Below are 133,587 nucleotides of genomic sequence, written 5' to 3' on the forward strand. Positions count from 1 at the left end.
CGCAATTTCGTTCCAGCTTTTGTCAAGTGCATGACAAAGTTGATTCCTTGTCACATCCTTTAACTGCGGCACCTGCCTGCACAAAATTAAAGTCCCAGCGCGGTGATGATTTCCAGCACCTGGCCATGAGGAAATTGATGGCTTTGACCGCTGTTGTCGAGAGTTCGGATAATCAGTTACGAACGGTGATGCGACTTGCGGTTTCCCACAAGGATCAGTGTTGTGGCATTAACATCAGGCAATTTACATAAATCATTTGGATGAAGGGGCTGATGTCATATTTTCTAAATTTGCTGACGACACAAATAGTTAGGAAAGTATATTGTGAAGGCGATGTAAGTGGCTGCAAAAGGATATAAACAGGTTAAGTGAGGAGGCAAAATGTGGTAAATGCTGGGTACCGAGAGAAAGTATCAAATTGTCAAGATTGGCTGGAAGAAGAAAAAGAAGCAAATTATCTAAATGAGGAGACTTTAAGGAGCTCTGAGTCGGAGGCATCTCCATATCAGTGCATTAACCGCAAGAGGATATCATACAGGTACAGCAAGGACTCAGGAAAACTAATAGAATGTTTTAAAAATATATATTTTAATGTAGCATTTAAAACTGTAACATTTTAAACAGAGATTCAACACATACAAAAAACACACAATATCATACGCAACTCCCTCGAAGAATAAACGCTGACTATCAAAGTCCATGTATCTACTCCGTCCCACGGTTCTCCCATCATTAGATTTCCTACCCTTATTCGTCACTTCCATGCCTCTCCTCCCCCCCCCCCCCCCCCCCCCACTCCCCCCACCCCGCCCTGCTGACAGTTATTTTTCCTTGAAGGCGTCGATGAACGGCCGCCACCTCCGAGTGAACCCCTGAAGTGAACCCGTTAAGGGGAACTTAATTTTCTCTCACCTAAGAAACCCTGCCACGTCAGTGACCCAAACCCCAGAATTTGCAGGCTCCGAGTCCCTCCATCCCAGTAGAATGCATCTCCGGGCCACCAGGAAGGCAAAGGCCGCGTCGGCCTCTCTCCGCCATCCCCCCCCCCCCCCCCCTTCCCCCCGCCGGGCTCCTGGATCTTCTGACACTCCAAATACTACCAGCTCTGGACTCGGAGTCACGCTCCCTTCCAGGACCTCTGACATGACATCCAGGAATCCATGCCATAATTCCCTCAACCTCCGACACGCCCAAAACATATGCACATGGTTTGCAGGACTTCCACCATAATGCCCACACCTGTCCTCCACCTCCTCAAAACATCTGCTAATCCGGGCAACAGTCATAAGAGCCCGGTGGACCACCTTGAATTGGATCAGGCTACCCCTGGCATACGACGAGGATGCATTGACTCTCCTCAATGCCTCCTCCCATAACCCAACATCCAACTCCCTTGCCAACACTTCTGCTGAACACTTCCTCCTGAATCCTCTCCTGAACCACGCCCGCCAAAACCTGATCCGTATCATTGATCCTGATGTATCCCTGAATGGCCTGTCTCACCTGCTCACATGCCTCCTTCGCTAGCAGCCGCACATCCAACCATAATTGCAGGCACAGGCAATTAACTTTGCTAACTTGCAAGTCCACCCAGTGCGGGGCGTGGTCTTTCACCATTATTGCTGAATATTCAGCATCTACCACCTCAGAGAGCCATGTCTTTTGCATAATGGAAAAGTCTATCCGGGAACACACTTTGTGCACATGAGAGTAGAACTTATATTCCTTACTCCTCGGCCTCTCAAACCTCCATGGATCGACCCCCGCCCCCGTGCTCCATGAACTCCCAGAGATCCTTCGCCATACCTGATACCTTCCCAGACCTAGAACACGACCGATCCAACTTTCGATCAAGGCCCACATTACAATTTCCCCCCATAAAGAGTCGATGTGAATCTAGGTTCTTTTGACTGGCTCATTAATCCCCGAACGTGCCACATGACCAGCCTGATTGGGGGGCACCCCGTGTCCCTCCCCTGCCGATCAACCATAGCCTCTCCTGTGCCAGTATTCGGCCCATGCCACGTAACTCCACTGGCCCGCCCTCCAGCAACGAATGTCATCCTCCACTTTGGATGTCCCATCCCCGTCAGCAGTATAATCCCCCACACCCAAATGCTCCCACCCCCACCTCCCCTCCAAACCCCCCCCCCCATAGATCTTCAGCTCACCCACCGCCACCCCCGCCACCCCCTCCCCCGCCACCCACTTTGCTTCTATGAATATCACGCACAGCTAGCCTGGCAGCCCCAGCCCAGGCGCCTAGCATCCTGCTCCCCACTGGTTCCCTGACACCCCCCCCCCCCCCCTTAGTGCAAACAGTCAAAACAAATGCAAGAAGTAAAAGCAAACAATCTCTCCCAAGGTCCGAACACAAGAGACCCACCCCTAATCCCATAATAGAGAACTGTAAACCAGCCGAACCCCAAAATAATCCGAAAAACGAAAGAAACCCGAACACCAAAAACACAAAGTGTTTCACAGTACAGTATACGGACTCCACTTCTCCATGATCAAAGTTCAAGGTGCTCCCTCTCCTGACATTCCATTCTCTTTTATGAAGTCCAATGTCTCCTCCGCCGAGCCAAAGTACAACTCCCGGCCCTATAGGCGAGCCACGTACAGTAGTTTGAGCTTTACGCCCTTTTTGTACAGGGCTGACTTATTAAAGCTCGCCCTCCTCTTTCCCAGCTCGGCCCCCAGGTCCTGATACACGAATTCCCAGATACATCACCTCATCTGCCTGGCCTACCTCATGATGCGTACCTTATCCAGAAACCGATGCAACCGCACCACCATCGCCCTCGGCGGCTCTCACCCCCCCCCCCCCCCCCCCCCTTGCGCATCAACTCCCTGTGTGCTCCATCCACCTCCAACGGCCGGTCAAACACACCTTCCTCAAGCAGCTCCTCCATCATCTTCCCCTTGTATATATTAGCATCTTTTCCTTCGCCCCCCTCCGGCAGGCCTACGATCCGGATGTTCTACCTATGAGAACGGTTCTGCAGATCCTCCACTTTCTCCAGCAGTCGCATTCTGCTGGTCTTGCATCAGTCTCACCTCTGCTGCCATCGAGGTGGACTGTTCCTCATGCTCCCCCGCCAGCTCCTCCAACCTCTAGATCACCTGTCCCTGGTCAGCAAGTCTCGTCCCTACCCAGTCAACCACCGCCTTGATCGAATCCACCGCCCGTGCCAGGTCCTCCAAACTTTCCTTCCGCTGCTGGATGAACTTCTCGCTCAAGAAGCTCATCAACTGCTCCGTCGACCACTGGGCTGACAGGGCCGTACCCAGCCTCTGTCATTCGCCATCTCCGTGTGGGTTGCCAGCACCTCACCCGACACAGGCAACTGGTTTGCTTTTTGCGGGCACTTCTGGTCCGCCGTTCAGTAAACTAGGGGTCACTCCCTTATGCTCCCACATCTATGCCATCAAATATGCGACCACTCACTCCATGGCAGCCACCTGAAGGCAACTAATACAATGTTATCGTTTGTTGTGAGATAAATTGATTACAAAAGTAGTGAACAGTTTTCAAAGGCATTGGTGAAATCCCATCTGAGTATTGTGTACAGTATTGGTCACATTATTCAAGAAAAGATTTACGAAGCAGATCAGAGAAGGAATAATACCGGGAATAGATTAATTGTCTTACTTGGAAAGGCGGCAATATTAGGATTGTACCCACTAGCACTTAGAAGAGTAAGGGGCGACTTAATCAAATCCCTTAAAATCCTGGGAGGCAGGTACGTTTGGTAAACGTGCATTCAGATCAGCCATGATTTATTTGAAAGCCGAAAAAGGCTCGATGGGCCAGTGGCCGACTGCTGCTCCTAATCCATATTTTCCCGTTCGTGTTGGAAATTTCTGCAGGTATCTAATGCTTTATTGAAATTGTCTCCATGGATTATAGCATCAACAAGCAATTAACATCGAACATGCTGCAATAACTCAGCAAATCGTGCAGCATCTGTAAAGAGAGAGATAAAATAAAACAGGATAAGGTAAATATTTCGAGCCCGTGTGAATCTTTTCATTTCAGATTTTCAGCGTGTGCAGATTTTTGCTTCAATTCTAATATCAAATTGTTTCTTTCGGCCCATTCTTGCTATTTGGATGAATGTCTATATATGACAGTTGAAATTAATATTGATGAACTCTCTGCAGGTCAAATGACTGGTTAAAATCAGAATGACAGCATTTGACGTGTTTAATATTGGAACCGTATGAAAGGAATCAAATCAATGTGGCATGATGGATAAAAAACCACAAAGGGGGAAGGTTCGATTCCATACAGCGTCGAAGTATAAAAACACTTCATCCTCGGACAGCACAGTGGAGCAAGTGATTTGCACGGTTCCCTCACGGCGCAGAAGTCCCAGGTTCGATCCTGGCTCCGGGTCACTGTCCGTGTGGAGGTTGCACATTCTCCCCGTGTTTGCGTGGGTTTCAAAACACCAACCTTTCGGTTAACAGCCGAACGCGCTGCCCGATTACGGCACAGAGACGACAGCTGTACCAGCCCTTGAATAAACATAGCACATGATGATGGAAACTGTCTCATCTTGTCCACATCGTAACAGGAAATTATTGCTGATGCAGCAATCTGGAACAAACACACAAAAGACTGGGCAGTCTCAGCAGGTCTGCCAGCATCTGTGGAGAGAGAACGGGGCTACGTTTTAAGACAGGATGTCTGTGTGTCAAAGACCGAAGACTGCCCATCCATATCCTTGTCATTAATGCGCCTCCTGCCTTCTACATTCGAGGCATTGTTGTATTTTCTGCTTCCCGATATTCGCAATAAAACCAATATTAAACTATATTTTCTGATGTGCAGTAAGGACAGCTTTGTCAGTTTCTAAATAGCAGTCAATTTCTAGAATCATTCTAAACAAGGAAAATGTGCCTTAACTGTCTCTGGTCATTCGGGCAGCGCCCATCGTTTTCCTCGGATTCTGTTTCTCAAAGTGTTTCCCAACATTCACCAAACCGAAGTTTAATTTTCGTGTGTCGCTTCGTTTTCATTTTCTCCACTGCCAACTGGCTCTATTTTCCAAAACGTTGCCACGTCCTTCTCATTGCATCATGACCAGGTGTCAGGAAATGTCTATATATGGAGAGACTATTGGGACCGAAACTATTCTCCGCGGATAAAAAAGGTTAAGTGGGTATTTGGTTGGGACGCTTAAACATTTTGGGTAAATCGCTGACGAAGCTGATGGAACAAATTGAGAGAGATTGTTTTCTTTTCCAAAAAGAAAAGTACTGGAGGAGGACGATTTAAGATAATAGTTAAAATATAAAACCGGGCATTGGAGCAGAGCTGAGGAGATTATCGTATTTAAAACAATTTTAATTCTGGGCAGAAGCATGCGCTGAGTTATGAACCCGATTTTAGCATGAAAAAACAGGTCTCTGCACACAATGGTTGATTTCCTAATGCGTCAATTTTGGAAAAAGCACAAGACGTTACCGCTGCCGTTACGCGGATTCGAGGTGGGTCGGTGCAGACTCGGTGGGCCGAATGGCCCCCTTCAGCACTGTACGTTCTATGTTATATGTTCTACTAGTTGAAATGAAACATAATATATAACAATTTCTACAATCAGCCCAGAGAGAATTCTGATATTTGCACGTTACCCCAGTGTCTGCATGGGTTTTCTCCATCTTCTCGGGTCCGTCCCATATTCCAGATATGAAGGTTCGGTGGATTGGCCGTGCTAATTCGTGCCAGATTGTCGGAAGGTGTGCAGGGAAGAAAGATTGGCCATGATCTACGTGATGGGTTACGGGGATAGAGCAGGGGAACTGGGTGCAATCTCTTTCGGCGATTCGGTGCTGATTCGATTGCCGAATGGCCACGTCTTGCATTGTCGGAATTCTATGGACTCCGACCCAGAATTGCCGTTTGACAGCAATGCCATGAGGATGCATGATGTGCGAGATGCAATCAATCCTCAAAGTCTATGTTTTTAAAAATGGAGTTAATTCCAGGTCACACCTCGCTCAGTGAAAACAGAAGCCACCTCAGCTCAAGTCGCCCGCTACGGATGTTTTGCAACCACTTTATCATACATCCCTTTCCTCCTCTTCCCGATAATTGTCAGTGAAAACAATCTCTCTCTCTCTTGCCACTAGTGAACTTCCCCACCACCTTGGATGTTGCACTTTAGAACGCCTCTCATATCCCCGTTTAACCACACATTTCTTCCAAAGAAAACAATCTCGGCCTCTATATTCTTTCTATGTAACCGTTTTTCCTCATCGGTACAAGCAGGATTATTATTTCATTTACCATTATTTTGAAAATTGATTGCCTGTTTGGAATGGGACTGGTCGAAAAGTTATAACACAAAATATCCCAATAGTATTGCGGCTGTTGAGGAACGCATTGGTAAACGGAATCAGGGGACCGGGGAAAGGGCGAACAGCCGAGACTGATCAGAGACAGTCAAGGCACATTTCTCATGTTTCGAAAGCTGAAATAGTTGCTCTGAACTGATTGGAGAAATTGACGAATCTTGGAAATTGACATGATGTTGATAGGGAGTTAAAGCGCAAAATTGGCATTGGGACAACCCGCATATTTGGAAACAAAATTTGCAATTTAGGCCAAGAGTGCATGAGGCTGGAATTGAGTTGTTTGTAGTGGGATTGACATCTGTGCGATACCGTTCCCATGCTTTCGGTAGCTGCCTGCAAGCAACGAATATTCGGTGGCACACTTCGTAAATCCATGTTTCGGCTAACCAAAATGTCGGTCGCATAAGCACTCCCCAGGATGAAATTTCTAGTTTATCTGATCTTCTGCTATAATACTTCATAGGACAATGTCTAATGTCTCTGATGCAGTAAAATATTGCCCAATCATTGTCAACTCTGACGTCAGCCAATGAGTTACTTCTGTATTGATTTTTTCAACGAACTAAAACTGTAGCAGATAGAAACATCCAGGATTATTATAATAAAATATACTCGTTGACAATATAATGTCTTCTAAAATCTCATATAAGAAATAAACTACTATGTCCTATCCCAGATACAGTCCAAACGTGAACGGGCACCAGAGACCTGGCGAGGTTCGCAATTTTTTTATTCCTAAATTTGTCAACTGACTATCTTCCCCATGCATCGGACCTGATTTTATACCTTGTCACATCCTTTAACTACGCCACCTGCTTGCAGAAGATTAACGTCCCAGCGCGGTGGGGACTTCCAGTACCGGGCCATGAGGAAATTGGTGGTTTTGACGGCTCTGGTGGAGAGTTCGGAGAATCAGTTTCGAGCGTTGATACGCCTTATGGTGTGCCACAAGGTTCAGTGGCATCAACGTTATACAATTTGTATAAATCATTTGGATGAAGGGACTGAAGGTACGTTTGCAGAATTTGCTGATGACTCAAATGGGAAGGAAAGTATAATGTGAAGGCGATGTAAGGCGAATGCAAAAGGATATACATCGGGCAGGTGCGTGGGAAGAATGTGGCAAATGCTTGTAACGTGAGAGAAAATATAACATTGACAATATCGGGAGGGACAAAATAAAGACGCTACTTACCTAAATGATAGGAGATTCAGGAGCTCTGTGTCGAAGGGGTCTTCATATCCAAGTGCAATAACCACAAGAGGCTACCATACATGTATGAAAATGAAAATCGCTTATTGTCACGAGTAGGCTTCAATGAAGTTACTGTGAAAAGCCCCTAGTCGCCACATTCCGGCGCCTGTCCGGGGAGGCTGGTACGGGATGCAAGGAATGATGAAAACTAATAGAATGTTATTGTTTTTTGTGAGAGGAATTGATTACAAAAGTAGGGACGAGTTTTCAAAGGCATTGGTGAAACCTGATTTGAGTATTGTGTACAATATTGTTCTCATTATTGAAAGAAATATGTAAGAACGTCAGAAAAGGAATAACACCGGGAATAGATGAATTGTCTTACTTGTAAAGGCAGCAGTGTTATGCGTGTAACAAGTCTGGCTTGGAAGGGTAAGAGGCGACGTAATCAAACCATTTATGATCATGCGGGGCATCGCAGGTGTAAATGTGAAGAGGGTGTTTCAATTTGTCAGAGAATATGGAGTTTAGGATCACTGTTCAAAGATTTTTTATTTTTTTTAAATTTAGAGTACCCAATTAATTTTTTCCAATTAAGGGGCAATTTAGCGTGTTCAATCCACCTACCTTACACTTCTTTGGGTTGTGGGGGTGAAACCCACACAAACACGGGGAGAATGTGCAAACTCCACATGGCGTGACACAGAGCCGGGATCGAACCTGGGACCTCGGCGCCGTGAGACTGCAGTGCTACCACTGCGCCACCGATCACTGTTTAACGATAACAATAGCTCATTTGAGAAAGACATGAGACGCATTCCCCTTTTCTCCTGATAGGACAATAAGTCACTGGAACTCTATTCCATAGAAGGCAGTGGAAGCAAAGTGTTTGAATATGTTTGAAGCAGAGCTAGGTAGAATCTTGAATAAAGGGGGGGGGGGGGGGTGAATCTACCTGCTGCAGGAAGGTATGTGTGGTAAAGGTGCAATCAGATCAGCCATGATCTCATTGAAAGCCGAACCAGGTTCGATGGGGTGAGCGTCCAACTGCTGCTCCTAATTCTTATTTTCTGATTCGTGTTGGGAATTTCTGCAGGTATCTAATGCTTTATTTAAATTGTCTCCGTGGTATGGCATCAATGAGCAAGAAAAATCTAAAATGAAGGAAACACCCAGCAAATCGTTCAGCATCAGGAGCAAGATGCTCCTGTGGGCAGCAGGGTAGCATGGTGGTTAGCATAAATGCTTCACAGCTCCAGGGTCCCAGGTTCGATTCCCGGCTGGGTCACTGTCTGTGTGGAGTCTGCACGTCCTCCCCCTGTGTGCGTGGGTTTCCTCCGGGTGCTCCGGTTTCCTCCCACAGTCCAAAGATGTGCGGGTTAGGTGGATTGGCCATGCTAAATTGCCCGTAGTGTCCTAATAAAAGTAAGGTTAAGGGGGGGGGATTGTTGGGTTACGGGTATAGGGTGGATACGTGGGTTTGAGTAGGGTGATCATGGCTCGGCACAACATTGAGGGCCGAAGGGCCTGTTCTGTGCTGTACTGTTCTAAGAGAGAAAAGTAAACAGGATTAGGTAAATATTTTGAGGCCGTGTGAATCTTTTCATTTCAGATTTCCAGCATGTGCAAAATTTTGCTTCAATTCTGGCATCAAATCGTTTCTTCCGGCCCACTGCTGCTATTGGGATGAATGTCTGTATATTACAGTTGAAATTAAGATTGATGAACTTTCTGCGTGTCAACTGACTGGTTAAAATCAGAATGACAGCATTTGGCGTGTTTTATATTGGAACCGGATGAAAGGAATCAAATCAATGTGGCATTAAGAATAAAAACAACAAGGTTGGGTGGATCGATCCCACACAAGGACGAAGGATAAAAAAAGCGGGTCCCTGGATAGGATCGAACCATCCACTTTTCCATTAACAGCCGAACGAGCTAAAACATTGCGCTAAAGAGAGGACAACGTCTGCCATCGCTCGAATAAAGATGGACTAATTATGCGTTAAACAGTCTCATCGTGTTCATGTGTTAATAGCAAATTCTTGCTGATGCACCAATCTGGAACAGAAAAGGCTGGGTAGTCGCAGCAGCTCTGACAGCATCTGTCGAGAGAGAACGGAGTCTGTATTTCAAGCCAGGGTGACTGTGTCACAGAACGAAGACTACACCATTATCCATATGATCGGTTTTCTCCGCGTGCTTGAGGTCCCTCCCACAGTCCAAAGATGCGAAGGTTCGTTGGATTGGCCACGCTAAAGTGTGCCAGTTTGTCCAAAGATTAGCAGTTTAGCTGGATTCCCCATGATCAAGGTGCCGGGTTACCTGTATACTGCGGGGGAACTTGGTCACGTCTTCCCCTGCTGACATTTTGAACCCACCATCCTGTATCCCTTTTCTCTCATTCCCGAATATTATCAGTGCAAACAATCTCTCTCTATTTCCACGATTGAACTTCTCCGCCCACATACCGGTTGCCTCTCATTCGCCGTCTAACCGTCTTTGATCCAAAGAGCAAAATCTTGGCGTCTCTCATCCCACTGTTGCTTTTTGGGATCAATATCTGTCTAACGTAGTTCAAATTAACATTGATTACCTCATAGAATCATAGCTTTACAGTGCAGAACGAGATCATTTGGCCCAACGAGTCCTCACCGGCTCTTGGAAAGAGCACCCTATCCAAGCCCACACCACCCTTTCCCCATAACCCAGTAACCCCACTCAAACAGACACAAAGGGCAATCTTGGACACTAAGGGCAATTTAGCATGGCCAATCCACCTGACAAGCACATCATTGGACTGTGGGAGGAAACAGGAGCACCCAGAGGCAAACCACGTGGAGAACGTGCAGACTCTGCACAGACAATGACCCAGCGGGGAATCGAACCTGGGACCCGGGAATCAATTGTACCAACCACTATGCTACCGTGCTGCCCACTCTTTGGGTGTGAACTGACTGGTTAAAAGCAGAATAGCAACATTTGGCGTGTTCAATATTGGAACTGGAGGAACAAAACCTAATCTATGTGGCACAGGGCTAAATCGCTGGCTTTGAAAGCAGACCAAGCAGGCAATCCACACGGTTCGATTCCCGTAACAGCCGCGCTGGAATGTGGCGATTAGGGGCTTTTCACAGTAACTTCCTTTGAAGCCTACTCGTGACAATAAGTGATTTTCATTTCATGAAGTATAAATACCACAAATGTAGTGGTTAGGTCCACAGAGGGAGGTAGCATAAAAAGCACATCATCTGGGGATAGGATAACACTTCGTCGCTGGGTGGTTTCGAATAACCAACCTCTCATACAACAGCCGAACGTGCTAACCGATTGCGCCACAGCAACGACAATTGCTGCTTTCCCTCGAATAAACATGGCAAATTATGATGTAAACAGTCTCATCTTGTCCACATCATGATCGGAAACTATTGCTGATGCACTAATTTGGAACAAAAATACAAAAGGCTGGGCAATCTCAGTAGGTCTGACAGCGTCTGTGGAGAGAGAACGGAGTCTGTGTTTCAAGCCAGGGTGACTGTGTGTTACAGAACATAGACTACACCATTATCCATATCCCTGTCAATAAGGCGCCTCCACCCTTCTACATTCGAGACATTGTTGTATTTTCTGCTTCCAGATATTCACAATGAAACCAATATTAAACTGTATTTTCTGATGTGCAATAAAAACAGTTTTCTTAGTTTCTATATATCAGTTAATTTCTCGAATCATTCTAAACAAGAGAAATCTGTCTTGGCTGTCTCTGATCAGTCGGGCAGCACCCTTCGTTCTCTCCGGATTCTGTTTCTCGAAGTGTTTCCCAACATTCACAAAACTGGAGCTTGATTTTCGTGTGTCGCTTCGTTTCCATTTCCTCCACTGCCAACTGGCTCTATTTCCCAAAATTTTGCCCACTGCTCCTCATTGCATCATGAACAGATGTCAGGAAATTCGTTTATATGGAGAGACTATCGAGACCAAGATTATTCTCCGCATATCCAGAAGGCTAAGTGGGTATTTGATTGAGACACTTAAACCTTTTAGGTGAATGGCCAACGAAGCTAATGGAGCAAATTGAGACAGACTGTTTTCAATTCCAAAAGGACAAGAACCGGAGGAGGAGGATTGATGATAATAGTTAAAATATAAAACCGGGAGCTGAGGAGATTCTCGTATTCACAACAGTTTGAATTCTGGAGCATCAAACAAGAGCAGAAGCATGCACTCAGTTGTGAACCCATGTTCAAGAGGCCTTCACACAGAAAATTCCTCATCCGGTAATTTTGCAAAGACACAACGAATTTTCACTGCTGTGATTCAGATTCGAACCGAAGTTGCCGCAGCCACAACGCAGAATATTAACCACTATACGATCACGGCGTCACACGTTACCGCTGAAGCAACCTTCTTCTGACGATGTACTTGGCCATCAAGTGTTTGGAAACTATCATGGCCCACATTTTATGACTCCCTAATTAAAACTTTACCAGCTACACAGTTTGGATTGTAGCCATCTGGGATGGCCACTTCCAGAATACAAACTGGATGCTCGCAATGAGTGCAGGGAACTATGAACAATGTGAAGAAAGTAAGCAGGCACAGAGCCTGTATGCATATTGAAGAAACAGCTCCTAGACAGGACTGAAACTGTAGGACAATTAACACATTGATGGCCCATCTCTGGGAAAAAAGTAAAGACACTCAAGCAACCGATCTAGCTCCAGACATCGCAGCGCCAGTTCACCAAACCGAAAGCATAAACAAAGCAAGGCCAACGGCGACCTAGGACACGCCCAGCCATCAGGGCACCCACCCCTTTTTTGGTCAAGATCAATACGAGTAATTGGGGCCAAGTTTAGGGCCTGCCCAAAAACGCGCAAAGCCCCTTCGGGTATAAGAAGAACGCCCCGAGAGAGAATTGCTCTCTTAGATTTGGCTTTCAAAGCGGAGAGACCCTTCCACCAGCTACACCAAAAGCAAGTAAGTGCAAGTTCAATGTTTGCTACCAGATGGACGACCTTAGCTGCTCTCCTGTACCACTTCGAACCCAGCAGCCTCAGATCGGAACAACGGTGATTGTTCCTCTGACTGAGTAGGTACCCGAAGCTAAGTATAGGGGTTAGCATTAGAGATAGGCCCCGATTGGCAGGAGTTAAACGAGACTACCCTCAGGTATATACATGGCACATGTACACAGGAATGGCCACAAAAGAGAAAAGCACCCCAACCCCCGACTGCACAGGCAGAACACACCACTATGAACCCTGTAACCACACAGCGCAGGGCCACAACAGAAGGAGTCACAGATTTCCTATCCACTGCCCCATTAACCATCACTCAATTACTGGATGCATGTGAAACAATAACACCATTCCTACCCACATCGGACCCCCACCAGTTCTTTGCAAGAGTAAAACAACAGGCGACCACGCATGGCCTGGATGAAAACAGCAAGTGAACCTCACAGTTTTAAGCCTCGACCCTTCAGTTGTGGCAGCCCTTCCTGAACCACAAAATGTCAGAGCGGGCACACTCGAAGAAATGCATCTCATATGCGACCAGCTATAACAAAGGAGAAGGCCTAAACAAGTGCAGGCAAAAGAAGACAGAACATCCCACAGCATTTGCTGGACGCTTGTGGATACATTTCACAGCGGTGTTTGGAAAGTTGACTCGAGCCCATTTGTCCCCAGATAATATGGCCAAATGGACGTGCATCCTCGTCTCTCATGTGACAGCGGCAGGACAGAGAGCTTGTGCAAATTACAACCCCTCAGACGAGGCCCAGAACGAGAAATGGGTTTTAAAGATTGTCCCGCGCTTGGGAACAGTGCATCCAAGGCAAAGCAGCTTATGGTAAGGCAGAGGAAGAACAGGAGAGACATGCATCCAGTCAGGATGCACCATAACCCCGCATGGGTAAATGAGGGAAGGAACAGCCCACAGCAGACCAAATCCCAGGAGTGTTATAATTGCGGCCAATTAGGACACCATACATGAGAGTGCAATGAGCCCCAGAAGCAGATGAGAAACCAGCAGATAGGCACCATAAATAAGAATAGGGCCAAACCAATTCATAGTATTAGCTCTCGTGTGGATTGCACAGATATGAATGGCACCGACTGACGGTGTTCGGGCTCCCCAATTTGGGTCTGCTACACACTTTGGGACAAGTCCAGTAGACCGGTAGTGGCAGGCACAGTCTGGGGACACCCTGTAGAATTCCTTTGTGACACTGTAGGGTCCCGCACCATGCTCAATTCCTCCACGATGTTTCAACGAGGCACGTGGCCCAACACCCACACCATTACACTCAGCAGTTTTACAGCGCATTTATAGCAGGGACACATCACAGCCCCTATAGCAATCCAGATAGGGAACATTAAAACTAAATACCCTGTAGTTCTGATCGATCTACCCCAGACAGCCGAACACATCCGAGGCATTGATTTTATGAGCTCCCACAATCTCTCATTCGATCCAGTGAATAAATGTGTGTGGAGAATGGCAAAGGCAGCACGAGCCCCAGCCATGCTCACAGTTGGAGATTATGAAAATCGGATCAGCACAGCAGGAGACCCTCGAGCCATTAGTCAGGACAAACAAGTTAGGGAAGTCCTGCAGCGACACAAAGTAGCATTTGTACAGCACAAACACGACTGTTGCAGGATCGCTAACTTGGTGAATCTTACAGGTCCCGACCCCAGGCCCCAAAAGCAGTACGGTTTTCCTCAAGAAGCAGAGGCAGAAATCTAAAAAGTTATACAGGGTTTGCTTGATCAAGGCGTACCCCGATCTGTAACCTCCACGAATAATGCACCAATTTGGCCCGTCAGGAAACCCAATGGATCATGGCCACTCACCATTGATTACTGGGAACTGAACAAAGTAACCTCAGTAGAAGCCCCCACCGAAGCCACGAGTCCAGAGACCATGCTCAAACAGGGAAGACAGTCAAAAAAAAATTCGGTTTTGGACATTAGCAACTGCTTTTGGTCCATTCCATTGAATAAAGCGAGCCAATATAAATTTGCTTTCACAGTCCAAGGACAGCAATATACTTGGACGTGCCTTCCTCAAGGCTTCCACAACTGCCCCTCCATTTTCCACCGACAGCTGACAAATGGATTAGCAAATTTTCCCGACTTGATTGTCTGGTCCAATATGTAGATGACCTGATAGTACAGACGGACGCAAAGGGAGACCACATTTCGCTTCTCGCCGAACATTTGGGACTCCTACCACAAATTGGTTGTAAATTGAACCCCAAGAAGGCCCAGATTAAACAGGAAAAACTGATTTACTTAAATACAGTAATCACTCATGGCAAACGCGAGATCGAGCAGAAAAGAATCGACTCGATCGTCAAATTACACAGTCAGCGAGATCCGTGCAGCCTGTTGGACACTTCTCTTACAGGGACGGGACATAACAGTTAAGAGGACAAAGACCCACACTTTCCGAGCCGATAATTTACACTATGCAGGCACCCCACATGAATGTGAAAGCATCTCCACTAAACACAATACAGGACCCTTTGTACCAACGTCAGCTCCCCAGAAAACAGGTTCTACACCCCAGGGACCCCAACCCACAGATACATGCGTACCCCTCAGAATCTATGTGGATGACTCCTCCACAGTTTTAAACGGGAAAAGGAATACCGGTTGCGGTATTTATATAGAGGATGCGCAGGGACGCACACTAGAAGAGATTTCGTTAAAATTGCCAGGTCTTTTAGGCTCGCAGGCAGAAGAACTGGCAGCCATAACGTATGTTGTAGAACACCCCGACTCGTTTCCGACCCCAGTTGACATATATTCTGACAGTGTATATGTCTGCAACAGTTTAACCGAATTCCTAACCCTGTGGGAAACCAGAGGATTCGTTTCTGCAGACGGAAAGCCCCTACCCTCTGCCCCATTACTTCGGTATATCCGAAAGACAGCCAAAAACCGTAAATATGGAATTATCAAAGTCCGTAGCAACCATCGTTCTTCCTCCCCTGGTAACATTAAGTCAGACGCCCTAGCAAAAGCAGGTTCCAGACACGGTCATTTTTGGAACCCCCCCCCCCTCCCCTCCCCGAAACCGCCCCAGTACACGCGGTTCAGGTCTCACAGACCAACATTCAAGATTCAGCAAACCCACAAATTGAAGATGAGAAGCTCAGGGAAGTGTTAAAAGGTAAATTCCCAGCCCCTTATGATAAGTATAAAAACGTGTTAACCACACATGACGGTCTGATTTTAAAAGACGGAATTTATGTAGCCCCAGCCAGGACAGGAATCAAATTATTTGGCAGTTCCATGACAACCATGGACATCAAGGCATAGACTCCACCCTAGCCCACCTCAGACCTCTCTGCTGGTGGCGTGATTTAAAAGCTAATGTGACATTGAGAACTGCTTATCCTGTGCCCAGAACAGTATGGACAGATACGCAAAGAATGGTCAGCTAATTCATGCCCGCCCCGTTAATGGCCTCTGGATGATCTTGCAAATCGACTATATAGAACCCCTACCCCCTGCCGAAATGGTTTGAAGTATGTCTTGGTGGTCATCGACACCTTCACAAAATGGGTGGAAGCGTTTCCATCCAGAAAAAACATTGTGAAAACGACAGCTAAAATCCTCACTCAGCACATCTTTACAAGATGGAGACTGCCACGCAGTATAGAGTCCGACCATGGCTCCCATTTTACAGGACGAGTGATGAAAAACATCCTTACAATTCTCGGCATAAAACAAAAATTCCACATTGCATATCAGCGCCATTCACTCGGCATAGTAGAAAGAATGAACAGATCTTTAAAAGCGACCCTCAGAAAAATAGTGTAACAGCAGAACAGCACCTGGGGCACAGTTCTCCCATTTGCATTAATGTTCATTCGAAAAACAGTATCCACGTCCACAGGATAAACCCCCACACCCTCATGACCGGAAGCCCCATGAAAGGGATAGAATATTTATTAGGACTGGATTTGGCCAGCCCCACAGTCACCTCCCTCGCGCACGAGAAAGCAGTACAACAGATTTTAGAAAATGCAAAAGCAGCCCAGCTTTCAGCAGCTGTTAGACTTGGGACACGCAAGAAGCAAAGCAAAGTTTGCTTCCATCAGACAGTACGCGGCCCCGAGTTTGTAGTAGGGCAGTAAATCATGCCATCCCGATACAACCGCAGTTCCTTCCTTTCCCCAAAATTTGCCGGACGGTACTCCATCATTGATGAACTCAGCTCCTCTGTATACGGAATCACCTATCCGAATGGCAACTCTGCGTGGTTTCACATAAACCAGCTTAAGGTTTATGTCTCGCAGAACAGCCATTAACACCACATCTCGCTTGCAGCAGCAGATGAGCACGCCCAGCCCACGAACGACGCATTCCTACCCTCCTCCAACCTGTCCAGCCCGTCCTCAGACACGACTACGACTCCACCCCCAGAGGCACGACTCCCCCTCTTCCTTCCTCCAACCAGCAGCGACAGCGACAGTTATAGTGATAGCGACAGTCCCAGCACACCGCACTACGATTACACCCCTTCACCAGGCCCCAGTCCCAGCGACTCCGAACATGATTCCAGCAACACCTTCGAGATAATGTATATTAATGCCCCTGACCCATACCCATCGCCCGACGATTATGGATTAACCCCTAGAAGCTCCAACCTCGGTACAGAATTCTGGCACCAAGACAATTCGTTCAGGCTCATCCAGAATGATGAGATGGACCCCAATTCTCCCCAAGCAGCTTTAGCGCACCTACTCCAGTCACGATTATGGCAGCTGGGAGAAGATGATGACATAGAGTCTGACTCTCACCAAATGATTCCCTTTGCAGCTCTGTTCACTTTAGAGCAATGAGGTGTCCAGATGATGGTAAAAAGGAACCGATGGAGATTTACGTTGTCCTTTCTGCTGGAACCTGCACCATGTTTGTTTTGTATGTTTGTTTGTTTTTGTGAATGTTAAATGTTGTTTGTTAATTTAAAGTTTTCCATGGCCCCACGCCAAATCTAGGTGCAGTCAGAACTACCCTTCTGATGCAAAATGGCAGTTAGAGGAACTAGTTTGCCCACAGACAACCGATCGTAACTGCTCTTCTGCTTTGAAGGTAGAAGTTAGCAACAAATGCAACCCCCACAACGACCACAAATTCTTACCGTTCTTGCTAGTCGCTCAGGCAGTGGAGTAACGGCACTGGTCCCTGCCCTGCCTGAGGACCCTCACCTGGTCAGCTACGCTCGGGTAGTGCACATATGGCACTGGTCACTGTACTACCCGGGGATTCCACCCATTCTTACCAGCCATGGTCCATACACACCCCATTTGGCACTTTTCGTTCAAAAATCTTTTGTTTGTTTATGGCCACCCTTAGGTTGCTTCCAAATCCTATTTACATCCTCAAACACTGGGATGGTAGATTGCACAGGCTGCGAGACGGCTCGCACTGTGTAAGTATGTTTCTCAGATGTCTTGTCCCAAATATGTGGTTTTTTAAAAAATGAGGGTCACAGATGGTGACCAATTATAACGGTTAATTGGCAATAAAGGACAGACAGACAGACATACGAAATCGTAAACAAGATAATAACAGAAATTATGCTTGTGTCCATAGAACTCCGGAACCACAGAAGGCTCAAGACCAAAAAAGAAAGAAAGATGAAGGCAACCATCATGCTCTACAGTTGGATCTTAGTGGGATCCCTCCAGTTGTGCACGGACGCTACCCTCCGAACCCCTACCACACAGGCCGTGAATGTTTCCCACCCCTGCCATACACTACACCCCAAGATAGTTACTGATACACCGACCTGGTGTGTCAAGTTCATAACTTGGTATTCCCTGTCCTACGTTGTGGAAGCATTGCCAGTAATTGCGATACTCTGCAATGTTGTTCAGATCCTAAGACTCAGGAAATGGCAGAAGAAAGGTTCCCGCGCTCCCGTATACACATTCAGATCCCCTATTTTCGCACTTCAACAAACCCCTCAACCCCTTTAAGTGAATTAAATACATCGTTTTCTTGTGTGTTTGTTGGTCTAATAGAATAAATGTAAAACTCTGTGCTTGACTGCCAAGCCAGAGAAACCTGTGTTGCTGCTATTGTACAGTTTAAAGTGTTGTAAATTCTTTTGATTGATTAAGGATAGTTTTGTTAAGGACAGTTAGAGGTGCCAGTTTACTTATTTTGTAATGCATGCCTGAATATCATAGCGCCCCATAGAATTGTATAATAATGTGTGTACATAAAGTAATTTAGGTAAACGTTTCAATTCATGGGACAGAGTAGTGTAGGGCCTGTCGTTGCTTATGGGTGCCCGAATTAGGAGGAGAACGAAGATGCAGTAATTTGATCCTTCGTGCTTCGCGTTGAGGATCACAAGGATAGAGTGTAGACACCAAGAATGGCCACTTCCAGAATACAGAATGGATGCTTACACTAACTATGAAATGAAATGAAATGAAATGAAAATCGCTTATTGTCACGAGTGGACTTCAATGAAGTTACTGTGAAAAGCCCCTAGTCGCCACATTCCAGCGCCTGTTCGGGGAGGCTGTTACGGGAATCGAACCGTGCTGCTGGCTTGCTTGGTTTGCTTTCAAAGCCAGCGAGTTAGCCCAGTGTGCTAAACAGCCCTGGACCAATCGACAATGTTATGTAAGTAAGCAGGCACAAAGCCTGTATTCATATTGAAGAAACAGCTCCAAGACTGGACTGAAACTGTAGGGCAATTAACATATTGATGGACCATTTCTGGGAACAAAGGAAAGACACTCAAGCAACCAATATAGCTCCAGACATCGTGGTGCCTGGTCGCCAAACCGAAAGAGTAAAGAAAGCAAGGGCAACGGCCACCTATGACACACCCAGCCATCAGGGCACCTACCGCATTATTGGTCAAGATCAATACGAGTGGTGACGATACAGCCCAATAAATTGGGGCAACTTTAAGGCCCGGCCAAAAACGCGCAAAGCCCCTTTGGGTATAAGAAGAAGGCCCCGAGAGAGAATTGCTCTCTTGTAAATGGCTCTCAAAGCAGAGAGACCCTTCCACCACCTACACCAGAAGCAAGTAGGTCCAAGGTCACCGCTTGCTACCAGACGGACGACCTTAGCTGTTCTCCTGTACCACTTCGAACCCAGCAGCTTCAGATCCGAACAACGGCCATTGTTCCTCTGAATGAGTGGGCACCCAAAGCTAAGTATAGGCGATAGCATTAGAAATAGTTTAGTTTGTAGTATTTTGTGCATGAGCAGATATTACTGTGTGTGTAAATAAATGGGATTGACTTTAAACTAACTGGTGTATTACCTCTTTCATCAGTATTCGGGTTTGAACCTTGTGGCGGTATCGAAAGATACCTGGCGACTCCAAGTATAAACATAATTAGGATTAAGGGAGGCGACCATATTGATCGCCATAATTCTAACCAGAGAAACAGAACAACAGGGTGTCTTCACCTTGGTTCCATAATAATGTTCCTGCAACAAGGATATATAGACTTTAACCCAGGCTCATAAAAATATTAATGCAACCGCTATGAAATATAACATATAAATTTATTTATTTATTTATTTTTATTTTGAAATTCTAGTTGTCTAAGTTTACCAAGGGTTTAAGACATGGCAGGAGATCCCAGACCCGTGTCATGCTCCTCGTGTGCGATGTGGGAGCTCAGCGTCACGTCCACTGTCCCTAGCTCCTTCATGTGCAAGAAGTGTGTTCAGTTGCAGCTCCTGTTAGACCGCTTGACGGCTCTGGAGCTGCGGATGGACTCACTTTGGAGCATCCGCGATGCTGAGGAGGTCATGGATAGCACGTTTACCGAGTTGGTCACACCGCAGGTGAAGGTTACTGAGGGAGATAGAAAATGGATGACCAAAAGAAAGAGCAAGAGTAGGAAGGCAGTGCAGGTGTCCCCTGCGGTCATCTCCCTGCAAAACAGATATACCGCTTTGGATACTGTTGAGGGAGATGGCTCACCAGGGGAAGGCAGCAGCAGCCAATTTCATGGAACCGTGGCTAGCTCTGCTGCACAGCAGGGCAGGAAGAAAAATGGCAGGGCTATAGTGATAGGGGACTCGATCGTAAGGGGAATAGACAGGCAGTTCTGTGGACGCAATCGAGACTCCAGGATGGTATGTTGCCTCCCTGGTGCAAGGGTCAAGGATGTCTCGGAGCGGCTGCAGGACATTCTGGGGCGGGAGGGTGAACAGCCAGCTGTCGTGGTGCACATAGGCACCAACCATATAGGTAAAAAACGGGATGAGGTCCTACAAGCGGAATTCAGGGAGTTAGGAGTTAAACTAAAAAGTAGGACCTCAAAGGTAGTAATCTCAGGATTGCTACCAGTGCCACGAGCTAGTCAGAGTAGGAATGTCAGGATAGATAGGATGAATGCGTGGCTCGAGAGATGGTGCAAGAGGGAGGGATTCAAATTCCTGGGGCATTGGGACCGCTTCTGGGGGAGGTGGGACCAGTACAAACCGGACGGTCTGCACTTGGGCAGGACTGGAACCGATGTCCTGGGGGGGGGGGGGGGGGGGCGGGGGTGTTTTCTAGAGCTGTTGGGGAGGGTTTAAACTAATGTGGCAGGGGGATGGGAACGAATGCTGGAAGTTGGAAGGTAGTAAAACAGGGACAGAAACAAAAGGAAGTAAGGGGAAAAGTGCAAGGCAGAGAAGACATAGTCAGAAATCCATAAGGGCGACAGCACAAGGTACAGTGACTGAGGGGAGCACAGTAAATAGGCCCAGTAATAACAAAAGGAATAAAACTGGAGATGTTAAGATTCAAAACAGAGGTAAAAAAACCAACATAAGTGTACTTTACCTGAATGCTCGTAGTATTCGGAATAAAGTAAATGAGTTGGTGGCACAAATCATCGTAAATGACTATGATTTAGTGGCCATTACTGAAACATGGTTAAAGGATGGTCATGACTGGGAGTTAAATATCCGAGGGTATCAAACTATTCGGAAGGACAGAGTGGATGGTAAGGGAGGTGGTGTTGCTCTGTTATTTAAGGATGACATCCGAGCAATAGTAAGGGATGACATCGGTGCTATGGAGGATAAGGTTGAATCCATTTGGGTGGAAATCAGGAATAGTAAGGCGAAAAAGTCACTGATAGGAGTAGTCTATCGGCCACCAAATAGTAACGAGATGGTGGGGCAGGTAATAAACAAAGAAATAACTGATGCATGTAGAAATGGTACAGCAGTTATCATGGGGGATTTTAATCTACATGTCGATTGGTTTAACCAGGTCGGTCAAGGCAACCGTGAGGAGGAGTTTATAGAATGTATCCGCGATAGTTTCCTAGAACAGTATGTAATGGAACCTACGAGGGAACAAGCGGTCCTAGGTCTTGTCCTGTGTATTGAGACAGGATTGATTCATGATCTCATAGTTAGGGATCCTCTCGGAAGGAGCGATCGCAATATGGTGGAATTTAAAATACAGATGGAGGGTGAGAAAGTAAAATCAAATACTAGTGTTTTGTGTTTAAACAAAGGAGATTACAAGGGGATGAGAGAAGAACTAGCTAAGGTAGACTGGGAGCTAAGACTTTATGGTGGAACAGTTGAGGAACAGTGGAGAACCTTCCAAGCGATTTTTCACAGTGCTCAGCAAAGGTTTATACCAACAAAAAGGAAGGACGGAAGAAAGAGGGAAAATCGACCGTGGATATCTAAGGAAATAAGGGAGAGTATCAAATTGAAGGAAAAAGCATATAAAGTGGCAAAGATTGCTGGGAGATTAGAGGACTGGGAAATCTTTAGGGGGCAACAGAAAGCTACTAAAAAAGCTATAAAGAAGAGTAAGATAGAGTATGAGAGTAAACTTGCTCAGAATATAAAAACAGACAGTAAAAGTTTTTACAAATATATAAGACAAAAAAGAGTGGCTAAGGTAAATATTGGTCCTTTAGAGGATGAGAAGGGAGTTTTAATAATGGGAAATGAGGAAATGGCTGAGGAACTGAACAGGTTTTTTGGGTCGGTCTTCACAGTGGAAGACACAAATAACATGCCAGCGACTGATAGAAATGAGGCTATGACAGGTGAGGACCTTGAGAGGATTGTTATCACTAAGGAGGGAGTGATGGGCAAGCTAATGGGGCTAAAGGTAGTCAAGTCTCCTGGCCCTGATGGAATGCATCCCAGAGTGCTAAAAGAGATGGCTAGGGAAATTGCAGATGCACTAGTGATAATTTACCGAAATTCACTAGACTCTGGGGTGGTCCCGGTAGATTGGAAATTAGCAAACGTGACGCCACTGTTTAAAAAAGGAGGTAGGCAGAAAGCAGGAAATTATAGGCCAGTGAGTTTAACTTCGGTAATAGGGAAGATGCTGGAATCTATCATCAAGGAAGAAATTGCGAGGCATCTGGATAGAAATTGTCCCATTGGGCAGACGCAGCATGGGTTCGTTAAAGGCAGGTCATGCCTAACTAATTTAGTGGAATTTTTTGAGGACATTACCAGTGCAGTAGATAACGGGAGCCGATGGATGTGGTATATCTGGATTTCCAGAAAGCCTTTGACAAGGTGCCACACAAAAGGTTGCTGCATAAGATAAAGATGCATGGCATTAAGGGTAAAGTAGTAGCATGGATAGAGGATTGGTTAATTAATAGAAAGCAAAGAGTTGGGATAAATGGGTGTTTCTCTGGTTGGCAATCAGTAGCTAGTGGTGTCCCTCAGGGATCCGTGTTGGGCCCACAATTGTTCACAATTTACATTGATGATTTGGAGTTGGGGACCAAGGGCAATGTGTCCAAGTTTGCAGATGACACTAAGATGAGTGGTAAAGCAAAAAGTGCAGAGGATACTGGAAGTCTGCAGAGGGATTTGGATAGGTTAAGTGAGTGGGCTCGGGTCTGGCAGATGGAATACAATGTTGACAAATGTGAGGTTATCCATTTTGGTAGGAATAACAGCAAACGGGATTATTATTTAAACGATAAAATATTAAAGCATGCCGCTGTTCAGAGAGACTTGGGTGTGCTAGTGCATGAGTCACAGAAGGTTGGTTTACAAGTGCAACAGGTGATTAAGAAGGCAAATGGAATTTTGTCCTTCATTGCTAGAGGGATGGAGTTTAAGACTCGGGAGGTTATGTTGCAATTGTATAAGGTGTTAGTGCGGCCTCACCTGGAGTATTGTGTTCAGTTTTGGTCTCCTTACTTGAGAAAGGACGTACTGGCGCTGGAGGGTGTGCAGAGGAGATTCACTAGGTTAATCCCAGAGCTGAAGGGGTTGGATTATGAGGAGAGGTTGAGTAGACTGGGACTGTACTCGTTGGAATTTAGAAGGATGAGGGGGGGATCTTATAGAAACATTTAAAATTATGAAGGGAATAGATAGGATAGATGCGGGCAGGTTGTTTCCACTGGCGGGTGACAGCAGAACTAGGGGGCATAGCCTCAAAATAAGGGGAAGTAGATTTAGGACTGAGTTTAGGAGGAACTTCTTCACCCAAAGGGTTGTGAATCTATGGAATTCCTTGCCCAGTGAAGCAGTTGAGGCTCCTTCATTACATGTTTTTAAGGTAAAGATAGATAGTTTTTTGAAGAATAAAGGGATTAAGGGTTATGGTGTTCGGGCCGGAAAGTGGAGCTGAGTCCACAAAAGTTCAGCCATGATCTAATAGAATGGTGGAGCAGGCTCGAGGGGCCAGATGGCCTACTCCTGCTCCTAGTTCTTATGTTCTTATGTTCTTATAACAATTTCGACATTCATCCCAAACTTATGGAATTTGGATGTTCTCCCGGTATCTGCATGGGTTTGCTCAGCGTGTTCCAGGTCCCTCCCAAAGTCCAAAGATGTGAAGGTTCGGTGGATTGGCCATGCTAAAGTCTGTCGGATTGTCCAAAGTTTAGCAGTTTAGCTGGGTTGACCATGATCAGCGTGTTGGGTTACGGGAATACTGAGGGGGAAATTGGTCATGTCGTCCTCTGTTGATTTTTTGATACCACTTCATCCTGTATCCCTTTCCTCTCATTTGCGAATATTGTCAGTGCAAACAATCTCTCCCTCTATTTCCACGATTGTACTTCTCCGCCCACATACCGGTTGCACATTGGAACGCCTCTCATTCGCCCTTCTAACGTTCTTTAATCCAAAGAGAATACTCTGGGCCTCTTTCGTCCCACTGTTTCTCTTTGGAATCGTAATTCGAATTAATATTGATTAACTCTTTGGGTGTGAACTGACTGGTTAAAATCAGAATGACAGCATTTGGCGTGTTTAATATTGGATCTGGAGGAAAGAAAACAAATCAATGTTACATGAAGTATAAAAACCACAAAGGTGGGTGGTTGGATGCACAGAGGGGCCAAGTATAAAAAGCAAATCATCGTGTTATGGGGCAACACTTTGTCTGTGGGTGGGACCAACCTTTCACTTAACAGCCGAATACTCTAACCGATTGCGCCACAGAGAAGACAACGCGTGCCTCCCCTCGAATAAACATGGGAAATTATGATGGAAACAGTCTCATCTTATCCACATCATAATAGCAAATTCTTGTTGATGCACTAATTTGGAACAAAAATACAAAAGGCTGGGCAATCTCAACAGGTCTGACACCGTCAGTGGAGAGAGAACGGATTCTGTGTTTCAAGCCAGGGTGACTGTGTGTCACAGAACGAAGACTACATTATCCATATCCCTGTCATTCGAGCCATTGTTGTATTTTCTGCTTCCAAATATTCGCAATGAAACCAATATTAAACTGTATTTTCTGAGGTGGAGTAAGGACAGTTGTCTTAGTTTCTAAATATGAGTTAATTTCTCGAATCATTCTAAACAAGGGAAATGTGTCTTGGCTGTCTCTGATCAGTCGGGCAGCGCCCTTCGTTCTCCGCGGATTCTGTTTCCCGGTGTTTCCCAACTTTCACAAAACTGGAGCTTGATTTTCGTGTTTCGCTGCATTTCCATTTTCTCCACTGCCAACTGGCTCTACTGTATTACCCACAAATCTGCCGAATCCTCCTCATTGCATCATGCATGTGAGGAAATTAATTGATGTGGAGAGACTATCGAGACCAAGATCATTCTCAGCAGATAAAGAAGGTTAAATGGTTATTTGGTTGACACACTTGACCTTTTTGGGTGAATGGCCGAAGAAGCTGATGGAGCATATTGACAGAGACTGTTTTCACTTCCGAAAAGACAAGAACCGGAGGAGCAGGTTTGATGATAATTGTTAAAATATAAAACCCGGAGCTGAGGAGATTCTCGTATTCACAAGAGTTTGAATTCTGGAGCATCAAACAGGAGCAGAAGCATGGACTCAATTGTGAACCCGTTTCAAAGAGGCCTTCACACAGGGAATTCCTCATCCGTTCATTTTGGAAAGACACAATAACTTATCACTGCCGTGACTCGGATTTGAACCGACTTGCTTCGGTCACAACGCACAATACTAACCATTATATGATCACGGCGCCTCACGTTACCGCCGATGTAACCTCGTGCTGTCCATGTATTTGGCAATTAAGTGTTTGGAATCTATCATGCCCCACACTTTTTACTCCCTAATTACAACTTTCGTAGATACAAAGTTTGTATGCCTTGAACGTGGTTCCATAATAATGTTCCTGCAACAAGGATATATACACATTAACGCAGGCTCATAAAAATATTAATGCAACCGCTATAAAATATATATGATAATATCGACATTCATCCTTTTAAGATAAATGCGAAAGATGTCATTTGAAACATGAAGGTCTGATGATGAAGCCCAAGGAACTTGAAAAAAAACAAAGTAACAGAAAAGATCTTCTAAACGTAAATGTAATTAAATGCTGAAAAAATATATAACAGAATGCCCTCGAAGGGTTAACCAGACAAAAGTTCTTTGGAATGCAGACAGCCATTATCACACAGGCCTTGAGGTAAAGAAGCAGCTCATGTTGTAACCTGTATCTTTAGTTCAAGTCGGAGAATTTTTTATCAAAGTTAAGTTTTAAGTTGCACAAAGGGAATGAGTGTTCTGTACTTTTATAAAAGTTAATTAGTTTAGCAAGCAAATGATTGGAATTGCCAGAATCTTAAGTTTGAAATATTTGAAATAAAATTTATTTGTGAATGATAGAAACTTAATGACACCAGTTAAAAGTGGAAAACTGGAGAGAACACTTGATTTTAATACAGGATAATTCACCGCAGCTAACTGCTTCTTTTCAAAAAAGCAGTCAACACCTTTTTGTAAAATTGTAAGAAGGGAAGAATATAACTTGAAACATTTAGGAATACAAGAAAATACAATGCTTTAAAAAGTTAAGGGATTGAGAGCCTGAAATGCGACAGAATAATTAGCACGAAACCTCCCCGCCAGTCATCTGACAAACTAAGGTCAAACTTAACATGAAGGCACTCTCATGTTAGACATTACGGAAACTACATGAAGAATCATATGGTCAGAAAGGCTATTGCGTTAAGGAGCAGAAGAAAATACTTTAAAATAATGTCATGTAATTAGCAAAGCTGTTAGAAAGGTGATATATATGCTGAGTTGTTCTCAGCCAAGCTCTCACTCTCAGACTGCAGGATGATTTCGGTACATGGGACTGACAGAATACGGAAGCCGAGCAGAACCAGAAAACAACCGGGAGAAAACCAACAGATAAAGAAGAGAGATTGTCGAGGAGGCCCAGGAAGGTCTGATCAGCCAACCAGGATAATCCAGAAGCAAGATCTTTTTTACTTTTCTATGAAGACAATGATTTTATCTTTTAAAAGAAAAAAATACAATAACTTAAAGTTTTAACCTTAAACAGTGGTTATTACAAAGTCTACTTTACTTACTTCGCAACGCAGGACGCAGGATCGATGCTACTGGTAAGTAGATAGAATTATTCTATAAAGATATGGGTTATGCGGGGGATGACTTGAAACACTAGTTTGGCCTGAATAGCACCCACCTAAATCTGCATAGGAGTCAGGGAGTGAGAATCCCTGTTCACCTTTTAGAATGCCTTGACCCTTTTTTGTATAGGGGGAATTCTAAGAATAGTGTGAGTTTTAACTTCATGGCGCGCAGCGTGGCGGCTAGAATATTAAGTTTCTTGTTAAGTGAAATGGAGGCTAGTATATTAGAAGGTTCTAACCGACACAGGGACTAGAATATTAGAAGTTCTTAATTCCCAAATAACGGTTAGAATATTAGAAGTTTCTATCCGGCACAAAGGGTAGACCATTAGACGTTTCTAGTCTGTGTGTGAGGCGAACCTTACCTGCCGAGTTTAGTTCGGAAAGTCATGTGTAATTGACTTTTGGAAGGCTATTCTGTGAATCGGGGGGACATAAAACTCAGTTGGGTGCGAGCATCAATAGACAAGAAGATACTGATGCTGAGTAAAAGTCTGCAAGACATCTTGGTGACAGCACTAAAAATCTTGCATCCATTACTGGTAAAAGGAGGTCAAGAAATAAATCATCCTGAGAGAGAGGCAGATTGTGAGGAAAAGCCTGGAGATATAGGGACGTCTAGAAAACTTTGGAGACCAATAACCAATCGCCCCTTTTCTAAAACAGGTAGTGCATTAGTACCCTTGGATAGGGCCCAGAAAGGGTACTTATCCATAATTTCAGATTCGATCTGAAAGGGACAACCAGGAACAGACAGTTAGAAATCCAAAAAATGGCAACTAGAGTCTTCATCTTGCCCTGGAATACGGCCGAGAGAAATGATATAATGAGACGAGAGTGGAAAAGATTAAAAGAGGCGAAATACTCCTGGATAAGAGAGAATTACCAAAACGGAGAGGTCTCAATTTTTGTTAGAATCCCGAAAGCCGTGCAAGGAAGAGATGCAATCGGGATCCTTAAAACACCATGTAAATTTGCAAATGAAAATCAAGCCATACCACCAATTGTGAGCGGAGACAAACAGAAACATGCAGCTGCTCGAGTTTGGGACAGCAGAGGCGACAGAATTTAGGTTAGGAGACTTAAGAATGAAGAACACTGTCCGCTATATTGAGTTTTCTTTGCAAATTCGAAATTTTATTGTTCAGTTTGTTGGGATGAATGAAAGTATAATGCTTTGAATTCCTTTCGTTTGAGTGGAGATTTCAGTGGATGAATGAGTGTATGTGTGTTTCATAAGGATTTCTGAATTTCTTTTGCTATTTCTAGTTATAAAAAATTATTTTTTTTTTAAAACGAATTTCACATGAATTAGAAGTTTTAAACGGCATTATGATCAGTATTATGAGGTAGTATATCAGTATGTTTAGAACTAAATTGGTCTGAGCATAAACACAAAAAGACGTTTTACTCGCGAGCAGTCAGAGCTCGGTGCAAGGAATTACTTTGAAATTAAGCGTTGAAATTGACACGGCACAGCTCCACCGGGGTCCTAGTGCCCGATGAAACTACAAAGTGACGAGCAGGGAAAGTGATGTTTAGAATTTTAAATAAACGGTAGAAGGAGCATTAGGGAATAAAGCTGTTAGACCAAAAGTTAGATTAGGAGAATTACTTGCAGTACCAGGAAATGAGAATCAGATAGCAGGGAATGATTTAATAAAAATTAGAAGCAGGAAAAATTAGGATATTAAAACCAATTGATAACAGAGGAATTGTGGGTGAAGCTACCAACTACAACCACAGGAAAAGTAATAAGTGAAACTGTGAAATGTAAAGACAAGATCGTTCAGAATTTGGGTGAACATACAGTTGAATTAGAGAAACATGGCGTCTGGATCAAAGGAAATTGTATCAGCGATAAAACATCTGACCCAATTAAATAATTACAGTAGGATGATTATAATCCATATGCAACCTATCGGCAGCAAACGAAGAAACGTAATCAGTATGGAATTGAGAATATGGGATGATAGATCTAAGGCTGTTATTAATGTATCTCAGGTTCAAATTACTCATTGTGAACATAAAGAAAAATCGTGTCACGGATGTGGCACGTTCTGTAGCCCAGTCGTTTGGACAGGGAGTAGTCATACAAAGTCCAGGAGAATGGCAGATACAGAGTATTCGGGCGATTTGATACTGCATTTAAAACAACAAAAATGGGGAAATGCTGTCACTCCCAGGGAAATATGGGGGATTCAACGTTGTCACGATTATTTTGTGAAGTATCAGGCAACGTTTTTGTTTGCACTGGAGTGCTGAGCTTGTGGCATTTGAGTGCTACAGTGAGAGTTTGGTGACTGAGGGAGTTCTGAGCTTGTGGCATTTGAGTGCTGCAGTGAGAGTTTGGTGACTGAGGGAGTGCTGAGCTTGTGGCATTTGAATGCTACAGTGAGAGTTTGGTGACTGAGGGAGTTAGGTGAGGAGGGAGTAAGGTGCTCCTTACATTTCATTTCCTATATTTATCAAAGAGCGTGAAGGGAGCCAGGAGTTTAGAGTACAGCTGACTGGAAGCAGAGTCAGAGGGCGGAGGTCCAGTTGGTCCACGGGGCAGCTAATTCTGTAAAGTAAGAGGGGATGGAGGCTAGGGCAGTTGCATGCTACTCCTGTAGGATGTAGGTGGTGAGGGATACCACTGGTGTCCCCGCTGACTATACCTGCGGGAAGTGCACCCAACTCCAGCTCCTCAGAGACCGTGTTAAGGAACTGGAGCTGGAGCTGGATGAACTTCGGATCATCCGGGAGGCAGAGGGGGTTATCGAGAAGAGTTACAGAGAGGTAGCCACACCAAAGGTACTGGACAAGAGTAGCTGGGTTAGTCAGGGGAAAGAAAACTAACAGGCAGACAGTGCAGGGATCCCTCGTGGCCGTTCCCCTTCAAAACAAGTATACCATTTTGGATGATATTGGCGGGGATGACCTACCGGGGGAAGGCCCCAGCGGCCAGGTCTCTGGCACTGAGTCTGGCTCTGAGGCGCAGAAGGGAAGGGGGGAGCATAGAAAAGCAATAGTAATAGGAGATTCAATGGTTAGGGGAATAGATAAGAGATTCTGTGGTCGCGAGCGAGACTCCCGAAAGGTATGTTGCCTCCTGGGTGCCAGGGATGTCTCGGATCGGGTCTTCGGGACCCTGAAGGGGAGGGGGAGCAGCCAGAAGTCGTGGAGCACATTGGTACCAACGACGTAGGTAGGAAAAAGAGTGTGGAGGTAATAAACAAGTTTAGGGAGTTAGGCTGGAAGTTAAAGGCCAGGACAGACAGAGTTGTCATCTCTGGTGTGTTGCCGGTGCCACGTGATAGTGAGGCTAGGAATAGGGAGAGAGTGCAGTTGAACACGTGGCTGCAGGAATGGTGTAGGAGGGAGGGCTTCAGGTATTTGGATAATTGGAGCGTGTTCAGGGGAAGGTGGGACCTGTACAAGCAGGACGGGTTGCATCGGAACCAGAGGGGCACCAATATCCTGGGGGGGGGGGGGGGGGTTCTAGTACTTTTCGGGAGGGTTTAAACTAATTTGGCAGGGGAATGGGAACCGGATCTGTAGTCCAGCAACTAAGGAAGCCGATATTCAGGACGCCAAAGAGGTGGGGGGTGGCATTGTTAATTAGAGATAGTATAACAGCTGCAGAAAGGCAGTTCGAGGGGGATCTGCCGACTGAGGTAATATGGGTTGAAGTTATAAATAGGAAAGGAGCAGTCACCTTGTTGGGAGTTTTCAATAGGGCCCCCAATAGCAGCAGAGATGTGGAGGAACAGATTGGGAAACAGATTTTGGAAAGGTGCAGAAGTCACAGGGTAGTAGTCATGGGTGACTTAAACTTCCCAAACATTGAGTGGAAACTCTTTAGATCAAATAGTTTGGATGGGGTAGTGTTTGTGCAGTGTGTCCAGGAAGCTTTTCTAACACAGTATGTAGATTGTCCGACCAGAGAGGAGGCCATATTGGATTTAGTACTTGGTAATGAACCAGGGCAGGTGATAGATTTGTTAGTGGGGGAGCATTTTGGAGGTAGTGACCACAATTCTGTGACTTTCACATTAGTTATGGAGAGGGATAGGTGAGTGCAACAGGGCAAGGTTTATAATTGGGGGAAGGGTAAATACAATGCTGTCAGACAAGAATTGAAGTGCAGAAGTTCGGAACATAGGCTGTCAGGGAAGGACACAAGTGAAATGTGGAATGTTCAAGGAACAGGTACTGCGTGTCTTTGATATGTATGTCCCTGTCAGGCAGGGAAGAGATGGTCGAGTGAGGGAACCATGGTTGACAAGAAAGGTTGAATGTCTTGTTAAGAGGAAGAAGGAGACTTATGTAAGGCTGAAGAAATATGGTTCAGACAGTGCGCTGGAGGGATACAAGATAGCCAGGAGGGAACTGAAGAAAGGGATTAGGAGAGCTAAGAGAGGGCATGAAAAATCTTTGGCAGGTAGGATCAAGGAAAACCCAAGGCCTTTTACACATATGTGAGAAATATGAGAATGACTAGAGCGAGGGTAGGTCCGATCAAGGACAGTAGCGGGAGATTGTGTATTGAGTCTGAAGAGATAGGAGAGGTCTTGAACAAGTATTTTTCTTCAGTATTTACAAACGAGAGGGGACATATTGTTGGAGAGGACAGTGTAAAACAGACTGATAAGCTCGAGGAGATACTTGTCAGAAAGGAAAATGTGTTGCGCGTTGTGAAAAACTAGAGGATAGACAAATCCCCCGGGCCAGACGGGATATATCCAAGGATTCTATGGGAAGCAAGAAATGAAATTGCAGAGCCTTTGGCAATGATCTTTTCGTCCTCGCTGTCAACAGGGGTGGTACCAGAGGATTGGAGAGTGGCGAATGTCGTGCCCCTGTTCAAAAAAGGGAAACGGGATAACCCTGGGAATTACAGGCCAGTTAGTCTTACTTCGGTGGTAGGCAAAGTAATGGAAAGGGTACTGAGGAATAGGATTTCTGAGCATCTGGAAAGGCACTGCTTGATTAGGGATAGTCAGCGCGGATTTGTGAGGGGTAGGTCTTGCCTTACAAGTATTATTGACTTCTTTGAGGTGGTGACCAAGCATGTGGATGAAGGTAAAGCAGTGGATGTAGTCTACATGAATTTTATTAAAGCATTTGATAAGGTTCCCCATTGTAGGCTTGTGCAGAAAGTAAGGAGGCATGAGATAGTGGGAAATGTGGCCAGTTGGATAACAAACTGGCTAACTGATAGAAGACAGAGAGTGGTGGTGGATGGCAAATATTCAGCCTGGAGCCCAGTTATCAGTGGCGTACCACAGGGATCAGTTCTGTGTCCTCTGCTGTTTGTGATTTTCATTAACGACTTGGATGAGGGAGTTGAAGGGTGGGTCAGTAAATTTGCAGATGATAGAAGATTGGTGGAGTTGTGGATAGTGAGGAGGGCTGTTGTCGGCTTCAAAGAGACATAGATAGAATGCAGAGCTGGGCTGAGGTGGCAGATGGAGTTTAACCCTGACAAGTGTGAGGTTGTCCATTTTGGAAGGACACATATGAATGCGGAATACAGGGTTAACGGTAGGGTTCTTGGCAATGTGGAGGAGCAGAGAGATCTTGGGGTCTATGTTCATAGATCTTTGAAAGTTGCCACTCAAGTGGATAGAGCTGTGAAGAAGGCCCATGGTGTGCTAGCGTTCATTAGCAGAGGGATTGAATTTAAGAGCCGTGAGGTGATGATGCAGCTGTACAAAGCCTTGGTCAGGCCACATTTGAAGTACTGTGTGCAGTTCTGGTCGCCTCATTTTAGGAAGGATGTGGCAGCTTTGGAAAAGGTGCAAAGGAGATTTACCAGGATGTTGCCTGGAATGGAGAGTAGGTCATACGAGGAAAGGTTGAGGGTGCTAGGCCTTTTCTCATTAGAACGGAGAAGGATGAGGGGCGACTTGATAGAGGTTTATAAGATGATTAGGGGAATAGATAGAGTAGACAGTCGGAGACTTTTTCCCCGGGTGGAACACACCATTACAAGGGGACATAAATTTAAGATAAATGGTGGAAGATATAGAGGGGATGTCAGGGGTAGGTTCTTTACCCAGAGAGTAGTGGGGGCATGGAATGCACTGCCTGTGGAAGTAGTTGAGTCGGAAACGTTAGGGACCTTGAAGCGGCTATTGGATAGGTACATGGATTAGGGTAGAATAATGGTGTAGGTTAACTTCTTAAGGGCAGCACGGTAGCATTGTGGATAGCACAAATGCTTCACAGCTCCAGGGTCCCAAGTTCGATTTCGACTTGGGTCACTGTCTGTGTGGAGTCTGCACATCCTCTCCGTGTGTGCGTGGGTTTCCTCCGGGTGCTCCGGTTTCCTCCCACAGTCCAAAGATGTGCAGGTTGGGTGGATTGGCCATGGAAAATTGTCCAAAATTCTATGATTAACCTAGGACAAAAGTTTGGCGCAGCATCGTGGGCCGAAGGGCCTGTTCAGTGCTGTATTTCTCTAAAAAAAAAACACTAATGATTCATGTTTGTGACTACAAGATAAGGTTTTGACCATGGGACGTGTAATTGTGTATTGGATGTTATGATCATGACAAATTCTAATTACTGCAGAGAAAATCTAGCTGACGACGAAGTAATTGTGAAAGGATGTGCAGGATTATGGAGAAGTGACAAATTTATAATATCAATTAGTGAGGGATTATATAGTTTAAACGATGTTGGGATGACCCGGGTACGTACAATTAGCTCAACAGTGCCTGGAGACTGTATCACTGCAATGATGCCGTGCCATAGGATTGATCATACCCCCAAACTGCTTGGACATGGGAAAGGAATGTTTGGTTATGAGTGTCGGGGATTGCTGCACTTACTAGTATTTTATGATGAAGTAGAGTGGGATGTCAGTGAATTAAAACCTCTTAGCAGCACAGATAGGACAGATGATAAAGTAAAAATGTCACGTTCAGAACTGACCTTTCATAAAAGTTCTGTCATAATCAGAAATAAAGAATTTGAAGTAAAAGCAGTAGCAATACCCGAAATGTATCAGGATAAGTTCCGACCTGATTGGGACACTGAGCGAGCGAAAGAGGAGGAGTTTGAGATTCTTCGAATCTCATTCAGGGGTGCAATGCTAGAAGGAGGAAGCTTAACAGGTCTTAATTGTACGATGTACGTAAATGAGCAGAAAAATAAACCAGTTAAAAAAGAATGTAATGGTGGCAAAGGAAATCCGGAAGACCTGGAGAGGACACTTCTGGAATATCCAAACAAGAATAGAAAGATACAAATTAAGAAATAGGGCCATCTCCAACCTTGGCCTGTTCGTTTGATTTTGCAGATGGAAAAAATAATACAGATTCATTTGTTAGGACGAAGAAAGAGGACTACACTGAAGAGAAAATTAAGGATCAAGCTTGAAAAAGGAATGGAAGAAACTAGGACTAGGAGTAGGCTTTATTGGTTAAAATGGGGGGCGACAATATTAATGGGGGTGACAGTAAATAGTCTCGGAATATTAGTATGGCAAATTACCATAGGAAAATCAAGTGAAGTAATGGGGCATGGAAAGATAGATACCAGATTGAATCACGTAGAACATATAATAAAAATAAGAATAAATAAATGTTTAAATATAACGGAAGAAATCATTAATTTCCAAGACATCACGAGATAGGGCTCAACAGCAGGATGTTAGAATCAACCAACAGTGTCAGTAACAACATGTTCAGTAGAATGTGAGGAGCGCTTACAAGCAGCATGGGATACGTACTAAACCTATCAGACAGATTAAAGATGTTTAGAGAGCATTCGGGGATAGCAAATGATACTCAATGGGACCCCGAGAAAGGGCAAGTAAAGAAAGAAAAAACATTACAAACCAAAACCACAAGTAGGAGAATCAAACAAAATAGATGGAAGAAATGTCAAAAACCACCAATAAAATGAATTTATGTGAATTAAAAACTAATCTCACAGGGTGGAACAGTAGTAATGTATGGGTGAATGAAGCAAGTATTGAGTTAACTAAAATAAAGACAGGTAAATAACAGATATGGGTAAAGGAAATAATGAACAGATTAGAAGGCCGGAGCGAAGTCACTATAACCAGGAATGTAGCGTTAATAGATAGAAGGACATGTTATGAAGTAATAAGCGAAGAGGAAGTCACAACCCAAATTGACTTGGATAGTCATAATCCTAATAATAATAATAAAAATTCAGAAAACCAGATGAAATCCTGGTGGACAGATTTAAAGGAGAAGTGGATGAATGGATTACCTGGCATTGCCTGTGCTCCCATGTTAACAAGTGGACCGGCGTGGCTGGTAATCAGACCAGAGAATATGAGCAAAGTAAAAATACACTGAACACTTCCTTTCCATGGGTACATTATAGAGAGGAATCGGGGTAAGATATAGATTGGGAGCACAAAACTTCCGGACAAACAGCGAGTACAGAAGGAATTATTGGTATTCGATTAGAGAAACTAAAAGTAAGTAAATTAGGAAAATCCTTTAGTGAAGGATGGAACGTGGACATGGATAGGGTTAAGGAGATAGAAAAGGGGATGTTGAGAAAAATAATGGAATTATGGCATCGTAGACAAAAGAAAGATGTTACTAACGGATGGAAGGGTTTGGCCATCCACTCAGAAGATTCTGAAGGAGAATGGACATTAGAACCGTGTAAAGAGCAATGTGTTGCCAGTAGTCTCTCAGAAAGAACAACGACTTGCGATGCTTCTGAAAGGAAAGGCAACTGTACTGAGCAGTTGCACGAAGAAAGAATGGAAAGGTATCTAGTGAGACAAAGAGTAGCAGGAGGATTTAGTCAACTTGAGGCCGATGAAGGAAGTATAGGCAAAGCCGATACATTTATTGGATTTACTGGAGAACGGATTCAAATATTAGAAAAACCAACAACATGGACACCTGAATATACGTTGGTATTAGTAAAATGGTTTGGTGCCAGATTTATCAAACATTCATTAAAAATAGAGACTATCGAGAGGGAGATACCACTAGAACAGAGAAATTAAAATTGCATCAAGGCCAGTGGACATAGGACATAGGGCTGTTGTTCCAATCCCTTGGGTTAAAACCAAAAAAGGATATAAATTTATTGGAAAATTCAGTAAATGGAGGGAACCTAAGAAGGAGATTGAATTTGAGCGATGTATATGGGGAAATATGATGAGGATGAATGACAGTAGTCAAGCAAAATCAGTATGATTAACAAGAGAACACCCTGAAACAGGGCCAAATCTCATGAAACAATTAACAACCAGATATGGGTCGAGCAAAAGGGAATATGGGATAGCCACGGTATTTGGATAGATCCGTATGGTCAGGAATAGTGTGTCAGGTAGACGACAACGAAATGTTAATGGAACGATGGAAAAATTTCAAGGAAGAAGAATGGTGTAAGGGAGGAGCTTGGAATAGGACAAGCACAAATAAAACAAATAACACTTTCGTATCTGGGACAGAACATCTCCCATACTAACCAAGCTGGAGTAATTTGGGAAATGATTTGGTAGATGTAGGTTTAAAAATAAAAGAAACAGTTAAAACCAATTCAAATTATAGCAAGTCTATTTAAATGGCTTTGGACTATGTTAAGCTGGATTCTAAACAATTGGTACTTGTTTGTATCAATCGCAGGAGGAGTAATAGTCGCAGCATTGCTGTGGAAATTGGGAATTTTTCAATTATGTCAAAGCTTATGTTGACATATCTAAGAGAATTAAATGACAAAGCCCGAAGGAAAACTTTACGGGTTAGAGATAAAACGAAATATCAAATTATCACCGAGCAGTGAGACATCCGGTCACACATCACTGACTGGACGTGTGTCTTTGACGTCAGCGGATGAATGATCTGCAGACTCCACTGGACACATGCTACGCAGTGGATGTATTAAGGGTCTCGGCAGATAGGGGCGACTGACGAGGAATCCACACATGCTTAATGGAAATAGCTTAAAAAATAAATTAAAATAAAAATAAGAAATAAATAACTTAGCAATAACAGCTTGATGGCACAGCGGAAACTTTGTATCAAAACTTTCTTTTTAGAACCAACCTTTTATATTATACCCAATGCAGCAAACAATATTAAATTAAACAGCTGTAATTGCTGTTAAGGAAGCGATGTCATGGATATTATTAAAGACTGTTACATAGTAGACAGGGAGAAAGGTCAAAAGTATCACTATGTTTATTGCTTACTAACGAGAGGGAGTTAGAGTAGTTTGGCTTGGGAGGTGCTTTATTGATTAGGAAGTAATGCTGGATCCATGTGGATTATTTGGGCAAGGGGAGGTTTTCATTTAATCTCAATTAAAAGGTATGAAAAATGAGTATGTAGAAAGCAATTGGACTGGGGTCTGAATAGATTTGAATGATGTTAGGCTGTAAGTCATGATAAAGACAGCATGCGGTCTGTGAATAAATGTTGACACGTTTCTAGATAATTGCAGCAAAACAACATCTGACAGAGTTGAATAAGCCTTCAGACAAGTGGCAAGCCATAGCATAACATGGACCAGCAAGAGAATTTCAGTATGAATGTTGATGAGGGAGCGTGTGGCGGTCCAGAAATTGATTGGCAATTACAAGGGGTAAGGATATTACTGAATTTTAGAAATGTTTTAATAGAGTGGAGTATACAATGGATAAATAAAAGTATAATGTTGATAGTTAGATTAGTGTGTGTGTAATAACTTACCTGGTAGGAACGTCACGAATAACAATGGTTAACACGCAATGGGTATTTTGCATGTTTTGTAAACAAGTGAGGAGTTTTGTAAAGCAGTCGAGTAGAGCCAAAAAGGGGTGTGTCACTGTTATATTATTTTTGACTATTGATAAAATTGTGATGATTGCTCAGAATGTTTAAAGATATAATACGTGAGCTACTCGTGCAGTTAAGAGATGAACAATATGTTAAGATGAGACTTATTTTTGTCGGCTTTGTATTTGAAAACAGGGGGAACTCGAGATATGTCTGGAAAAGGACATGGTGATGGTTCGAAGTATGGAGAGAGGAATTGATTGGATTATGCCCCGTAATGATGAATGTATTAAATGTACCTGCATATGTAATAGAGGTTTTGTTGTAACTACTCTCGGCTTGTTGTGTAGCAAATGTTTTACTGGCAAATATACGCTTCATATTATAAGGGAATTGTAAAAAGAAGAAAAGGATCTCAAGGAAACATGGCAAAATGACATGTAGTCCAAAGGGTGTCAGACGTAATTGGGTTCAGAATTATGTTAGAAGTCAATGAGAGACAGTTGGGCCAAAAGCAGGATCGATAGAACCTTTTAAAGTAATGAGGCAAGGGGAGAAATGTGTTGTACATGATATATTGATTCACGATACAAATGCAAAACGGAAAGCAATTTGGATGGAGAAAGAATGGGATACTAGACTGCCAGTGATAGACAAAAGATCTTTTTGGTTACTGATGTACTGAGTGGCATGATGTTTCTAAGGGACACGAGGAAGCGTCTACGGTGCTGCCACCACAAGGTGGTAAAATGCGTTGGAGGAGATAGAACACACAGAACTCTCTATTGTGGCACCTTTCTGGGCAACTACCACTATGGTTCACGGTGATTGGATTAAGGATAAAATGTCTGTCGACACTGGTACGAGCAATGGATTAATTTGCACGTCATTTTTGGACAATATGGACAATACAGATCTGGGATATAAGACAGTAAGAAATGATTGGGGGGGGGGAGAAAATTAAAGAGGATTAAGATTATGTTTCATATGCCAAGAGCGGGTGTTAAGAAAAATGAGAAAGATGTAATTTGAAACATTTGAAGGTCTGATGATAACACCCAAGGGACGTGAGAAAAAGCCATGTAACAGAAAAGATGCTATAAATATAAATGTAATCAAATGCTAAAAACTGATACAGTAGAAGGCCCTCGGAGCGTTAACTGCAGACACAAGTTCTTTGGAATGCAGACAGCCATTATCACACAGGCCTTGAGATAACGAAGCAGCTCATGCTGTAACCTGACATCTTTAGTTCAAGTCAGAGATTTTTTTATAAAAGTTAAGTTTTAATTTACATAAAGGGAATGGGTTTTCTACTCTTTAATAGAAGTTAATTAGTTTAGCAAGCAATTGATTGGAATTGCCAGAATCATAAGTTAGAACGACTTGAAATGAAATTTATTTATAAATGATAGAAACTTAATGACACCAGTTAAAAGTGGAAATCAGAAGAGAACAGTTGATTTAAATATGGGGCAAATCACTGCAGCTAACTGCTTCTTTTCAAAAAAGGAGTCAACACCTTTTTGTAAAATTGTAAAAAGGGAAGAGTATTAGTTGAAACATTAAGGAATACAAGGAAATACAATGCTTAAAAAAGATAAGTTATTGAAAGGCTGGAATGCCACAGAATAATTAGCAGGAAGCCTCCCTACCAGTGATCTGACAAACTAAGGTCAAGCTTAACATGAAGGCACTCTCCTGTTAGACGATAAGGAAACTAGGTGTGAAATCATATGCACAGACAGGCTATTGCGTTATGGAGCAGAAGATAACACTTTAATATCATATCATGTAATCAACAAGGCTGTTAGAGGTTGATATATATACTGAACTGTTCTCAGCCAGGCTCTCACTCTCAGCTTGCAGGGTGATTTCGGTACATGGGACGGACAAAATACGAAAGCCGAGCAGAACCACAAAACAACCGGGAGAAAACCAACTGATAAAGAAGAGAGATTGTCGAGGAGGCCCAGGAAGGTCTGATCAGCCAACCAGGATAATCCAGAAGCAAGATCTTTTTAATTTTCTGTAAACACGGTGATTTTATCTTTTAAATGAAAAAATAAAATAACTTAAAGTTTTAACCTGAAACAATGGTTATTAAAAAAGACTACTTTACTTACTTAGCAACGCGGGACCCAGGATCGATGCTACTAAGTAGTAAGTAGATAGAATTATTCTATGAAGATATGGGTTATCCCCGGGGATAACTTGAAACACCAGTTTGACCCGAATAGCACACACTTAAGTCTGCATAGGAGTCAGGAAGTGAAAATCCCTGTTCAGCATTTCGAAAAACTTAACCATTTTTTGGGACAGGGGGAATTCTGAGAATAGTGGTTAGTATTAACTTCAATCCCAAACATGTGGAATTTGGAGGTTCTCCCGGTGTCTGCATGGGTTTTCTCCGCGTGCACGACGTCCCTCCCACGGTCGAAAGATGAGAAGGTTCGGAGGATTGGACATGATAACGTGTGCCAGTTTTTCCAAAGATTAGCATTTTAGCTGGATTGGCCATGATCAACGTGCCGGGTTGCGGGTATACGAGGGAGGAAATTGGTTACGTCGCCCCTGCTGATTTTTAGAAACCATTTTATCCTGAATCCCTTTCCTCTCATTTCCGAATGTTGTCAGTGCAAACAATCGCTCTCTATTTCCACGATTGAACTTCTACGCCCACATACCTGAGGCGACACCGCCTGTCATTCGCCCGTTCAACCCACTTTGATTCAAAGAGAAACACATCAGCCTCTTTCATCCCGTTGCGATTGGGGTGAATGTCTGTCTATCGTAATTCAAACTAACTCTTCAGGTGTGAACTGACTATTTAAAATCAGCATGACAGCATTTGGCGTGTTTAATATTGGAACCGGAAGAAAGAAATCAAATCAATGTGGCATGTAATATAAAAACCACCAAGGTGGACGATTCGATCCACAGTGGAACGAAGTATAGAAAACAAATCATACAGGGGTGGGATAACAATTCGTCTCTGGGTGGGATCGAACCACGACCCTTCAACGGAACCATCAACGGCTAACAGCCGAACGCGCTAACCGATTGCCCAACAGAGACGACAAATGGTCGATTGAACATGCCAACATAGTGGAAATAGTCTCATCTTGTCCACATGGAAATCGCAAATTATTGCTGTTTCACCAATCTGGATCCAAAACGCAAAAGGCTGGGCAATCTCAGCTGGTCTGACAGCATCTGTGGAGAGAGAACGGAGACTCTGTTTCAAGCCAGGGCCACTGTATCACAGATCGACGACGACACCATTATCGGCAGCTCTCTCAATAACGCGCCACCAGCCTTCTACCGTCGAGCCATTGTTGTATTTTCTGTTTCCAGATACTAATATTAAACTGAATTATCTGATGTGCAGTAATACAGTTTTCTTAGTTTCTAAATATCAGTTAATCATTCCAAACAAGGGAAATGTGTCTTGACTGTCGCTGATCAGTCGTAATGTGGAGATGCCGGCGTTGGACTGCCGTGAGCACAGCAGGAAGTCTTACCAGACTTCTTACAAAAGTGTTCCACAGAAGGAAAGAGCAGTGCTACAAAAGTTAGTCTTTGAAACAAACATGTGGGACTTTAACCTGCTGTTGTATGACTTCTTACTGTGCTGATCAGTCGGGCAGAGACCTTCGTTCCCCCCGGAACCTGTTTCTCGTAGATTTTCGCAACATTCACAAAACTGGTGCTTGATTTTCCTGTGTCGTTTCGTTTCCGTTTTGTCCACTGCCAAGTGCCTCTATTTCCCAAAATTCTGCCAAATCCTCCTCATTGCATCATGTCCAGATGTCAGGAAATTCATTTATATGGAGAGACTATCGAGACCAACATTATTATCCGCGTATACAGAACATTCAGTGGGTATTTGGTTGAGACACTAGAATAGTTTGGGTGAATTGCCGAAGAAGCTGAAGCAGCAAATTGAGACTGTTTTCACTTCCAAAAAAAAAACGAACCTGGGGATTATGATTGATGAGACTAGTTAAAACATAAAACCGGCGATGCGGAGATTCTAGTTTTAACAACAATTTGAATTCTAGTGCATCAAACAGGAGCAGAAACATGTACTCAGCTGTGAACCCGTTTTAAAGAGTCACTTGCACAGAAAATTCCTCATCCGTTCATTTGGGAAAAAAATACGCTTATTGCTGCCGTGATCCGGATTCGAACCGAAGTTGCTGCGGCCACAACGCATACTAACCACAAAACGATCACGGCGCAACACATTACTTTCGAGATGACCCGCAACTGTCAATGTACTTGGTCATCAGCTGTTCGGAATCTATCGTCGCCCACATTTAATGACGCTCAAATTACAACTTTAGTAGACATACAGTTTGAATGCCTTAACATTGGTTCCATAATAATGTACCTGCAACAAGAATATATACACTTTAACCCAGGCTCATAAAAATAACAAAGCAACCGCCATAATATGTAATACATAACAATTTCGATATTCATCCCAAACAGATGGTATTTGGACATTCTCCCGGTTTCTGCATCGGTTTTCTCCGCGTGTTCGAGGTCCATACCACAGTCCACCGATGTAAAGTTTCGATGGATTGGCCATGCTAAAGTCTGCCAGATTGTCAAAAGATTAGCAGCGTCTCTGGATTGGCCATGATCAACGTGCTGTGTTACGCGTATTCTGCGGAGGAACTTGGTCACGTCGTCCGCTGCTGATTTTTGAAAGCATTTCACCCTGTATCCCTGTCCTCTCATTCCTGAATATTGTCAGTGAAAACAAACTATCTCTCTGTTTCCCGGATTGAACTTCTCCGCCCACAGACCAGTTGCACTTTAGCGCGTATCACATTCCCCGTCTCACCCTCTTTGTTCCAAAGAGAAAAATGTAGACCCTTTCGTCCCACTGTTGTTATCGGGGAAAATATCTCTCTATGGTAGTTCAAATGAATATTGATTTACACGTTTGGTAAGAACTGACTATTTAAAATCAAAATGACCGCATTTGGCGTGTTTAATATTGGAACCGGAGGAAAGAAATCAAATCAATGTGGCATGTCATACAAAAACCACCAAGGTGAATGATTCGATCACACAGAGGAACAAAGTGTAAAAAAACAAATAATTCTAGGGTGGAACAAACACTCATCTCTCGGTGGGATCGAAACACCAATTTTTACGGTTAATAGCCGAACGCGCTAACCGATTGCGCCACAGAGACGCCAAATGCTCTCTTGATCATGCCAACTTATAATGGAAATAGTGTCACCATGTCCACATCGTCATTGCAAATTATTGCTGATGCATCAATCTGGAACAAAAACACAAAAAGGCTGGGAAATCTCAGCTCGTCTGACAGCATCTGTGTGGAGAGAACGGAGTCTGTGTTTCAAGCCAGCGCGACTGTGTCACAGATCGACGACGACACCATTATCCGAAGCTCTCAATAACGCGCGTCCAGCCTTCTACATTCGTGCCAATGTTGTATTTTCTGTTTCCAGATATCAATATTAAACTGTATTTTCTGATGTGCAGTAATACAGTTTTCTTAGTTTCTAAATATCAGTTACTTTTCGAATCATTCCAAACAAGGGAAATGTGTAGTGACTGTCGCTGATCATTCGTGATGTGGCTGATGCCGGCGTTGGACTGCCGTGAGCACAGTCGAAAGTCTTTCCAGACGTCTTCCTCAGAAGGAAGGAGCAGTGCTCCAAAAGCTAGTCATGGAAACAAACATGTTGGACATTAACCTGCTGTTGTCAGATTTCATACTGTGCTGATCAGTCGGGCAGCGCCATATATTCTCCCCGGATTGTTGTCTCGAAGTGTTTCGCAACATTCACAAAATTGGTGCTTGATTTTCGGCTGTCGCTTCGTTTCCATTTTGGTGAATTGCCGTAGAATCTGAAGCAGCAAATTGAGACTGTTTTGACTTCCAAAAAGAAAAGAACAGGGGTATTATGATTCATGAGACTTTCCCCGATTGAACCTCTCCGCCCACAGACCAGTTGCACTTTGGCGCGTATCTCATTCGCCGTCTCACCCTCTTTGTTCCAAAGAGAAAAATGGAGGCCCTTTCGTCCCACTGTTGTTATTGGGGTGAATATCGCTCTATGGTAGTTCAAATGAATATTGATTAACACTTTTGGTAAGAACTGACTATTTAAAATCAGAATGACCGCATTTGGCGTGTTTAATATTGGAACCGGAGGAAAGAAATCAAATCAATGTGGCATATAATATAAAAACCACAAAGGTGGATGATTCGATTCCACAGAGGAACAAAGTGTAAAAAAACACGTAATTATGGAGTGGAACAACAACTCGTCTCTGGGTGGAATCGAACCACCAACTTTTCGGTTAACAGCCGAACGCGCCAACCGATTGCGCCACAGAGACGCCAAATGCGCCAATGAACATGCCAACTTTTAATGGAAATAGTGTCACCTTGTCAACATCGTCATTGCAAATTATTGCTGATGCATCAATCTGGAACAAAAACACAAAACGCTGGGCAATCTCAGCTGGTCTGACACCATCTGTGTGAGAGAGCGGAGTCTGTGTTTCAAGACAGCGCGGCGGTGTCACAGATCGACGACGACGTAATTATCCGAAGCTCTCAATAACGTGCTTCCAGCCTTCTACATTCGAGCCAATATTGTATTTTCTGTTTCCAGATATCAATATTAAACTGTATTTTCTGATGTGCAAAAATACAGTTTTCTTAGTTTCTAAATATCAGGTAATTTTCGAATCATTCCAAACAAGGGAAATGTGTCTTGACTTTCGCTGATCAGTCGTGATGCGGAGATGCCAGCGTTGGACTGCCGTGAGCACAGTCGAAAGTCTTTCCAGACGTCTGACAGAAGTCTTCCTCAGAAGGAAGGAGCAGTGCTCCAAAAGCTAGTCTTTGAAACAAACATGTTGGACTTTAACCTGCTGTTGTCAGATTTCATACTGTGCTGATCAGTCGGGCAGCGCCATATGTTCTCCCCGATTGTGTTTCTCGAAGTGTTTCGCAACATTCACAAAATTGGTGCTTGATTTTCGGCTGTCGCTTCGTTTCCGTTTTGTCCACTGCCAAGTGCCTCTATTTCTCAAAATTCTGCCAACTCCTCCTCATTGCATCATGACCAGATGTCAGGAAATTCATTTATATGGAGAGACTATCGAGAACAAAATTACAATCCGCGTATGAAGAAGATTCAGTGGGTATTTGTTTGAGATCTTGAAAATTGTGTGTGAATTGCCTTAGAATCTGAAGCAGCAAATTGAAACTGTTTTCACTTCCAAAAAGAAAAGAACCGGGTTATTATGATTCATGAGACTAGTTAAAATATAAAACTGGAAGCTGAGGAGAATCTCGTTTTCACAACTGTTTGAATTCCTGACCATCAAACAGGAGCACAAACATGCACTCAGCTCTCAACCCGTTTTAAAGAGTCATTTGCACAGAAAATTCCTCATCCGTTCATTTCGGAAAAACACATCCCCTTATCGCTGCCGTGACTCGGATTCGAACCGAGGTTGCTGCGACCACAACGCAAAGTACTAACCACTATACGATCACGGCGCCACACGTTACTGCCGAGATAACCTGCAACTGTCGATGTACATGGTCATCAGCCGTTCGAAATCTATCATAGCCCACATTTAATGACTCTAATTACAGCTTTTGTTGATTCACGGTTTGGATGCCTTAATCTTGGTTCCATAATAATGTTCCTGCAACGAGGATATATACACTTTAACCGAGGCTCATAAAAATAACAAAGCAACCGCTATAATATGTTATACATAACAATTTCAATATTCATCCCCAACAGATGGTATTTGGACGATCTCCCGGTGTCTGCATCGGTTTCCTCCGCGTGTTCGAGTTCCCTCCCACGATCCACCTATGTGAAGGTTCGATGGATTGGCCATGTTAAAGTCTGCCAGATTGTCAAAAGATTAGCAGTGTCTCTGGGTTGGCCATGATCAACGTGCTGTGTTACGCGTATTCTGCGGAGGAACTTGGTCACGTCGTCCGCTGCTGATTTTTGAAACTATTTCACCCTGTATCCCTATCCTCTCATTCCTGAATATTGTCAGTGAAAATAAACTATCTCTCTATTTCCCCGATTGAACTTCTCCGCCCACAGACCAGTTGCACTTTGGCGCGTATCTCATTCGCCGTCTCATCCTCTTTGTTCCAAAGAGAAAAATGTAGGCCCTTTCGTCCCACTGTTGTTATTGGGGTGAATATCTCTCTATGGTAGTTCAAATGAATATTGATTAACACTTTTGGTAAGAACTGACTATTTAAAATCAGAATGACCGCATTTGGCGTGTTTAAAATTGGAACAGGAGGAAAGAAATCAAATCAATGTGGCATATAAAATAAAAACCACAAAAGTGGATGATTCAATCACACAGAGGAACAAAGTGTAAAAAAACAAATAATTCTGGGGTGGAACAACAACTCGTCTCTGGATGGGATCGAACCACCAACCTTTCGGTTAACAGCCGAACCCGCTAACCGATTGCGCCACATAGACGCCAAATGTTCCATTGAACATGCCAACTAATAATGGAAATAGTGTCACCTTGTCCACATCCTCATTGCAAATTATTGCTGATGCATCAATCTGGAACAAAAACACAAAAGGCTGGGCAATCTCAGCTGGTCTGACAGCATCTGTGTGGAGAGAACGGAGTCTGTGTTTCCAGCCAGCGCGACTGTGTCACAGATCGACGACGACACCATTACCCGAAGCTCTCAATTACGCGCCTCCAGCCTTCTACATTCGAGCCAATGTTGTATTTTCTGTTTCCAGATATCAATATTAATCTGTATTTTCTGATGTGCAGTAATACAGTTTTCTTAGTTTCTAAATATCAGTTAATTTTCGAATCATTCCAAACAAGGGAAATGTGTCGTGACTGTCGCTGATCATTCGTGATGTTGTTGATGCCGGCGTTGGACTGCCCTGAGTACAGTCGAAAGTCTTTCCAGACGTCTGACAGAAGTCTTCCTCAGAAGGAAGGAGCAGTGCTCCAAAAGCTAGTCTTTGAAACAAACATGTTGAACTTTAACCTGCTGTTGTCAGATTTCATACTGTGCTGATCAGTCGGGCAGCGCCATATGTTCTCCCCGGATTGTGTTTCTCGAAGTGTTTCGCAACATTCACAAAATTGGTGCTTGATTTTCGGCTGTCGCTTCGTTTCCGTTTTGTCCACTGCCAAGTGCCTCTATTTCCTAAAATTCTGCCAACTCCTCCTCATTGCATCATGACCAGATCTCAGGAAATTCATTTATATGGAGAGTCTATCGAGAACAAGATTGCATTCCGCGTATGAAGAAGATTCAGTGTGTATTTGTTTGAGATCTTGAAAATGTTGGGTGAATTGCGGTAGAATCTGAAGCAGCAAATTGAGACTGTTTTCACTTCCATAAAGAAAAGAACCGGGGTATTATGATTCATGAGACGAGTTAAAATATGAAACTGGAAGCTGAGGAGAATCTCGTTTTCACAACAGTTTGAAATCCTGACCATCAAACAGGAGCACAAACATGCACTCAGCTCTCAACCCGTTTTAAAGAGTCATTTGCACAGAAAATTCCTCATCCGTTCATTTCAGAAAAACACACCCCCTTATCGCTGCCGTGACTCGGATTCGAACCGAGGTTGCTGCGACCACAACGCAGAGTACTAACCACTATACGATCACGGCGCCACACGTTACTGCCGAGATAACCTGCAACTGTCGATGTACTTGGTCATCAGCCGTTCGAAATCTATCAAAGCCCACATTTAATGACTCTAATTACAGCTTTAGTAGATACACAGTTTGGATGCCTTAATCTTGGTTCCATAATAATGTTCCTGCAACGACGATATATACACTTTAACCGAGGCTCATAAAAATAACAACGCAACCGCTATAATATGTTATACATAACAATTTCAATATTCATCCCCAACAGATGGTATTTGGACAATCTCCCGGTGTCTGCATCGGTTTCCTCCACGTGTTCGAGTTCCCTCCCATGATGCACCTATGTGAAGGTTCGATGGATTGGCCATGTAAAAGTCTGCCAGATTGTCAAAAGATTAGCAGTGTCTCTGGGTTGGCCATGATCAACGTGCTGTGTTACGCGTATTCTGCGTAGGAACTTGGTCACGTCTTCCGCTGCTGTTTTTTGAAACCATTTCACCCTGTATCCCTGTCCTCTCATTCCTGAATATTGTCAGTGAAAAGAAACTATCTCTATTTCCCCGATTGAACTTCTCCGCCCACAGACCAGTTGCACTTTGGCGCGTATCTCATTCGCAGTCTCACCCTCTTTGTTCCAAAGAGAAAAATGTGGGCTCTTTCGTCCCACTGTTGTTATTGGGGTGAATATCTCTCTATGGTAGTTCAAATGAATATTGATTAAGACTTTTGGGAAGAACTGACTATTTAAAATCAGAATGACCGCATTTGGCGTGTTTAATATTGGAACAGGAGGAAAGAAATCAAATCAATGTGGCATATAAAATAAAAACCACAAAGGTGGATGATTTGATCACACAGAGGAACAAAGTGTAAAAAAACACATAATTCTGGCGTGGAACAACAACTCGTCTCTGGATGGGATCGAACCACTAACCTTTCGGTTAACAGCCGAACCCGCTAACCGATTGCGCTACAGAGACGCCAAATATTCCTTTGAACATGCCAACTTATAATGGAAATAGTGTCACCTTGTCCACATCCTCATTGCAAATTATTGCTGATGCACCAATCTGGAACAAAAACACAAAAGGCTGGGCAATCTTAGCTGGTCTGACAGCATCTGTGTGGAGAGAACGGAGTCTGTGTTTCAAGCCAGCGCGACTGTGTCACAGATCGACGACGACACCATGATCCGAAGCTCTCAATAACGCGCCTCCAGCCTTCTACATTCGAGCCAATGTTGTATTTTCTGTTTCCAGATATCAATATTAAACTGTATTTTCTGATGTGCAGTAATACGGTTTTCTTAGTTTCTAAATATCAGCTAATTTTCGAATCATTCCAAACAAGGGAAATGTGTCGTGACTGTCGCTGATCATTCGTGATGTGGTTGACGCCGGCGATGGACTGCCGTGAGCACAGTCGAAAGACTTTCCAGACGTCTGACAGAAGCCTTCCTCAGAAGGAAGGAGCAGTGCTCCAAAAGCTAGTCTTTGAAACAAACATGTTGGAATTTAACCTGCTGTTGTCAGATTTCATACTGTGCTGATCAGTCGGGCAGCGCCATATGTTCTCCCCGGATTGTGTTTCTCGAAGTGTTTCGCAACTTTCACAAAATTGGTGCTTGATTTTCGGCTGTTGCTTCGTTTCCGTTTTGTCCACTGCCAAGTGCCTCTATTTCCCAAAATTCTGCCAACTCCTCCTCATTGCATCATGGCCAGATGTCAGGAAATTCATTTATATGGAGAGACTATCGAGAACAAGATTACATTCGGCGTATGAAGAAGATTCAGTAGGTATTTGTTTGAGATCTTGAAAATTTAGGGTGAATTGCGTAGAATCTGAAGCAACTAATTGAGACTGTTTTCACTTCTAAATAGAAAAGAACCGGGGTATTTTGATTCATGGGACTAGTTACAATATAAAACCGGAAGCTGAGGAGAATCTCGTTTTCACAACAGTTTGAATTCTAAACCATCAAACAGGTGCACAAACATGCACTCAGCTGGACTTCCAGTGGCGGCGATGCCTGAGTGAGCCTCACATTCGGCGGGGCTCTCACTCTGGCGGTGTTTTGGAGCTGATTCCCCGCGATAGCGGGACCTCGGGGGCTGCAAAAAGGCTGCCGCGAAAGGGCTGGAGAGCGGGCTGACAGCGATGGAAACATGGGAGGCCAGCAGGTAGGGGAAGAGAGAGAGAGATACGGAGGCAAGGAGCAGAGGAAACGGACCTGGAAAGTAAGATGGCGGACCCACGGACCTTCCTTCGTCCAGGAGAAGAAAATAAGTTTTGGAGTTGCTGAAGCAGGACAACTTGGACCCACTTCAGAGACCCAGAAGGTAAAATTTTAAGGAGCTGGACGAAGGAAAGCTTCAGCGAAGGCGCTGAGGAGTGGGCTGCGGCATATGGAACAGCGAGAGTCCAGAAGGCAGAAAAAGATTGAGAAAAAGGGACAGAGACAAGGACCTAAGATGGCGGACTCACGGACCCTGGACTCAGCAATCCAGCAGGCGCTGGATAACATACTCCAGGTAATGAATTCCAGTTTTGAAGCGCTGAAGCGGGACAGCTTGGACCCAATCCAGAAAGCGGTGGATCAGCTGAACCAGAGGCTGGACACGCAGGATGTTAAAGTTAAGGAGCTGGGAGAGGCGGTGGAGGAGCAGGCGGATGCGCAGATGGTTGCAGCGCTAGAAGTTGACGGCCTGTAAGAGCGGCAGAGAAGACTGCTGGACAGAGTGGAGGAGCTGGAGAATAGTGTCCGCAGGAATAATCTGAGGATGGTCGGTCTCCCGGAGGGGGCTGAGGGATCTGAGCTGCAGCATTTGTAGCAGACCTGCTGAAGCAGCTGATGGGGGCCGAAGCCTTTCCGCGACCGCCGGAGCTGGAGGGGGCACGCAGAGTGCAGGCAAGGCAGGGGCGGCTGGGCGGACCCCCCCCCCCCCCGCCCGATGGTGATTAGGTTCCACAGGTTCATGGACAAGGAGCGGGTGCTGCAGTGGGCAAAGAGCACCAGGAGCAGCACGTGGAACAACAGTGTTCTCCGCATTTATCAGGACCTAAGCCAGGAGGTGGCTCAGCGGCGAGCAGCCTTTAAGAATGTCAAGGAGGTGCTGTTCAAGAAGCACGTGAAGTTTGGTCTGCTGGTCCCAGCTCATCTATGGGTCACGCACCAGGGTCAACACCACTACTTCTCCGAGCCCGAAGAAGAGATGGATTTTGTGAGGGACCTGGGGCTGGTCCTGAAAGGAGGCCCCAAGGACGCGAATTAGGGCCCGAGGATTACTATGGGAAGGAACGCTGAATGTGACTGGACTGCTGCTCAACGGTTTGCTGGGCCAAAGGGGCCAAGCGGAACATTTGGGACTCTTTCCTTTGTTCATGGACATTGGTTTGGGGGGTTAACCACCCCCCCCCACCTTTCCCCCTTTTTTGTTTTTTTGTGGTCTCTCTTGTTTCTTTTTTATTTTTTTTTGGGTTTATTTTTGTGCTTTTCCTCTTGTTTTCTGTTTTTGTTTTCCTGTTTGGACTGGTTTGTACTTTTTGTGAAGCTCGCAGAAGACACTGGAGCCGGCATGCCCCAGTGGGGGGGAGAGGGGGATGGGGCGCCGGGGAGTGGGGAGGAAAGTGGGGAAACAATGGGAATGAGACAGGAAGGCGCCGGAGTGTTGAGTCACCAGGCTACCAGATTGGCTAGTCAAGGGAGTCAGGTGGGGGGCGAAGTTACAGCCAGTAGATGGCAGGGGTGGGGTATCGGGGGATGGGGTTAGGGGGGGGGGGGTCTTGTTCTGTTGACGGGGAGGGACTTGAAATAGGCACTGGAAAGGAGGTTGAGGGTGGAGGCAGACAGAGGGCGGGCCAGGAATGGCACGACGCACGGGCCAGGGACCGGCCCGAGAAAGGCTATGGCTGACCGGCGGGGTGGGGGGGTGGGATGTGCCCCCCGACCAGGCTGATCACCTGGAACGTCAAGGGACTGAATGGGCCGGTTAAGAGGGCACGGGTGTTCGCGCACTTGCGGGCCCTGAGGGCGGACGTAATTATGTTGCAGGGGACACATCTGAAAGTGTCTGACCAGACCAGGCTACGGAAGGGCTGGATTAGCCAGGTCTTCCACTCGGACTTGGACTCGAAGTCCAGAGGGGTGGCAATCATGATCAACAAGCGCGTGCAATTTGAGGCAGAGGGCATATCCGCAGACAGTAGGGGCAGATACCTGATGGTACGCGGCAGACTGGAGGGGAGAAGAGTGGTGCTGGTGAATATATATGCCCCAAACTGGGATGACATGGACTTCATTAAAAGAGTGCTGGGGAAGATCCCGGACCTGGATTCTCGCAGGCTAGGACATTGGTTTGGGGGGGTTAAACTCCCCCCCACCTTTCCCCCTTTTTTGTTTTTTTTGTGGTCTCTCTTGTTTCTTTTTTGTTTTTGTTTTTTGGGTTTATTTTTGTGCTTTTCCTCTTTTTTTCTGTTTTTGTTTTCCTGTTTGGACTGGTTTGTACTTTTTGTGAAGCTCGCAGAAGACACTGGAGCCGGCATGCCCCAGTGGGTGGGAGAGGGGGATGGGGCGCCGGGGAGTGGGGAGGAAAGTGGGGAAACAATGGGAATGAGACAGGAAGGCGCCGGAGTGTTGAGTCACCGGGCTAGCAGATTGGCTAGTCAAGGGAGTCAGGTGGGGGGCGAAGTTACAGCCAGTAGATGGCAGGGGTGGGGTATCGGGGGATGGGGTTAGGGGGGGGTCTTGTTCTGTTGACGGGGGAGGGACTTGAAATAGGCAGTGGAAAGGAGGTTGAGGGTGGAGGCAGACAGAGGGCGGGCCAGGAATGGTGCGACGCACGGGCCAGGGACCGGCCCGAGAAAGGCTATGGCTGACCGGCGGGGTGGGGGGGTGGGATGTGCCCCCCGACCAGGCTGATCACCTGGAACGTCAAGGGACTGAATGGGCCGGTTAAGAGGGCACGGGTGTTCGCGCACTTGCGGGCCCTGAGGGCGGACGTAATTATGTTGCAGGAGACACATCTGAAAGTGTCTGACCAGACCAGGCTACGGAAGGGCTGGATTAGCCAGGTCTTCCACTCGGACTTGGACTCGAAGTCCAGAGGGGTGGCAATCATGATCAACAAGCGCGTGCAATTTGAGGCAGAGGGCATATCCGCAGACAGTAGGGGCAGATACCTGATGGTACGCGGCAGACTGGAGGGGAGAAGAGTGGTGCTGGTGAATATATATGCCCCAAACTGGGATGACATGGACTTCATTAAAAGAGTGCTGGGGAAGATCCCGGACCTGGATTCTCGCAGGCTAATAATGGGAGGGGAGTTTAACATGGTCCTTGACCGGACTTTGGATCGGTCGTGTCCCAGAACGAGTAGACTCTCAGCAATGGCAAGGGAGCTGAAAGGGTTTATGGAGCAAATGGGGGCAGTGGACCCCTGGAGAGATAGACAGCAAACAGGAAGGGGCTACTCGTTTTACTCGCACATCCATAAAGTATATTCCAGGATAGATTTATTTGTACTAAGCAGGGACTGTATGGGGGAGGTAAAGAACACGGAATACTCAGCAATTACCATTTCAGACCATACCCCGCATTGGGTGGACCTGCAGTTCGGGGGAGCGAGCTATCAACGCCCGCAATGGAGGCTAGATGTGGGACTGCTGTCGGAGGAGGGGATCTGTGAGAGGCTTTGGAGATGTATGCAAAATTACCTGCAGGTGAATGACACGGGGGAGGTCTCAGCGGCGACCCTGTGGGAGGCGCTAAAGGCAGTAGTGCGGGGGGAGCTGATTTCAATTGGGGCCCACAGAGCCAAGGCAGACCGGGCAGAGATGGATAGATTGGTCAGGGAAATGGGTCGGATAGATGAAGAGCATGCGGAGTCCGCGGGGGAGGTTTTACTCAGGGAGAGGCAGAGACTACAGGCGGAACTGGCGGCTCTATCCACCAGCAGGGCCGTGGAACAGCTTAGGAAGGCGAGGGGAGTGGTGTACGAGCATGGGGAAAAGGCTAGCAGACTGTTAGCGCAGCAACTCAGGAGGAGGGAGGCGGCCAGGGAAATAGGTAGAGTGAGAGATGGTGGGGGGGGGGCGCAAAGTGGAGGACCTGGCAGAATTGAATACGGTATTCCGGGACTTCTATCGTAAGCTGTATACTTTGGAGCTGCCGGAAGAATCGGAGGGGATGAAAAGGTTTCTGGACAGGTTAACATTCCCAACAGTAGGTGGGGGGGGGGGGGTGAGTGGAAGAGCTGGGGGCCCCGATTAGAGTAGAGGAGGTATTGGGGGGCCTTAAGGCCATGCAGTCGGGGAAGTCCCTGGGGCCGGATGGATACCCAGTAGAGTTTTATAGGAATTTCTCTGAGCTGGTGGGCCCGGTCTTGGCGAGGGTTTTTAATGATGCAAGGGACAGAGGGACCCTGCCGCCGACAATGTCACAAGCCACCATATCACTGATATTGAAGCGGGGTAAAGACCTGGAGGCGTGCGGGTCCTACAGGCCAATCTCCCTGATTAATGTAGACGCCAAGCTCCTGGCAAAGGTACTGGCGGGTTGAATGGAGGACTGTGTACCGGAGGTGATTGGGGAGGATCAAACGGGGTTTGTGAAAGGTAGGCAGCTGGCGGCCAACCTGAGAAGATTACTTAATGTGATAATGATGCCCCCAGTGAGTAGGGAGGTGGAGGTAGTGATGGCAATGGACGCCGAGAAGGCCTTTGACTGGGTGGAGTGGGACTACCTATGGGAGGTGCTCGGACGGTTTGGGTTCGGGGAGCGATTGGTGGATTGGATCAAACTATTATATCAGGGCCCAAGGGCCAGCGTCAGGACCAACAGAGAAGTGTCGGAGTATTTTAGGTTGTACCGAGAGACCAGACAGGGCTGCCCGCACTCCCTGCTGCTGTTTACGCTGGCCATAGAGCCGCTGGCGATTGCGCTGAGAGCCGCAGAGGGTTGGAAGGGGATGGTGAGGGGCGGGGTTGAACATAGGGTTTCTCTTTATGCAGACGACCTGCTCCTGTATGTCGGACACAGTGGCCGGGATGGGAACTATAATGGGAATGCTGAGGAAGTTCGGCCAGTTCTCAGGATACAAATTAAATACGGTCAAGAGTGAAATGTTTGTGGTCCAGGCAACGGGCCAGGAGAACAGATTGAGTGGGCTACCGTTTAGGCTGGTTGAGGAAAATTTACGGTATTTGGGAATCCAGGTGGCACGAGACTGGGGCAGGCTGCACAAGTTAAATTTGGCCAGGGTGGTGGAGCAAATGAAGGGAGAGTTTCGGAGATGGGATGCACTCCCGCTGTCGCTGGCAGGGAGGGTGCAGACTGTAAAGATGACAATCCTCCCTTGATTTTTGTTTATTTTTCAGTGCCTCCCGATCTTTATCCCACAGTCCTTCTTCAAAAGAGTTAACAGGCTGATCATGAGCTTTGTCAGGGCGGGAAAGTCCCCGCGGGTGAAGAAGGCGATGTTGGAGAGAAACCGCAGCGAGGGAGGGCTGGCTTTGCTAAGTCTGATCAATTATTACTGGGCGGCCAACATCGCTATGATAAGGAAGTGGATGGTGGGTACGGGGTCTATTTGGGAGTGGGTGGAGGCGGCTTCGTGCAGGGGCTCCAGCTTGGTAGCCCTGGTCACGGCACCTCTACCGCTGCCGCCGACCAAGTAGACCACCAGCCCGGTAGTGGTGGCGACCCTGCGGATATGGGGCCAGTGGAGGAGGCATGTGGGGGAGATGGGGGCGTCTGTCAGGGCGCCAATCTGTGACAACCATCGGTTTGCCCCTGGGAGTATGGATGGGGGGTTGCAAGTATGGCGGCGGGCGGGGGCGGGAAGGGTGGGTGATATGTTCCTGGAAGGGAGCTTTGCGAGGTTGAGGAGCTTGGAGGAGAAATTTGGTCTGGTAAGGGGAAATTATTTTAGATACCTACAGTTGCGGGACTTTGTTCGTAGACAGGTCCCATCTTTCCCATGCCTCCCGCCAATGGGGATCCTCGACAGAATAGTCTCTAGGAGGGAAGAAGGGGAGGGTAGAGTCTCGGGTATATATAAGGTGCTCATGAGGCAGAGGAACTGAAACTTAAATGGGAGGAGGAGCTAGGCGGGGAAATGGAGGATGGGCTGTGGGCAAAGGCCCTGAGTAGGGTAAATTCGACCGCGACATGTGCTAGGCTCGGGCTGATTCAATTTAAGGTCGTTCACCGGGCCCATATGACGGTGGCTTGGATGAGCAAATTCTTCGGGATAGAGGACAAATGCGCTAGGTGCACGGGAGGACCAGCGAACAACGTGCACATGTTTTGGGCATGCCCAAACTGAGGGGGTACTGGGAGGGATTTGAGGGGGTCATGTCCCGGGTGCTAAAAACAAGGGTGGTGATGAGTCCAGGGGTGGCAATTTTTGGGGTTTCGGAGCACCCGGGGGTCCAGGGGGAGAAAGAGGCTGATGTTTTGGCCTTTCCTTCCCTGATAGCCCGGCGATGAATACTATTTGCGTGGAGGGACTCAAAGCCCCTGAAGACTGAGTGGTGGCTTGCGGACATGTCGAGTTTCCTGGGTATGGAGAAAATTAAGTTCGCCATGAGGGGATCTGTGCAGGGGTTCACCCGGAGGTGGCAACCATTTATTGACTTCTTTGCGGGAGAGTGAGCATCAGCAGGGGGTTGGGTGGGGTGGAGGGGGGGGGGGGGGGGGGGGGGGGGGGGGGGTGGTAGAGTGGAGTAGGAGGGAAAATATGGCGGGTAGTACGGGTGGGAGAGGAGCGGGCTTGTGCAATATGTTATGATTGAAGTATTGAAAGTACATGGATGTTTGCACATTTTTGCCTTTTTTCCTTTCTTTCTGATGATGTCTGTAACTGTTTATAAAGCCAAAAACTACCTCAATAAAATTGTATATTAAAAGAAAAACATGCACTCAGCTCTCAACCCGTTTGAAAGAGTCATTTGCACAGAAAATTCCTCATCCGTTCATTTGGGAAAAACACATACCCTTATCGCTGCCGTGGTTTGGATTCGAATCGAGTACTAACCACTGTACGATCACTGCGCCACACTTTACAGCCGAGATAACCTGCAACTGTCGATGTACTTGGTCAGCAGCCTTTCGGAATCTATCATAGCCCACATTTAATGACTCTAATTACAGCTTTAGTAGATAAACAGTTCGGATGCCTTAATCCAGGTTCCATAATAATGTTCCTGCATCAAGGATATATACACTTTAACGGAGGCTCATAAAAATAACGAAACAACCGCCATAATATGTAATACATAACAATTTCAATATTCATTCCAAACAGATGGTATTTGGACGATCTCCCGGTGTCTGCATCGGTTTTCACCGCGTGTTCGAGGTCCCTCCCACAGTCCACAGATGTGAATGTTCGATGGATTGGCAATGCTAAAGTCTGCCAGATTGTCAAAAATTGCACTTTAGCGCGCATCTCATTCCCCGTCTCACCCTCTTTGATCCAAAGAGAAAAATGTAGGCCCTTTCGTCCCACTGTTGTTATTGGGGTGAATGTCTCTCTATGGTAGTTCAAATGAATATTGATTAACACTTTTGGTAAGAACTGACTATTTAAAATCAGAATGCCCGCATTTGGCGTGTTTAATATTGGAACCGGAGGAAAGAAATCAAATCAATGATGGCTTAATCTTGGTTCCATAATAATGTTCCTGCAACGAGGATATATACACTTTAACCGAGGCTCATAAAAATAACAAAGCAACCGCTATAATATGTAAAACATAACAATTTCGATATTCAACCACAACAGATGGTATTTGGACGATTTCCCGGTGTCTGCATCGGTTTTCTCCGCGTTTTCGAGTTACCTCCCACAGTCCACCAATGTGAAGGTTCGATGGATTGGCCATGTAAAAGTCTGCCAGATTGTCATAAGATTAGCAGCGTCTCTGGGTTGGCCATGATCAACGTGCTGTGTTACGTGTATTCTGCGGAGGAACTTGGTAACGTCGTCCGCTGCTGTTTTTTGAAACTATTTCACCCTGTATCCCTGTCCTCTCATTCCTGAATATTGTCAGTGAAAACAAACTATCTCTCTAGTTCCCCGATTGAACTTCTCCGCCCACAGACCAGTTGCACTTTGGCGCGTATCTCATTCGCCGTCTCACCCTCTTTGTTCCAAAGAGAAAAATGGAGGCCCTTTCGTCCCACTGTTGTTATTGGGGTGAATATCTCTCTATGGTTGTAAAAATGAATATTGATTAACACTTTTGGTAAGAACTGACTATTTAAAATCAGAATGACCGCATTTGGCGTGTTTAATATTGGAACCGGAGGAAAGAAATCAAGTCAATGTGGAATGTAATATAAAAACCACCAAGGTGGACGATTCGATCCCACAGAGGAACAAAGTGTAAAAAACACGTTATACTGGGGTGGAACAACAACTCGTCTCTGGGTGGGATCGAACCACCAACCTGCCGGTTAACAACCCAACGCGCTAATCGATTGTGCCACAGACACGCCGAATGCTTCACTGAACGTGCCAATTTATAATGGAAATAGTCTCATCTTGTCCACATCGTCATTGCAAATTATTGCTGACGCATCAATCTGGAACAAAAACACCAAAGGCTGGGCAATCTCAGCTGGTCTGACAACATCTGTGGGGAGAAAACGGAATCTGTTTCAAGCCAGCGCGACTACCCCACTATACGATCACGGCGCCACACGTTACTGCCAAAGAGAAAAATGTTGTTCCTTTCGTCCCACTGTTGTTATTGGGGTGAATATCTCTCGATAGTAGTTCAAATGAATATTGATTAACACTTTTGGTATGAACTGACTATTTAAAATCAGAATGACCGCATTTGGCGTGTTTAATATTGGAACCGGAGGAAAGAAATCAAGTCAATGTGGAATGTAATATAAAAACCGCCAAGGTGGACGATTCCATCACACAGTGGAAGAAAGTGTAAAATACTCATAATCCAGGGTTGGAACAACAACTCGTCTCTGGGTGGGATCGAACCACCAACCTTTCGAGTAACAGCCGAAAGCTCTAACCGATTGCGCCACAGAGACGCCATGTGCTCCATTCAACATGCCAACTTGTAATGGAAATAGTGTCACCTTGTCAACATCGTCATTGCAAATTATTGCTGATGCATCAATCTGGAACAAAAACACAAAAGGCTGGGCAATCTCAGCTGGTCTGACAGCATCTGTGTGGAGAGAACGGAGTCTGTGTTTCAAGCCAGCGCGACTGTGTCACAGATCGACGACGACACCATTATCCGAAGCTCTCAATAACGCGCCTCCAGCCTTCTACATTCGAGCCAATGTTGTATTTTCTGTTTCCAGATATCAATATTAAACTGTATTTTCTGATGTGCAGTAATACGGTTTTCTTAGTTTCTAAATATCAGCTAATTTTCGAATCATTCCAAACAAGGGAAATGTGTCGTGACTGTCGCTGATCATTCGTGATGTGGTTGATGCCGGCGATGGACTGCCGTGAGCACAGTCGAAAGACTTTCCAGACGTCTGACAGAAGTCTTCCTCAGAAGGAAGGAGCAGTGCTCCAAAAGCTAGTCTTTGAAACAAACATGTTGGAATTTAACCTGCTGTTGTCAGATTTCATACTGTGCTGATCAGTCGGGCAGCGCCATATGTTCTCCTCGGATTGTGTTTCTCGAAGTGTTTCGCAACATTCACAAAATTGGTGCTTGATTTTCGGCTGTCGCTTCGTTTCCGTTTTGTCCACTGCCAAGTGCCTCTATTTCCCAAAATTCTGCCAACTCCTCCTCATTGCATCATGACCAGATGTCAGGAAATTCATTTATATGGAGAGACTATCGAGAACAAGATTACATTCCGCGTATGAAGAAGATTCAGTGGGTATTTGTTTGAGATCTTGAAAATGTTGGGTGAATTGCCGTAGAATCTGAAGCAGCAAATTGAGACTGTTTTCACTTCCAAAAAGAAAAGAACCGGGGTATTATGATTCATGAGACGAGTTAAAATATAAAACTGGAAGCTGAGGAGAATCTCGTTTTTACAACAGTTTGAATTCCTGACCATCAAACAGGAGCACAAACATGCACTCAGCTCTCAACCCGTTTTAAAGAGTCATTTGCACAGAAAATTCCTCATCCGTTCATTTCAGAAAAACACACCCCCTTATCGCTGCCGTGACTCGGATTCGAACCGAGGTTGCTGCGACCACAACGCAGAGTACTAACCACTATACGATCACGGCGCCACACGTTACTGCCGAGATAACCTGCAACTGTCGATGTACTTGGTCATCAGCCGTTCGAAATCTATCATGGCCCACATTTAATGACTCTGATTACAGCTTTAGTAGATACACAGTTTGGATGCCTTAATCTTGGTTCCATAATAATGTTCCTGCAACGAGGATATATACACTTTAACCGAGGCTCATAAAAATAACAAAGCAACCGCTATAATATGTAAAACATAACAATTTCGATATTCAACCACAACAGATGGTATTTGGACGATTTCCCGGTGTCTGCATCGGTTTTCTCCGCGTTTTCGAGTTACCTCCCACAGTCCACCTATGTGAAGGTTCGATGGATTGGCCATGTTAAAGTCTGCCAGATTGTCAAAAGATTAGCAGCGTCTCTGGGTTGGCCATGATCAACGTGCTGTGTTACGTGTATTCTGCGGAGGAACTTGGTAACGTCGTCCGCTGCTGTTTTTTGAAACTATTTCACCCTGTATCCCTGTCCTCTCATTCCTGAATATTGTCAGTGAAAACAAACTATCTCTCTAGTTCCCCGATTGAACTTCTCCGCCCACAGACCAGTTGCACTTTGGCGCGTATCTCATTCGCCGTCTCACCCTCTTTGTTCCAAAGAGAAAAATGGAGGCCCTTTCGTCCCACTGTTGTTATTGGGGTGAATATCTCTCTATGGTTGTAAAAATGAATATTGATTAACACTTTTGGTAAGAACTGACTATTTAAAATCAGAATGACCGCATTTGGCGTGTTTAATATTGGAACCGGAGGAAAGAATCAAGTCAATGTGGAATGTAATATAAAAACCGCCAAGGTGGATGATTCCATCACACAGAGGAAGAAAGTGTAAAAAACACATAATCCAGGTTTGGAACAACAACTCGTCTCTGGGTGGGATCGAACCACCAACCTTTCGGTTAACAGCCGAACGCGCTAACCGATTGCGCCACAGAGAGCCCATGTGCTCCATTCAACATGCCAACTTGTAATGGAAATAGTGTCACCTTGTCAACATCGTCATTGCAAATTATTGCTGATGCATCAATCTGGAACAAAAACACAAAAGGCTGGGCAATCTCAGCTGGTCTGACAGCATCTGTGTGGAGAGAACGGAGTCTGTGTTTCAAGCCAGCGCGACTGTGTCACAGATCGACGACGACACCATTATCCGAAGCTCTCAATAACGCGCCTCCAGCCTTCTACATTCGAGCCAATGTTGTATTTTCTGTTTCCAGATATCAATATTAAACTGTATTTTCTGATGTGCAGTAATACGGTTTTCTTAGTTTCTAAATATCAGCTAATTTTCGAATCATTCCAAACAAGGGAAATGTGTCGTGACTGTCGCTGATCATTCGTGATGTGGTTGATGCCGGCGATGGACTGCCGTGAGCACAGTCGAAAGACTTTCCAGACGTCTGACAGAAGTCTTCCTCAGAAGGAAGGAGCAGTGCTCCAAAAGCTAGTCTTTGAAACAAACATGTTGGAATTTAACCTGCTGTTGTCAGATTTCATACTGTGCTGATCAGTCGGGCAGCGCCATATGTTCTCCCCGGATTGTGTTTCTCGAAGTGTTTCGCAACATTCACAAAATTGGTGCTTGATTTTCGGCTGTCGCTTCGTTTCCGTTTTGTCCACTGCCAAGTGCCTCTATTTCCCAAAATTCTGCCAACTCCTCCTCATTGCATCATGACCAGATGTCAGGAAATTCATTTATATGGAGAGACTATCGAGAACAAGATTACATTCCGCGTATGAAGAAGATTCAGTGGGTATTTGTTTGAGATCTTGAAAATGTTGGGTGAATTGCCGTAGAATCTGAAGCAGCAAATTGAGACTGTTTTCACTTCCAAAAAGAAAAGAACCGGGGTATTATGATTCATGAGACGAGTTAAAATATAAAACTGGAAGCTGAGGAGAATCTCGTTTTTACAACAGTTTGAATTCCTGACCATCAAACAGGAGCACAAACATGCACTCAGCTCTCAACCCGTTTTAAAGAGTCATTTGCACAGAAAATTCCTCATCCGTTCATTTCAGAAAAACACACCCCCTTATCGCTGCCGTGACTCGGATTCGAACCGAGGTTGCTGCGACCACAACGCAGAGTACTAACCACTATACGATCACGGCGCCACACGTTACTGTCGAGATAACCTGCAACTGTCGATGTACTTGGTCATCAGCCGTTCGAAATCTATCATGGCCCACATTTAATGACTCTGATTACAGCTTTAGTAGATACACAGTTTGGATGCCTTAATCTTGGTTCCATAATAATGTTCCTGCAACGAGGATATATACACTTTAACCGAGGCTCATAAAAATAACAAAGCAACCGCTATAATATGTAAAACATAACAATTTCGATATTCAACCACAACAGATGGTATTTGGACGATTTCCCGGTGTCTGCATCGGTTTTCTCCGCGTTTTCGAGTTACCTCCCACAGTCCACCTATGTGAAGGTTCGAGGAATTGGCCATGTTAAAGTCTGCCAGATTGTCAAAAGATTAGCAGCGTCTCTGGGTTGGCCATGATCAACGTGCTGTGTTACGTGTATTCTGCGGAGGAACTTGGTAACGTCGTCCGCTGCTGTTTTTTGAAACTATTTCACCCTGTATCACTGTCCTCTCATTCCTGAATATTGTCAGTGAAAACAAACTATCTCTCTAGTTCCCCGATTGAACTTCTCCGCCCACAGACCAGTTGCACTTTGGCGCGTATCTCATTCGCCGTCTCACCCTCTTTGTTCCAAAGAGAAAAATGGAGGCCCTTTCGTCCCACAGTTGTTATTGGGGTGAATATCTCTCTATGGTTGTAAAAATGAATATTGATTAACACTTTTGGTAAGAACTGACAATTTAAAATCAGAATGACCGCATTTGGCGTGTTTAATATTGGAACCGGAGGAAAGAAATCAAGTCAATGTGGAATGTAATATAAAAACCGCCAAGGTGGATGATTCCATCACACAGAGGAAGAAAGTGTAAAAAACACATAATCCGGGTTGGAACAACAACTCGTCTCTGGGTGGGATCGAACCACCAACCTTTCGGTTAACAGCCGAACGCGCTAACCGATTGCGCCACAGAGACGCCAAGTGCTCCATTCAACATGCCAACTTATAATGGAAATAGTGTCACCTTGTCAACATCGTCATTGCAAATTATTGCTGATGCATCAATCTGGAACAAAAACACAAAAGGCTGGGCAATCTCAGCTGGTCTGACAGCATCTGTGTGGAGAGAACGGAGTCTGTGTTTCAAGCCAGCGCGACTGTGTCACAGATCGACGACGACACCATTATCCGAAGCTCTCCATAACGCGCCTCCAGTCTTCTACATTCGAGCCAATGTTGTATTTTCTGTTTCCAGATATCAATATTAAACTGTATTTTCTGATGTGCAGTAATACGGTTTTCTTAGTTTCTAAATATCAGCTAATTTTCGAATCATTCCAAACAAGGGAAATGTGTCGTGACTGTCGCTGATCATTCGTGATGTGGTTGATGCCGGCGATGGACTGCCGTGAGCACAGTCGAAAGACTTTCCAGACGTCTGACAGAAGTCTTCCTCAGAAGGAAGGAGCAGTGCTCCAAAAGCTAGTCTTTGAAACAAACATGTTGGAATTTAACCTGCTGTTGTCAGATTTCATACTGTGCTGATCAGTCGGGCAGCGCCATATGTTCTCCTCGGATTGTGTTTCTCGAAGTGTTTCGCAACATTCACAAAATTGGTGCTTGATTTTCGGCTGTCGCTTCGTTTCCGTTTTGTCCACTGCCAAGTGCCTCTATTTCCCAAAATTCTGCCAACTCCTCCTCATTGCATCATGACCAGATGTCAGGAAATTCATTTATATGGAGAGACTATCGAGAACAAGATTACATTCCGCGTATGAAGAAGATTCAGTGGGTATTTGTTTGAGATCTTGAAAATGTTGGGTGAATTGCCGTAGAATCTGAAGCAGCAAATTGAGACTGTTTTCACTTCCAAAAAGAAAAGAACCGGGGTATTATGATTCATGAGACGAGTTAAAATATAAAACTGGAAGCTGAGGAGAATCTCGTTTTTACAACAGTTTGAATTCCTGACCATCAAACAGGAGCACAAACATGCACTCAGCTCTCAACCCGTTTTAAAGAGTCATTTGCACAGAAAATTCCTCATCCGTTCATTTCAGAAAAACACACCCCCTTATCGCTGCCGTGACTCGGATTCGAACCGAGGTTGCTGCGACCACAACGCAGAGTACTAACCACTATACGATCACGGCGCCACACGTTACTGTCGAGATAACCTGCAACTGTCGATGTACTTGGTCATCAGCCGTTCGAAATCTATCATGGCCCACATTTAATGACTCTGATTACAGCTTTAGTAGATACACAGTTTGGATGCCTTAATCTTGGTTCCATAATAATGTTCCTGCAACGAGGATATATACACTTTAACCGAGGCTCATAAAAATAACAAAGCAACCGCTATAATATGTAAAACATAACAATTTCGATATTCAACCACAACAGATGGTATTTGGACGATTTCCCGGTGTCTGCATCGGTTTTCTCCGCGTTTTCGAGTTACCTCCCACAGTCCACCTATGTGAAGGTTCGATGGATTGGCCATGTTAAAGTCTGCCAGATTGTCAAAAGATTAGCAGCGTCTCTGGGTTGGCCATGATCAACGTGCTGTGTTACGTGTATTCTGCGGAGGAACTTGGTAACGTCGTCCGCTGCAGTTTTTTGAAACTATTTCACCCTGTATCCCTGTCCTCTCATTCCTGAATATTGTCAGTGAAAACAAACTATCTCTCTAGTTCCCCGATTGAACTTCTCCGCCCACAGACCAGTTGCACTTTGGCGCGTATCTCATTCGCCGTCTCACCCTCTTTGTTCCAAAGAGAAAAATGGAGGCCCTTTCGTCCCACTGTTGTTATTGGGGTGAATATCTCTCTATGGTTGTAAAAATGAATATTGATTAACACTTTTGGTAAGAACTGACTATTTAAAATCAGAATGACCGCATTTGGCGTGTTTAATATTGGAACCGGAGGAAAGAAATCAAGTCAATGTGGAATGTAATATAAAAACCGCCAAGGTGGATGATTCCATCACACAGAGGAAGAAAGTGTAAAAAACACATAATCCTGGTTTGGAACAACAACTCGTCTCTGGGTGGGATCGAACCACCAACCTTTCGGTTAACAGCCGAACGCGCTAACCGATTGCGCCACAGAGACGCCAAGTGCTCCATTCAACATGCCAACTTGTAATGGAAATAGTGTCACCTTGTCAACATCGTCATTGCAAATTATTGCTGATGCATCAATCTGGAACAAAAACACAAAAGGCTGGGCAATCTCAGCTGGTCTGACAGCATCTGTGTGGAGAGAACGGAGTCTGTGTTTCAAGCCAGCGCGACTGTGTCACAGATCGACGACGACACCATTATCCGAAGCTCTCAATAACGCGCCTCCAGCCTTCTACATTCAAGCCAATGTTGTATTTTCTGTTTCCAGATATCAATATTAAATTGTATTTTCTGATGTGCAGTAATACGGTTTTCTTAGTTTCTAAATATCAGCTAATTTTGAATCATTCCAAACAAGGGAAATGTGTCGTGACTGTCGCTGATCATTCGTGATGTGGTTGATGCCGGCGATGGACTGCCGTGAGCACAGTCGAAAGACTTTCCAGACGTCTGACAGAAGTCTTCCTCAGAAGGAAGGAGCAGTGCTCCAAAAGCTAGTCTTTGAAACAAACATGTTGGAATTTAACCTGCTGTTGTCAGATTTCATACTGTGCTGATCAGTCGGGCAGCGCCATATGTTCTCCTCGGATTGTGTTTCTCGAAGTGTTTCGCAACATTCACAAAATTGGTGCTTGATTTTCGGCTGTCGCTTCGTTTCCGTTTTGTCCACTGCCAAGTGCCTCTATTTCCCAAAATTCTGCCAACTCCTCCTCATTGCATCATGACCAGATGTCAGGAAATTCATTTATATGGAGAGACTATCGAGAACAAGATTACATTCCGCGTATGAAGAAGATTCAGTGGGTATTTGTTTGAGATCTTGAAAATGTTGGGTGAATTGCCGTAGAATCTGAAGCAGCAAATTGAGACTGTTTTCACTTCCAAAAAGAAAAGAACCGGGGTATTATGATTCATGAGACGAGTTAAAATATAAAACTGGAAGCTGAGGAGAATCTCGTTTTTACAACAGTTTGAATTCCTGACCATCAAACAGGAGCACAAACATGCACTCAGCTCTCAACCCGTTTTAAAGAGTCATTTGCACAGAAAATTCCTCATCCGTTCATTTCAGAAAAACACACCCCCTTATCGCTGCCGTGACTCGGATTCGAACCGAGGTTACTGCGACCACAACGCAGAGTACTAACCACTATACGATCACGGCGCCACACGTTACTGTCGAGATAACCTGCAACTGTCGATGTACTTGGTCATCAGCCGTTCGAAATCTATCATGGCCCACATTTAATGACTCTGATTACAGCTTTAGTAGATACACAGTTTGGATGCCTTAATCTTGGTTCCATAATAATGTTCCTGCAACGAGGATATATACACTTTAACCGAGGCTCATAAAAATAACAAAGCAACCGCTATAATATGTAAAACATAACAATTTCGATATTCAACCACAACAGATGGTATTTGGACGATTTCCCGGTGTCTGCATCGGTTTTCTCCGCGTTTTCGAGTTACCTCCCACAGTCCACCTATGTGAAGGTTCGATGGATTGGCCATGTTAAAGTCTGCCAGATTGTCAAAAGATTAGCAGCGTCTCTGGGTTGGCCATGATCAACGTGCTGTGTTACGTGTATTCTGCGGAGGAACTTGGTAACGTCGTCCGCTGCTGTTTTTTGAAACTATTTCACCCTGTATCCCTGTCCTCTCATTCCTGAATATTGTCAGTGAAAACAAACTATCTCTCTAGTTCCCCGATTGAACTTCTCCGCCCACAGACCAGTTGCACTTTGGCGCGTATCTCATTCGCCGTCTCACCCTCTTTGTTCCAAAGAGAAAAATGGAGGCCCTTTCGTCCCACTGTTGTTATTGGGGTGAATATCTCTCTATGGTTGTAAAAATGAATATTGATTAACACTTTTGGTAAGAACTGACTATTTAAAATCAGAATGACCGCATTTGGCGTGTTTAATATTGGAACCGGAGGAAAGAAATCAAGTCAATGTGGAATGTAATATAAAAACCGCCAAGGTGGATGATTCCATCACACAGAGGAAGAAAGTGTAAAAAACACATAATCCAGGTTTGGAACAACAACTCGTCTCTGGGTGGGATCGAACCACCAACCTTTCGGTTAACAGCCGAACGCGCTAACCGATTGCGCCACAGAGACGCCATGTGCTCCATTCAACATGCCAACTTGTAATGGAAATAGTGTCACCTTGTCAACATCGTCATTGCAAATTATTGCTGATGCATCAATCTGGAACAAAAACACAAAAGGCTGGGCAATCTCAGCTGGTCTGACAGCATCTGTGTGCAGAGAACGGAGTCTGTGTTTCAAGCCAGCGCGACTGTGTCACAGATCGACGACGACACCATTATCCGAAGCTCTCAATAACGCGCCTCCAGCCTTCTACATTCGAGCCAATGTTGTATTTTCTGTTTCCAGATATCAATATTAAACTGTATTTTCTGATGTGCAGTAATACGGTTTTCTTAGTTTCTAAATATCAGCTAATTTTCGAATCATTCCAAACAAGGGAAATGTGTCGTGACTGTCGCTGATCATTCGTGATGTGGTTGATGCCGGCGATGGACTGCCGTGAGCACAGTCGAAAGACTTTCCAGACGTCTGACAGAAGTCTTCCTCAGAAGGAAGGAGCAGTGCTCCAAAAGCTAGTCTTTGAAACAAACATGTTGGAATTTAACCTGCTGTTGTCAGATTTCATACTGTGCTGATCAGTCGGGCAGCGCCATATGTTCTCCTCGGATTGTGTTTCTCGAAGTGTTTCGCAACATTCACAAAATTGGTGCTTGATTTTCGGCTGTCGCTTCGTTTCCGTTTTGTCCACTGCCAAGTGCCTCTATTTCCCAAAATTCTGCCAACTCCTCCTCATTGCATCATGACCAGATGTCAGGAAATTCATTTATATGGAGAGACTATCGAGAACAAGATTACATTCCGCGTATGAAGAAGATTCAGTGGGTATTTGTTTGAGATCTTGAAAATGTTGGGTGAATTGCCGTAGAATCTGAAGCAGCAAATTGAGACTGTTTTCACTTCCAAAAAGAAAAGAACCGGGGTATTATGATTCATGAGACGAGTTAAAATATAAAACTGGAAGCTGAGGAGAATCTCGTTTTTACAACAGTTTGAATTCCTGACCATCAAACAGGAGCACAAACATGCACTCAGCTCTCAACCCGTTTTAAAGAGTCATTTGCACAGAAAATTCCTCATCCGTTCATTTCAGAAAAACACACCCCCTTATCGCTGCCGTGACTCGGATTCGAACCGAGGTTGCTGCGACCACAACGCAGAGTACTAACCACTATACGATCACGGCGCCACACGTTACTGTCGAGATAACCTGCAACTGTCGATGTACTTGGTCATCAGCCGTTCGAAATCTATCATGGCCCACATTTAATGACTCTGATTACAGCTTTAGTAGATACACAGTTTGGATGCCTTAATCTTGGTTCCATAATAATGTTCCTGCAACGAGGATATATACACTTTAACCGAGGCTCATAAAAATAACAAAGCAACCGCTATAATATGTAAAACATAACAATTTCGATATTCAACCACAACAGATGGTATTTGGACGATTTCCCGGTGTCTGCATCGGTTTTCTCCGCGTTTTCGAGTTACCTCCCACAGTCCACCTATGTGAAGGTTCGATGGATTGGCCATGTTAAAGTCTGCCAGATTGTCAAAAGATTAGCAGCGTCTCTGGGTTGGCCATGATCAACGTGCTGTGTTACGTGTATTCTGCGGAGGAACTTGGTAACGTCGTCCGCTGCTGTTTTTTGAAACTATTTCACCCTGTATCCCTGTCCTCTCATTCCTGAATATTGTCAGTGAAAACAAACTATCTCTCTAGTTCCCCGATTGAACTTCTCCGCCCACAGACCAGTTGCACTTTGGCGCGTATCTCATTCGCCGTCTCACCCTCTTTGTTCCAAAGAGAAAAATGGAGGCCCTTTCGTCCCACTGTTGTTATTGGGGTGAATATCTCTCTATGGTTGTAAAAATGAATATTGATTAACACTTTTGGTAAGAACTGACTATTTAAAATCAGAATGACCGCATTTGGCGTGTTTAATATTGGAACCGGAGGAAAGAAATCAAGTCAATGTGGAATGTAATATAAAAACCGCCAAGGTGGATGGTTCCATCACACAGAGGAAGAAAGTGTAAAAAACACATAATCCAGGTTTGGAACAACAACTCGTCTCTGGGTGGGATCGAACCACCAACCTTTCGGTTAACAGCTGAACGCGCTAACCGATTGCGCCACAGAGACGCCAAGTGCTCCATTCAACATGCCAACTTGTAATGGAAATAGTGTCACCTTGTCAACATCGTCATTGCAAATTATTGCTGATGCATCAATCTGGAACAAAAACACAAAAGGCTGGGCAATCTCAGCTGGTCTGACAGCATCTGTGTGGAGAGAACGGAGTCTGTGTTTCAAGCCAGCGCGACTGTGTCACAGATCGACGACGACACCATTATCCGAAGCTCTCAATAACGCGCCTCCAGCCTTCTACATTCGAGCCAATGTTGTATTTTCTGTTTCCAGATATCAATATTAAACTGTATTTTCTGATGTGCAGTAATACGGTTTTCTTAGTTTCTAAATATCAGCTAATTTTCGAATCATTCCAAACAAGGGAAATGTGTCGTGACTGTCGCTGATCATTCGTGATGTGGTTGATGCCGGCGATGGACTGCCGTGAGCACAGTCGAAAGACTTTCCAGACGTCTGACAGAAGTCTTCCTCAGAAGGAAGGAGCAGTGCTCCAAAAGCTAGTCTTTGAAACAAACATGTTGGAATTTAACCTGCTGTTGTCAGATTTCATACTGTGCTGATCAGTCGGGCAGCGCCATATGTTCTCCTCGGATTGTGTTTCTCGAAGTGTTTCGCAACATTCACAAAATTGGTGCTTGATTTTCGGCTGTCGCTTCGTTTCCGTTTTGTCCACTGCCAAGTGCCTCTATTTCCCAAAATTCTGCCAACTCCTCCTCATTGCATCATGACCAGATGTCAGGAAATTCATTTATATGGAGAGACTATCGAGAACAAGATTACATTCCGCGTATGAAGAAGATTCAGTGGGTATTTGTTTGAGATCTTGAAAATGTTGGGTGAATTGCCGTAGAATCTGAAGCAGCAAATTGAGACTGTTTTCACTTCCAAAAAGAAAAGAACCGGGGTATTATGATTCATGAGACGAGTTAAAATATAAAACTGGAAGCTGAGGAGAATCTCGTTTTTACAACAGTTTGAATTCCTGACCATCAAACAGGAGCACAAACATGCACTCAGCTCTCAACCCGTTTTAAAGAGTCATTTGCACAGAAAATTCCTCATCCGTTCATTTCAGAAAAACACACCCCCTTATCGCTGCCGTGACTCGGATTCGAACCGAGGTTGCTGCGACCACAACGCAGAGTACTAACCACTATACGATCACGGCGCCACACGTTACTGTCGAGATAACCTGCAACTGTCGATGTACTTGGTCATCAGCCGTTCGAAATCTATCATGGCCCACATTTAATGACTCTGATTACAGCTTTAGTAGATACACAGTTTGGATGCCTTAATCTTGGTTCCATAATAATGTTCCTGCAACGAGGATATATACACTTTAACCGAGGCTCATAAAAATAACAAAGCAACCGCTATAATATGTAAAACATAACAATTTCGATATTCAACCACAACAGATGGTATTTGGACGATTTCCCGGTGTCTGCATCGGTTTTCTCCGCGTTTTCGAGTTACCTCCCACAGTCCACCTATGTGAAGGTTCGATGGATTGGCCATGTTAAAGTCTGCCAGATTGTCAAAAGATTAGCAGCGTCTCTGGGTTGGCCATGATCAACGTGCTGTGTTACGTGTATTCTGCGGAGGAACTTGGTAACGTCGTCCGCTGCTGTTTTTTGAAACTATTTCACCCTGTATCCCTGTCCTCTCATTCCTGAATATTGTCAGTGAAAACAAACTATCTCTCTAGTTCCCCGATTGAACTTCTCCGCCCACAGACCAGTTGCACTTTGGCGCGTATCTCATTCGCCGTCTCACCCTCTTTGTTCCAAAGAGAAAAATGGAGGCCCTTTCGTCCCACTGTTGTTATTGGGGTGAATATCTCTCTATGGTTGTAAAAATGAATATTGATTAACACTTTTGGTAAGAACTGACTATTTAAAATCAGAATGACCGCATTTGGCGTGTTTAATATTGGAACCGGAGGAAAGAAATCAAGTCAATGTGGAATGTAATATAAAAACCGCCAAGGTGGATGATTCCATCACACAGAGGAAGAAAATGTAAAAAACACATAATCCAGGTTTGGAACAACAACTCGTCTCTGGGTGGGATCGAACCACCAACCTTTCGGTTAACAGCCGAACGCGCTAACCGATTGCGCCACAGAGACGCCAAGTGCTCCATTCAACATGCCAACTTGTAATGGAAATAGTGTCACCTTGTCAACATCGTCATTGCAAATTATTGCTGATGCATCAATCTGGAACAAAAACACAAAAGGCTGGGCAATCTCAGCTGGTCTGACAGCATCTGTGTGGAGAGAACGGAGTCTGTGTTTCAAGCCAGCGCGACTGTGTCACAGATCGACGACGACACCATTATCCGAAGCTCTCAATAACGCGCCTCCAGCCTTCTACATTCGAGCCAATGTTGTATTTTCTGTTTCCAGATATCAATATTAAACTGTATTTTCTGATGTGCAGTAATACGGTTTTCTTAGTTTCTAAATATCAGCTAATTTTCGAATCATTCCAAACAAGGGAAATGTGTCGTGACTGTCGCTGATCATTCGTGATGTGGTTGATGCCGGCGATGGACTGCCGTGAGCACAGTCGAAAGACTTTCCAGACGTCTGACAGAAGTCTTCCTCAGAAGGAAGGAGCAGTGCTCCAAAAGCTAGTCTTTGAAACAAACATGTTGGAATTTAACCTGCTGTTGTCAGATTTCATACTGTGCTGATCAGTCGGGCAGCGCCATATGTTCTCCTCGGATTGTGTTTCTCGAAGTGTTTCGCAACATTCACAAAATTGGTGCTTGATTTTCGGCTGTCGCTTCGTTTCCGTTTTGTCCACTGCCAAGTGCCTCTATTTCCCAAAATTCTGCCAACTCCTCCTCATTGCATCATGACCAGATGTCAGGAAATTCATTTATATGGAGAGACTATCGAGAACAAGATTACATTCCGCGTATGAAGAAGATTCAGTGGGTATTTGTTTGAGATCTTGAAAATGTTGGGTGAATTGCCGTAGAATCTGAAGCAGCAAATTGAGACTGTTTTCACTTCCAAAAAGAAAAGAACCGGGGTATTATGATTCATGAGACGAGTTAAAATATAAAACTGGAAGCTGAGGAGAATCTCGTTTTTACAACAGTTTGAATTCCTGACCATCAAACAGGAGCACAAACATGCACTCAGCTCTCAACCCGTTTTAAAGAGTCATTTGCACAGAAAATTCCTCATCCGTTCATTTCAGAAAAACACACCCCCTTATCGCTGCCGTGACTCGGATTCGAACCGAGGTTGCTGCGACCACAACGCAGAGTACTAACCACTATACGATCACGGCGCCACACGTTACTGTCGAGATAACCTGCAACTGTCGATGTACTTGGTCATCAGCCGTTCGAAATCTATCATGGCCCACATTTAATGACTCTGATTACAGCTTTAGTAGATACACAGTTTGGATGCCTTAATCTTGGTTCCATAATAATGTTCCTGCAACGAGGATATATACACTTTAACCGAGGCTCATAAAAATAACAAAGCAACCGCTATAATATGTAAAACATAACAATTTCGATATTCAACCACAACAGATGGTATTTGGACGATTTCCCGGTGTCTGCATCGGTTTTCTCCGCGTTTTCGAGTTACCTCCCACAGTCCACCTATGTGAAGGTTCGATGGATTGGCCATGTTAAAGTCTGCCAGATTGTCAAAAGATTAGCAGCGTCTCTGGGTTGGCCATGATCAACGTGCTGTGTTACGTGTATTCTGCGGAGGAACTTGGTAACGTCGTCCGCTGCTGTTTTTTGAAACTATTTCACCCTGTATCCCTGTCCTCTCATTCCTGAATATTGTCAGTGAAAACAAACTATCTCTCTAGTTCCCCGATTGAACTTCTCCGCCCACAGACCAGTTGCACTTTGGCGCGTATCTCATTCGCCGTCTCACCCTCTTTGTTCCAAAGAGAAAAATGGAGGCCCTTTCGTCCCACTGTTGTTATTGGGGTGAATATCTCTCTATGGTTGTAAAAATGAATATTGATTAACACTTTTGGTAAGAACTGACTATTTAAAATCAGAATGACCGCATTTGGCGTGTTTAATATTGGAACCGGAGGAAAGAAATCAAGTCAATGTGGAATGTAATATAAAAACCGCCAAGGTGGATGATTCCATCACACAGAGGAAGAAAGTGTAAAAAACACATAATCCAGGTTTGGAACAACAACTCGTCTCTGGGTGGGATCGAACCACAACCTTTCGGTTAACAGCCCGAACGCGCTAACCGATTGCCCCACAGACACGCAAGTGCTCCATTCAACATGCCAACTTTATAATGGAAATAGTGTCACCTTGTCAACATCGTCATTGCAAATAATGCTGAGGTAATAGTGTCACCTTGTCAACATCGTCATTGCAAATTATTGCTGATGCATCAATCTGGAACAAAAACACAAAAGGCTGGGCAATCTCAGCTGGTCTGACAGCATCTGTGTGGAGAGAACGGAGTCTGTGTTTCAAGCCAGCGCGACTGTGTCACAGATCGACGACGACACCATTATCCGAAGCTCTCAATAACGCGCCTCCAGCCTTCTACATTCGAGCCAATGTTGTATTTTCTGTTTCCAGATATCAATATTAAACTGTATTTTCTGATGTGCAGTAATACGGTTTTCTTAGTTTCTAAATATCAGCTAATTTTCGAATCATTCCAAACAAGGGAAATGTGTCGTGACTGTCGCTGATCATTCGTGATGTGGTTGATGCCGGCGATGGACTGCCGTGAGCACAGTCGAAAGACTTTCCAGACGTCTGACAGAAGTCTTCCTCAGAAGGAAGGAGCAGTGCTCCAAAAGCTAGTCTTTGAAACAAACATGTTGGAATTTAACCTGCTGTTGTCAGATTTCATACTGTGCTGATCAGTCGGGCAGCGCCATATGTTCTCCTCGGATTGTGTTTCTCGAAGTGTTTCGCAACATTCACAAAATTGGTGCTTGATTTTCGGCTGTCGCTTCGTTTCCGTTTTGTCCACTGCCAAGTGCCTCTATTTCCCAAAATTCTGCCAACTCCTCCTCATTGCATCATGACCAGATGTCAGGAAATTCATTTATATGGAGAGACTATCGAGAACAAGATTACATTCCGCGTATGAAGAAGATTCAGTGGGTATTTGTTTGAGATCTTGAAAATGTTGGGTGAATTGCCGTAGAATCTGAAGCAGCAAATTGAGACTGTTTTCACTTCCAAAAAGAAAAGAACCGGGGTATTATGATTCATGAGACGAGTTAAAATATAAAACTGGAAGCTGAGGAGAATCTCGTTTTTACAACAGTTTGAATTCCTGACCATCAAACAGGAGCACAAACATGCACTCAGCTCTCAACCCGTTTTAAAGAGTCATTTGCACAGAAAATTCCTCAACCGTTCATTTCAGAAAAACACACCACCTTATCGCTGCCGTGACTCGGATTCGAACCGAGGTTGCTGCGACCACAACGCAGAGTACTAACCACTATACGATCACGGCGCCACACGTTACTGTCGAGATAACCTGCAACTGTCGATGTACTTGGTCATCAGCCGTTCGAAATCTATCATGGCCCACATTTAATGACTCTGATTACAGCTTTAGTAGATACACAGTTTGGATGCCTTAATCTTGGTTCCATAATAATGTTCCTGCAACGAGGATATATACACTTTAACCGAGGCTCATAAAAATAACAAAGCAACCGCTATAATATGTAAAACATAACAATTTCGATATTCAACCACAACAGATGGTATTTGGACGATTTCCCGGTGTCTGCATCGGTTTTCTCCGCGTTTTCGAGTTACCTCCCACAGTCCACCTATGTGAAGGTTCGATGGATTGGCCATGTTAAAGTCTGCCAGATTGTCAAAAGATTAGCAGCGTCTCTGGGTTGGCCATGATCAACGTGCTGTGTTACGTGTATTCTGCGGAGGAACTTGGTAACGTCGTCCGCTGCTGTTTTTTGAAACTATTTCACCCTGTATCCCTGTCCTCTCATTCCTGAATATTGTCAGTGAAAACAAACTATCTCTCTAGTTCCCCGATTGAACTTCTCCGCCCACAGACCAGTTGCACTTTGGCGCGTATCTCATTCGCCGTCTCACCCTCTTTGTTCCAAAGAGAAAAATGGAGGCCCTTTCGTCCCACTGTTGTTATTGGGGTGAATATCTCTCTATGGTTGTAAAAATGAATATTGATTAACACTTTTGGTAAGAACTGACTATTTAAAATCAGAATGACCGCATTTGGCGTGTTTAATATTGGAACCGGAGGAAAGAAATCAAGTCAATGTGGAATGTAATATAAAAACCGCCAAGGTGGATGATTCCATCACACAGAGGAAGAAAGTGTAAAAAACACATAATCCAGGTTTGGAACAACAACTCGTCTCTGGGTGGGATCGAACCACCAACCTTTCGGTTAACAGCCGAACGCGCTAACCGATTGCGCCACAGAGACGCCAAGTGCTCCATTCAACATGCCAACTTGTAATGGAAATAGTGTCACCTTGTCAACATCGTCATTGCAAATTATTGCTGATGCATCAATCTGGAACAAAAACACAAAAGGCTGGGCAATCTCAGCTGGTCTGACAGCATCTGTGTGGAGAGAACGGAGTCTGTGTTTCAAGCCAGCGCGACTGTGTCACAGATCGACGACGACACCATTATCCGAAGCTCTCAATAACGCGCCTCCAGCCTTCTACATTCGAGCCAATGTTGTATTTTCTGTTTCCAGATATCAATATTAAACTGTATTTTCTGATGTGCAGTAATACGGTTTTCTTAGTTTCTAAATATCAGCTAATTTTCGAATCATTCCAAACAAGGGAAATGTGTCGTGACTGTCGCTGATCATTCGTGATGTGGTTGATGCCGGCGATGGACTGCCGTGAGCACAGTCGAAAGACTTTCCAGACGTCTGACAGAAGTCTTCCTCAGAAGGAAGGAGCAGTGCTCCAAAAGCTAGTCTTTGAAACAAACATGTTGGAATTTAACCTGCTGTTGTCAGATTTCATACTGTGCTGATCAGTCGGGCAGCGCCATATGTTCTCCTCGGATTGTGTTTCTCGAAGTGTTTCGCAACATTCACAAAATTGGTGCTTGATTTTCGGCTGTCGCTTCGTTTCCGTTTTGTCCACTGCCAAGTGCCTCTATTTCCCAAAATTCTGCCAACTCCTCCTCATTGCATCATGACCAGATGTCAGGAAATTCATTTATATGGAGAGACTATCGAGAACAAGATTACATTCCGCGTATGAAGAAGATTCAGTGGGTATTTGTTTGAGATCTTGAAAATGTTGGGTGAATTGCCGTAGAATCTGAAGCAGCAAATTGAGACTGTTTTCACTTCCAAAAAGAAAAGAACCGGGGTATTATGATTCATGAGACGAGTTAAAATATAAAACTGGAAGCTGAGGAGAATCTCGTTTTTACAACAGTTTGAATTCCTGACCATCAAACAGGAGCACAAACATGCACTCAGCTCTCAACCCGTTTTAAAGAGTCATTTGCACAGAAAATTCCTCATCCGTTCATTTCAGAAAAACACACCCCCTTATCGCTGCCGTGACTCGGATTCGAACCGAGGTTGCTGCGACCACAACGCAGAGTACTAACCACTATACGATCACGGCGCCACACGTTACTGTCGAGATAACCTGCAACTGTCGATGTACTTGGTCATCAGCCGTTCGAAATCTATCATGGCCCACATTTAATGACTCTGATTACAGCTTTAGTAGATACACAGTTTGGATGCCTTAATCTTGGTTCCATAATAATGTTCCTGCAACGAGGATATATACACTTTAACCGAGGCTCATAAAAATAACAAAGCAACCGCTATAATATGTAAAACATAACAATTTCGATATTCAACCACAACAGATGGTATTTGGACGATTTCCCGGTGTCTGCATCGGTTTTCTCCGCGTTTTCGAGTTACCTCCCACAGTCCACCTATGTGAAGGTTCGATGGATTGGCCATGTTAAAGTCTGCCAGATTGTCAAAAGATTAGCAGCGTCTCTGGGTTGGCCATGATCAACGTGCTGTGTTACGTGTATTCTGCGGAGGAACTTGGTAACGTCGTCCGCTGCTGTTTTTTGAAACTATTTCACCCTGTATCCCTGTCCTCTCATTCCTGAATATTGTCAGTGAAAACAAACTATCTCTCTAGTTCCCCGATTGAACTTCTCCGCCCACAGACCAGTTGCACTTTGGCGCGTATCTCATTCGCCGTCTCACCCTCTTTGTTCCAAAGAGAAAAATGGAGGCCCTTTCGTCCCACTGTTGTTATTGGGGTGAATATCTCTCTATGGTTGTAAAAATGAATATTGATTAACACTTTTGGTAAGAACTGACTATTTAAAATCAGAATGACCGCATTTGGCGTGTTTAATATTGGAACCGGAGGAAAGAAATCAAGTCAATGTGGAATGTAATATAAAAACCGCCAAGGTGGATGATTCCATCACACAGAGGAAGAAAGTGTAAAAAACACATAATCCAGGTTTGGAACAACAACTCGTCTCTGGGTGGGATCGAACCACCAACCTTTCGGTTAACAGCCGAACGCGCTAACCGATTGCGCCACAGAGACGCCAAGTGCTCCATTCAACATGCCAACTTGTAATGGAAATAGTGTCACCTTGTCAACATCGTCATTGCAAATTATTGCTGATGCATCAATCTGGAACAAAAACACAAAAGGCTGGGCAATCTCAGCTGGTCTGACAGCATCTGTGTGGAGAGAACGGAGTCTGTGTTTCAAGCCAGCGCGACTGTGTCACAGATCGACGACGACACCATTATCCGAAGCTCTCAATAACGCGCCTCCAGCCTTCTACATTCGAGCCAATGTTGTATTTTCTGTTTCCAGATATCAATATTAAACTGTATTTTCTGATGTGCAGTAATACGGTTTTCTTAGTTTCTAAATATCAGCTAATTTTCGAATCATTCCAAACAAGGGAAATGTGTCGTGACTGTCGCTGATCATTCGTGATGTGGTTGATGCCGGCGATGGACTGCCGTGAGCACAGTCGAAAGACTTTCCAGACGTCTGACAGAAGTCTTCCTCAGAAGGAAGGAGCAGTGCTCCAAAAGCTAGTCTTTGAAACAAACATGTTGGAATTTAACCTGCTGTTGTCAGATTTCATACTGTGCTGATCAGTCGGGCAGCGCCATATGTTCTCCTCGGATTGTGTTTCTCGAAGTGTTTCGCAACATTCACAAAATTGGTGCTTGATTTTCGGCTGTCGCTTCGTTTCCGTTTTGTCCACTGCCAAGTGCCTCTATTTCCCAAAATTCTGCCAACTCCTCCTCATTGCATCATGACCAGATGTCAGGAAATTCATTTATATGGAGAGACTATCGAGAACAAGATTACATTCCGCGTATGAAGAAGATTCAGTGGGTATTTGTTTGAGATCTTGAAAATGTTGGGTGAATTGCCGTAGAATCTGAAGCAGCAAATTGAGACTGTTTTCACTTCCAAAAAGAAAAGAACCGGGGTATTATGATTCATGAGACGAGTTAAAATATAAAACTGGAAGCTGAGGAGAATCTCGTTTTTACAACAGTTTGAATTCCTGACCATCAAACAGGAGCACAAACATGCACTCAGCTCTCAACCCGTTTTAAAGAGTCATTTGCACAGAAAATTCCTCATCCGTTCATTCCAGAAAAACACATCCCCTTATAGCTGCCGTGACTCGGATTCGAACCGAGGTTGCTGCGACCACAACGCAGAGTACTAACCACTATACGATCACGGCGCCACACGTTACTGCCGAGATAACCTGCAACTGTCGATGTACTTGGTCATCAGCCGTTCGAAATCTATCATGGCCCACATTTAATGACTCTAATTACAGCTTTAGTAGATACACAGTTTGGATGCCTTAATCTTGGTTCCATAATAATGTTCCTGCAACGAGGATATATACACTTTAACCGAGGCTAATAAAAATAACAAAGCAACCGCTATAATATGTAATACATAACAATTTCGATATTCAACCCCAACAGATGGTATTTGGACGATTTCAATGTGGAATGTAATATAAAAACCACCAAGGAGGATGATTCCATCACACAGAGGAAGAAAGTGTAAAAAACACATAATCCTGGGTTGGAACAACAACTCGTCTCTGGGTGGGATCGAACCACCAACCTTTCGGTTAACAGCCGAACGCGCTAACCGATTGCGCCACAGAGACGCCAAGTGCTCCATTCAACATGCCAACTTATAATGGAAATAGTGTCACCTTGTCAACATCGTCATTGCAAATTATTGCTGATGCATCAATCTGGAACAAAAACACAAAAGGCTGGGCAATCTCAGCTGTACTGACAGCATCTGTGTGGAGAGAACGGAGTCTGTGTTTCAAGCCAGCGCGACTGTGTCACAGATCGACGACGACACCATTATCCGAAGCTCTCAATAACGCGCCTCCAGCCTTCTACATTCGAGCCAATGTTGTATTTTCTGTTTCCAGATATCAATATTAAACTGTATTTTCTGATGTGCAGTAATACGGTTTTCTTAGTTTCTAAATATCAGCTAATTTTCGAATCATTCCAAACAAGGGAAATGTGTCGTGACTGTCGCTCATCATTCGTGATGTGGTTGATGCCGGCGATGGACTGCCGTGAGCACAGTCGAAAGTACTTCCAGACGTCTGACAGAAGTCTTCCTCAGAAGGAAGGAGCAGTGCTCCAAAAGCTAGTCTTTGAAACAAACATGTTGGACTTTAACTGGCTGTTGTCAGATTTCATACTGTGCTGATCAGTCGGGCAGCGCCATATGTTCTCCTCGGATTGTGTTTCTCGAAGTGTTTCGCAACATTCACAAAATTGGTGCTTGATTTTCGGCTGTCGCTTCGTTTCCGTTTTGTCCACTGCCAAGTGCCTCTATTTCCCAAAATTCTGCCAACTCCCCCTCATTGCATCATGACCAGATGTCAGGAAATTCATTTATATGGAGAGTCTATCGAGAACAAGATTACATTCCGCGTATGAAGAAGATTCAGTGGGTATTTGTTTGAGACCTTGAAAATGTAGGGTGAATTGCCATAGAATCTGAAGCAGCAAATTGAGACTGTTTTCACTTCCAAAAAGATAAGAACCGGGGTATTATGATTCATGAGACGAGTTAAAATATAAAACTGGAAGCTGAGGAGAATCTCGTTTTCACAACAGTTTGAATTCCTGACCATCAAACAGGAGCACAAACATGCACTCAGCTCTCAACCCGTTTTAAAGAGTCATTTGCACAGAAAATTCCTCATCCGTTCATTCCAGAAAAACACATCCCCTTATAGCTGCCGTGACTCGGATTCGAACCGAGGTTGCTGCGACCACAACGCAGAGTACTAACCACTATACGATCACGGCGCCACACGTTACTGCCGAGATAACCTGCAACTGTCGATGTACTTGGTCATCAGCCGTTCGAAATCTATCATGGCCCACATTTAATGACTCTGAATTACAGCTTTAGTAGATACACAGTTTGGATGCCTTAATCTTGGTTCCATAATAATGTTCCTGCAACGAGGATATATACACTTTAACCGAGGCTAATAAAAATAACAAAGCAACCGCTATAATATGTAATACATAACAATTTCGATATTCAACCCCAACAGATGTAATTTGGACGATTTCAATGTGGAATGTAATATAAAAACCACCAAGGAGGATGATTCCATCACACAGAGGAAGAAAGTGTAAAAAACACATAATTCTGGGTTGGAACAACAACTCGTCTCTGGGTGGGATCGAACCACCAACCTTTCGGTTAACAGCCGAACGCGCTAACCGATTGCGCCACAGAGACACCAAATGCTCCATGCAACATGCCAACTTGTAATGGAAATAGTGTCACCTTGTCAACATCGTCATTGCAAATTATTGCTGATGCATCAATCTGGAACAAAGACACAAAAGGCTGGGCAATCTCAGCTGGTCTGACAGCATCTGTGTGGAGAGAACGGAGTCTGTGTTTCAAGCCAGCGCGACTGTGTCACAGATCGACGACGACACCATTATCCGAAGCTCTCAATAACGCGCCTCCAGCCTTCTACATTCGAGCCAATGTTGTATTTTCTGTTTCCAGATATCAATATTAAACTGTATTTTCTGATGTGCAGTAATACAGTTTTCTTAGTTTCTAAATATCAGTTAATTTTCGAATCATTCCAAACAAGGGAAATGTGTCGTGACTGTCGCTGATCATTCGTGATGTGGTTGATGCCGGCGTTGGACTGCCGTGAGCACAGTCGAAAGTCATTCCAGACGTCTGACACAAGTCTTCCTCAGAAGGAAGGAGCAGTGCTCCAAAAGCTAGTCTTTGAAACAAACATGTTGGACTTTAACCTGCTGTTGTCAGATTTCATACTGTGCTGATCAGTCGGGCAGCGCCATATGTTCTCCCCGGATTGTGTTTCTCGAAGTGTTTCGCAACATTCACAAAATTGGTGCTTGATTTTCGGCTGTCGCTTCGTTTCCGTTTTGTCCACTGCCAAGTGCCTCTATTTCCCAAAATTCTGCCAACTCCTCCTCATTGCATCATGACCAGATGTCAGGAAATTCATTTATATGGAGAGTCTATCGAGAACAAGATTACATTCCGCGTATGAAGAAGATTCAGTGGGTATTTGTTTGAGATCTTGAAAATGTTGGGTGAATTGCCGTAGAATCTGAAGCAGCAAATTGAGACTGTTTTCACTTCCAAAAAGATAAGAACCGGGGTATTATGATTCATGAGACGAGTTAAAATATAAAACTGGAAGCTGAGGAGAATCTCGTTTTCACAACAGTTTGAATTCCTGACCATCAAACAGGAGCACAAACATGCACTCAGCTCTCAACCCGTTTTAAAGAGTCATTTGCACAGAAAATTCCTCATCCGTTCATTCCAGAAAAACACATCCCCTTATCGCTGCCGTGACTCGGATTCGAACCGAGGTTGCTGCGACCACAACGCAGAGTACTAACCACTATACGATCACGGCGCCACACGTTACTGCCGAGATCGCCTGCAACTGTCGATGTACTTGGTCATCAGCCGTTCGAAATCTATCATGGCCCACATTTAATGACTCTAATTACAGCTTTCGTAGATACACAGTTTGGATGCCTTCATCTTGGATCCATAGTAATGTTCCTGGTACGAGCATATATACACTTTAACCGAGGCTCATAAAAATAACAAAGCAACCGCTATAATATGTAATACATAACAATTTCGATATTCAACCCCAACAGATGGTATTTGGACGATTTCAATGTGGAATGTAATATAAAAACCACCAAGGAGGATGATTCCATCACACAGAGGAAGAAAGTGTAAAAAACACATAATTCTGGGTTGGAACAACAACTCATCTCTGGGTGGGATCAAACCACCAACCTTTCGGTTAACAGCCGAACGCGCTAACCAATTGCGCCACAGAGACACCAAATGCTCCATTCAACATGCCAACTTGTAATGGAAATAGTGTCACCTTGTCAACATCGTCATTGCAAATTATTGCTGATGCATCAATCTGGAACAAAAACACAAAAGGCTGGGCAATCTCAGCTGGTCTGACAGCATCTGTGTGGAGAGAACGGAGTCTGTGTTTCAAGCCAGCGCGACTGTGTCACAGATCGACGACGACACCATTATCCGAAGCTCTCAATAACGCGCCTCCAGCCTTCTACATTCGAGCCAATGTTGTATTTTCTGTTTCCAGATATCAATATTAAACTGTATTTTCTGATGTGCAGTAATACAGTTTTCTTAGTTTCTAAATATCAGTTAATTTTCGATTCATTCCAAACAAGGGAAATGTGCCGTGGCTGTCGCTTATCATTCGTGATGTGCTTGATGCCGGCGTTGGACTGCCGTGAGCACAGTCGAAAGTCATTCCAGACGTCTGACACAAGTCTTCCTCAGAAGGAAGGAGCAGTGCTCCAAAAGCTAGTCTTTGAAACAAACATGTTGGACTTTAACCTGCTGTTGTCAGATTTCATACTGTGCTGATCAGTCGGGCAGCGCCATATGTTCTCCCCGGATTGTGTTTCTCGAAGTGTTTCGCAACATTCACAAAATTGGTGCTTGATTTTCGGCTGTCGCTTCGTTTCCGTTTTGTCCACTGCCAAGTGCCTCTATTTCCCAAAATTCTGCCAACTCCTCCTCATTGCATCATGACCAGATGTCAGGAAATTCATTTATATGGAGAGTCTATCGAGAACAAGATTACATTCCGTGTATGAAGAAGATTCAGTGGGTATTTGTTTGAGATCTTGAAAATGTTGGGTGAATTGCCGTAGAATCTGAAGCAGCAAATTGAGACTGTTTTCACTTCCAAAAAGATAAGAACCGGGGTATTATGATTCATGAGACGAGTTAAAATATAAAACTGGAAGCTGAGGAGAATCTCGTTTTCACAACAGTTTGCATTCCTGACCATCAAACAGGAGCACAAACATGCACTCAGCTCTCAACCCGTTTTAAAGAGTCATTTGCACAGAAAATTCCTCATCCGTTCATTCAGAAAAACACACCCCTTTCTCACTGCCGTGACTCGGATTCGAACCGAGGTTGCTGCGACCACAACGCAGAGTACTAACCACTATACGATCACGGCGCCACACGTTACTGCCGAGATAACCTGCAACTGTCGATGTACTTGGTCATCAGCCGTTCGAAATCTATCATGGCCCACATTTAATGACTCTAATTACAGCTTTAGTAGATACACAGTTTGGATGCCTTAATCTTGGTTCCATAATAATGTTCCTGCAACGAGGATATATACACTTTAACCGAGGCTAATAAAAATAACAAAGCAACCGCTATAATATGTAATACATAACAATTTCGATATTCAACCCCAACAGATGGTATTTGGACGATTTCAATGTGGAATGTAATATAAAAACCACCAAGGAGGATGATTCCATCACACAGAGGAAGAAAGTGTAAAAAACACATAATTCTGGGTTGGAACAACAACTCGCCTCTGGGTGGGATCGAACCACCAACCTTTCGGTTAACAGCCGAACGCGCTAACCGATTGCGCCACAGAGACACCAAATGCTCCATTGAACATGCCAACTTGTAATGGAAATAGTGTCACCTTGTCAACATCGTCATTGCAAATTATTGCTGATGCATCAATCTGGAACAAAAACACAAAAGGCTGGGCAATCTCAGCTGGTCTGACAGCATCTGTGTGGAGAGAACGGAGTCTGTGTTTCCAGCCAGCGCGACTGTGTCACAGATCGACGACGACACCATTATCCGAAGCTCTCAATAACGCGCCTCCAGCCTTCTACATTCGAGCCAATGTTGTATTTTCTGTTTCCAGATATCAATATTAAACTGTATTTTCTGATGTGCAGTAATACAGGTTTTCTTAGTTTCTAAATATCAGCTAATTTTCGAATCATTCCAAACAAGGGAAATGTGCCGTGACTGTCGCTGATCATTCGTGATGTGGCTTGATGCCGGCGTTGGACTGCCGTGAGCACAGTCGAAAGTCATTCCAGACGTCTGACAGAAGTCTTCCTCAGAAGGAAGGAGCAGTGCTCCAAAAGCTAGTCTTTGAAACAAACATGTTGGAATTTAACCTGCTGTTGTCAGATTTCATACTGTGCTGATCAGTCGGGCAGCGCCATATGTTCTCCTCGGATTGTGTTTCTCGAAGTGTTTCGCAACATTCACAAAATTGGTGCTTGATTTTCGGCTGTCGCTTCGTTTCCGTTTTGTCCACTGCCAAGTGCCTCTATTTCCCAAAATTCTGCCAACTCCTCCTCATTGCATCATGACCAGATGTCAGGAAATTCATTTATATGGAGAGTCTATCGAGAACAAGATTACATTCCGCGTATGAAGAAGATTCAGTGGGTATTTGTTTGAGATCTTGAAAATGTTGGGTGAATTGCCGTAGAATCTGAAGCAGCAAATTGAGACTGTTTTCACTTCCAAAAAGATAAGAACCGGGGTATTATGATTCATGAGACGAGTTAAAATATAAAACTGGAAGCTGAGGAGAATCTCGTTTTACAACAGTTTGAATTCCTGACCATCAAACAGGAGCACAAACATGCACTCAGCTCTCAACCCGTTTTAAAGAGTCATTTGCACAGAAAATTCCTCATCCGTTCATTTCAGAAAAACACACCCCCTTATCGCTGCCGTGACTCGGATTCGAACCGAGGTTGCTGCGACCACAACGCAGAGTACTAACCACTATACGATCACGGCGCCACACGTTACTGTCGAGATAACCTGCAACTGACGATGTACTTGGTCATCAGCCGTTCGAAATCTATCATGGCCCACATTTAATGACTCTGATTACAGCTTTAGTAGATACACAGTTTGGATGCCTTAATCTTGGTTCCATAATAATGTTCCTGCAACGAGGATATATACACTTTAACCGAGGCTCATAAAAATAACAAAGCAACCGCTATAATATGTAAAACATAACAATTTCGATATTCAACCACAACAGATGGTATTTGGACGATTTCCCGGTGTCTGCATCGGTTTTCTCCGCGTTTTCGAGTTACCTCCCACAGTCCACCTATGTGAAGGTTCGATGGATTGGCCATGTTAAAGTCTGCCAGATTGTCAAAAGATTAGCAGCGTCTCTGGGTTGGCCATGATCAACGTGCTGTGTTACGTGTATTCTGCGGAGGAACTTGGTAACGTCGTCCGCTGCTGTTTTTTGAAACTATTTCACCCTGTATCCCTGTCCTCTCATTCCTGAATATTGTCAGTGAAAACAAACTATCTCTCTAGTTCCCCGATTGAACTTCTCCGCCCACAGACCAGTTGCACTTTGGCGCGTATCTCATTCGCCGTCTCACCCTCTTGTTCCAAAGAGAAAAATGGAGGCCCTTTCGTCCCACTGTTGTTATTGGGGTGAATATCTCTCTATGGTTGTAAAAATGAATATTGATTAACACTTTTGGTAAGAACTGACTATTTAAAATCAGAATGACCGCATTTGGCGTGTTTAATATTGGAACCGGAGGAAAGAAATCAAGTCAATGTGGAATGTAATATAAAAACCGCCAAGGTGGATGATTCCATCACACAGAGGAAGAAAGTGTAAAAAACACATAATCCTGGGTTGGAACAACAACTCGTCTCTGGGTGGGATCGAACCACCAACCTTTCGGTTAACAGCCGAACGCGCTAACCGATTGCGCCACAGAGACGCCAAGTGCTCCATTCAACATGCCAACTTGTAATGGAAATAGTGTCACCTTGTCAACATCGTCATTGCAAATTATTGCTGATGCATCAATCTGGAACAAAAACACAAAAGGCTGGGCAATCTCAGCTGGTCTGACAGCATCTGTGTGGAGAGAACGGAGTCTGTGTTTCAAGCCAGCGCGACTGTGTCACAGATCGACGACGACACCATTATCCGAAGCTCTCAATAACGCGCCTCCAGCCTTCTACATTCGAGCCAATGTTGTATTTTCTGTTTCCAGATATCAATATTAAACTGTATTTTCTGATGTGCAGTAATACGGTTTTCTTAGTTTCTAAATATCAGCTAATTTTCGAATCATTCCAAACAAGGGAAATGTGTCGTGACTGTCGCTGATCATTCGTGATGTGGTTGATGCCGGCGATGGACTGCCGTGAGCACAGTCGAAAGACTTTCCAGACGTCTGACAGAAGTCTTCCTCAGAAGGAAGGAGCAGTGCTCCAAAAGCTAGTCTTTGAAACAAACATGTTGGAATTTAACTGGCTGTTGTCAGATTTCATACTGTGCTGATCAGTCGGGCAGCGCCATATGTTATCCTCGGATTGTGTTTCTCGAAGTGTTTCGCAACATTCACAAAATTGGTGCTTGATTTTCGGCTGTCGCTTCGTTTCCGTTTTGTCCACTGCCAAGTGCCTCTATTTCCCAAAATTCTGCCAACTCCTCCTCATTGCATCATGACCAGATGTCAGGAAATTCATTTATATGGAGAGACTATCGAGAACAAGATTACATTCCGCGTATGAAGAAGATTCAGTGGATATTTGTTTGAGATCTTGAAAATGTTGGGTGAATTGCCGTAGAATCTGAAGCAGCAAATTGAGACTGTTTTCACTTCCAAAAAGATAAGGACCGGGGTATTATGATTCATCAGACGAGTTAAAATATAAAACTGGAAGCTGAGGAGAATCTCGTTTTTACAACAGTTTGAATTCCTGACCATCAAACAGGAGCACAAACATGCACTCAGCTCTCAACCCGTTTTAAAGAGTCATTTGCACAGAAAATTCTTCATCCGTTTATTTCAGAAAAACACACCCCCTTATCGCTGCCGTGACACGGATTCGAACCGAGGTTGCTGCGACCACAACGCAGAGTACTAACCACTATACGATCACGGCGCCACACGTTACTGTCGAGATAACCTGCAACTGTCGATGTACTTGGTCATCAGCCGTTCGAAATCTATCATGGCCCACATTTAATGACTCTGATTACAGCTTTAGTAGATACACAGTTTGGATGCCTTAATCTTGGTTCCATAATAATGTTCCTGCAACGAGGATATATACACTTTAACCGAGGCTCATAAAAATAACAAAGCAACCGCTATAATATGTAAACATAACAATTTCGATATTCAACCACAACAGATGGTATTTGGACGATTTCCCGGTGTCTGCATCGGTTTTCTCCGCGTTTTCGAGTTACCTCCCACAGTCCACCTATGTGAAGGTTCGATGGATTGGCCATGTTAAAGTCTGCCAGATTGTCAAAAGATTAGCAGCGTCTCTGGGTTGGCCATGATCAACGTGCTGTGTTACGTGTATTCTGCGGAGGAACTTGGTAACGTCGTCCGCTGCTGTTTTTTGAAACTATTTCACCCTGTATCCCTGTCCTCTCATTCCTGAATATTGTCAGTGAAAACAAACTATCTCTCTAGTTCCCCGATTGAACTTCTCCGCCCACAGACCAGTTGCACTTTGGCGCGTATCTCATTCGCCGTCTCACCCTCTTTGTTCCAAAGAGAAAAATGGAGGCCCTTTCGTCCCACTGTTGTTATTGGGGTGAATATCTCTCTATAGTAGTTCAATGAATATTGATTAACACTTTTGGTAAGAACTGACTATTTAAAATCAGAATGACCGCATTTGGCGTGTTTAATATTGGAACCGGAGGAAAGAAATCAAATCAATGTGGCATATAATATAAAAACCACAAAGGTGGATGATTCGATCACACAGAGGAACAAAGTGTAAAAAACACATAATTCTGGCGTGGAACAACAACTCGTCTCTGGGTGGGATCGAAACGCCAACCTTTCGGTTAACAACCGAACGCGCTAACCGATTGCGCCACAGAGACGCCAAATGCTCCCTTGAACATGCCAACTTTTAATGGAAATAGTGTCACCTTGTCAGCATCGTCATTGCAAATTATTGCTGATGCATCAATCTGGAACAAAAACACAAAAGGCTGGGCAATCTCAGCTGGTCTGACAGCATCTGTGTGGAGAGAACGGAGTCTGTGTTTCCAGCCAGCGCGACTGTGTCACAGATCGACGACGACACCATTATCCGAAGCTCTCAATAACGCGCCTCCAGCCTTCTACATTCGAGCCAATGTTGTATTTTCTGTTTCCAGATATCAATATTAAACTGTATTTTCTGATGTGCAGTAATACAGGTTTTCTTAGTTTCTAAATATCAGTTAATTTTCGAATCATTCCAAACAAGGGAAATGTGTCGTGGACTGTCGCTGATCATTCGTGATGTGGTTGATGCCGGCGATTGGACTGCCGTGAGCACAGTCGAAAGTCATTCCAGACGTCTGACACAAGTCTTCCTCAGAAGGAATGAGCAGTGCTCCAAAAGCTAGTCTTTGAAACAAACATGTTGGACTTTAACCTGCTGTTGTCAGATTTCATACTGTGCTGATCAGTCGGGCAGCGCCATATGTTCTCCCCGGATTGTGTTTCTCGAAGTGTTTCGCAACATTCACAAAATTGGTGCTTGATTTTCGGCTGTCGCTTCGTTTCCGTTTTGTCCACTGCCAAGTGCCTCTATTTCCCAAAATTCTGCCAACTCCTCCTCATTACATCATGACCAGATGTCAGGAAATTCATTTATATGGAGAGATTATCGAGAACAAGATTACATTCCGCGTATGAAGAAGATTCAGTGGGTATTTGTTTGAGATCTTGAAAATGTTGGGTGAATTGCCGTAGAATCTGAAGCAGCAAATTGAGACTGTTTTCACTTCCAATGATTCATGAGATTAGTTAAAATATAAAACTGGAAGCTGAGGAGAATCTCGTTTTCACAACAGTTTGAATTCCTGACCATCAAACAGGAGCACAAACATGCACTCAGCTCTCAACCCGTTTTAAAGAGTCATTTGCACAGAAAATTCCTCATCCGTTCATTTCGGAAAAACACATCTCTTTATCGCTGCCGTAACTCGGATTCGAACCGAGGTTGCTGCGACCACAACGCAGAGTACTAACCACTATACGATCACGGCGCCACACGTTGCTGCCGAGATAACCTGCAACTGTCGATGTACTTGGTCATCAGCCGTTCGAAATCTATCATGGCCCACATTTAATGACTCTGATTACAGCTTTAGTAGATACACAGTTTGGATGCCTTAATCTTGGTTCCATAATAATGTTCCTGCAACGAGGATATATACACTTTAACCGAGGCTCATAAAAATAACAAAGCAACCGCTATAATATGTAAAACATAACAATTTCGATATTCAACCACAACAGATGGTATTTGGACGATTTCCCGGTGTCTGCATCGGTTTTCTCCGCGTTTTCGAGTTACCTCCCACAGTCCACCTATGTGAAGGTTCGATGGATTGGCCATGCTAAAGTCTGCCAGATTGTCAAAAGATTAGCAGCGTCTCTGGGTTGGCCATGATCAACGTGCTGTGTTACGTGTATTCTGCGGAGGAACTTGGTAACGTCGTCCGGTGCTGTTTTTGAAACTATTTCACCCTGTATCCCTGTCCTCTCATTCCTGAATATTGTCAGTGAAAACAAACTATCTCTCTAGTTCCCCGATTGATCTTCTCCGCCCACAGACCAGTTGCACTTTAGCGCGTATCTCATTCACCGTCTCACCCTCTTTGATCCAAAGAGAAAAATGGAGGCCCTTTCGTCCCACTGTTGTTATTGGGGTGAATATCTCTCTATGGCAGTTCAAATGAATATTGATAAACACTTTTGGTAAGAGCTGACTATTTAAAATCAGAATGACCGCATTTGGCGTGTTTACCGGAGGAAATAAATCAAATCAATGTGGCATGTAATATAAAAACCAACAAGGTGGATGATTCGATCCCACAGATGAACAGAGTGTAAAAAACACATTATCTTGGGGTGGAACAACAATTCGCCTTTGGGTGGGATCGAACCACCAACCTTTCGGTTAACAGCCGAACGCGCTAAACGATTGCGCCACAGAGACATCAAATACTGCACTGAACACGTCAACTTATAATGGGAATAGTCTCAGCTTGTCCACATCGTCGTTGCAAATTATTGCTAATGCATCAATCTGGAACAAAAGCACAAAAGGCTGGGCAATCTCAGCTGGTCTGACAGCATCTGTGGGGAGAGAATGGAGTCTGTGTTTCATGCCCGGGCGTCTGTGTCACAGAACGAAGACGACACAATTATCCGTAACCATCTCAATAACGCGCCTCCAGCATTGTACATTCCAAACATTGTTGTATTTTCTGCTTCCAGATACTAATATTAAACTGTGATTTTCTGAGTTTCTAAATATCAGTTAATTTCTCGAATCATTCCAAACAAGGGCCTTGACTGTCTCTGATCAGTCGTGATGTGAAGATGCGGGCGTTGGACTGCCTTGAGCACGGTACATACAAAAATATAGAAAAATACAGCACAGAACAGGCCCTTCCACCCACGATGTTGTGCCAAAACGTTGTCCTAGATTATCATAGAATTTACAGTGCCAAAGGAGGCCCATCGAGTCTGCACCAGCTGTTGGAAAGAGCACCCTACCCAAGGTCAACACCTCCACAACCGCACCCAACACGATGAGCAAATGTGGACACAAAGGGCAAATTATCATGGCCAATCGACCTAACCTGCTCATCTTTGGACTGTGGGAGGAAACCGGAGCAACCGGAGGAAACTCACGCGCACACGGGGAGGATGTGCAGATTCCAAACAGTGATCAAGCCAGAGTCGAACCTGGGACCCTGGAGCTGTGAAGCAATTGTGCTAACCACAATGCTACCGTGCAGTAGGATGTCTTACTAGACATCTTACAGAAGTCTTCCTCAGAAGGAAGGAGCAGTGCTCCAAAAGCTAGACTTTGATATAAACATGTTGGACTTTAACCTGCTGTTGTAAGACTTCTTACTGTGCTCAACCCAGTCCAGCGCCGGTTGCCTCGTCTGATCAGTCGGGCAGCGCCCGTCGTTCTCCCAGGTTTCTGTTTCTCAAAATGTTTCCCAACATTCACAAAACTGGAGCTTGATTTTCGTAAGTCCCTTGTTTTATTTTCTCCACTGCCAGCTGGCTCTATTTCCCAAAACTTTTCTCATTCCTCCTCGTTGCATCATGACCAGTTGTCATGAAATTCGTGTATGTGGGGAAACTATCGAGATCAAACCTATTGTCCGCGGGCATGGAAGCTAAACTGCATTTGAACGCATGTAAACAAAATTTACAATGTCAGCGTCGAGTGTGTGAGGCTGGAGATGATTTATTCATAGTCGGCTTGGCGTTTGTGCGATGCTTAACGTTCCCATCCTTTCGGTTGCTGTCGGTAATCAGTGGATGTTCTGTGGCACCCTTGATAATTCTATGTTTCTGCTCACCAAAACGTCCGTCGCATAAGCCATACCAGGTCGAAACCTCGAATTTTGCTGCTCTTCTGATATAATACTTCCCAGGACAATGTCTAACGCATTCTCAGCTGTCGTAACTTATTGCAACTCTGACGTTATCTTCTGAGTTACTTCTGAGGTACTTTTCAGTCTTATTTTTATAATGAACTAAATGTGTAACAGATAGAAACATCAGTGCTCTTAGTTATGTACTGCGATAAGACAATATACTCGATGACAATATAATGCCTTCAAATCTCTTGTATAAGAAATAAACTACTGATGTCATATCTCAGGGTATACTCTAAATTTGCACGGGCACCAGGGTCCTGCTACGTTCGCAATTTTCTATTTCCGCGTTTTCTCAGCTGACTATCTTCCCCATGCATCTGACCTAATGTTATATCTTGTCACATCTTTTAACTGCGGCATCTGCCTGCACAAGGATAAAGTCCCAGCGCGGTGGCGATTTCCAGCACCGGGTCACGATTAAACTGTTTGTTTTTGGGCTGTTGTCGGGAGTTCGGAGAATGAGGTACGAGCGGTGATGTGACTGTGGTGTGCCACAAGGATGTGTTGTGGCATCAACATAATACAATTTACATAAATTATTTGCATGAAGGGACTGAAGGTATGTTTCCTCAATTTGGTGACGACTCAAATAGGTAGAAAAGTATTTTGTGACGGCGATGTCAGGAGGCTACAAAATTATATATATAGATCAAATGAGTAGGCAAAATGTGGCAAAGGTTGGGCACCTCGGGAAACAATGATATTGTCAATATTGGCAGGAAGGAAGAAAATAAGCTCATTGTCGAAATGAGTCGAGATTGAGTAACTCTGAGTGGGAGGGATCCGCAAGAGACGACCATACAGGTACAGCAAGGACTCAGGAAAATTAATACAATGTTAAAGTTTGTTGTGAGAGGAATTGATTGCGAAAGTAGTGAGGAGTTTTCAAAGGAATTGGTGATACCACATCTGAGTATTGTGTGCAGTATTGGTCTCATTATTGAAGATGAACGATCACAATATGGTGAAATCTAAAATAGAGAAGGAGCTTGAGAAGGTGAAATCAAACTCTAGTATTTTGTGCTTAACCAAAGGAGATTACAATGGGATGAGAGAAGAGCTGGCTAAGGTAGGCTGGGAGCAAATACTTTATGGCGAAACATTTGAGGAACAGTGGAGACCCTTCCACGCGATTTGTCACAGTGCTCAGCAAACGTTTATACCAACAAAAAGGAAGGACGGTAGAAGGAGGAAAATGGACCGTGGACATCTCAGGAAACAAGGGACAGCATCAAATTGAAGCAAACAACACACAAAGTGGCAACAATTAGTGGGAGACTAGAGGATTGGGAAATCTTTAGGGGGCAACAGAAAGCTAGCATAACAACTATAAAGAAGAGTAAAATAGATTATGAGAGTAAACTTGCTCAGAATATAAAAACAGATAGTAAAAGTTTTAACGAATATATAAAAAGAAAGAGTGGCTAAGGTAAATATTGGCCCTTTAGACGGTTAGAAGGGAGATCTAATAATGGCAGATGAGGAAATGTCTGAGGAACTGAACAGGTTTTCTTGGTCGGTTTTCGCAATGGAAGACACACATAACATGCCAGTGACTGATGGAAATAAGGCTATGACAGGTGAGGACCTTGAGACGATTGTTATCACTAAGGAGGTAGTGATGGGCAAGCTAATAGGGCTAAGGGTAGACAGGTCTCCTGGCCCTGATGGAATGCATCCCAGGGTACTAAAAGAGATGGCTAAGGAAAGTGCAAATGCACTCATGATAATTTCCGAAATTTCACTAGACTCTGGAGTGATCCGATCGGGATTGGAAATTAGCAAACGTGACACCACTACTTCGAGAAAGGAGGCAGGCAGAAAGCAATATTTATTGACGGGCAGCACGGTAGCATTGTGGATAGCACAATTGCTTCACAGCCCCAGGGTCCCAGGTTCGATTCCGGATTGGGTCACTGTCTGTGTGGAGTCTGCACATCCTCCCCGTGTGTGCGTGGGTTTCCTCCGGGTGCTCCGGTGTCCTCCCACAGTCCAAAGATGTGCAGGTTAGGTGGATTAGCCATCATAAATTGTCCTTAGTGTTGGGTGGGGTTATGGGGATACGGTGGAGGTGTTAACCTTGGGTAGGGTGCTCTTTCCAGGAGCTGGTGCAGACTCGATGGGCCGAATGGCTTCCTTCTGTACTGTAAATTCTATGAAAAAAAAAAATTTATAGGCCAGCTAGCTTACCTTCGGTAATAGGGAAGATGCTGGAATCTATAATCAAGGAAGAAATAGCGAGGCATCTGGATGGAAATAGTCACAGACACAGCATGGGTTCATAAAGGGCAGATCGTGCCTAACTAATTTAGTAGAATGTTTGAGGACATTACCAGTGCGGTAGCCAACGGGGAGCCAATGGATGTGACATATCTGGATTTCCAGAAAGCTTTTCACAAGGTACCAAACAAAAGGTTTCTGCATCAGATAACGATGCATGGCGTTCAGGAGAAAGTTGTAGTATGGATAAAGGATTGGTTAATTAATAGAAAGGAAAGAGTGGGGATTAATGGGTGTTTCTTTGGTTGTAAATCAGTAGTTAGTGGTGTCTCGCAGGGATCAGTGTTGGGTTCACAATTTTCATCGATGATTTGGACTTGGGGACCAAGTGCAATGTGACCAAGTTTGCAGATGATACTAAGCTGAGTGGTAAAGCAAAAAGTTCAGAGGATACTGGAAGTCTGCAGAGGGATTTGGATAGTCTAAGTGAATGGGCTGCGGTCTGGCAGATGGAATACAATGTTGACAAATGTTCGGTTATCTACTTTGGTAGGAACAACAGCAAAAGGGATTATTAGTTATTTGAAGAAATAATAAAACATGCTGTCGTGGAGAGGGAGCTGGGTGTCCTAGTGCAAAAGTAGCAAAAGGTTGGTTTCCATATGCAACCAGATATTAAGAAGTCGAATGGAGTTTTGTTTTTCATTGCTAGAGGGATGGAGTTTATGACTAGGGAGGTAATGCTGCAACTGTATAAGGTGTCACTGAGGCCACACCTGTAGTATTGTGTTCAATTTTGATCTTCTTACCTGAGGAAGGACGTACTGGCGCTGGAGGGTGTGCAGAGGAGATTTACTAGGTTAATCCCAGAGTTGAGGTGGTTGGATCACGAGGATCGGTTGAGTAGACTAGTACTGTACTCGTTCGAATTTACAAGGCTCTTGTTGAAAGACAAAAAATGATGAAGGGAATAGATAGGAGAGATGTGGGCCAATTGTGCGGGTGAAAGCAGAACTAGGGGGCATAGCCTTGAAATAAGGGGAAGTAGATTTACGACTGAGCTGAGGAGGAAGTTCTTTCATCCACAGGGTTGTGAATCCATGGGATTCCCTGGCCAGTGAAGCAGTTGAGGCTCCTTCATTAAATATTTCAAGATAAAGTTAGATGTTTTTTTGAAGAATAAAGGGTTATGCTGTTCGGGTGCTTAAGCGGAGCGGAGTCCAAAAAAGATCAGCCATGATCTCATTGAATGGCGGAGCAGGCACGAATGGCCAGATACTGCTGCTCCTAGTTCTTATGTTCTTATGAAATATGTAAGAAGCAGATCAGAGAAGAAATAATACCAGGAATGGATAAATTGTCTTATTTGACTAGGCGACAATGTTAGGTTTGTACTCACTCGGGCTTAGAAGAGTAAGAGGCAACTTAATACAATCCTTTAACATCCTGCGGGGTGTCGCAGGTGTGCATGGGAAGAGGCTGATTCCACTTGTCGTATAATCTGGAACTCGGGAACAATGTAAAACATAAATGGTCCCTAATTTAAGATAGAAATAAGACGGATTCCCTAATTCCCCTGATATGACCTTGTCTCTGGAACTCTATGTCACAGACAGCAGTGGAAGCAAAGTGTTTCAATATTTTTGAAGCACAGCGAGGTAAATCTTGAATAAAAATGGGATGAAAAGTCAGGTGGGGGGGAGAATACAGCCAGTGGAGGGCAGGGGTGGGGTTACCGGGAATGTTGCAGTGGGCGGAGTGGGGGGTTCTTCTGCTGACGTGGGAGGGATTTGAAGTAGACAGTGGGAAGGAGGTCGAGGGTGGAGGCAGCCAAGAGGCGGCCCAAGAATGGCGCGACTCGCGGGCCGGGGGCCAGCCCGAGAAAGGCTATGGCTGACCGGCGTGGGGGGGGGGGGGGGGGAGGGTGGTTGGGTTGTGCCCCCCAACCAGCCTGATCACCTGGAATGTCGGGGGACTGAATAGGCCGGTTAAGAGGGCGCGGGTGTTCGCGCACTTGCAGGATCTGAGGGCGGACGTAATTATGTTGCAGGAGATACATCTGAAAGTGTCTGACCGGACTAGGCTAAGGAAGGGCTGGGTTAGCCAGGTCTTCCATTCGGACTTGGACTCGAAGTCCAGGGGGGTGGCAATCATGATCAACAAGCAGGTGCAATTTGAGGCAGAGAGCATAGCCGCAGACAGGGGGGGGCAGATACCTGATGGTAAGGGGCAGACTGGAGGGGAGAAGAGTGGTGCTGGTGAATATATGCCCCGAACTGGGATGACGTGGACTTTATTAAAAGAGTGCTGGGGAAGATCCGGGACCTGGATTCTCGTAGGCTAATAATGGGGGGGTGGGACTTTAACATGGTCCTTGATCCGGCGCTGGATCTGTCGTGTCCCAGAACGGGTAGACTCCTGGCAATGGCAAGGGAGCTGAAAGGGTTTATGGAGCAAATGGGGGCAGTGGACCCCTGGAGAGCCAGACAGCCGACGGGAAGGGGCTACTCATTTTACTCGCACGTCCATAAAGTATATTCTAGGATAGACCTCTTTGGCCTTAGCAGGGACTGTATAGGGGAAGTAAAGAACACGGAATATTCGGCAATCACTATCTCGGACTATGCTCAGCACTGGGTAGACCTGCAGGTCGGAGGGGAGAAGCAACAACGCTCACAATGGAGGCTAGACATGGGACTGCTGTCAGAGGAGGGGATCTGTGAGAGGCTTCAGAGGTGTATGCAAAATTATTTGCAGGTGAATGATACGGGGAGGTCTCAGCAGCGACCCTGTGAGAGGCACTAAAGGCAGTAGTGCGGGGAGAGTTGATCTCAATTGGGGCCCACAGGGCCAAGGCAGACAGGGCAGAGATGGACAGATTGGTTAGGGAAATGTGTCAGATAGATGAGGAACACGCGGAGTCCCGAGGGGAGGTTGTACTCAGGGAGAGACAGAGACTACAGGCGGAACTGGGGGCACTATCCACGAATAGGGCAGTGGAACAGCATAGGAAGGCGAGGGGCGTGGTGTACGAGCATGGGGAAAAGGCTTGCAGATTGTTAGCGCAGGAACTCAGGAAGAGGGAGGCGGCCAGGGAAATAAGTAGAGTGATGGATGGGGAGGGGTGCAGAGTGGAGGACCCGGCAGGATTGGATAAGGTATTCCGGGACTTCTATAGCAAGCTGTACACTTCAGAGCCTCCGGAAGAACTGGAGGAGATGAAAAGGTTTCTGGACGGGTTAACATTCCCAACAGTAGGTTGGAGGCGAGTGGCTGAGCTGGGGGCCTCGATTAGAGTGGAGGAGGTATTGGAGGGCCTAAAGGCCATGCAGTCGGGGAAAGCCCCGGGGCCGGATGGATACCCAGTAGAGTTTTATAGGAAGTTCTCTGAGTTAGTGGGCCCGGTCTTGGCGCGGGTTTTTAATGAGGCAAGGGACAGAGGGACCCTGCCGCCGCCGATGTCGGAAGCCACTATTTCACTGATATTGAAGTGGGATAAAGATCCGGAAGCGTGCGGGTCCTACAGGCCAACTCCCTGATTAATGTAGATGCCAAGCTCCTGGCAAAGGTACTGGTGGTCAGAATTGAGGACTGCGTACCGCAGGTGATTGGGGATGACCACACTGGGTTCATGAAAGGAAGGCAGCTGTCGGCCAACTTGAGAAGATTACTTAAAATAATAATGATGCCCCCGACGGGCAGGGAGGTGGAGGTAGTGGTGGTGATGGATGCCGAGAAGGCCTTTGACGCATGGAGTGGGGCTATCTATGGGAGGTGCTTGGACGGTTTCAGTTCGGGGAGGGACTGGTGAATTAGATCAAGTTATTATATCAGGCCCCCAAGGCCAGCGTGAGGACAAACAGAGAAGTGTCAGAGTATTTTAGGCTATACCGGGGGACAAGACAGGGCTGCCCGCGCTCTCCACTGCTGTTTGAGCTGGCCATAGAGCCGCTGGCGATTGTCCTGAGAGCTGCAAAGGGATGGAAGGGGATGGTTAGGGGCGGGGTGGAACATTGGGCCTCTCTTTATGCAGGCGACCTCCTCCTGTACGTGTCGGACCCAGTGGCCGGGATGGGAAGTATAATGGAAATGTTGAGGAATTTCGGCCAGTTCTCAGGATACAAATTAAACATGGACAAGAGTGAAATGTTTGTGGTTCAGGCAAGGGGCCATGAGAACAGATTGAGAGGGCTACCATTTAGGCTGGTTGAGGAAAATTTATGGTACTTGGGGATCCAGGTGGCGTGAGATGGGGGCAGGCTGCACAAGTTAAATATGGCCAGGGTGGTGGAGCGAATGAAGGGAGAGTTTCGGGGGGGGGGTGCACTCCCACTGTCACTAGCAGGGAGGGTACAGACTGTAAAGATGAAAATCCTCCCGAGATTCCTGTTTATTTTTCAGGGCCTCCCAATCTTTAGCCCAAAGTCCTTCTTCAAAATGGTCAACAAGATGATCATGAGCTTTGTCTGGGCAGGAAAATCCCCGCGGGTGAAGAAAGCGATGCTTGAGTGGAGCCGCAGCGAGGGAGGGCTGGCTTTGCCGAGTCTGATTAATTATTACTGGGCGGCCAATATCGCTACGATAAGGAAGTGGATGGTGGGTACGGGTCTATCTGGGAGCAGGTGGAGGCTGCTTCGTGCAGGGTCTCCAGCTTGGCAGCCCTGCTCATGGCTCCTTTACCGCTGCCGCCGGCCAGGTTCTCCACCAGCCCGGTAGTGGTGGTGACCCTGCGGATATGGGGCCAGTGGAGGAGGCATGTAGGAGAGATGGGGGCATCTGTCTTGGCGCCAATCTGTGACAACCATCGGTTTGCCCCAGGGAGTATGAATGAGGGGTTTCGGGCATGGTGGCGGGTACGGGTGGGTAGGGTGGGCGATATGTTCCTGGAAGGGAGCTTTGCGAATTTGAGGAGCTTGGAGGAGAAATTTGGTCTGGTAAGGGGAAATGATTTCAGGTACCTACAGTTGCGGGTCTCTGTCCGCAGACAAGTCCCATCCTTCCCACACCTCCCGCCTTTGGGGATCCAAGACAGAATAGTCTCTCAGGGGGAAGGGGGGGAGGGTAGAGTCTCTGATATTTATAAGGTGCTCATGAAGGAGGAAGGGTCCCAGACGGAGGAACTGAAACTCAAATGGGAGGAGGAGCTAGGTGGGGAAATGGAGAACTGGAGAAATGGAGAAATGGGGAAATGGCAGAAGCCCTGAGTAGGGTGAATTCGACGGCAACATGTGCCAGGCCCGGCCTGATTCAATTTAAGGTCGTTCACCGGGCCCACATGACGGTGGCTCAGATGAGCAAATTCTTTGGGGTAGCGCTAGGTGCACAGGAGGACCAGTGAAGCACGTACACATAGTTTGGGCATGCCCGATGCTCAGGGGTTACTGGGAGGGATTTGCGGGGATCATGTCCCGGGTGCTAAAAACAAGGGTGGCGATGGGTCCAGGGGTGGCATTTTTGGGGTTTCGGAACACCCGGGAGTCCCGGGTGAGAAAGTGGCTGATGTTTTGGCCTTTGCTTCCCTGATAGCTTGGCGACGAATATTATTGGCATGGAGGGACTCTAAGCCCCCGAAGACTGAGTTGTGGCTTACGGACATGTTGAGTTTCCTGGGTATGGAAAAAATTAAGTTCGCCCTGAGGGGATCTGTACAGGGGTTCACCCGAAGGTGGCAACCATTCGTTGACTTCTTTGCGGGAGAGTCAGCATCAGCAGAGGGGGTGGGGGGGGGGGGGGGGGGGGGGGAGAGGTTAGAGTAGAGTAGAGTAGGAGGGATAAATTGGCGGGTAGTGCCGGTGGGAGAGGAGCGGGCTTGTGCACTATGTTACCATTGAAGTATTGAATGTACGCGGATGTTTGCACATTTTTGCCTTTCTGGCTTTCTTTCGGTTGATGTCCGTAACTGTTTACAATGCCAAAAAAACTACCTCAATAAAATTGTTTGTTAAAAAGAAATGCACAAAAAAAGGGGATGATAATCTATCTCCTGCAGGCAGGTGCGTGTGGTAAAGTTGTAATTAGGTCACCCATGATCTCATTGCAAGCCGAAACAGGTTCGAGGGGCGGAGCGGTCGAGTACTGCTCTTAATCCATCTTTTCCGTTTCATGTCCGGAATTTACTGCAGGTATCTAATGGTGAAATTGCATTGTCTCCATGGATATAGTATCAACCAACAAAATAATCGAAAATGCAGGAAACACTAATCGTGCACCATCTTCAGCAAGAGAGAAAAGTAAACAGGGTAAGGTAAATATTTTGAGCCCGTGTGAATCTTTTCATTTCTTTCGTCCCACTGATGCTATTGGGATGAATGCCTGTATATTACAGTTGCATTGAATATTGATGAAGTTCTGCGTGTCAACTGACTGGTTAAATTCAGAATGAGAGCATAGAACAGCACAGGCCCTTCGGCCCTCAATGTTGTGCTGAACAATGATCACCCTGCTCATCCACCCTTTACCCGTAACCCAACAATCCCCCCCTTAACCTTACTTTTATTAGGACACTACAGGCAATTTAGCATGGCCAATCCACCTAACCCGCACATCTTTGGACTGTGGGAGGAAACCGGAGCACCCGGAGGAAACCCAAGCACACACGGGGAGGACGTGCAGACTCCACACAGACAGCGACCCAGCCGGGAATCGAACCTGGGACCCTGGAGCTGTGAAGCATTGATGCTAACCACCATGCTACCGTGAGGCCCCAGGGATATCGCATCTGTGAATGGGACGTCTGTTTCCACTTGTCGGAGAATATGGAACTGAGGATCACTGTTTAAACATAAATGGTCGCTCATTTAAGATAGAAATGTGACGCATTCCCTTTTTTCCCTGATAGGGCCACATGTCTCTGGAACTCTATTCCAAAGAAGGCAGTGGAAGCAAACTGTTTGAATATTTTTGAAGCAGAGTTCGGTAAAATCTTGAATAAAAAGGGGGTGACAGGTTATCGGCGGAAAGCAGGTATCTGTGGTAAAGTTGCAATCAGATCACCCATGATCTTTTTGAAAGCAGAAACAGGCTCGATGGACCGACCGGCCGACAACTGCTCCTAATCCATATTTTCCGGTTCGTGTTGGGAATTTCTGCTGGTGTCGAATAGTTTAATTAAATTGTCTCCATGGATGTAGCATCAACTAGCAATAAACATCGAAAATGCTGGAAAAACTCAGCAAATCGTGCAGCATCTGCAGCGAGAGAGAAAAATAAGCAGGGTAAGGCAAAAATTTTGAGCCCGGGTGAATCTTTTCATTTACGATTTCCAGCATGTGCAGAATTTTGCTTCAATTCTAATATCAAATCGTATCTTTCGGCCCACTCTTGCTCTTGAGATGAATGTCTGGAGTGTAGAGGTAAAATGAATATCGATGAATTATCTGGGTGTCAACTGACTCGTTAATGTCAGATTAACAGCATTTGGTGTGTTTAACATTGGAACTAGAGGAATGGAATCAAATCAATGTGGCATGAAGTTTAAAAACCACAAAGGTGCGTGGTTCGATACCACACAGGGACGAAGTATAAAAAACATTACGTCCCTGAGTGGGATCGAATACGGTTGACAGCCGAACTCGCTAACCGATTGCGCCACAGAGACGACAACTAGTGCCATCCATGGACAAATTAGGAGTGAACCGGTCATCTTGTCTACATCATAATAGCAAATTATTGCTGATGCTGCAATCTGGAACAAAAACAGAAAAGGCTGGGCAGTCATAGCAGGTCTCACACATCTCTGGAGAGAGAACGGAGTCTGCGTTTCAAGAGAGGGTGACCGTGTGTCAAAGAAAAAAGACTGCACCAACATCCATATCCCTGTCAATAACGCGCCTCCAGCCTTCTGCATTCGAACCATTGTTCTATTTTCTGCTTCCAGATATTCGCAATGAACCCAATACTAAACTTTATTTTCTGATGTGCATTAAGACAGTCATCTCAGTTTCCAAATATCAGTTAATTTCTAGAACCATTCTAAACAAGGGGAAGGTGTCTTGACTGCCTCTGATTGGTCGGGCAGCGCCCTCCCTTCTCCTGGGATTCTACTTCTCAAAATGTTTCCCAACATTCAGAAAACTGGAGCTTGATTTTCGTGTTTCGCTTCGTTTTAATTTTCTCCACTGCCAACTGGCTCTATTTCCCAAAACATTGCCCACTGCTCCTCATTGCATCGTGACCAGCTGTCAGGAAATTCGTTTATATGGAGAGACTATCGAGACCAAGAATATTCTCCGTGAATACACAAGGTTAAGTGGGTATTTGGTTGAGACGCTTAAACATTTTTGGGTGAATCGCCGAAGAAGCTGATGGAACAAATTGAGAGACTGTTTTCACTTCCAAAAAGACAAGAACTGGATGAGGACGATTTAAGATAATAATTAAAATATGAAACCGGAGCATGGGAGGGGAGCCTCGTATTCACAACAGTTTGAATTCTTAGCATCAGACATGGGAAGAAGCATGCGCCTCAGTTATTAACCCGATTTAACCATGAAACAAACTCGCCTTTCTCCCCATAAATGTTGTGTTCTCAATGCGTTAATTTCGGAAAAAGCACAAGAAGTTACCGAGAATCGCATTCGAACCGAGGCTGCTGCGACCACAATGCAGAATACTAACCACGAGACGATCACGGCGCCACACAGCACGCGCCGAGGTAATCTGCAACTGTTCATGGACTTGGCAATCAAGTGTTTCGAACCTATCACCACCTCACACTTTGTGATTCCCTAAGTACACCTTTAGCAGATGAACAGTTTGGATGTCTTACCCGTCGTACCATAATAATATTACTGCAACAAGTACATATATACATATATCTACTTTAAACAAGGCTTATAAAAACATTACTGCAACCAATATAAAATATAACATATAACTTTTTCCACATTCATCCCATACACACTTATGGAATTTCTACGTTCTCCCGGTGTCTGCGTTGGGTTTTTCCGCCTGCTCACGGTCTCTCCTACAATCCAAAGATGTGAAGGTTCGTTGGATTGGCCATGATAATTTGTGCCAGATTGTCCGAAATTGTACAGTTCTGCTGGACTGACCATGATGAACGGGCGGGGTTCTGGGGATAGAGCAGGTGGACGTGGGCCGAATCACTTCAGGAGGTTCGGTGTTGATTCGATGGGTAGAATGACCACTTTCTGCACTCTGGGAATTCTATGGACTCCGCCCGAGAATTGCCGTTTTACAGCATAGACATGAGGTTGCACGCTGTGCCAGATGCAATCGATCCCCAAACATTTTGTTTCAAACATGGAGTTAGTTCCATTCACACCTCGCTGAGTGAAAACAGGAATTTCCTCAGCTCACGTCGCCCCTTACGGATCTTTGCAACCACGTTATCATATACACCTTTCCTCCTGTTCCCGAATATTGTCAGTGAAAAGAATCTCTCCCTCTACTTCCTCTACTGGACTTCTCCACCCTCTTGCCTCTTGACTGTTGCACTTTAGATTGCCTCTCTTATCCCTATTTATCATTCTTTGCTCCAAATATAACAATCTCGGCCTTTATATTTTTTCAGTGGAACTGATTTTCCTCCGCCTTGTACGTGACAGAAGCCGGATTATAATTATTACGGTTACTATTATTTTGAAAATAGATTCCCTGTTTGGAATGGGATAGGTCGAAAAGATATAACACAGAAAATTCCGTCTCCAGTATTGTGGCTGTTGAGCAACGCTGTTGAGAAACTGAATCAGAGGAAAAAGAAGGGCGAATAGCCAGAGAATAATCAGAGACAGGCAAGGCAGATTTCCCATCTTTCGGAAGCTCAAATAGTTGCTCTGAATATATTGGAGAAATTAACAAATCTTAGAAATTGACATACTGCTCAGGGGAAGATAAAGCTTAACATTGGCTTCAGGTCAATTTGGATATTTGGAAACAGAATTTGCAATGTCAGGCACGAGTGTATGAGGCTGGTAGAGAGTTGTTCAGATTGGGATTGACGTCTGTGCAATGCTTACTGTTCCCATGCTGGTTCCCAAAATTGAATTGTCAATAATGGCAGGAAGAAAAATTGATGAGTGATTGAGGGGTTCTGAGTTGGAGGCAGCTCCATATCTAAGTGCATTAACCGCAACAGGCTACCATACAGGTAGAGCAAGGACTCAGGAAAACTAATACATTGTTGTTATCGTGACAGGAATTGATTACAAAAGTAGGGAGGAGTTTTCAAAGGCTTTGGAGAAACACATTGAGTATTGTGTACAGTATAGGTCTCATTATTAAAGGAAATATTTAAGAAGCAAATCAGAGAAGTAATAGTACCGGGAATGGATAAATTGTCTTGTTTGGAAAGGCGGCAATGTTAGATCTGTCCGCACTAGTACTTAGAAGATGAAGAGACGACTGAACCAAATCCTTTGTGATCCTGCGGGGCATCGCAGGTGTGAAAGAGCAAGAGGCTGTTTCCACTTGTTGGAGAATCTGGAACACAGGATAACTGTTTAGAAATAAATGGTCGTTCATTTAAGAGAGAAATGAAATCGCTTATTTCCCTGATAGGGCCATCAGTCTCTGGAACTCCATTCCACAGAAGCAAAGTGTTTGAATATTTTTGATGCAGAGTTCGGTAGAATCTTGAATAAAAAGGGGGTGAAAGGTGATCGGCGCTAGGCATCTTTGTGTGTTAAAGTTGCAATCAGATCACCCGTGATGTAATTGAATGCCGAAACAGGTTCGATAGGCCGACCGGCCGACTGCTCCTCCAAATTCTTATTTTCCGGTTCGTGTTGGAAATTTCTGCACGTGTCTAATGCTTTATTTAAATTGTCTCCATGGGTATAGCATCAAATAGCAATAAAAATTGAAAATTCTGGAAAAACTCAGCAAATCTACACCATCTGTAGAGAGAGAGAGGAAAAAACAAGCAGAGTAAGGCAAAAAATATATTGAGCCGTATGAATCTTTTAATTTCAGATTTCCAGCATGTGCACAATTTTGCTTCAATTCCGATATCAAACATTTTCTTTAGTCCCACCGTTGCTATTGGCGTAAATGTCTGTATATTGTAGTTCAAATGAATATTGATGAACGATCTGTGTGTGAACTGACTGGTTAAAATCAGAATGACAGCATTTGCCGTGTTTAATATTGGAACCGAAGGAAATAAATCAAATCAATGATTTCTGTTGTCAAATCAAGTCAGGCGACCCTGACCTATACAAAAAATCCAGGTACAACCTCCATAAATTCACCCAGGATGCCAAGGGACAATATCAGACCAAGCTAGAGTCACAGATTAGCGTTACAAACTCTCGTTGGTCATGTCAAGGCCGAAACAATGTAACGGTCTCCAAAGCGAAGCCGAACAGAATAACCCCTCCTCAATGAACTCAATGCATTCTATGCTAGGTTCGAGCAGGAAACCATCAAACAACTTTCGACTGTCCCACCAGTCCCAGATACACCCACACCCACCATCACAGCTTCCAAAGTCAGATGGACCTTCCTCAAAGTAAACCCTCGGAAGGCGATGGGTTGGACAGGGTCCCTGGTCATGCACTCAAAACCTGAATGGACCAGCAGGCAGATGTTTTTGCAGACAACGGAAACTCTCCCTACTCCATTCTGAGGTCTCCACCTGCTTCAAGAAGACCACCATCTTGCCGGTGCAAAGAAGAACCAGGCAGCCTTCCTGAAAGTAAACCCTCGGAAGGCGGTGCGTCCAGACAGGGTCGCTGGTCATGCACTCAGATCCTGGCAGAGGTGTTCCCAGACAACCTAAACTCTCCCTACTCCATTCTGAGGTCCCCACCTGCTTCAAGAAGACCACCATCTTACCGGTGTAAAGAAGAACCAGGCAATGTGCCTCAATGACAACTGTCCAGTGGTTGACAACTGTCCAGTGGCCGACATTGATCATAATGAAGTGCTTTGAGAGACTGATTATGAGGCATATCAAACCATACTTCCAGAATGCCTAGATCCCACTGCCACAACCGGTCTACAGCAGATGCCATCTGCCTGGTACTGGACACATCCCTGGAGCATCTCTACCACAAGGACTCCTACATCAGACTCCTATTTATTGACTCCAGCTCCGCCTTCAACAATATAATCCCAGCCAGGCTCATATCAAAGCTCCAAAACCTAAGACATGGCTCGACAACTGGATCCTTGACTTTCTGATCTATAGACCACAATCAGTAAGAACAAACAACGACACCTCCTCCATGATAGTCCTTAATACTGCTGCCTTGCAAGGCAGTGTATTTAGTCCCCGACTATACATGTGGGCGGAACGGTAGCACAGTGGTCAGCACTGTTGCTTCACAGCTCCAAGGTCCCAGGTTCGATTCCCGGCTTGGGTCACTGTCTTTGTGGAGTCTGCACATTCTCCCTGTGTCTACGTGGTTTTTCTCCGGGTGATCTGGTTTCCTCCTCCAAGTCCCAAAAGATGTGCTGTTAGATAATTTTGACATTCTAAATTCTCCCTCTGTTTACCCGAACAGGCGCCAGAATGTGGTGACTAGGGGCTTTTCACAGTTACTTAATTGCAGTGTTAATGTAAGCATACTTGTGACAATCAAGATTATTATTATTCCCTATACTCACAGGACTGTGTGGCAAAATATGGCTCCAACTCCATCTACAAAGTTGCTGATGACTGTAGTGCGTCAGATCTCAAACAACGATCAGTCAAAAGACATGAGGGAACCTCGTGGGGTGGTGTAATGACAACAATCTATCCATCAATGCCAGCAAAACTAAAGAGCTGGTCATTGACTTCAGGAAGGAAAGTACTGTACACCCCTTTGTGTGCATCAACGGGGCCGAGGTGGAGATGGTTGACAGCTTCAAATTCCGTGGTGTGCACATCACCAAAAATCTGTCCAGGTCCACCCATGTCGATGCTATGACCAAGAAAGCACAATATACTTCCTCAGGAAAGTAATACATTTTGGCATGTCCACATTGACTCTCGCAACTTTTACAGGTGCACCATAGAAAACATCCTATATGGCTGCATCACAGCTTGGTATGGCAACTGCTTGGCCCAAGATGGTAAGAAACTGCAGAGAATCGTGAACACCGCCCAGTCCATCATACAAACGTACCTGCCATCCATTGACTCTGTCGACACCTCGCGCTGTTTTGGCAAAGCAGGCACATTAATCAAAAGCCCGTCCCACCCAGCTCACTCACTCTTCCAAATTCCTCCATCAAGCAGGTGATACAAAAGTCTGAGAACATGCACGAACAGATTCAAAAACAGCTTCTTCCCTGTATTTACCAGATTCCTCAACGACCCTCTTATGGACTGATCTGATTAATACTACACTCCTGTATGCTTCACCCGACGCCAGTGTCTATGTATTTGCATTGGGTATCTTGTGTTGCCCTACTATGTATTTTCTTTTCATGTACTAAATAATCTGTTTGAGCTGCATGCAGAAAAATACTTTTCACTCTACATCGGTACAAATGACAATAAACAAATTCAAATGCACATACAAATGTGGCATGGAGTATAAAAACCACAGCAGTGGCTAGTACACTTCATTTCTGGGTGGGATCGAACCAGCCCTGGTTCGCTCTGGAATCGCTCTAACCGATTGCGCCACAGAGACATATGCTTCAAATAAACATGTACAAATCATAAAGGAAATAGTTTCAAAAAATCTACATCATGGCAGGAAATTATTGCGGAAGCTGCAATCTGGAACAAAAACAGAAAAAGCTGTGCAGTCTCAGCAGGTCTGACAGCATCTGTGGAGAGAGAACGGAGTCTACATTTCAAGCCAGGGTGACTCTGTGTCAAAGAACGAAGACTGCACCAACATCCATATCCCTGTCAATAACACGCATCCAGCCTTCAACATTCGAGCCATTGTTGTATTTTCTGCTTCCAGATATTCGTATTGAAACCAATATTCTGATTAGTCGGGCAGCGCCCTTTGTTCTCCTTTGATTCAGTTTCTCAAAATGTTTCACAACATTCACAAAACTGGAGCTTGATTTTCATGTGTCGCTTCGTTTTCAATTTCACACTGCCAACTGCCACTATTTCCAAAAACTTTGCCCACTCCTCCTCATTGCATCATGACCAGAGGTCAGGAAATCCGTTCATATGGAGAGACTATCGAGACTGAAATTATTCTCCACGGGTAAAGAAGGGTAAGTGCATGCTGGATCAACAAACATGAGCAGAAGCATGCGCTCAGTTTTTACCGCGATTTGGTCAAGAAAAGAACTGGCCTTTATACATGTAAATGGTTGATTTCTATATGTGTTCATTTTGGAAAAAGCACAACAATTACCGCTGCCCTGACTCGGATTCGAACTGACGTTGCTGCGGCTACAACGCAGAGTACTAACCACTATACGATCATTCGCAATAAAACCAATATTAAACTATATTTTCTGATGTGCTCTAAGGACTGTCTTCTCAGTTTTCAAAAATAAGTTAATTTCTCAAATCATTCTAATCAAGAGAAAGGTGTCTTTTTTTTCATAATCATTTTATTGAGGTATTTTTGGTTTTACAACAACGGCAAAATAAACAATACACATAAGTCTATAAACATAGTGCAAAAAGCCTGCTTTCTCCCTGTCAGGTCCCACCTTTATTAACCCCCTAATATACTCTGAACGACCCCAGCCCCTTCTGCTGACGATTAATTTTCTGCAAAAATGTCGACGAACGGTAGCCACCTCCAGGCGAACCCTGACAGTGACCCTCTCAAGGCGAACTTGATTTTCTCTAAACAGAGAAAGCCAGCCATGACAGTAAGCCAGGTCTCCGACATCGGGGGCTTTGAGTCCGTCCAAGCAAATAAAATCCGTCTCCGGGCTATCAGGGAAGCAAAGGCCAGAAAGACTGCCTCTTTCTCTTCCTGGATTCCCGGACCTTTTGTGACCCCAAAAATCGCCCCCTCTGGACTCGGTGCCATCCTTGTTTTAACACCATGGACATGACGTCTGCAAACCCCTGCCAGAAACCGCTGAGCTTTGGGCATGCCCAAAACATGTGGACATGGTTCGCTGTCCCCCTGCACCCCCCCCCCCCCCCCCCCCCCCCGCCTCCAGCACACCTTGCATGCCTATCTTCTGCACCAAAGAACCTGCTCATCCGGGCCTCTCTAATGTGAGCCCTGTGAACAACCTTGAACTGTATCAGGCTGAGCCTGGCGCATGTTTTGGATGCATTGACTCTACTCAATGCATCCGCCCAGAGACCATCCTCTATCTCTCCTCCAAAATCCTCTTCCCACTTGCACTTCAGCTCCTCAGTCTGCATGTCCTCTGACCCCATGAGCTCCTTATAGATGTTGGAGACCTTCCCTTCTCCGTCCAGCACTATGGAAACAAACCCTATCTTGAACCCCCCTTGGTAGTAGTTGCGGGAAGGTTGAGACATGTCCATATAGCAAGTCCCGCACCTGCTGGTACCTAAATTCATTTCCCCTCACTAATCCAAATTTCTCCTCCAGCTACCTCAAGCTAGGAAAGCTCCCTTCTATAAACATGTCCCCCATCCCCTCAATTCCTGCCCTCTGCCATCTCCAAAACCCCGGTCCATCCTTCCTGGGGAAAACTGGTGGTTCTTGCAGATTGGAAACCAGACCGATGGTCCCTCTGCTCCCACATGTCCCATGTCCCATTGTCCCCAGACTCCCAGGGCTGCCACCAACACGGGGCTGGTGGAGTACTGTGCCATCAGGAATGGCAGAGGTGCCGCTATCAATGCCCCCAAACTGGTGACCTTACATGAGGCCATCTCCAGACGTTCCCATGCTGACCCTCCCCCACCACCCACTTCCTTATCATGGCTATATTCGCTGCCCAATAATAGTTACTGAAGTTTGCCAGCGCCAGCCCGCCTATTCCCTGGCTCCACTCAAGCATCCCTTTTTTTACTCGCATGGTCTTGCTCGCCCATACAAAGCCCATGATAACTTTATTAACCCATTTTAAAAGGTCCGCAGAATAAAGATGGGGACACTGGAACACATACAGGAATCTCAGAAGGACCGTCATCTTCACCGTCTGGTCTCTCCCAGCTAATGACAACGGGAGCGCATCCCACCTCCGAAAATCGTCTTTAATTTGGTCTACCAGATGGGCCAGATTAAGTTTGTGCAACCGTTCCCATTCCCGCGCCACTTGGATGCCTAGTTACCTAAAACTTCACCTTTCCACTCTAAATGGCAGTTCCCCCAGATGCCTCTCCTGTCCCCTTGCCTCAATCGCAAACATCTCGCTTTTCCCCATATTTAGTTTGTACCCCAAAAACCGGCCAAATTCCTCCAGAATCCTCATGATTTCATCAAATCCCCTCCACTGGGTCCGATACATACAGTTGCAGGTCATGTGCATAAACTGAGAATCTGTGTTCCACTCCCACCCCGGACCAACCTCTTCCAGCCCCTAGAATCTCTCAGCGTAATTGCCAGCAGCTCTCCAGCTAGCACGAACAACAGTGGGGAGAGAGGCACCCTTGTCTCAACCCCTCATAGAGCCTAAAATAGTCCAATGTCATCCATAAGCTCAACACAGGAGCCTGATACACAACCTGACCCAGTTAATAAAACCCCGCCCAAATCTGAACTGTCCCAGTACCTCCCACAGATATTCCCATTCTACTACTCGATCTAAAGCCTTCTCTGCTTCCATTGCGACCACGACCTCCACCTTCCTACTTTCTGGGGGCATCATGATTGCATTTAGCAATCTTCTTACATTGGACACCAACTGCCTTCCCTTAACAAACCCGTTTTGGTCTTCCCCAATCACATCCGGAACACAGTCTTCAATCCTAGAGGACAAAATTTTGTTCAGCAGTTTGGCGTCCACTTCAAAAGGGATATCAGCCTGTAGGATCCATACAGCGGATCCTTATCCCACTTCAGAATCAGTGAGATCGAGGCCTGTGACATCATTGGGGGAAGAACCCCTCTCTCCCTTGCCTCATTGAATGTCCTCATCAACAGCAGCCCCAATATCCCAGCGAACATTTTATAGAACTCCGCTGGGTACCCATCCGGCACTGGGGCTTTCCCCGACTGCATGGCCTTCAGCCCCTCCACTATCTTTTTGATCCCAATCGGGGCCCCACCCCTTCTACCAGATCCCCGTCCACCTTTGGGAAATTCAGCCCCCTAGGAAGTGCCTCATACCCTCTGGCCCTGTGGGGGTTCAGACCCATAGAGCCTACTATAAAACTCGTTTAACGCATTATTCACCCCTGCTGAGTCTCTCACCAAGTTCCCGTTACCATCCTTTACTTTCGCTATCTGCCTGGCTGCCTCCCTCTTTCTAAGCTGCTGTGCAAGCATTCTGCTGGCCTTCTCTCCATGCTCATAAATTGCCTTTCTCAGCTGCTCCACCGCCCTCCCTGTGGTTAGCAAGCAAAACTCCAACTGTAGCCTCCGCCATTCCCTGAAAAGCCCTGCATCTGGGGTCTCCGCATACCTCCTGTCGACCTGTAGTATGTCGTTTACCAGTCAGACTGCCTCTGTCCAGTCTACCTTCTCCCTGTGGGCCCGTATCAAGATCAGCTCCCCACTATCCACCACCTTCAATGTCTCCCAGACAACTGCGGCTGAAACTTCCCCCGTGTCATTGACCTCCAGATAATTCTGAATACATCTCCTCAACGGCCCGCACACCTCCTCGTCCACTGAAAGCCTCACGTCTATCCTCCAGTGCGGGTACGGATTACTGCCTTTACTAACCTGTACATCAACCCAGTGCAGGGCATTGTCTGAGACTGTGACCGCCGAGTACCCCGTGTCCACAACCCCCGCCAGTAGAGCCCTGCTCAAAATAAAGAAATCAATCTGGGAATACACTTTATGCACGTGTGAGTAGAAGGAGAACTAATTTACTCTTGGCTGCCCAAATCTCCATGGGTCCACTCCACCCCCACCCCACCTGCTCCATGAATCCTTTTAGCCCCTTAGCCATTGCTGGCACCCTGCCCATTTTTGAACTGAACCAGTCTAAACCATGGTCAATAACTGTACTGAAGTCCCCTCCCATGACCAGCTTATGCAAATCGAGTTCTGGTATCTTCCTCAGCATCCTCTTTATAAACTCCACATCATCCCAGTTTGGCACGTATACATTTATTAGTACCACCTGCACCCCCTCCAATTTCCCACTGACCATAATGTACCGGCCTCCCCCATGCAAAACTATTCTTCCACACCACTCAATTGTTGATCACGATCGCGACTCCTCTGGTCTTCGCATCCAGTCCCGTGTGAAAAACCTGTCTAACCCAACCTTTTCTTTACCGAATCTGATCAGCTACTCTAAGGTGCAAGACCTGCAGCATTACGACATCCGCCTTCAGTCCTCTCAAATGCGTGAACACATGTGCTCTCTTGACCGGCCCATTGAGCCCTCTTACATTCTAGGTGATCAGTCTAGTTGGGGGGGCTCATCGCTCCGCCCCGCCCTTCCCCAATCAGCCATCCCCTCTCTTGAGACAGTTGCCAACCCATGCCTCCACTGGCCCGCCCCCAGGCAGCCTCCGCCCCTGACCTCTTCTCTGTCCCTCAGTAAAAGTCCCTACCTCATCAGCAAAACATTCCCCCCTCCCCACAAAGTAACAGCACAAAATAAATCAACCCCTTTAATAAGCCTAACATCTGCTCACCCCCCCCCCACTACGCTGTAAGCTAGCCTGCCCAGCTACCTGGCCCCACACATTCTCCCACCTATTGTTCCCCTCCGCTCATACATACATATCCAAATGAAAAACAATCCCAACACAATTGTCCGACAGATTTTTTTTAAATTCCAAGTTGAACACGAGAAAAAGATCAAGCAAAAGATCCAGCATTTGAACAAATACACCTCCATCACCAACAGTGCAAGTGCAAACTTTACCTCACTCAGCTCTGAAGCGGGCCTCAGACTCATACAGCAGGCTTTACAAATAACATTCGAAAAAAACAAGAAACAAGAAACTTTTTTTGAAAAACATAAACGCTACAGCAAAATTCAAAGTTCAAAGTTCTCAGTCCGACACCAGTCCTTTTCCTTTTCGCGAAGTCCAGCACTTCCTCAGTTGAGTTGAAACTGGAATTTTGCTCCTTGTATATGATCCAGAGGCGGGCCGGATACAACAGCCCAAACTTCACCCTTTTCTTGAACAGGGTTGACCTGATCTGGTTAACCCCACTCTTCTGGCCACCTCGGCACTCAGGTCTTGATAGATCCGCAGGTTACAGCAGTCCCGTTTGCAGCTCTGTGTCTGCTTGGCCCACCGTATCACACACTCCTTATCCAGATAGAAGTCTTACAACACCAGGTTAAAGTCCAACAGGTTTGTTTCAAACACGAGCTTCAGGAGCCGTGCTCCGAAAGCTCGTGTTTGAAACAAACCTGTTGGACTTTAACCTGGTGTTGTAAGACTTCTTACTGTGCTCACCCCAGTCCAACGCCGGCATCTCCACATCATCCTTATCCAGATAGCTGTGGATTCTCACCACCATTGCCCTCGGGAGTTTCCCATTTATGCTTCCTTGTGAGCGCTCTGTGAGCCTTTCCACCTCCAAGGGACTGTTGAAAGAGACAAAGGTGTCTTGACTGTCCCTTTCTTCTCCTAGAAATCTGTTTCTCAAAATGTTCCCCAACATTCACAAATCTGGAGCTTGATTTTTGTGTGTCGCTTCGTTTCCATTTTCTCCACTGCCAACTGGCTCTATTTTCCAAAACTTTGCTCACTCCTCCCCGTTGCATCATGACCAGCTGTCAGGAAATTTGTTTATATGGAGCGACTATCGAGACCAAAATTATTTTCCGCGGGTAAAGAAGGTTCAGTGGGTATTTGGTTAAGACGTTTAAACATTTTTGGGCGAATCGCTGAAGAAGCTGATTGAGCAAATTGAGAGAGACTATTTTGATTTTGAAAAAGACAAGAACTTCTGGCCTTTGCGTCCCTGGTAGCCCAGCGCAGGATTCTTTTACAGTGGAAAGATGCGAAGCCCCCAAGTGCGGAATCCTGGATCAACGACATGGCTGGGTTCATCAAACTGGAGAGGGTCAAGTTTGCCCTAAGGGGGTTGGTGCAAGGGTTCTTCCAGCGGTGGCAGCCGTTTCTAGACTTCCTGGTGGAGCATTAGGGGGTGGTCAACTTCAGCAGCAACTGGGGGGGGGGGGGGTGGGGGGAGGGTGTCAGGGGATTGCTTGCTCAATATGGGGGATGGGTGTGTGGTTTTATGGTTTCATGTTCATTCTTTATGTTAATTTATTACTGTTGTATTTGGGGGAGTTACTGGTTTTCTTTGTTTTGTGGGAGAACATTTGTTGAAAATTTGAATAATAATTATTTAAAACAAAAAGAAAAAGACAAGAACGGTAGCATGGTGGGGCAGCACGGTAGCATGGTGGTTAGCATAAATGCTTCACAGCTCCAGGGTCCCAGGTTCGATTCCCGGCTGGGTCACTGTCTGTGTGGAGTCTGCACATCCTCCCCGTGTGTGCGTGGGTTTCCTCCGGGTGCTCCGGTTTCCTCCCACAGTCCAAAGATGTGCGGGTTAGGTGGATTGGCCATGCTAAATTGCCCGTAGTGTCCTAATAGTAAGGTTAAGGGGGGGAGTTGTTGGGTTACGGGTATAGGGTGGATACATGGGTTTGAGTAGGGTGATCATTGCTCGGCACAACATCGAGGGCCGAAGGGCCTGTTCTGTGCTGTACTGTTCTATGTTCTATGTTCTAACTGGAGGAGGACGATTTTAGGTAATAGTTAAATTATGAAGCCGGAGCATGGGAGGGGAGCAGAGGAGCAGAAACGGGCAGAAACATGCGCTCAGTTAAGAACCCGATGAAAAAAAAACAGAATTTTACACAGATGCACGTTTAATTTCTTAATGCGTTCATTTGGAGAATACAAAACAAACCAATCGCTGACTGACAGTCGAAGCGCTGTCGTTGCGACCACAACGTAGAGCACGAACCATTATACGATCACTCTGTCACAGGTCAACCGTCGATGCCAGATGTACTTGGCAATTGCAGTCACCTCTCATTCGTCTATATTCCAATCTGCTCACCCTTCGCTCAAAAAGTAGTTTATTCCAGGCATCAGCCCGATCAACCTTCCGACAACTGACTTCAACGTCAATATGCTCCTCCTTAAGTAAGGAGGAGAAACCAGTATGCACTGCTCAGGTGTGGCATAAGCATTGCGCTCTACAGTTGTCCAAGTGGAACTGGGGTTCCAGCTTCCTCTCTCCCGCAGCCTTCTGCAGTCTCGCTGACTTTAAATTATATTCCGCTGCTCCATTCCACCTGGCAAAAAGGAGAAATCACTCAAAAATGCTTATCTGGGCCTGTTTCTTGTTTTCATGTTCAGACAGGGCTGACCGTTTTTTTGCCATGAACACTTTCTGCTATTATGCATTGAGCATCTGCTCACCAGCATTCTGTTAAGTTGCTTAAACTGCTTCTCTCCCTTTTGCAACAAAGTAATCCCATCACATTCCTGCCTCTCCCCATTTGCAATAAGTCATATTGGAGTCGAAACACGAACCCTGTTTCTCTCTGAACCGGTGCTGCTAGGTATGCCGAGATTTTCCAGAGTTTTGTTCTTATTTCAGATTTCCAGAACCCAGAATTTACTTTTGCGTCGCACACCTCAGCTAGGTTAAAATATTCTCCAAATTTTATCAGCTCTGACCTTAACCAGTAACATCCACACCGGATACTTTATGAATATTTATTTTAAATAAAATGAGAAAGGCAGAGATGTCCCAGTTATTGTACTGATAGATCCTTATCCTATTGAAGTTGGCTTTCCACCATTCCTACTCCACAATTGCTCTTTGTCCTTTCCATTTGTTGCAATCCCAGTTGGTGTTATAACTGTGGCAGATCCCAGAATGGAAACAGGCCTCAAAAGACCATAATTTTTAATGTTTTTACAAAACACGGAGGAACAGAGTTACAGGACCACTAATTACAACAAGAAAAAAAACATTTATTAAACATGAAAAAATTGGTTTATGATAACACTACATATTTAATTCCCTTTAGCTTAACAAGGCTGATTTAAAAATTAACATAGATTGCAATGTATATCGTAAGATACAACGGTTTCATTAAGCACTCAAGGTGACTGTGGGAAAATATATTCTCCATTCGGAACTCCAAGTGAATGTTTGGAGATGTCTCCTCAGAATAATAATAAAAATCTTTATTAGTGTCACAAGTAGGCTTACATTAATGCTGCAATGAAGTTACTGTGAAAATCCCCGAGTCGCCACACTCCAGCACCTGTTCAGGTCCAGTGAGGGATAATTCAGAATATCCAATGCACCGAACAAGCATGTCTTTCGGGACTTGTGGGAGGAAACCGGAGCACTTGGAGGAAACCCATGCAGACACGGGGAGAACATGCAGACTCTGCAGAGACAGTGACCCAAGCACAGAAATCAAACCCGGGTCCCTGGTGCTGTGAAGCGTCAGTGCTAACCACTGTGCTACTGAGCCGGTGTCCTTCCACCCCACCCCCATGCTCGGAACACTTTGATAATTCTTTCTTGAATTTTATGAACCATAGTTTCGTTACTGGTCACTTAAATGCAAACTTTTTGAACAGGTCTCTTCATTTCTCTCATTTCCTGAAATAGCTGAACTTAGCTTTCTGGCATCTGTTTTCTTTTTTTTAAATAATTTTTATTAAGATTTTCACAAAATATAAACAACAAAACAATATTAACAAAACAACCATGGTAAATACCCAAGAACAACACCCACCCAACTACAAAAGCAACTGGAAAATAAAACAAACAACAAAAAGGAAAGAGATAACACCCGCCACATCCCACAAACCCATGTACACAGTTCTCCCTCCCACCGAACCAACCCCCCCGCCCCTCCCCCCCCCACCCCCACCCCCCACCCCCCCACCCTCCCCCCCCCCCCCCCCCACCCCCGGATTACTGCTGCTGCCGCCCTATTTCCCTACCGTTCCGCCAGGAAGTCCAGGAAAGTTATATACAGTTCGAGCATAACATCACAGCTCAAAAGCTCTATGCCTCATCTAATAAAAGGTTTATATACCATATGCCTTCCTAACCACTGTATCCAGCTGCTCTACTACCTTAAGAGACAGGTATATATGCACACTAAAGTCCCTCTGATCCTCGCTGCTTCCCAGGGTGGTGCTGTTTATCATGTTTTCCCTTGCCTTTTTTGTCCTGCCCAAGTGCATCACCTCACACTTATCCGGATTGAATTCCATTGCCACTGATCAGCCTATCTGACCAGCAAACAACATCCAGCACTATTCTCATTACTTACTAACCCACCAATTGTTATATGATCCACAAACTTACTGATCAGCCCTCCTACATTCACGTCTAAATCATTTATATAAACCACAAACAGCAAGGGCGCCAACACTGATTCCTGGGTGACCCCACTGAACACAGGCTGTCAGTCGGAAAAACACCACGAACATCACCTCTGCTTCCTGGCAATAATTCTGAATCCAATTTGCAAATTTCCATGGATCTCAGGGGCTCTCACCTTCCCCTTCAGCCTCCTATATGGGACTTGATGAAAAGCCATGTTGAAGTCAAAATAGACTACATCAAATGCATTTTCCTCATTTACACACATGGTCACCTCTTCAAAAACAATTAAATCAAGCTGGTCAGATGTGATCTCCCTGGAACAAAATTATGCCACATGTTCTGAAATAATCCCTGCCTCTCCAAATGCAGGTTAATTGTGTCTCTCAGAATTTCTTCTTCTACCCAGGCGGCCCAGGAGGTGTCCATTCGGGAGTTGCAGCAGCAGGCCGCTGAGCGGGAGGAGGAGGCTGTGGTCTTCGTGGGGAAAGTGGAATTGCACAAGGCACTTCACAAAAAGTGGCAAGACCGCTTGGAGGAGCTGGACGTTCGCATGAGGCGAAAGAATTTGAGGATCCTGGGCCTGGCGGATGGGCTGGAGGGGTCGGATCATCCGTCTTATGTGCCCACGCTGTTGAGCTCGTTGATGGGAGCGGGGTCCTTCCATTTGCCCCTGGAGCTTGAGGGAGCTCACAGAGTGCTGGCCAGGAGCCCCAAGACAAATGAACCCCCGCAGGTGGTGCTGGTGCGGTTCCATCGATTCAGCGACCGGGAGTGTGTGCTGTGATGGGCCAAGAAAGAGAGGAGCAGCAAGTGGGAGAATTCGGTAGTGCGAATCTACCAGGACTGGAGTCTGGAGGTGGCTAAGCGGCGGGCCGGGTTCAACCGAACGAAGGCGGTGCTGCATGCCAGGCAGGTCAAATTTGGAATGTTGCAGCCTGCGCGTCTGTGGGTGACATATAAGGACCGGCGCCACTACTTCGAGGAGGCATGGGCCTTTGTACAGGCAGAGAAACTGGACTCGAACTAGGGTTTGGGGGCACACTATAGTCGTTGCTGTTTTTGCTGTTGCTGTTTTGTAATTTTGAAATGTGTTTTCTATGCTGGGGGTTTTTTTTTTTGCTCTGTTTCCGGGTGGGTCTGTCTGTTGGATATGGTTTTGGGTTATGTGGGGAATGTTGGGGGTTTGTGTTTTTTACTTTCCCTTCTGTACGGGGCTGGGGGTTGGGGTGAAACTGGATTTTGGGGAGCTGCGTCAGAAGGGTGGGGTGTGGCAGTATGAAAGCGCGGGCTTTCCTCTGGTTTCCCGCGCTGTGGGGCAGTGGGGGTGGAGCTGGCGGTGGGGGCGTGGCCTCTATTGGGTTTTTTTCCCGCCCTGATGCGGTGCCAAGGAGGTATGGCAAGAGGGGGATGAACCCATGCCGGGAGGGGACGTGTTTTGGCGGGAGCTGCCGGGGTCAGCAAAAGTCAGCTGACTCACGGAAGTACCATGAAGGGTGCGTCGCAGCTAGGAGGGGTCCTAGCCTGGGGGGGGGGGGGGGGATACCGGGTTGCTGCTGGAATGGCCAGGAAGGAGCTGGTGTGGGCCAGGGGGGGTAGAGGAGAGGCGTTATCGCCATGGGGAAAGGGTCGGACGTGGTGCGCTGGCCTGGGGCGAGCAGTCGATGAGCTATGGCTAGCCAGCGGGGGAGGGGGGCGGGTTGCCCTCTGATCCGGCTGATCACCTGGAACATGAGGGGGCTGAATGGCCAGTTAAGAGAACTAGGGTATTTTCTCATCTGAAGGGGCTGAAGGCGGACGTGGCTATGCTCCAGGAGACCCACTTGAAGGTGGCGGACCAGGTTCGTCTGAGGAAGGGGTGGGTGGGGCAGGTTTTTCACTCAGGATTGGATGCGAAGAACCGGGGGCTGGCGATTCAGGTGGGGAAGAGGGTGGCATTCGAGGCGGCTGAGGTGGTGTCGGACAAGGAGGGCAGATATATTATGGTGAAGGGTAGGCTGCAAGGAGAGAAGGTGGGGCTGGTTAATGTATATGCCCCGAATTGGGATGATGCTGGCTTCATGAGGCGCTTGTTGGGCCGCATTCCGGACCTGGAGGCAGGGGGCCTGATCATGGGGGGAGACTTTAACACAGTGCTGGATCCCCCACTGGACCGGTCCAGTTCAAGGACGGGTAGGAGACCGGCAGCGGCCAAAGTGCTGAGAGGGTTTATGGACCAGATGGGAGGGGTGGATCCCTGGAGGTTTGGGAGGCCGAGGGCGCGGGAGTATTCCTTTTTCTCTCATGTCCATAGGGTTTATTCCTGAATAGATTTTTTCGTCCTGAGCAGGGGATTGATCCCGAAGGTGCAGGATGCCGAGTATTCGGCCATAGCAATTTCAGACCATGCTCCGCACTGGGTTGATCTCGAGATGGGGGAGGCGCGGGACCATCGCCCGCTATGGCGCCTGGATGTGGGGATGCTGGCTGATGAGGAGGTGTGTAGGAGGGTCCGGGGAAGTATTGAGGGGTATCTTGATACCAACGACACGGGGGAGGTCCGGGTGGGGATGGTCTGGGAGGCTCTGAAAGCAGTGATCCGGGGGGAGCTGATCTCCATCCGGGCCCATAGGGAAAGGAGGGAGAGGGAGAGACTGGTGGTGGAGCTCCTGCTTGTGGATAGGAGGTACGCGGAGGCACCGGAGGAGGGGTTTCTGGGGGAACGGCGTAGTTTGCAGGCCAAGTTCGACTTGTTGACCACCAGAAAGGCGGAGACACAGTGGAGGAGGGCACAGGGCACGGTATATGAGTATGGGGAGAAGGCGAGCAGGATGTTGGCGCATCAGCTCCGTAGGCGAGATGCGGCTAGGGAAATTGGTGGACTGACGGATAAGGGTGGGAATGTAGTGCAGAAGGGGGCTGAGGTAAATGGGGTCTTTAGGGACTTCTACGAGGAACTGTACCGGTCGGAGCCTCCGATGGGTGCGGGGAATGAGAGCTTCATGAACAGACTATGTTTCCCAAAGGTCCAAGAGGAGCTGGTAGAGGGGCTGGGGGCTCCGATAGAGTTGGAGGAGCTAGTCAGGGGGATTGGCCAAATGCAGTCAGGTAAGGCGCCGGATGGGTTCCCGGTGAAATTTTATAAAAAGTATGCGGATCTGGTGGGTCCACTGTTGGTGTGAGCCTTCAATGTGGCATGGGTGGGGGGGGGCTTTGCCCCCGATTATGTCGCGGGCGCTGATCTCTCTGATCCTGAAACGGGATAAGGACCCCTTGCTGTGTGGATCATACAGGCCTATCTCGCTCCTCAATGTTGATGCTAAGTTGCTGGCGAAGATCCTGGCCACCAGGATAGAGGACTGTGTGCCAGGGGTGACACACGAAGATCAGACAGGATTTGTCAAGGGACGGCAGCTCAACACGAATGTGCGGAGATTGCTAAATGCTATTATGATGCCGGCGGTGGAGGGGGAGGTGGAGATAGTGGTGGCACTGGATGCAGAGAAATCGTTTGATAGAGTAGAGTGGGGGTATATGTGGGAGGTGCTGGAGCGGTTTGGATTCTGGGAGGGGTTCATCAAATGGGTGAGGTTGCTCTACGCGGCTCCGATGGCGAGTGTAGTTACCAATGGAAGGTGATCGGAGTACTTTAGGCTCTACCGTGGGACCAGGCAGGGGTGCTCCCTGTCACCCTTGCTCTTTGCATTGGCGATTGAACCTCTGGCTATGGTATGGAGGGAGTCAGGGAGGAGGAGGGGTCTGGTGCGGGGTGGGGAGGAACATCGGGTATCGCTGTATGCGGACAACCTGCTGTTGTATGTGGCGGACCCAGAAGGGGGAAAGCCGGGATGATGGAGCTGTTGGCGGAGTTTGGGGGCTTCTCGGGCTATAAGTTAAATTTAGGCAAGAGTGAGGTATTTGTAGTACACCCCGGTGATCAGGAGGAGGGAATTGGGAGGCTCCCATTTAAGAGGGCAGTGAAGAGTTTCAGATATCTGGAGGTGCAGGTGGCCAGGAGTTGGGGGACTCTGCATAAGCTTAATTTTACCAGGCTGGTGGAGCAGATGGAGGAGGAATTTAAAAGGTGGGACATGGTGCCGCTATCGTTGGCGGGTAGAGTGCAGTCCGTCAAAATGATGGTTCTCCCGAGGTTCTTGTTCCTCTTTCAGTGTTTGCCCATCTTTATCCCTACGGCCTTTTTTAGAAGGGTGACTAGCAGCATCATGAGCTTTGTTTGGGCGCATGGGACCCCGAGGGTGAAGAGGGTCTTCTTGGAGTGGGGTAGAGATGGTGGGGGGCTGGCGTTACCCAATCTCTCGGGGTATTATTGGGCGGCCAATGTGTCGATGGTGCGCAAGTGGGTGATGGAGGGGGAGGGGGCAGCATGGAAACGGATGGAGAGGGAGATGGAGTCCTGTGGAGATACAAGCCTGGGGCCCTGGTAACGGTGCCATGGCCGCTCCCTCCTACGAGGTATACCACGAGTCCTGTGGTAGCGGCTACCCTCAAGATTTGGGGGCAGTGGAGGCGACATAGGGGAGAAGTGGGGGGCTCGATGGAGGCTCCGTTAAGGGGGAACCATCGGTTCGTCCTAGGGAACATTGATGGGGGATTCCAGGGTTGGCACAGAGCGGGCATCAGACAGCTGAGGGACCTGTTCATTGATGGGAGGTTTGCGAGCCTAGGGGAGTTGGAGGAGAAATTTGGGCTCCCCTCGGGAAACATGTTCAGATATCTGCAGGTAAAGGCGTTTGCCAGGCGGCAGGTGGAGGGATTCCCTTCGCTTCCCGCGAGAGGGTTGAGCGACAGGGTGCTTTTGGGGGTCTGGGTCGGAGCGGGGAAGATATCTGATATCTACAAGGTAATGCAGGGGGTAGAGGAAGCGTCAGTAGAGGAGCTGTAAGCTAAGTGGGAGGAGGAACTGGGGGAACAGATCGAAGACGGGACATGGGCTGGTACCCTGGAGAGGGTTAACTCTTCCTCCTCATGTGCGCGGCTTAGCCTCATCCAATTCAAGGTGCTGCACTGGGCCCACATGTCCGGGTCTAGGATGAGTAGGTTCTTTGGGGGCGAAGACAGGTGTGTCAGGTGTTCGGGGAGTCCAGCGAACCATGCCCATATGTTCTGGGCATGCCCTGCACTGGAGGAGTTCTGGAAGCGGGTGGCGAGGACGGTGTTGAGGGTGGTAAGATCCAGGGTCAAGCCAGGCTGGGGACTCGCGATTTTTGGGGTTGGGGTGGAGCCAGGAGTGCAGGAGGCGAAAGAGGCCGGTGTGCTGGACTTTGCGTCCCTAGTAGCCCGGCGGAGGATCTTGCTACAGTGGAAGGATGCGAGGCCCCCAAGCGTGGAGACCTGGATCAATGACATGGCCGGTTTTATTAAGCTAGAGAAGGTCAAATTCGCCCTGAGAGGATCGGTACAAGGGTTCTTTAGGCGGTGGCAACCTTTCCTCGACTTTCTGGCTCAACGATAGGGTACTGGGACAGCAGCAGCAGCAACCCGGGGGGGAGGGGGGGGGGAGGAAGAGAGGGGGGAAGGGGGGGGGATGATGACTATGATTGTTTATTTAATTTTAATTTATTTTTAAGTTCTCTTGTTGTTCACTGGGTTTGGTGGGGGGTGTGGGGGAGATGTGATACATGCGTTGATACGGTCTTGGGGGTTTTACAGTTATTATGGGGTTATTTTGTTGCACTTCATTGTTTGTTGTCATATTTTCTGTAAAAACTTCCAATAAAAATTAAAAAAAAAAAAAGAATTTCTTCTTCTGGTTTCCCCGCGACTGAGTTAGACTGACTGGCATCCAGTTTCCTGGTATATCCTTTCCTCCCTTCTGGATAATGGTACACATTGGCTGTTATCCAGTCCTCCGGCTCCTCTCTCGTGGCCAGATAGGAATTGAAAATTGTTGCCAGTGCCCCAGCTATTTCCTCCCTTGCCTCACTCAACAGCCTGGAATTCATTTCATCTGAATCTGAAGCTTGCTAGACGACTCAGCATCTGTTCTCTGTCTATGTTCATCACAGAGTCCCTACAATGCAGAAAGAGGCCATTAGGCCCATCGGATCTGTGCAGGCCCTACAAAAGAGCACCCTACTGATGCCCAATTCCGGCTCTAGCTCTGCACCCTGCCGAACCTTTGGACACTGAGGGGAAATTTAGCATGGCCAACCCACCTAACTTGAACACTTATTAACTGTGGGTGGAAACAGGAGCACACGGAGGAAACCCATGCAGATATGGGGGAGAAAGTTCAAACTCCACAGTCACCCAATGTTGGTATCAAACCCAGGTCCCTGGCACTGTGAGGGAGCAATGTTAACGAATGTGCTGCTTAAATCTCTTCAATTTTATCACAGTCCTTCTCCCTGATTTCTGTACCCACAGTCCCTCTCACGAGTGAATAGCGACAAATGCTACACATTTAGAAACCTCCAACAGCTCAACACACAAATTCTCACCGTGTTCCTTAATGGACCCTACTCTTTCCGTAGTTATCATTTTACCCTTATTATACTTGAAAAACAATGTAGGATTTTCCTTCAATTTATCTGCCAGTATCATTTTATGTCCCCTTTTTGCTCTCCTAATTTTATTTTTAATTTCTTCCTTGCAAATTCTTTCCACCTCTTGGGCTTCTACTGTTTTGAGCACTCGATATCTGCCATAAGACTTCCACGTTGTCCTGACCAATGCTGTGTATCACTCGATATCCAGGGTTCACTGGATTTGGTGGTCCCCCGCTTTTTTGATTGGAACATGTTGGCCCTGTACTCTTCCTTATTTCCGTCTTGAATTAATCCCACTGTTCTCTCACAGATTTTCCTAAAAGTGTCTGCTCGCTGTCCACTCTGAACAATCTGATTCTCTTAAAATGTGTCTTTCCCCAGTTTAGAACTTTAATCCCAGGCCCACCCTTGCCCTTTTCCATAACAGTATTGAATCTAACGGAGTTATGATCATTGTCTGCAAAATGCTCACCCACTGACACTTCAACCACTTTCCAGGCTTTGTTAAATTCTTCCTACATGGGGTAATAAGGATATGGTGGATGATTGGGCTGAGGTTAGGGTGCTCTTTCAGAGGGTTGGTGCAGACCCGATGGGCTGGTTGGCTCCTTCTGCATTGTAGGGATTCTATGACATTATAAATAATAGATTTGGAGTACCCAATTATTTTTTTCCAATTAAAGGGCAATTTAGCGTCGCCAATCCACCTAACCTGTACTTTTTTGGGTGTGGGGGTGAAATCCATGCAGACACATGGAGAATGTGCAAACTCCACACAGACAGTGACATGGAGCCGTGATCGACCCCAGGTCCTCAGTGCCGTTTGCAGCAGTGCTAACCACTGCACCACCATGCCATCCTCAGGGATTCAATGACTTAACTGGTCTAGACATATTGGGTGGGATTCTCCATCCCACTGCACCCGTTTGCTGGTGCGGCGCACCTCTGTCGGCAGCGGGACCCTCCATCTCGCCAGCCGGCCAATTGGGTTTCCCATTGTTGGTACCCCGACGCCATGGAAAATGCACGTGCATGAGTACATTGCCAGTGAAATGGAGGATCCCACCGGTGGAGAATCCAGCTCACTATGTCTTCCTAATTCACTTGATGTCTCTTCTAATTTTGACTGTGCATCTATCCATGCTGAACATTCTATCAGGATCCCAGCCCCCTGCCAAATTAGTTAAACCCTTCGCAGAATCACGAGTGAACCTCCCTGCAAGATCACTGGTCCTATTTCAGTTCAGCTAAACATCCATCTTGTATAGGTCCCACCCTCCCCATAAATGGTCCTTATGTCCCCAAAATCGAAAACCCTCCCTTGTGCATCATTTCAGCAGCCACACATTAATCTGGACTAACCTATTTCTATACTTACTAGCACACAGCACTAGTCGGCAGGTAGAGGGGGTGGGGGTGGTGGTCAACCCCCCCCCCCTCCCCCTCCCCCACGACCAAGCTGATCACGTGGAATGTGAGGGGGCTGAACAGGCCGGTCAAGAAGTTGCGCATGTTCTCGCATCTAAAGGGGTTGAAGGCGGACATGGCCATGTTGCAAGAGACGCACCTCAAGCTCGCTGACCAGACGATGCCCTGGGCAGTTTTGGACCAGATGCCCTGGGCAGGGTAAATTCCTCCTCATCATGTGCCAGGCTCAGCTTAATTGAGTTAAAGGTGGTGCATCGGGCTCACATGACGACGGCGAGAATGCGCAAGTTCTTTGGGGTGGAGGACAGGTGCGTGAGATGTGCAGGGAGTCCAGCGAGCCATGCCCATATGTTTTGGGCATGCCCGGTGCTTAAAGAATTCTGGCAGTGCTTTGCGAGGGCTATGTCCAGGATTTTAGACACGCGGGTGAAGCCGAGTCCAACAATAGCGATATTTGGGGTGTCAGAGGATCCGAGAGTGCAGGAAGTGAAAGAGGACAAGGTTTCGGCCTTTGCCTCCCTGGTAGCCCGGAGACGGATCTTGTTAATGTGGAGGGACTCGAAACCCCCAAGCGTGGAGACCTGGTGATATGGCGGGGTTCCTCAGCCTGGAGCGAATAAAGTTCGCCTTGAGAGGGTCCTTGATGGGGTTCTCCCAGCGGTGGCAACCTTTCCTTAACTTTCTGGGGGAGCAGGAAAGTGTCAGTAGCAGTTGCATTCGGTGGGGTGGGGTGGGGGGGGGGGGGGGGGGGGGGGGGGAAATTGTTGTCATAGTGTGTATTTTCATTTTGTATAAAGACAACACCCACCTTGATTTGTTAAATCATTTTTTGTTTATTTTTGTTGTGTAAAAACGTTGGTTGGAAAGAGCTTAAATTAAAACAATAAAAAATAAATAAACCTTCAACATTTAACGTTAAAATCCAAAAGGTGTTACTAGATCTCACGTCGTTCAGAATGGTATGGTTTCTTCTCTTTTTCAGAGCACAAAATTAAATTCATGGGCAGCAAACAAGGTTCTCTCTGGAATTTAGTTTGCTCAGCAATTAACATATGCTGTGGTCATAACATATATTAAAGTCCAATACATTCCAATTTCTTTCAGTGATGCATGTGTCAATCTGAGGAGCCTCAAGGCAGTTGCAATTACTGGTTATGTTGATAATTTATAGGCTGGCAGAATGGCAATGGTTCGCATTGCTGCCTAAGGGCGCTGAGGACCCGAGTTTGATCCTGGCCCCGGGTCAGTATCCGTGTGTAGTTTGCACATTCTCCCCGTGTCTGCGTAAGTCTCACTCCCACAGTCCAAGATGTGCAGGGTAGGTGGATTGGTCACGCTAAGCTTCCCCTTTATTGGGATAAAGAATAATTGGGTGCTCTAAATTTTTTTTTTAATGTTTATAATTTACACGTACATTTTGTTTTATAAATTCTCTGGTGTATCCAGCCCAGAGGTTTACACAAGTTCAAGCATCTTGGTGTTAGAAGGGATAATTGTCATTTTTCATTGAGCCTTTGCAGCTTCTGCCCCGAGACTTTGTTCATCCCTCAGCATTTCCATAGAATCACAGAATCCCCATAGTGCAGAAGGAGGCCATTTCGACTCTCCGAAAAGACCCCTGCCTAGGCCCAATCCCCCACCCACTCCCTGTAACCCCATCTAACCTTCAGACAGTACGGGAAAATTTAGCATGGCAAATCCATCCAACCTGCACATCTATGCTGTGGGAGGAAAGTGAAGCACCTGGAAGAAATCCACGCAGACACAGGGAGAATGTGAAAAATCCATATAGACAGTCGCCCGAGGTTGGAATCAAATCCAGGTCCCTGATGCTAACCACTGTCCACCATGCTCTGAACCTCCTGAACTTTCCCATCCGTCATTTTTTTTTTCCATAGAATTTACAGTGCAGAAAGAGGCCATTCAGCCCATCGAGTCTGCACCGGCTCTTGGAAAGAGCACCCTACCCAAGGTCAACAACTCCACCCTATCCCCATAACCCAGTAACCCCATAACCCAGTAAGCCCACCCAACACTAAGGGCAATTTTGGACACTAAGGGCAATTTATCATGGCCAATCCACCTAACATGCACATTTTTGGACTGTGGGAGGAAACCGGAGCACCCAGAGGAAACCGACGCACACACGGGGAGGATGTGCAGACTCCGCACAGACAGTGACCCAAGCTGGAACCGAACTTGGGACCCTGGAGTTGTGAAGCGATTGTGTAATCCACAATGCTCGCGTGCTGTATTGGACTTTTTTCAACTGTCTGTTTCCTCCTCCATAACATCACCCATCAGTCAGTTATTTATTTCACTACAGCTCTGTGAGAGACAGCCAGGACATTGAAAAGAGCGCGAGAGGTAAGACAGCCGGGACATTGAAAACAGCGCGGGAGGAGAGACAGCCAGGACATTGAAAAGAGCGCGAGAGGTAAGACAGCCGGGACATTGAAAACAGCGCGAGAGGAGAGACAGCCAGGACATTGAAAAGAGCGCGAGAGGAGAGACAGTCGGGACATTGAAAAGAGCGCGAGAGGTAAGACAGCCGGGACATTGAAAACAGCGTGGGAGGAGAGACAGCCAGGACATTGAAAAGAGCGCGAGAGGTAAGACAGCCGGGACATTGAAAACAGCGCGAGAGGAGAGACAGCCAGGACATTGAAAAGAGCGCGAGAGGAGAGACAGTCGGGACATTGAAAAGAGCGCGAGAGGTAAGACAGCCGGGACATTGAAAACAGCGCGGGAGGAGAGACAGCCAGGACATTGAAAAGAGCGCGAGAGGTAAGACAGCCAGGACATTGAAAAGAGCGCGAGAGGAGAGACAGTCGGGACATTGAAAAGAGCACGAGAGGTAAGACAGCCGGGACATTGAAAACAGCGCGGGAGGAGAGACAGCCAGGACATTGAAAAGAGCGCGAGAGGTAAGACAGCCGGGACATTGAAAACAGCGCGAGAGGAGAGACAGCCAGGACATTGAAAAGAGCTCGAGAGGAGAGACAGTCGGGACATTGAAAAGAGCGCGAGAGGTAAGACAGCCGGGACATTGAAAACAGCGCGGGAGGAGAGACAGCCAGGACATTGAAAAGAGCGCGAGAGGTAAGACAGCCGGGACATTGAAAAGAGCGGGAGGGGACACATTGAGAGCGGCGGGGTGCCAGTGGGAGCAAAGATAATATAAGGCGGGAACCGGAAGTACGACCCGCGGACTTCTGGGAAGGATTTTCTCCTAGCCAATAAATTGTGGTGGAGAGGATACCCGAGACACTACACGTATAGTGTCTCCCACCCGCCCTCCTCCTCTAACCTAATAATAAGACCCATTGGGGTGAGCAGATAAGTGCTATATTATATTATTATTATTTTTTTATTTGTTTTATATTTGTTTACCAGAACTTGGTTGAAATTAAGTGGGATGGCAGGGAAGGTAGTGCAATGTTCCTCCTGCAGGATGTTTGAGGTGAGGGATGCTGTTAGTGTCCCTGCTGATTTTACCTGCAGGAAGTGCAGCCAGCTCCAGCTCCTACAAGACCGAGTTATGGTACTGGAGCTGGAGTTGGATGAACTTCGGATCATTCGGGAGGCAGAGGTGGTCATAGATAGGAGCTTCAGGGAAGTAGTTACACCAAAGACTGGAGATAGATGGGTAACTGTAAGAGGGACTGGGAAGAAGCAGACAGTGCAGGGACCCCCTGCGGTCGTTCCCCTGAGTAACAAGTATACCGTTTTGGATACTTGTGGGGGGGACGACTTACCAGGGGTAAGCCATGGGGTGCGGGACTCTAGCACGGAGTCTGTCCCTGTTGCTCAGAAGGGAAGGGGGAGAGGAGCAGAGCATTAGTAATTGGGGACTCAATAGTCAGGGGCACAGATAGGAGATTTTGTGGGAGCGAGAGAGACTCACGTTTGGTATGTTGCCTCCCAGGTGCAAGGGTAAGTGATGTCTCGGATCGTGTTTTTCGGGTCCTTAAGGGGGAGGGGGAGCAGCCCCAAGTCGTAGTCCACATTGGCACTAACGACATAGGTAGGAAAGGGGACAAGGATGTCAGGCAGGCCTTTAGGGAGCGAGAACAAACAGAGTTGTTATCTCTGGGTTGTTGCCCGTGCCACGTGATAGTGAGACGAGGAATAGGGAGAGAGAGCAATTAAACACGTGGCTACAGGGATGGTGCAGGCGGGAGGGATTCAGATTTCTGGATAACTGGGGCTCTTTCTGGGGAAGGTGGGACCTCTATAGACAGGATGGTCTACATCTGAACCTAAGGGGCACCAATATCCTGGGGGGGAGATTTGTTAGTACTCTTTGGGGGGGTTTAAACTAATTCAGCAGGGGCATGGGAACCTGGATTGTAGTTTTGGGGTGCGAGAGATTGAGAGTAGAGAGGTCAGGAGCACAGATTTGACTTCGCAGGAAGGCGGCAGTGTTCAGGTAGGTGGTTTGGTGTGTCTATTTCAATGCCAGGAGTATACGAAATAAGGTAGGGGAACTGGCAGCATGGGTTGGTACCTGGGACTTCGATGTTGTGGCCATTTCAGAGACATGGATAGAGCAGGGACAGGAATGGTTGTTGCAGGTTCCGGGGTTTAGGTGCTTTAGTAAAGTCAGAGAAGGGGGCAAAAGAGGGGGAGGTGTGGCGCTGCTAGTCAAGGACAGTATTACGGTGGCAGAAAGGGTGCAAGATGGGGACTCTTCTTCCGAGGTAGTACGGGCTGAGGTTAGAAACAGGAAAGGAGAGGTCACCCTGCTGGGAGTTTTCTATAGGCCACCTAATAGTTCTAGAGATGTAGAGGAAAGGATGGCGAAGATGATTCTGGAAAAGAGCGAAAGTAACAGGGTAGTTGTTATGGGAGACTTTAACTTTCCTAATATTGACTGGAAAAGATATAGTTCGAGTACATTGGATGGGTCGTTCTTTGTACAATGTGTGCAGGAGGGTTTTCTGACACAATATGTTGACAGGCCAACAAGAGGTGAGGCCACTTTGGATTTGGTTTTGGGTAATGAACCAGGCCAGGTGTTAGATCTGGAGGTAAGTGAACACTTTGGAGACAGTGACCACAATTCGGTGACCTTTACATTAGTGATGGAAAGGGATAAGTATACCCCGCAGGGCAAGAGTTATAGCTGGGGGAAGGGCAATTATGATGCCATTAGACATGACTTAGGATATGTAGGTTGTAGAAGTAGGCTGCAAGGGTTGGGCACACTGGATATGTGGAGCTTGTTCAAGGAACAGCTATTGCGTGTTCTTGATCAGTACGTACCAGTCAGACAGGGAGGAAAGGGTAGAGCGAGGGAACCGTGGTTTACCAAAGAAGTGGAATCTCTTGTTAAGAGGAAAAAGGAGGCCTATGTGAAGATGAGGCGTGAAGTTTCAGTTGGGGCGCTTGATAGTTACAGGGAAGCGAGGAAGGATCTAAAGAGAGAGCTAAGACGAGCAAGGAGGGGACATGAGAAGTCTTTGGCAGGTAGGATCAAGGAAAACCCAAAAGCTTTCTATAGGTATGTCAGGAACAAAAGAATGACTAGGGTAAGAGTAGGGCCAGTCAAGGACAGTGGTGGGAAGTTGTGTGTGGAGGCTGAGGAGATAAGCGAGATACTAAATGAATACTTTTTGTCAGTATTCACTCAGGAAAAAGATAATATTGTGGAGGAGAATGCTGAGACCCAGGCTATTAGAATAGATGGCATTGAGGTGAGTAGGGAAGAAGTGTTGGCAATTCTGGACAAGGTGAAAATAGATAAGTCCCCGGGGCCTGATGGGATTTATCCTAGGATTCTCTGGGAAGCCAGGGAAGAGATTGCTGAGCCTTTGGCTTTGATTTTTAGGTCATCATTGGCTACAGGAATAGTGCCAGAGGACTGGAGGATAGCAAATGTGGTCCCTTTGTTCAAGAAGGGGAGTAGAGATAACCCCGGTAACTATAGGCCGGTGAGCCTAACATCTGTGGTGGGTAAAGTCTTGGAGAGGATTATAAAAGATACGATTTATAATCATCTAGATAGGAATAATATGATTAGGGATAGTCAGCATGGTTTTGTGAAGGGTAGGTCATGCCTCACAAACCTTATCGAGTTCTTTGAGAAGGTGACTGAACAGGTGGACAAGGGTAAAGCAGTTGATGTGGTGTATATGGATTTCAGTAAAGCGTTTGATAAGGTTCCCCACTGTCGGCTATTGCAGAAAATACGGAGGCTGGGGATTGAGGGTGATTTAGAGATGTGGATCAGAAATTGGCTAGTTGAAAGAAGACAGAGAGTAGTGGTTGATGGGAAATGTTCAGAATGGAGTTCAGTTACGAGTGGCGTACCACAAGGATCTGTTCTGGGGCCGTTGCTGTTTGTCATTTTTATAAATGACCTAGAGGAGGGAGCAGAAGGATGGGTAAGTAAATTTGCAGACGACACTAAAGTCGGTGGAGTTGTAGACAGTGCGGAAGGATGTTGCAGGTTACAGAGGGACATAGATAAGCTGCAGAGCTGGGCTGAGAGGTGGCAAATGGAGTTTAATGTGGAGAAGTGTGAGGTGATTCACTTTGGAAAGAATAACAGGAATGCGGAATATTTGGCTAATGGTAAAATTCTTGGTAGTGTGGATGAGCAGAGGGATCTCGGTGTCCATGTACATAGATCCCTGAAAGTTGCCACCCAGGTTGATAGGGTTGTGAAGAAGGCCTATGATGTGATGGCCTTTATTGGTAGAGGGATTGAGTTCCGGAGCCATGAGGTCATGTTGCAGTTGTACAAAACTCTAGTACGGCCGCATTTGGAGTATTGCGTACAGTTCTGGCCGCCCCATTATACGAAGGACGTAGAAGCTTTGGAACGGGTGCAGAGGAGATTTACCAGGATGTTGCCTGGTATGGAGGGAAAATCTTATGAGGAAAGGCTGATGGACTTGAGGTTGTTTTCGTTAGAGAGAAGAAGGTTAAGAGGTGACCTAATAGAGGCATACAAAATGATCAGAGGGTTAGATAGGGTGGACAGCGAGAGCCTTCTCCCGCGGATGGAGGTGGCTATCACGAGGGGACATAGCCTTAAATTGAAGGGTAATAGATATAGGACAGAGGTCAGAGGTGGGTTTTTTACGCAAAGAGTGGTGAGGCCGTGGAATGCCCTACCTGCAACAGTAGTGAACTCGCCAACATTGAGGGCATTTAAAAGTTTATTGGATAAGCATATGGATGATAAGGGCATAGTGTAGGTTAGATGGCCTTTAGTTTTTTTTCCATGTCGGTGCAACATTGAGGGCCGAAGGGCCTGTACTGCGCTGTATCGTTCTATGTTCTATGTTCTATGTACTCCAGGCTGTCTCTTTTACAGATTGCGTCAGGATAATTACTTTCTTGAGTGAGAAATATATACAAATGTCAAGTTACTTTCAAGTTCAGTTATGTAGTCTGGGCATCGTTGGTTAAGGTAGTATTTATTGGTCATCCCCAATTTCCCTTCTGGTGGTGGCGAGCTGCCTTCTTGAGCCACCG

The 133,587-nt window shown here is 45.7% G+C and overlaps 36 non-coding genes across 36 annotated transcripts; all 36 read right to left on the reverse strand.

Moving 5' to 3' along the window:
• Nucleotides 1–44,517: 44,517 nt before the first annotated feature.
• On the reverse strand, nucleotides 44,518–44,591 carry trnan-guu. The gene has a single exon. It is a non-coding gene; the product is annotated as a tRNA-Asn (tRNA).
• A 1,102-nt stretch (nucleotides 44,592–45,693) lies between these two features.
• On the reverse strand, nucleotides 45,694–45,765 carry trnah-gug. The gene has a single exon. It is a non-coding gene; the product is annotated as a tRNA-His (tRNA).
• An 893-nt stretch (nucleotides 45,766–46,658) lies between these two features.
• Nucleotides 46,659–46,732, reverse strand: trnan-guu. Its single transcript has one exon. It is a non-coding gene; the product is annotated as a tRNA-Asn (tRNA).
• A 1,105-nt stretch (nucleotides 46,733–47,837) lies between these two features.
• Nucleotides 47,838–47,909, reverse strand: trnah-gug. The gene has a single exon. It is a non-coding gene; the product is annotated as a tRNA-His (tRNA).
• An 891-nt stretch (nucleotides 47,910–48,800) lies between these two features.
• On the reverse strand, nucleotides 48,801–48,874 carry trnan-guu. The gene has a single exon. It is a non-coding gene; the product is annotated as a tRNA-Asn (tRNA).
• A 10,005-nt stretch (nucleotides 48,875–58,879) lies between these two features.
• Nucleotides 58,880–58,953, reverse strand: trnan-guu. The gene has a single exon. It is a non-coding gene; the product is annotated as a tRNA-Asn (tRNA).
• A 1,105-nt stretch (nucleotides 58,954–60,058) lies between these two features.
• Nucleotides 60,059–60,130, reverse strand: trnah-gug. The gene has a single exon. It is a non-coding gene; the product is annotated as a tRNA-His (tRNA).
• Nucleotides 60,131–61,021: 891 nt separating this feature from the next.
• trnan-guu lies at nucleotides 61,022–61,095 on the reverse strand. Its single transcript has one exon. It is a non-coding gene; the product is annotated as a tRNA-Asn (tRNA).
• Nucleotides 61,096–62,200: 1,105 nt separating this feature from the next.
• On the reverse strand, nucleotides 62,201–62,272 carry trnah-gug. Its single transcript has one exon. It is a non-coding gene; the product is annotated as a tRNA-His (tRNA).
• An 891-nt stretch (nucleotides 62,273–63,163) lies between these two features.
• On the reverse strand, nucleotides 63,164–63,237 carry trnan-guu. Its single transcript has one exon. It is a non-coding gene; the product is annotated as a tRNA-Asn (tRNA).
• Nucleotides 63,238–64,342: 1,105 nt separating this feature from the next.
• trnah-gug lies at nucleotides 64,343–64,414 on the reverse strand. Its single transcript has one exon. It is a non-coding gene; the product is annotated as a tRNA-His (tRNA).
• Nucleotides 64,415–65,306: 892 nt separating this feature from the next.
• On the reverse strand, nucleotides 65,307–65,380 carry trnan-guu. The gene has a single exon. It is a non-coding gene; the product is annotated as a tRNA-Asn (tRNA).
• A 1,104-nt stretch (nucleotides 65,381–66,484) lies between these two features.
• trnah-gug lies at nucleotides 66,485–66,556 on the reverse strand. Its single transcript has one exon. It is a non-coding gene; the product is annotated as a tRNA-His (tRNA).
• Nucleotides 66,557–67,448: 892 nt separating this feature from the next.
• On the reverse strand, nucleotides 67,449–67,522 carry trnan-guu. Its single transcript has one exon. It is a non-coding gene; the product is annotated as a tRNA-Asn (tRNA).
• Nucleotides 67,523–68,627: 1,105 nt separating this feature from the next.
• Nucleotides 68,628–68,699, reverse strand: trnah-gug. Its single transcript has one exon. It is a non-coding gene; the product is annotated as a tRNA-His (tRNA).
• Nucleotides 68,700–69,591: 892 nt separating this feature from the next.
• trnan-guu lies at nucleotides 69,592–69,665 on the reverse strand. The gene has a single exon. It is a non-coding gene; the product is annotated as a tRNA-Asn (tRNA).
• Nucleotides 69,666–70,770: 1,105 nt separating this feature from the next.
• trnah-gug lies at nucleotides 70,771–70,842 on the reverse strand. The gene has a single exon. It is a non-coding gene; the product is annotated as a tRNA-His (tRNA).
• Nucleotides 70,843–71,734: 892 nt separating this feature from the next.
• On the reverse strand, nucleotides 71,735–71,808 carry trnan-guu. The gene has a single exon. It is a non-coding gene; the product is annotated as a tRNA-Asn (tRNA).
• Nucleotides 71,809–72,913: 1,105 nt separating this feature from the next.
• Nucleotides 72,914–72,985, reverse strand: trnah-gug. The gene has a single exon. It is a non-coding gene; the product is annotated as a tRNA-His (tRNA).
• Nucleotides 72,986–75,102: 2,117 nt separating this feature from the next.
• On the reverse strand, nucleotides 75,103–75,174 carry trnah-gug. Its single transcript has one exon. It is a non-coding gene; the product is annotated as a tRNA-His (tRNA).
• An 892-nt stretch (nucleotides 75,175–76,066) lies between these two features.
• trnan-guu lies at nucleotides 76,067–76,140 on the reverse strand. The gene has a single exon. It is a non-coding gene; the product is annotated as a tRNA-Asn (tRNA).
• Nucleotides 76,141–77,245: 1,105 nt separating this feature from the next.
• trnah-gug lies at nucleotides 77,246–77,317 on the reverse strand. Its single transcript has one exon. It is a non-coding gene; the product is annotated as a tRNA-His (tRNA).
• An 892-nt stretch (nucleotides 77,318–78,209) lies between these two features.
• Nucleotides 78,210–78,283, reverse strand: trnan-guu. Its single transcript has one exon. It is a non-coding gene; the product is annotated as a tRNA-Asn (tRNA).
• A 1,105-nt stretch (nucleotides 78,284–79,388) lies between these two features.
• On the reverse strand, nucleotides 79,389–79,460 carry trnah-gug. The gene has a single exon. It is a non-coding gene; the product is annotated as a tRNA-His (tRNA).
• A 370-nt stretch (nucleotides 79,461–79,830) lies between these two features.
• On the reverse strand, nucleotides 79,831–79,904 carry trnan-guu. Its single transcript has one exon. It is a non-coding gene; the product is annotated as a tRNA-Asn (tRNA).
• A 1,105-nt stretch (nucleotides 79,905–81,009) lies between these two features.
• Nucleotides 81,010–81,081, reverse strand: trnah-gug. The gene has a single exon. It is a non-coding gene; the product is annotated as a tRNA-His (tRNA).
• A 371-nt stretch (nucleotides 81,082–81,452) lies between these two features.
• trnan-guu lies at nucleotides 81,453–81,526 on the reverse strand. Its single transcript has one exon. It is a non-coding gene; the product is annotated as a tRNA-Asn (tRNA).
• Nucleotides 81,527–82,631: 1,105 nt separating this feature from the next.
• On the reverse strand, nucleotides 82,632–82,703 carry trnah-gug. The gene has a single exon. It is a non-coding gene; the product is annotated as a tRNA-His (tRNA).
• Nucleotides 82,704–83,073: 370 nt separating this feature from the next.
• trnan-guu lies at nucleotides 83,074–83,147 on the reverse strand. Its single transcript has one exon. It is a non-coding gene; the product is annotated as a tRNA-Asn (tRNA).
• Nucleotides 83,148–84,251: 1,104 nt separating this feature from the next.
• trnah-gug lies at nucleotides 84,252–84,323 on the reverse strand. Its single transcript has one exon. It is a non-coding gene; the product is annotated as a tRNA-His (tRNA).
• Nucleotides 84,324–84,693: 370 nt separating this feature from the next.
• On the reverse strand, nucleotides 84,694–84,767 carry trnan-guu. Its single transcript has one exon. It is a non-coding gene; the product is annotated as a tRNA-Asn (tRNA).
• Nucleotides 84,768–85,873: 1,106 nt separating this feature from the next.
• trnah-gug lies at nucleotides 85,874–85,945 on the reverse strand. The gene has a single exon. It is a non-coding gene; the product is annotated as a tRNA-His (tRNA).
• Nucleotides 85,946–86,836: 891 nt separating this feature from the next.
• trnan-guu lies at nucleotides 86,837–86,910 on the reverse strand. Its single transcript has one exon. It is a non-coding gene; the product is annotated as a tRNA-Asn (tRNA).
• Nucleotides 86,911–88,977: 2,067 nt separating this feature from the next.
• trnan-guu lies at nucleotides 88,978–89,051 on the reverse strand. The gene has a single exon. It is a non-coding gene; the product is annotated as a tRNA-Asn (tRNA).
• A 1,086-nt stretch (nucleotides 89,052–90,137) lies between these two features.
• Nucleotides 90,138–90,209, reverse strand: trnah-gug. Its single transcript has one exon. It is a non-coding gene; the product is annotated as a tRNA-His (tRNA).
• An 882-nt stretch (nucleotides 90,210–91,091) lies between these two features.
• trnan-guu lies at nucleotides 91,092–91,165 on the reverse strand. Its single transcript has one exon. It is a non-coding gene; the product is annotated as a tRNA-Asn (tRNA).
• Nucleotides 91,166–133,587: the final 42,422 nt, after the last annotated feature.

This window comes from Scyliorhinus canicula, chromosome 13 (assembly GCF_902713615.1).
Source record: "Scyliorhinus canicula chromosome 13, sScyCan1.1, whole genome shotgun sequence".
Taxonomy (NCBI): Eukaryota; Metazoa; Chordata; class Chondrichthyes; order Carcharhiniformes; family Scyliorhinidae; genus Scyliorhinus; species Scyliorhinus canicula.